Source organism: Xyrauchen texanus, chromosome 49, assembly GCF_025860055.1.
Source record: "Xyrauchen texanus isolate HMW12.3.18 chromosome 49, RBS_HiC_50CHRs, whole genome shotgun sequence".
In the NCBI taxonomy this organism is placed as follows: Eukaryota; Metazoa; Chordata; class Actinopteri; order Cypriniformes; family Catostomidae; genus Xyrauchen; species Xyrauchen texanus.
Window position 1 is genome coordinate 15,587,431 of NC_068324.1, and position 113,917 is coordinate 15,701,347.

General features: G+C 37.7%; 5 protein-coding genes across 9 annotated transcripts; 2 read left to right on the forward strand and 3 right to left on the reverse strand.

The window, feature by feature from the left end:
* Nucleotides 1-52,385: 52,385 nt before the first annotated feature.
* LOC127640577 (dnaJ homolog subfamily A member 4-like) lies at nt 52,386-58,024 on the forward strand. The gene is made up of 8 exons (XM_052123209.1): nt 52,386-52,456; nt 52,752-52,899; nt 53,251-53,428; nt 53,888-53,992; nt 54,654-54,881; nt 54,963-55,193; nt 55,303-55,403; nt 57,283-58,024. Exons 2-8 carry the CDS (start codon nt 52,768-52,770, stop codon nt 57,496-57,498), a joined length of 1,191 nt encoding a protein of 396 aa, XP_051979169.1. The 5' UTR covers nt 52,386-52,456; nt 52,752-52,767; the 3' UTR covers nt 57,499-58,024.
* Nucleotides 58,025-58,783: 759 nt separating this feature from the next.
* Nucleotides 58,784-60,431, reverse strand: LOC127640287 (40S ribosomal protein S27-like). Its single transcript, XM_052122736.1, has 3 exons — nt 60,299-60,431; nt 59,010-59,120; nt 58,784-58,812 (listed from the first exon to the last, which is right to left on the reverse strand). The coding sequence occupies exons 1-3, from the start codon at nt 60,429-60,431 to the stop codon at nt 58,784-58,786; spliced, it is 273 nt and encodes a 90-aa protein (XP_051978696.1).
* Nucleotides 60,432-61,817: 1,386 nt separating this feature from the next.
* On the forward strand, nt 61,818-68,065 carry LOC127640551 (ras-related protein Rab-8B-like). Its single transcript, XM_052123172.1, has 7 exons — nt 61,818-62,005; nt 66,013-66,073; nt 66,375-66,435; nt 66,565-66,642; nt 66,781-66,870; nt 67,071-67,187; nt 67,268-68,065. The coding sequence occupies exons 1-7, from the start codon at nt 61,882-61,884 to the stop codon at nt 67,358-67,360; spliced, it is 624 nt and encodes a 207-aa protein (XP_051979132.1). The 5' UTR covers nt 61,818-61,881; the 3' UTR covers nt 67,361-68,065.
* Nucleotides 68,066-68,153: 88 nt separating this feature from the next.
* LOC127640331 (transient receptor potential cation channel subfamily M member 1-like) lies at nt 68,154-85,810 on the reverse strand. Of its 2 annotated transcripts, XM_052122816.1 has the most exons (21): nt 85,725-85,810; nt 84,250-84,322; nt 83,910-84,010; nt 83,644-83,808; nt 83,216-83,350; nt 82,953-83,003; nt 79,717-79,857; nt 79,593-79,622; nt 79,204-79,496; nt 76,649-76,877; nt 76,242-76,373; nt 75,849-75,980; nt 75,607-75,735; nt 75,214-75,465; nt 74,732-74,906; nt 74,249-74,269; nt 73,976-74,120; nt 73,445-73,647; nt 73,127-73,259; nt 72,112-72,883; nt 68,154-72,021 (listed from the first exon to the last, which is right to left on the reverse strand). In XM_052122816.1, exons 2-21 carry the CDS (start codon nt 84,275-84,277, stop codon nt 71,395-71,397), a joined length of 3,894 nt encoding a protein of 1,297 aa, XP_051978776.1. In that variant the 5' UTR covers nt 84,278-84,322; nt 85,725-85,810; the 3' UTR covers nt 68,154-71,394. The 2 variants fall into 2 exon arrangements, with proteins under 2 accessions (XP_051978776.1, XP_051978775.1); XM_052122815.1 differs by having other exon boundaries at nt 68,154-72,883; nt 85,725-85,809.
* Nucleotides 85,811-86,181: 371 nt separating this feature from the next.
* LOC127640332 (transient receptor potential cation channel subfamily M member 1-like) lies at nt 86,182-105,581 on the reverse strand. Of its 4 annotated transcripts, none has more exons than XM_052122820.1 (8): nt 105,277-105,581; nt 90,265-90,341; nt 89,551-89,737; nt 89,137-89,350; nt 88,820-88,944; nt 87,613-87,784; nt 86,915-87,089; nt 86,182-86,775 (listed from the first exon to the last, which is right to left on the reverse strand). In XM_052122820.1, the coding sequence occupies exons 3-8, from the start codon at nt 89,716-89,718 to the stop codon at nt 86,583-86,585; spliced, it is 1,047 nt and encodes a 348-aa protein (XP_051978780.1). In that variant the 5' UTR covers nt 89,719-89,737; nt 90,265-90,341; nt 105,277-105,581; the 3' UTR covers nt 86,182-86,582. The 4 variants fall into 4 exon arrangements, with proteins under 4 accessions (XP_051978780.1, XP_051978778.1, XP_051978779.1 ...); XM_052122818.1 differs by lacking the exon at nt 105,277-105,581 and adding an exon at nt 97,771-98,245; XM_052122819.1 differs by lacking the exon at nt 105,277-105,581 and adding an exon at nt 92,191-92,331.
* Between the last annotated feature and the right edge of the window lie 8,336 nt (nt 105,582-113,917).

Consider the following 113,917-nt stretch of genomic DNA (forward strand, 5'->3'; position numbering starts at 1 on the left):
CACATTTTTAGCATTTTTTAGCACTTCGCTAGGCGATGCCAGCACGTTTTTAGCATGTTTTAGCACTTCACTAGGCGATGCTAACATGTGTTAGCATGATGCTAGCACGTTTTTAGCATGTTTTAGCACTTCGCTAGGCGATGCTAGCACGTTTTTAGCATGTTTTAACCCTTCGCTAGGCGATGCTAGCTTGTGTTAGCATGATGCTAGCACGTTTTTAGTATGTTTTAGCACGTCGCTAGGTGATTTTATCATGATGCTAGCACATTTTTAGCTTGTTTTAACACTTCGCTAGTCAATGCTAGCATGTGTTAGCATGATGCTAGCATGTTTTTAGCATGTTATAGTGTGAAGCTATGAAGATTTTAGGTCATTACTTTTTGGCTGCTTGATAAAATAAATCCTCTGAGGGAGAGAGAGAGGGAGAGATGCAGGGCTGACAGGCCCTTTTTGTCTGTGTGTGTGAAAATGTCAGTTGAGATTTAAATTTCTGAACATTCCGCAATGTTAAGTCAATGGGAGTTTTTTCCGAGTTTGATCGTCATTTTTAGGAAAACCGTAAGTCCGATCAGTTAGAAAAGATATAGCAACTCGAGTCAGAACAGTTTGAGTGTCTGTGCCGAGTTTGGAGTATGTGGAGTTAAAGCTCTAGGAGGAGATAGATATAGAAATTTCACCGCTAAGAAGAATAAGAATCGGAATAATAACTAGATTAAAAGTTTGAGAACAAACTTTAAGTTGGCTTGTGAAAGTTTGGACCAGAAAGTCTGAAGAAGTTTAAAGTAGTTTGAAGTTTAAATTAGTTTAAAGTAGTTTATAGTTTAAAGTAGTTTGAAGTTTAAATGAGTTTAAATGAGTTTAAAGTAGTTTATAGTTTAAAGTAGTTTATAGTTTAAATGAGTTTAAAGTTTAAATTAGTTGCTAGATAGATAGATAGATAGATAGACACTCAGATAGATAGATAGAGATAGATAGATATTTACCCTCAGATAGATAGATAGATAGATATTGACCCTCAAATAGATAGATAGATAGATAGATAGATAGATATTGACCCTCAAATAGATAGATAGATAGATATTGACCCTCAGATAGATAGATAGATAGATAGATAGACAGACAGATAGATGCTAGCACGTTTTTAGCATTTTTTAGTACTTCACTAGGTGATGCTATCATGTGTTAGCGTAATGCTAGCACGTTTTTAGCATCTTTTAGCACTTTGCTTGGCGATGCTAACATGTGTTAGCATGATGCTAGCACGTTTTTAGCATGTTTTAACACTTCGCTAGGCGATGCTAGCATGTGTTAGCATGATGCTTAGCATGTTTTTAGCATTTTTTGCACTTCGCTAGGTGATGTTAACATGTGTTAGCATGATGCTAACACATTTTTAGCATGTTTTAACACTTCGCTAGGCGATGTTAGCATGTGTTAGCATGATGCTTAGCACGTTATTAGCATTTTTAGCACTTTGCTAGGCGATGATAGCATGTGTTAGCATGACGCTATGACGTTTTTAGCATGTCTTAGCACTTGGCTAGGCGATGCTAACATGTGTTAGCATGATTTTAGCACATTTTTAGCATTTTTTAGCACTTCGCTAGGCGATGTTAGCATGTGTTAGCATGATGCTTAGCATGTTTTTAGCATGTCTTAGCACTCGCTAGGCGATGCTTAGCAAGTGTTAGCATGATGCTATGCACGTTTTTAGCATGTCTTAACACTTCGCTAGGCGATGCTAACATGTGTTAACATGATGCTTAGCACATTTTTGCATTTTTTAGCACTTCGCTAGGCGATGCTAGCATGTGTTAGCATGATGCTAGCAAGTTTTTAGCATGTTTTAGCACTTCGCTAGGCGATGCTAGCATGTGTTAGCATGATGCTAGCATGTTTTTAGCATTTTTAGCACTTCGCTAGGTGATTTTAGCATGTGTTAACATGATGCTTAGCACGTTTTAGCATGTTTTAACACTTCGCTAGGCAATGCTAGCATTTGTTAGCTTGATGCTATCACGTTTTTAGCATTGTTTAGCACTTCGCTAGGTGATGCTAGCATGTGTTAGCATGATGCTAGCACGTTTTTAGCATGTTTTAGCACTTCGCTAGGCGATTTTAACATGATGCTAGCACATTTTTAGCCTTTTTTAGCACTTCGCGAGTCAATGCTAACATGTGTTAGCATGATGCTAGCATGTTTTTAGCATGTTTTAGCGTGTGGCTATGAAGATTTTAGGTCATTACTTTTTGGCTGCTTGATAAAAGAAATCCTCTGAGGGAGAGAGAGGGAGAGATGCAGGGCTGACAGGCCCTTTTTGTCTGTGTGTGTGAAAATGTCAGTTGAGATTTAAATTTCTGAACATTCCGCAATGTTAAGTCAATGGGAGTTTTTTCCGAGTTTGATCGTCATTTTTAGGAAAACCGTAAGTCCGATCAGTTAGAAAAGATATAGCACACTCGAGTCAGACCAGTTTGAAGTGTCTGTGCCGAGTTTGGAGTATGTGGAGTTAAAAGCTCTAGGAGGAGTAGCGTATAGAAATTTCACGCTAAGAAGAATAATAATAACTAGAAAAAAAAGTTCAGTCGAGACAAACTTTAAGTTGGCTTGTGAAAGTTTGGACCAGAAAGTTTGAAGAAGTTTAAAGTAGTTTGAAGTTTAAATTAGTTTAAATTAGTTTAAAGTTTAAAGTAGTTTATAGTTTAAATTAGTTTGTAGTTTAAATTAGTTTGAAGTATAAATTAGTTTGTAGTTTAAATTAGTTTGAAGTTTAAATTAGTTTAAAGTAGTTTATAGTTTAAATTAGTTTAGTTTAAATTTGTTTAAAGTAGTTTAAAGTTTAACTTAGTTGCTAGATAGATAGATAGATAGATAGATAGATAGATAGATAGATAGATAGATAGATAGATAGATAGATAGACAGACACTCAGATAGAGAGATAGATAGATATTTACCCTCAGATAGATAGATAGATAGATCGATAGATAGATAGACATTGACCCTCAGATAGATAGATAGATAGATAGATAGATATTGACCCTCAGATAGATAGATAGATAGATGGATGGATTGATTGATGGATGGATTGATCCTTGCTACCCTGAGTCCCAAGAACAAAGCCAGAAGTCTTTATGTTGTTCAGTTGCAGAGATATGTGATTTGTTACTCGGTTGCTAGGGTAACCCCATATGGTTGCTAGGCAGTTACCATAGTGATACTTATCAAGTCTTCTTGCCATCCTGATTGAAATAAATCAACCCAGAAGTCTCTACGATTTTCTGTTGCAGAGATATGTGATTTGTTACTCGGTTGCTAGGGTAACCCCATCTGGTTGTTAGGCAGTCACCATAGTGATACTTATCAAGTGTTCTTGACATCCTGATTGAAATGAACCAACCCAGAAGTCTCTACGATTTTCTGGTCCAGAGATATGTGAATTGTTACTCGGTTGCTAGGGTAACCCAATATGGTTGCTAGACCGTTACCATAGTGATACATATCAAGTCTCATTGACATCCTGATTGAAATAAATCAACCCAGAAGTCTCTATGATTTTCTGGTGCAGAGATATTTGATTTGTTACTCGGTTGCTAGGGTAACCCCATCTGGTTGCTAGGCAGTTACCTTAGTGATACTAATGAAGTGTCCTTGCCATCCTGATTGAAATAAGTCAATCCGGAAGTCTCTACGTTTTTCTGATGCAGAGATATGTGATTTGTTACTCGGTTGCTAAGGTAACCCCATGTGGTTGCTAGGCAGTTACCATAGTGATACTTATCAAGTCTCCTTGCCATCCTGATTGAAATAAATCAACCCAGAAGTCTCTCTGATTTTCTGGTGCAGAGATATGTGATTTGTTACTCGGTTGCTAGGCTAACCCCATCTGGTTGTTAGGCAGTCACCATAGTGATACTTATCAAGTCTTCTTGACATCCTGATTGAAATAAACCAACCCAGAAGTCTCTACGATTTTCTGGTCCAGAGATATGTGATTTGTTACTCGGTTGCTAGGGTAACCCAATGTGGTTGCTAGGCAGTTACCATAGTGATACTTGTCAAGTCTCCTTGACATCCTGATTGAAATAAATCAACCCAGAAGTCTCTACGATTATCTGGTGCAGAGATATGTGATTTGTTACTCGGTTGCTAGGGTAACCCCATCTGGTTGCTAGGCAGTTACCATAGTGATACTTATCAAGTCTCCTTGCCATCCTGATTGAAATAAATCAACCCAGAAATCTCTCTGATTTTCTGGTGCAGAGATATGTGATTTGTTACTCGGTTGCTAGGGTAACCCCATCTGGTTGTTAGGCAGTCACCATAGTGATACTTATCAAGTCTTCTTGACATCCTGATTGAAATAAACCAACCCAGAAGTCTCTACGATTTTCTGGTCCAGAGATATGTGATTTGTTACTCGGTTGCTAGGGTAACCCAATGTGGTTGCTAGGCAGTTACCATAGTGATATTTATCAAGTCTCCTTGACATCCTGATTGAAATAAATCAACCCAGAAGTCTCTACGATTATCTGGTGCAGAGATATGTGATTTGTTACTTGGTTGCTAGGGTAACCACATCTGGTTGCTAGGCAGTTACCATAGTGATACTAATGAAGTCTCTTTGCCATCCTGATTGAAATAAGTCAATCCGGAAGTCTCTACGTTTTCTGATGCAGAGATATGTGATTTGTTACTCGGTTGCTAAGGTAACCCCATGTGGTTGCTAGGCAGTTACCATAGTGATACTTATCAAGTCTCCTTGCCATCCTGATTGAAATAAATCAACCCAGAAGTCTCTCTGATTTTCTGGTGCAGAGATATGTGATTTGTTACTCGGTTGCTAGGGTAACCCCATGTGGTTGCTAGGCAGTTACCATAGTGATACTTATCAAGTCTCCTTGCCATCCTGCTTGAAATAAATGAACCCAGAAGTCTCTCTGATTTTCTGGTGCAGAGATATAGTTATTGCTAAACGGTTGCTAGGGTACTCTGTTTAGTTGCTAGGGAGTGGCTTGACAGCTGCCAATTATGAAACTCCAAAGGCTGCTTGTCAGTATGAATGATATAAACCAACTCCCATGCCTCTGTGACATTCAGAATGGAAGATATCCCTCTATGGATTTTGGTTGTTAAGGTGCTCGACAATGGTTGCTAGGGAGCGGCTAGGAAGTGTTGAGGTGATTCATGATTGGCTGTTTGCTGCCCCGAGTCAAACGAGACCACCCTTGTGTTTCTATGACACTTCTATCCGGAGATATCCCTTTGATATCTTTCATTAGAAGTCTATGGGAGTTGTTGCTAAGGTGCTTTAAATTGTTGCTAGGGCGTGGCTTGATAGCTTCACAATGATCCCGAGAGACTGATTGGTCGTCTGAGTAAAATGAGCCCGCCCCTTGTCTCTATGACACTGTGATCCAGAGCTATGTTCAATACAAAATCCCTATGCAATGAGGGAGAGAGAGGGAGAGATGCAGGGCTGACAGGCCCTTTTTGTCTGTGTGTGTTCCCAAATTAATGACTCTAATGAGCCGGTTCTTTTGACTCTACAGTGTGAAACATACAGTGTGACCAGTGTAGTCTGATTCCCAAATGAATGACTCTAATGATCCAGTTCTTTTGAATCTACAGTGTGAAACATACAGTGTGACCAGTGTAGTCTGATTCCCAAATGAATGACTCTAATGATCCAGTTCTTTTGAATCTACAGTGTGAAACATACAGTGTGACCAGTGTAGTCTGATTCCCAAATTAATGACTCTAATGAGCCAGTTCTTTTGAATCTACAATGTGAAACATACAGTGTGACCAGTGTAGTCTGATTCCCAAATTAATGACTCTAATGATCCAGTTCTTTTGAATCTACAATGTGAAACATACAGTGTGACCAGTGTAGTCTGATTCCCAAATTAATGACTCTAATGAGCCAGTTCTTTTGAATCTACAATGTGAAACATACAGTGTGACCAGTTTAGTCTGATTCCCAAATGAATGACTCTAATGAGCCAGTTCTACAGTGTAGTGTTAAAAAAGTTTAACTTAGTTGCTAGATAGATAGATAGATAGATAGATAGATAGATAGATAGATAGATAGATAGATAGATAGATAGATAGATAGATAGATAGATAGATATTTACCCTTAGATATATAGAGAGATAGATATAGATAGATAGAGAGAGAGAGATAGATATTTACCCTCAGATAGATAGATAGATAGATAGATAGATAGATAGATAGATAGATATTTAGATAGATAGATAGATATTGACCCTCAGATAGATGCTAGCACGTTTTTAGCATGTTTTAGTGTGTGGCTAGGAAGATTTTAGGTCATTACTTTTTGGCTGCTTGATAAAAGAAATCCTCTGAGGGAGAGAGAGGGAGAGATGCAGGGCTGACAGGCCCTTTTTGTCTGTGTGTGTGAAAATGTCAGTTGGAATTTGAATTTCTGAACATTCCGCAATGTTAAGTCAATGGGAGTTTTTTCCGAGTTTGATCATCATTTTTAGGAAAACCGTAAGTCCGATCAGTTAGAAAAGATATAGCACACTATTCGGGATTAGTCTGAAGGTCTGTGCCGAGTTTGGTGCCTGTAGCTTAAAAGCTCTAGGAGGAGTTAGTCTTGGTAATTTTAGTCTCAGAAGAATAATAATAACTAGAAAAAAAGTTCGTCGAGACAAACTTTAAGTTGGCTTGTGAAAGTTTGGACCAGAAAGTTTGAAGAAGTTTAAAGTAGTTTGAAGTTTAAATTAGTTTAAATTAGTTTAAAGTTTAAAGTAGTTTATAGTTTAAATTAGTTTGTAGTTTAAATTAGTTTGAAGTATAAATTAGTTTGTAGTTTAAATTAGTTTGAAGTTTAAATTAGTTTAAAGTAGTTTATAGTTTAAATTAGTTTAGTTTAAATTTGTTTAAAGTAGTTTAAAGTTTAACTTAGTTGCTAGATAGATAGATAGATAGATAGATAGATAGATAGATAGATAGATAGACAGACACTCAGATAGAGAGATAGATAGATATTTACCCTCAGATAGATAGATAGATAGATCGATAGATAGATAGACATTGACCCTCAGATAGATAGATAGATAGATAGATAGATAGATAGATATTGACCCTCAGATAGATAGATAGATAGATGGATGGATTGATTGATGGATGGATTGATCCTTGCTACCCTGAGTCCCAAGAACAAAGCCAGAAGTCTTTATGTTGTTCAGTTGCAGAGATATGTGATTTGTTACTCGGTTGCTAGGGTAACCCCATATGGTTGCTAGGCAGTTACCATAGTGATACTTATCAAGTCTTCTTGCCATCCTGATTGAAATAAATCAACCCAGAAGTCTCTACGATTTTCTGTTGCAGAGATATGTGATTTGTTACTCGGTTGCTAGGGTAACCCCATCTGGTTGTTAGGCAGTCACCATAGTGATACTTATCAAGTGTTCTTGACATCCTGATTGAAATGAACCAACCCAGAAGTCTCTACGATTTTCTGGTCCAGAGATATGTGAATTGTTACTCGGTTGCTAGGGTAACCCAATATGGTTGCTAGACCGTTACCATAGTGATACATATCAAGTCTCATTGACATCCTGATTGAAATAAATCAACCCAGAAGTCTCTATGATTTTCTGGTGCAGAGATATTTGATTTGTTACTCGGTTGCTAGGGTAACCCCATCTGGTTGCTAGGCAGTTACCTTAGTGATACTAATGAAGTGTCCTTGCCATCCTGATTGAAATAAGTCAATCCGGAAGTCTCTACGTTTTCTGATGCAGAGATATGTGATTTGTTACTCGGTTGCTAAGGTAACCCCATGTGGTTGCTAGGCAGTTACCATAGTGATACTTATCAAGTCTCCTTGCCATCCTGATTGAAATAAATCAACCCAGAAGTCTCTCTGATTTTCTGGTGCAGAGATATGTGATTTGTTACTCGGTTGCTAGGCTAACCCCATCTGGTTGTTAGGCAGTCACCATAGTGATACTTATCAAGTCTTCTTGACATCCTGATTGAAATAAACCAACCCAGAAGTCTCTACGATTTTCTGGTCCAGAGATATGTGATTTGTTACTCGGTTGCTAGGGTAACCCAATGTGGTTGCTAGGCAGTTACCATAGTGATACTTGTCAAGTCTCCTTGACATCCTGATTGAAATAAATCAACCCAGAAGTCTCTACGATTATCTGGTGCAGAGATATGTGATTTGTTACTCGGTTGCTAGGGTAACCCCATCTGGTTGCTAGGCAGTTACCATAGTGATACTTATCAAGTGTCCTTGCCATCCTGATTGAAATAAATCAACCCAGAAATCTCTCTGATTTTCTGGTGCAGAGATATGTGATTTGTTACTCGGTTGCTAGGGTAACCCCATCTGGTTGTTAGGCAGTCACCATAGTGATACTTATCAAGTCTTCTTGACATCCTGATTGAAATAAACCAACCCAGAAGTCTCTACGATTTTCTGGTCCAGAGATATGTGATTTGTTACTCGGTTGCTAGGGTAACCCAATGTGGTTGCTAGGCAGTTACCATAGTGATATTTATCAAGTCTCCTTGACATCCTGATTGAAATAAATCAACCCAGAAGTCTCTACGATTATCTGGTGCAGAGATATGTGATTTGTTACTTGGTTGCTAGGGTAACCACATCTGGTTGCTAGGCAGTTACCATAGTGATACTAATGAAGTCTCTTTGCCATCCTGATTGAAATAAGTCAATCCGGAAGTCTCTACGTTTTTCTGATGCAGAGATATGTGATTTGTTACTCGGTTGCTAAGGTAACCCCATGTGGTTGCTAGGCAGTTACCATAGTGATACTTATCAAGTCTCCTTGCCATCCTGATTGAAATAAATCAACCCAGAAGTCTCTCTGATTTTCTGGTGCAGAGATATGTGATTTGTTACTCGGTTGCTAGGGTAACCCCATGTGGTTGCTAGGCAGTTACCATAGTGATACTTATCAAGTCTCCTTGCCATCCTGCTTGAAATAAATGAACCCAGAAGTCTCTCTGATTTTCTGGTGCAGAGATATAGTTATTGCTAAGCGGTTGCTAGGGTACTCTGTTTAGTTGCTAGGGAGTGGCTTGACAGCTGCCAATTATGAAACTCCAAAGGCTGCTTGTCAGTATGAATGATATAAACCAACTCCCATGCCTCTGTGACATTCAGAATGGAAGATATCCCTCTATGGATTTTGGTTGTTAAGGTGCTCGACAATGGTTGCTAGGGAGGGGCTAGGAAGTGTTGAGGTGATTCATGATTGGCTGTTTGCTGCCCCGAGTCAAACGAGACCACCCTTGTGTTTCTATGACACTTCTATCCGGAGATATCCCTTTGATATCTTTCATTAGAAGTCTATGGGAGTTGTTGCTAAGGTGCTTTAAATTGTTGCTAGGGCGTGGCTTGATAGCTTCACAATGATCCCGAGAGACTGATTGGTCGTCTGAGTAAAATGAGCCCGCCCCTTGTCTCTATGACACTGTGATCCAGAGCTATGTTCAATACAAAATCCCTATGCAATGAGGAGAGAGAGAGGGAGAGATGCAGGGCTGACAGGCCCTTTTTGTCTGTGTGTGTTCCCAAATTAATGACTCTAATGAGCCGGTTCTTTTGACTCTACAGTGTGAAACATACAGTGTGACCAGTGTAGTCTGATTCCCAAATGAATGACTCTAATGATCCAGTTCTTTTGAATCTACAGTGTGAAACATACAGTGTGACCAGTGTAGTCTGATTCCCAAATGAATGACTCTAATGATCCAGTTCTTTTGAATCTACAGTGTGAAACATACAGTGTGACCAGTGTAGTCTGATTCCCAAATTAATGACTCTAATGAGCCAGTTCTTTTGAATCTACAATGTGAAACATACAGTGTGACCAGTGTAGTCTGATTCCCAAATTAATGACTCTAATGATCCAGTTCTTTTGAATCTACAATGTGAAACATACAGTGTGACCAGTGTAGTCTGATTCCCAAATTAATGACTCTAATGAGCCAGTTCTTTTGAATCTACAATGTGAAACATACAGTGTGACCAGTTTAGTCTGATTCCCAAATGAATGACTCTAATGAGCCAGTTCTACAGTGTAGTGTTAAAAAAGTTTAACTTAGTTGCTAGATAGATAGATAGATAGATAGATAGATAGATAGATAGATAGATAGATAGATAGATAGATAGATAGATAGATAGATATTTACCCTTAGATATATAGAGAGATAGATAGATAGATAGATAGATAGATAGATAGATAGATAGATAGATAGATAGATAGATAGATAGATAGATAGACAGATAGATAGATAGATAGATAGATAGATATTTAGATAGATAGATAGATATTGACCCTCAGATAGATGCTAGCACGTTTTTAGCATGTTTTAGTGTGTGGCTAGGAAGATTTTAGGTCATTACTTTTTGGTTGCTTGATAAAAGAAATCCTCTGAGGGAGAGAGAGAGGGAGAGATGCAGGGCTGACAGGCCCTTTTTGTCTGTGTGTGTGAAAATGTCAGTTGGAATTTGAATTTCTGAACATTCCGCAATGTTAAGTCAATGGGAGTTTTTTCCGAGTTTGATCATCATTTTTAGGAAAACCGTAAGTCCGATCAGTTAGAAAAGATATAGCACACTATTCGGGATTAGTCTGAAGGTCTGTGCCGAGTTTGGTGCCTGTAGCTTAAAAGCTCTAGGAGGAGTTAGTCTTGGTAATTTTAGTCTCAGAAGAATAATAATAATAATAATAATAATAATAAGTTTAAATAGGATTTCAGTAAGTTGGCTCTCACAAGCCAACTTAATAACTAGAAAAAGTTCGTCGAGACAAACTTTAAGTTGGCTTGTGAAAGTTTGGACCAGAAAGTTTGAAGTTTAAAGTAGTTTGAAGTTTAAATTAGTTTATAGTTTAAATTAGTCTAAAGTTTAAATTAGTTTGAATTTTAAAGTAGTTTGAAGTTTAAAGTAGTTTATAGTTTAAATTAGTTTAAAGTTTAAAGTAGTTTGAAGTTTAAAGTAGTTTGAAGTTTAAAGTAGTTTATAGTTTAAATGAGTTTAAAGTTTAAATTAGTTTAAAGTTTAAAGTAGTTTGTAGTTTAAAGTAGTTAAAAGTTTAACTTAGTTGCTAGATAGATAGACAGATAGATAGACACTCAGATAGATAGATAGAGAGATAGATAGATATTTACCCTCAGATAGATAGATAGATAGATATTGACCCTCAAATAGATAGATAGATAGATATTGACCCTCAAATAGATAGATAGATAGATATTGACCCTCAGATAGATAGATAGATAGATAGACAGACAGATAGATGCTAGCACGTTTTTAGCATGTTTTAGCACTTCGCTAGGCGATGCTAGCATGTGTTAGCATGATGCTAGCACGTTTTTAGCATGTTTTAGCACTTCGCTAGGCGATGCTAGCATGTGTTAGCATGATGCTAGCACGTTTTTAGCATGTTTTAGCACTTCGCTAGGCGATGCTAGCATGTGTTAGCATGATGCTAACACGTTTTTAGCATGTTTTAGCACTTCGCTAGGCGATGCTAGCATGTGTTAGCATGATGCTAGCACGTTTTTAGCACTGCGCTAGGCGATGCTAGCATGTGTTAGCATGATGCTAGCACGTTTTTAGCATGTTTTAGCACTTCGCTAGGCGATGCTAGCATGTGTTAGCATGATGCTAGCACGTTTTTAGCATGTTTTAGCACTTCGCTAGGCGATGCTAGCATGTGTTACCAGTGTAGACTGATTCCCAAACAAATGACTCTAATGAGCCGGTTCTTTTGAATCTACAGTATGAAACATACAGTGTGACCAGTGTAGTTTGATTACAACATTAATGACTCTAATGAAAAAAAAGTTCGTCGAGACAAACTTTAAGTTGGCTTGTGAAAGTTTGGACCAGAAAGTTTGAAGTTTAAAGTAGTTTGAATTTTAAATTTGTTTATAGTTTAAATTAGTTTGAAGTTTAAATTAGTTTGTAGTTTAAATTAGTTTAAAGTAGTTTAAAGTTTAACTTATTTGCTAGATAGATAGATAGATAGATAGACAGACAGACACTCAGATAGATAGAGAGATAGATAGATAGATATTTACCCTCAGATAGATAGATAGATAGATAGACATTGACCCTCAGATAGATAGATAGACAACAGACAGACAGAGAGACAGATAGATAGATAGATAGATAGATAGATAGATAGATAGATAGATAGATAGATAGATAGATAGATAGATAGATAGATAGATAGATATTGACCCTCAGATAGATAGATAGATAGATAGATAGATAGATAGATAGATAGATAGATAGATAGATAGATAGATAGATAGATAGATAGATAGATGGATGGATGGATGGATGGATGGATGGATGGATGGATTGATTGATTGATCCTTGCTACCCTGAGTCCCATGAACAAAGCCAGAAGTCTTTATGTTGTTCTGTTGCAGAGATATGCGATTTGTTACTCGGTTGCTAGGGTAACCCCATCTGGTTGTTAGGCAGTCACCATAGTGATACTTATCAAGTCTTCTTGCCATCCTGATTGAAATAAATCAACCCAGACGTCTCTACGATTTTCTGTTGCAGAGATATGTGATTTGTTACTCGGTTGCTAGGGTAACCCCATCTGGTTGTTAGGCAGTCACCATAGTGATACTTATCAAGTGTTCTTGACATCCTGATTGAAATGAACCAACCCAGAAGTCTCTACGATTTTCTGGTCCAGAGATATGTGAATTGTTACTCGGTTGCTAGGGTAACCCAATATGGTTGCTAGACCGTTACCATAGTGATACATATCAAGTCTCATTGACATCCTGATTGAAATAAATCAACCCAGAAGTCTCTATGATTTTCTGGTGCAGAGATATTTGATTTGTTACTCGGTTGCTAGGGTAACCCCATCTGGTTGCTAGGCAGTTACCTTAGTGATACTAATGAAGTGTCCTTGCCATCCTGATTGAAATAAGTCAATCCGGAAGTCTCTACGTTTTTCTGATGCAGAGATATGTGATTTGTTACTCGGTTGCTAAGGTAACCCCATGTGGTTGCTAGGCAGTTACCATAGTGATACTTATCAAGTCTCCTTGCCATCCTGATTGAAATAAATCAACCCAGAAGTCTCTCTGATTTTCTGGTGCAGAGATATGTGATTTGTTACTCGGTTGCTAGGCTAACCCCATCTGGTTGTTAGGCAGTCACCATAGTGATACTTATCAAGTCTTCTTGACATCCTGATTGAAATAAACCAACCCAGAAGTCTCTACGATTTTCTGGTCCAGAGATATGTGATTTGTTACTCGGTTGCTAGGGTAACCCAATGTGGTTGCTAGGCAGTTACCATAGTGATACTTGTCAAGTCTCCTTGACATCCTGATTGAAATAAATCAACCCAGAAGTCTCTACGATTATCTGGTGCAGAGATATGTGATTTGTTACTCGGTTGCTAGGGTAACCCCATCTGGTTGCTAGGCAGTTACCATAGTGATACTTATCAAGTCTCCTTGCCATCCTGATTGAAATAAATCAACCCAGAAATCTCTCTGATTTTCTGGTGCAGAGATATGTGATTTGTTACTCGGTTGCTAGGGTAACCCCATCTGGTGGTTAGGCAGTCACCATAGTGATACTTATCAAGTCTTCTTGACATCCTGATTGAAATAAACCAACCCAGAAGTCTCTACGATTTTCTGGTCCAGAGATATGTGATTTGTTACTCGGTTGCTAGGGTAACCCAATGTGGTTGCTAGGCAGTTACCATAGTGATATTTATCAAGTCTCCTTGACATCCTGATTGAAATAAATCAACCCAGAAGTCTCTACGATTATCTGGTGCAGAGATATGTGATTTGTTACTTGGTTGCTAGGGTAACCACATCTGGTTGCTAGGCAGTTACCATAGTGATACTAATGAAGTCTCTTTGCCATCCTGATTGAAATAAGTCAATCCGGAAGTCTCTACGTTTTTCTGATGCAGAGATATGTGATTTGTTACTCGGTTGCTAAGGTAACCCCATGTGGTTGCTAGGCAGTTACCATAGTGATACTTATCAAGTCTCCTTGCCATCCTGATTGAAATAAATCAACCCAGAAGTCTCTCTGATTTTCTGGTGCAGAGATATGTGATTTGTTACTCGGTTGCTAGGGTAACCCCATGTGGTTGCTAGGCAGTTACCATAGTGATACTTATCAAGTCTCCTTGCCATCCTGCTTGAAATAAATGAACCCAGAAGTCTCTCTGATTTTCTGGTGCAGAGATATAGTTATTGCTAAACGGTTGCTAGGGTACTCTGTTTAGTTGCTAGGGAGTGGCTTGACAGCTGCCAATTATGAAACTCCAAAGGCTGCTTGTCAGTATGAATGATATAAACCAACTCCCATGCCTCTGTGACATTCAGAATGGAAGATATCCCTCTATGGATTTTGGTTGTTAAGGTGCTCGACAATGGTTGCTAGGGAGGGGCTAGGAAGTGTTGAGGTGATTCATGATTGGCTGTTTGCTGCCCCGAGTCAAACGAGACCACCCTTGTGTTTCTATGACACTTCTATCCGGAGATATCCCTTTGATATCTTTCATTAGAAGTCTATGGGAGTTGTTGCTAAGGTGCTTTAAATTGTTGCTAGGGCGTGGCTTGATAGCTTCACAATGATCCCGAGAGACTGATTGGTCGTCTGAGTAAAATGAGCCCGCCCCTTGTCTCTATGACACTGTGATCCAGAGCTATGTTCAATACAAAATCCCTATGCAATGAGGGAGAGAGAGAGGGAGAGATGCAGGGCTGACAGGCCCTTTTTGTCTGTGTGTGTTCCCAAATTAATGACTCTAATGAGCCGGTTCTTTTGACTCTACAGTGTGAAACATACAGTGTGACCAGTGTAGTCTGATTCCCAAATGAATGACTCTAATGATCCAGTTCTTTTGAATCTACAGTGTGAAACATACAGTGTGACCAGTGTAGTCTGATTCCCAAATGAATGACTCTAATGATCCAGTTCTTTTGAATCTACAGTGTGAAACATACAGTGTGACCAGTGTAGTCTGATTCCCAAATTAATGACTCTAATGAGCCAGTTCTTTTGAATCTACAATGTGAAACATACAGTGTGACCAGTGTAGTCTGATTCCCAAATTAATGACTCTAATGATCCAGTTCTTTTGAATCTACAATGTGAAACATACAGTGTGACCAGTGTAGTCTGATTCCCAAATTAATGACTCTAATGAGCCAGTTCTTTTGAATCTACAATGTGAAACATACAGTGTGACCAGTTTAGTCTGATTCCCAAATGAATGACTCTAATGAGCCAGTTCTACAGTGTAGTGTTAAAAAAGTTTAACTTAGTTGCTAGATAGATAGATAGATAGATAGATAGATAGATAGATAGATAGATAGATAGATAGATAGATAGATAGATAGATAGATAGATAGATAGATAGATATTTACCCTTAGATATATAGAGAGATAGATATAGATAGATAGAGAGAGAGAGATAGATATTTACCCTCAGATAGATAGATAGATAGATAGATAGATAGATAGATAGATAGATAGATAGATAGATAGATAGATAGATAGATAGATATTTAGATAGATAGATAGATATTGACCCTCAGATAGATGCTAGCACGTTTTTAGCATGTTTTAGTGTGTGGCTAGGAAGATTTTAGGTCATTACTTTTTGGCTGCTTGATAAAAGAAATCCTCTGAGGGAGAGAGAGAGGGAGAGATGCAGGGCTGACAGGCCCTTTTTGTCTGTGTGTGTGAAAATGTCAGTTGGAATTTGAATTTCTGAACATTCCACAATGTTAAGTCAATGGGAGTTTTTTCGAGTTTGATCATCATTTTAGGAAAACCGTAAGTCCGATCAGTTAGAAAAGATATAGCACACTATTCGGGATTAGTCTGAAGGTCTGTGCCGAGTTTGGTGCCTGTAGCTTAAAAGCTCTAGGAGGAGTTAGTCTTGGTAATTTTAGTCTCAGAAGAATAATAATAATAATAATAATAATAATAAGTTTAAATAGGATTTCAGTAAGTTGGCTCTCACAAGCCAACTTAATAATAATAATAATAAGTTTAAATAGGATTTCAGTAAGTTGGCTCTCACAAGCCAACTTAATAATAAGTTTAAATAGGATTTCAGTAAGTTGGCTCTCACAAGCCAACTTAACTAGATAGGTACATTTCCTGAAGAAAATGTGAGTGGTGCTTGCCGTGGCAAAACTCGTCAAACAGCATGCTGTAACTCGAAAAGAACAAAAATCACGGTCGTAAATAAATCAACCCGGAATTCTGTACGATTTTCTGGTGCAGAAATATGTGATTTGTTACTCGGTTGCTAGGGTAAGCCCGTGTGGTTGCTATGCAGTTACCAAGGTAATACAATACGCGGCTCCTTTCCATCCCGAGCGAAATAAGTCAACCCGGAAGTCTCTACGTTTTTCCGATGCAGAGATATGTGATTTGTTACTCTGTTGCTAGGGTAACCCCATGTGGTTGATAGGCAGTTACCGTAGTGATACTTATGAAGTGTCCTTGCCATCCTGATTGGAATAAATCAACCCAGAAGTCTCTCTGATTTTCTGGTGCAGAGATATAGTTGTAGCTAAACGGTTGCTAGGGTACTCTGTTTAGTTGCTAGCGAGTGGCTTGGCAGCTGCCAATCGTGAAACTTCAAAGGCTGCTTGTCAGTATGAGTGATATAAACCAACTCCCATGCCTCTGTGACATTCAGAATCGAAGATATGCCTCTATGGATTTTGGTTGCTAAGGTGCTCGACAATGGTTGCTAGGGAGGGGCTAGGAAGTGTTGAGGTGATTCATGATTGGCTGTTTGCTGCGCCAAGTGAAACGAGACCACCCTTGTGTTTCTATGATGCTTCTGTCCGGAGATATCCCTTTGATGTCTTTCATTAGAAGTCTATGGGACTTGTTGCTAAGGTGCTTTAAATTGTTGTTAGGGCGTGGCTTGATAGCTTCACAATGATCCCGAGAGACTGATTGGTCGTCTGAGTAAAATGAGCCCACCCCCTTGTCTCTACGACACTGTGATCCAGAGCTATGTTCAATACAAAATCCCTATTTCATGGTCCGTCCTACACCATTGTAAGTCAATGGGGGCAACTTTGAGCTGCTCCTGCCCCCAGGGGTGCAACTTTTACCCCATATTGAGGCATGCTCTTACAGAGCCTGCCAGCCTCTTCAAATGTAGCAAATCACACGTTTCTGCGAAATCCTCGCTCGGAGCTGTGATGCGTCAAAGTTTCTCGCAATGTTAAGTCTATGGGATTTTGCGGCTGCTTTTTGCCCCTGGGGCAAATACCGTACTCCGATCAGCTACACACGTGTCCTCAATAGGCCGTTCGATTTGATACCTCATTCGGTGGGTCTCACTAAGCGGTCGCGGGACGAGTTAGGTGCCGAACTTTTGTACGGAGATATAAAAATAAAAATAAAAATAAAAATAAAAATAATAAGTATGTGAGATTACAATAGTGATGCTTTGCAAGCACCACTAATAAGTATGTGAGATTACAATAGTGATGCTTTGCAAGCACCACTAATAAGTTTAAGTAGGATTTCAGTAAGTTGGCTCTCACAAGCCAACTTAATAAGTTTAAGTAGGATTTCAGTAAGTTGGCTCTCACAAGCCAACTTAATTAAAAAGGAAAACACAAGGGGACCAGATTTCGACACAACCCCTTATGTTTCCCTGGTTAGTGTTCCCCCATTGCCATTAAACATTAAACATTGGGGGTGACAGACTTCAACACTAACCTAAGGGGAAACATAGGGGAATAGACTTTGACAGTGTAGTGGGCTGGAAATTATATCCAAAAAAGAAAATTTGTAATATGGGAGGAACAGTCTGTTCCCCCTATGTTTAATGGGACTATGGGAAAAACTAACCAGGTAAACATAGGGGGAACAGACTTCGAAAAGGGGAAACTTAAGGGGAACAGATTTCGACACAACCCCCTATGTTTCCCTGGTTAGTGTTCCCCCATTGCCATTAAACATTGGGGGTGACAGACTTCAACACTAACATAAGGGGAAACATAGGGGGAATAGACTTTGACAGCACCGTTAAAAATGTAATATGGGAGGAACAGTCTGTTCCCCCTATGTTTAATGGCACTATGAGAAACACTAACCAGGTAAACATAGGTGGAACAGACTTAAACAAAGGGGAAACAGAATTAAAAAATGGGGAAACATAGGGGGAACATACTTCAAGACTAACCTAAGGGGGGAAACAGTCTGTTCCAACTATTGTTAATGGCATTAAGGGAAACTGTAACCATCGAAAACATCGGGGAAACAGACTTCGACAAAAGGGAAACAGGTTTCGACAAAGGGGAAAAATAGGGAGAACAGACGTACAAAAAAGGGGAAACATAGGGGGAAAGAACTCTGACAAAGGAGAAACAGACTTCGAAAATGGGGAAACATAGGGGGAACAGAATTTGAAAAAAGGGAAACACAGGGGGAACAGACTTCAACAAAGGGGAAACGTAGAGGGAACAAACATCGACAAAGGGGAAACATTGGAGAACAGATTTCAACACAACCCCATATGTTTCCCTGGATAGTGTTCCCCATATTGCCATTAAACCTGGGGGGTAACAGACTTCAACACTAACCTAAGGGGAAACATAGAGGGAACAGATTTCGACAGCACCATTAAAAATGAAACACAGGGGGGAAAGTCTGTTCCCCTTATGTTTAATGACACTAATGGAAACACTAACCAGGGAAACATAGGGGGAAAAAAGACTTTGACAACGGGTAAATAGATTTCGAAAAAAGGGGAAACCTAGGCTGAACAGACTTCGACCAAGTTAAAACTGAAATCAAAAAAGGGAAACATAGGGGGAACAGACTTCGACAAAGGGGAAACGTAGGGCCGACAAACGTTGACTAAGGGGAAATGTAGAGAAAACAGACTTCGACAAAGGGGAAACATTGGGGAACAGATTTCAACACAACCCCCTATGTTTCCCTGGTTAGTGTTCCCCAAATTAACATTAAACATAGGGGGTAACAGACTTCGACAGCACTGTTAAAAATTAGGTAGAGAAACAGTCTGTTGCCCTTATGTTTAATGGCACTAAGAGAAACACAGGGGAAACGGACTTAAACAAAGGGGAATCAGAATTTGAAAAGGGGAAACAGAATTTGAAAAGGGGAAACAGAATTTGAAAATGGAAAACATAGGGGGAACAGACTTCGACATAGGGGGAACAGACTTAAAAAAAGAGGAAATAGAATTCGAAACAGGGGAAACATAGGGGGAACAAATTTCGACACCATCCTCTCGGTTTCCCATGGTTCGTGTTCCCCATATTGCCATTAAACATTTAACGTTAAGGGGTAACAGACTTCAAGACTAACCTAAGGGGAAAAACAGGGGAAACAGACTTCGACATCACAGTTAAAAATTAAAAATAGGGGAAGAGTCTGTCATTTAATTGTTTAAATTATTAATTTGTTTAAAAATGGCAGAATATCCCTTCCATCTGTTGCCTCTGTACAACGGGCAATTTACAGTCAGCAACTGAATATAGACACAATTCAACCTAAGGGTGTTTGCAGGAACCTCCATCTTCAATTTCTCCGCGAGTGGCTAAAAGTACAAATGAAACTGTAGACTGGCCGATCGCTCTCACCACGGCCACGCCTAGAACCTGGCACTTCCAGCTGGAGCACCTTTTGTGTTTTTTTTTTTATTTAATGAAGTCTCATTGACTGTTTTCCCTCTGCTTTGGGTCCTGTTTCCCCAGCACCCTGACTGAAACAAATTTAAATAATATACCATTACTTGAGGGACAGCAATAGCCTATATACTGTAGCAGAGACACTGAGAACTCAGTTTTAGGGAAAGATGTAAAGTAACATGATTGCTGATATCCTACACTTCTGACATTTAAAAAATAACTCTTGGCTCTTTATATTCACCATGAACTATTCTAGTTCTGATGTCTTCACTGGAACAAGACCGGGTGAATATCTGTAACATGGTTTCTATTCAGCAAGAAAGACAAACTTACACATTCTTTTAGAAACATCAGGAATATAAATTGTTGGTCCAAATCCAGTTAAAAAAATACAAGCCAATTTAAATGACCAAAACCCACCAAATTACATCTGTGATGGTTGAGTTACTGTTTTGTTTTGCAGTATGTCAGTTCTTTAGTCTCATTTAGTGCTGGTGCCATAAAAACAAAAACCATCCGCTGTCATGTGAAACCTTTTGTGTTAGAGATTTTATGGGAGTTTTAAATCACAGTAATATGAATAGGAGCATTAAAGCCTTGACAATGTAGCTGATCAGATATTCACCATATAATGATATCAGCAGAAAACTGAGCCTATGTATAAAAATACAGGGAAACTGTGTGGAGATATTTTGTCTTTGTGAGTGGACTAACTTATACAAAGTAACTGTGAAGCCAGAAGCAGTAAAGAAGTCCAAACAATCAACTTTTACTGCCTTTGACTGAGCGTAGGCACATTGAAAACAAGATGTATTCAAGCAACACATATATTTGTGGTGACACTGCACTCTCCATAGGTTATTTTATGAGCTGGCTGTCACCAGTATTGTAAAGTGTGAAGTTCTCTCAGATACAATAGGCCAAATATGTGCCTTTTAACACACAAAAGCATATTTTTGTGCCTGCCCAGCACATACATATACACTTGATATGTGTATACATTAAAGGAAAAATTGTATTTCAGTCATCACTCACTGCATTATCCAATACTACATGTGATCCTTATCTGCTTCAAGACCCTCCTAAACCTTACCCTACTCACAAACATTTACCTTATCAAAGAGTGCCCCCTGCAGAACCAAAGCTCAGTACCCTAATAAAACAAAACATTTTAGCTCAGATGGAGATATATAAATAGGTGTATCACAGACCAGGCCAGTGCTCAGTGGCCCTTGATTATAGGGGCCTGGGGGCTCAGGGCTGTAAGGTCTGGCAGCCCATCAAATTGTGTTAATATACGCTTGAATATGTGGCCCCCCCAGCTTTCAGCTTATACAAGACCCCCTCAATAGTGTCCTGTGACCATGAGGGACATGAGGTCCCACTTATAGGACCCTTTTGCCTTTGTTTCTAATTGAAATTATTTTTGAGCCACTCTTTAAAATCAAGAAATTTCTTTCATATAGGCTTAACAGGGTTAAGCTTTGTGCTTTGTATGAAAAGTGCTGTCTCACAAAAATATTTATTATACTATTCATTGCTAAAACTGCATTTCTCCACAATATTACAAAAATAACTGGGTTTAGATGTTGGTTTAACAAAACCTTGTCTGAAAGTTTGTAGTTTTAAATGCTTGAAATGTTACAGGTCTTGCAGTAAGAGAAAGAAAGAGAGCATATTAAAGCAGATTAAATACCTTGTGTGTAAATTTTGACAGATTATCACTGTAAAAATGAACAAGCTGATTCAACTTAAAATCATTTATAACCTGGCAGCCTTAAAATGTTGAGTTAGGCAAGCTTAGAAACTTAAGTTCCTTAAACTTAGAATAAATAGTTGGGGTGACAAATGTGAAGCTGATGAATTAGTCTGATCAACTTTATACTTTAAGTTTATTCAAGAAGTTTAGTTTCACCAACAATACATTTAAAGTCATACAAATCTAAATCCCAGTTGTGACAACATAAAATGACAAGTAAAACCAACAAACTTGTATTGCTATCTTGAGTTGTACAAACATGAAAATAAAAGTTGTTGAAACTAGCATTTCGTTGAATCAATTTATAATTATAGTTGTGCAAACATAAGAATAAATATTGACAAAACTAAGTATCTTGTTGAATTAAATTATCTTTTTAAGGCAGCCAGGTTACTTTTTCAAGAATAGTTCATCTTGCTAGCAATGTCAAGCTCATTTAAAAAATGTAACTGTGTAATTTGCCCACACAACTGAAGTTTCTGTTTTCTAACAGTACATAAAAATGATTCATCAACATCAAAGAACATTCCGAATGCTATTTTATTCCATTTCAACGGACTGTGGCCTCTTTGGTATGAATCTACTCAGTATTAAAACACTACCATGAGGAATAGCTGAATATGACAAATTTTACCTATTAACATGTTTCTCAAGACAGCTTTAGTAGGCTACTACCATACAACAACTGTAAAAAACAGGAATTGTGAAATATAACATTTTACAGCTTAACTTGAAGTGCTGTAGTTAAATTGTACAAACTTTTAAGTAACAGATTCTCTTAACCTAAAACATTATGATATTCTATATTACAATTTTACATACTAATACATACTTTTTTGTGAAACAACGGAAACAGTAATGGATTCAATTAACTTGGCCAACTTGCCACTATTGAAGCATCTTGTTTCGTAGTCCATTAACTTCTGCAGACGAATTGCCACTGACTATGCCCATTAGTTTCGTGTCTCCTTCAACAAAAATCTATTACAAAAAGAAAGGTGATTTGGGCATGCAGTTCCCTATATAGCCAATAGGGACAACGAATGGTTGTGAAAGTTTCACAATGTACTCCTCTATTGAATTATGTTAGTTTCGTGTCTCTATCTCCTTCAACAAAAAAACTATAACAAGAAGAAGGTTTATATTGGACTTGCAGTTCACACATTAAGCTAATAATAATACAAAATAAAAAAAGAATTGCACTTTCACGACGGTCCCTTACTTACCTCTGCGACAGGAGGACGGATAGCCTAAAGGTACGTACACACTGCCAGCGACATCGCGCGCGACAGCGACTCAATACCATTCATTTTCAATGCGAGCACAGCGACTTCCGGCGATACGAGCTGTCGCGACCGTTGGCGCTAGATGTGGGCGTGTCCAGCGACGCGACAAAGCTGAGAAAAGTTCAACTTTGGAGCGACTAACGGAAGCGACAGCCAATAGGAGAGACGACGGGAGAGCTCACGTGATCCTTCTCTCTTTCTCTCAGCTCCTGCAGTAACGGAAAGATGGATGAAAGGCTAATTCTTGCTGTTAGAAATGTTCCAGTGCTCTATGATATGTCTCTTCCCACGTACAAGGACATTTTAAAGAAAAATACTGCGTGGAAAGGTGTATCTGAGATCGCGGGGATTTTATGGACCCATACAGACCGACATTTGCATTTTCGCCGCAGATAAACAGCCGCTCTGGCAAACAGCACGCCTTGTTTCTCATTCATCTTTGATATAAAGCATTTTATGTACTGATTCCATTTATATTTAGTGTTTTCCCTACAAAATGTTTGTTTTTAGTGGCAAGAAAAGAGATTCGCTGTCAACAGCAATGGAATGACATCCGTGAATGTCATTTATAAACGTTACTAGGCAACCAGTAGTGGGAACACCCACTAGCGACTTCACCGCCAGCCACTGGCGACCTGCAGCGATAAAGTCGCTGGCAGTGTGTACGTAGCTTAACTCACATTGCGACGGCTTTTACAGGCAAATGCTCATATTATTTTCCAAAATAGTTACTGTAAAACATGGAAAGCTAATAATATTCTCCACGCTTGTTTTTATTATTTTCACTCGATTTTATGAGCATTTAACTGCAAAAGCCGTCGCGATGAGTACCCGGTTGAAACACATTCTTTTGCAGGTTTCAAAAAACCTCGCTACCGTGCCGCAGAAGCGCACACCGTATTTCTTTATTAAAATGGACAACTTCAGCGCAACACCCTTACAGAAAAAACACATGAATTTCACGTTATCACAGGTTTTCCACATGTGCCCACGTGTGAACAACATGTGACCACATGTGAGCCATGTTTCACCACATGTGAACAACATGTCATCACATGTGACCACATATGAACAACATGTCACCACATGTGAGCAATGTTTCACCACATGTGAACAACATGTCACCACATGTGAGCAATGTTTCATCACATGTGAACATAATGGAGCACGTGGCACATGTGGAAAACATGTTACTATAGGTAATAATCTGGAGCTCATGTGAAATATATTTGCACGTTGTAATAGGTTTTAACATGTGAATTATGTTACTTACCACATTACAAATACTGTAAATTTTTAGCTTCATTGTAATGGAAAGTTCAGATAATTTTACTGACTCATAACATTTTAATTTTGAACGAGATTCAAAAGATCTATGTTAATGGGCAAATCCCCAAACTCATCAACTTCCAGATCTGCTGGCTCTTTTCATTGAAATGATCATCGAATGGAAAGCTTCTTTCCAATGTCTTTTTATTTGGTAATTTCATGGAACATCGTTCAACTAGCAAGGGTGTGGCTATGACAATCTTGTCAAACATATAACATGAAAAACAACATGACAGTGGATGGTTTTTGTTTTTATGGCACCAGCATGAGACTAAAGAACTGACATACTGTAAAACAGGGCCGGATTCAGCCAGCCCCACTAGGGGGTGCAGGTAGAATATCAGGGGGGGCAAGTCATTTAACGGAACATTTAAATTTGACAAATATAGTGATTTGATTTATATTGTGATATATATCGATATGGCCAGAAATGAAAAAATATATTGTGAAATGAAAAAATCCTATATCGCCCAGCTCTAATCTATCAGCTCCTTTGATCCATTTGATTTGTCTTATAGGTTTTATGTTGGATGCCCTTCCTGACACTACCCTCTGCATTTACCCGGGCTTGGGACCGGCACAAATAGGACACTGGCTTGTGCCCTGTTGAGGCTGCATTTATCTTTTTTTTTTTTTATCTGTCTGTCTTCCTGTCTGCCTTGTCTGTCTGTCTGTCCTTTCATTTTTTATTTCAATCTTTTTTATTTCTTTTTTGGGTTTTTTTTTTGTTTTCATTTCTTTAGCTCTGTACACAGCATGGCTTATATCAGTCATTATAGCATCAGTCGTCTGCTTTTCTGTGCAAAAGTCCTAACAAATGCGTCCATATCTAGACCTGTTGTTATAGCCTTCTCGTGAGCCAGAATAACTAAATTTCTTTTTCTCTCATGTAGCATAGTGCGATGTAGCATAGTGCGGCGGAAGGGGGTAAGAACACCAGACAAAGTGGAGAAAGAGCTCTCGCATGATGCAGATGATATTCCAATCACAAGTGAGGTCACATACATGCGATGGAGCTGAGGAAAGGCATTCTTATACCTGTGTAGATATGTGCAAATGGTGGAGAGGTCTACAAACTCTACATTCTCATCATCATTAGTCTTTTTGAATTCTTTTTCCAACATTATTTTTGCGACAAGAATCTCATTGGAAAGTTTGTCACTGTCACTTTTGCCATTTTTTGCAGAGGACTTAACATGGCAACATCCAGAAAAGAGGGAGATTGTGGTTGAAGGCAATTAACTGCTTTCATGAGATCCAGATTGCTTTTGGAGAATCTTGTCTCCATCTCTACAATGGCTGATGTCCAAAATGTTGAGAAGAGCTCTCTTCAGAGCCTGGCTAGGAGTCATGGAGTCTTCTGCATGGCCTACAGTGGACGTAACAACGCTACCTCACGAGCAGTGAGCTCATTGTTCTTTTCTTTTAGCAGCTGGTGCAGGCATGCTGGTTAGTGTCTCACTCTCCTCATCTCTCATCTGCTTCAGAGCCTGCAGAGATGCACTGACTACTTCTGAAGCACAGCACAGGTCAACAGAATGAGCCTGCAGCATAGCATTTGCAGACTTCAAGGAACCCAGAACTTTGAGGAGGAATTTTCCTATTTCAAAGAAATGATGCCTCCTTAACATCATCAACAGCCATGATGCCTCTGTACAGATATCAACAGCAGTGGCTCTGTCCTCTGTAACCTCTGACAGGATACTCAGAATAGCATCCTGATTCTCCACAAGACACTTGGTCACATCATGGTGGCTTGTCCACCTGATCTCCAACAGTCGTTTAAGGGAGGGAACATTATAGTTCTGTGACACATAATGACGGTGAAAAAAAGAGTGCAGTGATCCTGATAGATCAAAAAAGATTTTTGCACACGGCTCTCCTTGCATTGCATGGACCACGGCCAAGTGCAGCTGGTGGTTATAGCAGTGGATATAAGGAATATCCTTCCCTAACTTCTTTTGCAATAAGGCCTGAACCCCAACCCTGACCCCACTCATGACAGAAGCTCCATCATAGCACTGACTGATAATTTCAGCTGCACTATAGCCTGAGTCAGAAAGATGCTCAAGAATTTGTGTGGTAATAAATTCAGCATTTAACTGACTGAGGTCAAGCAGGCCAATCAGGTGTTCCTCTGGAATGCCTTTACAGACAAATCTAACCATGATTGACAGATTCTCCACATTACATCTGTCCCTCGTTCCGTCACTTTTGATGCAAAACCCAGCATAATCTGCTTTGTCATAATTACCTTTTATCTGATTTAATACCATTTTGGCCAGTGTTTCAATAATTTCATTTTGTATGTTGTGAGAGGTGTATTTTGCATTTGGTGGGATGTGTTTGTTAATTTCATTAAATTTGGGGTCCTTTGCCAGTGTGTAGTCAACCATTTTTAAGAACAGTCCTGCAGAGAAATCATCATCATTTGAACTTTCCACACTGCCACGAAGTGGAAGTTCATTTACTGCTAGGAACTGAACTACTTCTCCAATTGTTTTAATATAATACCTATTTTTTTCCATTTGTGTGGGCCCTATTAAATTACAAATGGTCTCCCCTGTGGCCTCTCTTTGGGACATTTCAGACCAGGCTTTTGCATTTTTTATGTGGCATTGACTTGATGCATGCTTTGAGAATCCCTTGTCCTTTTCCAATGCAGTTTTCCAATTAGTAAATCCTTGTTTTGTGAAAACCAAATCCCTATCATTGTTCCCCCCAAATTTCTGACACGGGAAACAAAAGCACACATCAAGCTTTGCTGAATATTCGAGCCATGGTCTCCCACGATACCAACCTGGGCAGAATGAGCGGGAGCTCTTGCCAAAATTACGTTTGGGGAAAACCAGACCTATGGGTTGTGACGGTGCTTCAGTGTTTAAGCCTATGTTGTATTCATCCGCAACAGCCACGGATGGGCTGGGAACGACGGGGGATTCGGTCTCTGCTGCAGCTAATGCCCTAGAAGCCTCGTTGCTGCTGCCAGTGCTAGCTTTAGCAACCAGAAATCGGCGCATACTCGACTCGTCACTCGGTGCAAATTACAAGAGAAAGCGATAGAGAGATATGGAGGGAATGAGAACACGCTTACAGAAAGAGTAACCAAATAATTTCAGTTACTGACGGCGAAGGAAACTCAAAACAGGGGCTGAGCTCAGCTGACGACAGTGTGTCTGCCTGCTCCGCTCTGCAGTGACTGACTGAGACGTGAAGCTCAGCAGGTTCACCACAAGCCGGTGAAGCGGCCACGCCCTCCCTATGCATCTACCAATCAGTAGCTACTTTGAATGAGGGATAGAGAGCAGAGAGCGCTCACTCTGACCATTTTTCTTGAAATATTTTTTAAGTTTGAGATCTTTGCATGCCATCACGTTTGGGGGGGCAGTCACGGCATTTGGGGGGGCATTGCCCCTCCTTGCCCATGCCTATATCCGGCCCCGCTGTAAAACAAAAACATAAACACGCTTTGACAAAACCGACAAGGGACGATGACGCCGCGGCCCTCCAGATGCGAACACTAAGCCTGTCAAGGTGCCATAACCGTGACATCACCGAAGGGCACACGATGGCAGATCGAGCACAGTGATAAACCAGCCAGACCCATGCACATGCACAAACCACGAAACACAATATATACAGCGGACGATGATGTCATGAATCTCCTCAGACAAAACCCAGCCTGACCGGTTGACAGAACCATGACATTACCGGAGTGTTTAGAGCGGCAACACGGGCACGGTGGTTCAGACAACTGGACACTTGCGCTTGTACGAAGGGGAACACAAAACTCAAATGCAGACTCAGAATGCTACGGTCCCGCCAGGTAGATCCTAAACCTGACAAGGTGACCCTACCGTGACAGTTTCTAGTGCTTTTGTCTCTACTACACCGAAGACATGCACGCATAAGTCTAAATATGCAAATACATGAATATGTGTGTATTTCTAATATTAAACTAAATATTAAGGTAATATAATTATAGACGACTGGAGTGCACTGGTTAATTGTCCTTGACCTTTAATGTGCTCTTGGTAAACACCGTACATTAGTTTCCTGGCGTTGAACTTTATATTTTAATTCAAATTCTGACACTTTTATTGAGTGAGCATTAAGAAAAATTTTGTAAAGTTTTTATTTGCAATTTCTCATTCACATTTGCATTTTCATTGTAAAATTGGAAGTCTTACCTCAAGATTGTTGTGAAAATTAAATGTAAAATCATCAATTGTATTTTCATTTTCAATTTGACAGGGATTATACATTGTTAAATTGAAAATTAAAATCAAATCATTTAAAAAATATATTTTTGCACATATTCTTGTGGAAAATTTTAAAAAATAAAATGGTTAATCAGGTTTTCATTTTTATCATTTTCTTAATTTGTTTAAAATTGGCAGAATATCCATTCCATATAAGACATCTGCTGCACATGTACAACGGGCAATTTACAATCAGCAAATTAATATGGACACAATTCAACCTAATGGTGTTTGCAGAAACCTCCATCTTAACTTTCTCCGCGAGTGTCTAAAAGTACAAATGAAACTCTAGACTTTGCTAAAACCCGCTCGCTCTGAGCGGCTACATTCTATATAAAGGTAAAACTTCAGAACAACATCCAGATCTGCTGGCTCTGCTCATTGAAAGGATAATCGAATGGAAAGCTTCTCTCCAGTGCCTGAAGAAACCTCCGCAAACATGATGGGCTCCATTACCATTAATGGTCCTGTTACTGCGCAAAACTTCGTTATAAATGTGACGCATAATCCTCGCTGGGAACCTGGCCGTCCCACAACTGACTGGAGCTTGAGGAGGATCGCTAAACAAATGCTTCGGTGTGTTTGCCTATTACTGCTGGATCGCATACAAAAACTCATCGAACAATGGCTTCAAACAGATTCTGACTGAAGAGCTTGAGACTTCCAAAAAGCAACAGCTGGGAGGAGTCTCCAAACCGTCATCATCCTGAGCCTTCAATCACCGGCCATCACTGAGAGGAGGAGCATTAAAGCATATTGTGTCTTTCCTTTACTGAACTGACTTGCCCGGGATATGAACAGTTTCATTGAGGTCCAGGAACATTGTGACATTGCTGGGCTACTCTGAGCTGTTGTAGTCTTGGTCAGTGCCTCTGGATCTCCAAAACCAACAACGAGGAACTCACAACACATTGTGTCGTATCCCCTGTTTTTATTGTCCACTTGCTGAACTATTCCAATATTGTGAACATGTTCATTTTTATTTGTTAATTCCATGATGCTTGAGTTTCGAGATCAGGTCTGTCAAAAGTCTTCAGTTATTTTAATTAAATATATGTATTTTTTTAATATAGACATTATAGATATTACAATTTAATTTCCTGTTAAAACATGATCTGCTGCTTTGAAACGATGTGTGTTGTGAAAGGTTCTATACAAATAAAAATGGCTTGACTTAATATACTGGGTATTTCCGAGTTTCATTGTAATAAAAAAAAAAAATACGATGTTGACAAAATAATATTACTGTGATTTTAAACCCCAATAAACTCTCTAACACAAAAAGTTTCTCAGGAACGTTGTTCAACTAGCAAGGGTGTGGCTATGACAGTCTTGTCAAACATATAACATGAAAAACAACATGACAGCGGATGGTTTTTGTTTTTATGGCACCAGCATGAGACTAAAGAACTGACATAGGCCTACTGTTAAACAAAAACAGTGACTCAACCATCACGGATGAAATTTGGTGGGTTTTGGTCGTTTAAATTGGCTTGAAAATTTTTGTTTACCGAAGATGGACCGACAATTTATATTCCTGATGTCTCTAAAAAACATGTGTAAGTTTGTCTTTCTTGCTGCACCATGTTACAGATATTCACCCTGTCTTGTTCCAGTGAAGACATCAGAACTAGAATAGGACATGGTGACTATACAGAGGCAAGACAACTATAGTAATATTTGAAATGTCAGAAGTGTAGGATATCAGCAATCATGTTACTTTACAGCTTTCCCTAAAACTGAGTTCTCAGTGCCTCTGCTACAGTATATAGGCTATTGCTGTCCCTCAAGTATTGGTATATTATTTTAATTTAATTCTGTCAGGGTGCTGGGGAAACAGGACCCAAACGCAGAGGGAAAAAGTAAATGAGTCTTTATTAAATAAAAAACACAAGAGGCGCTCCAGTGCCATCTCATACCAAGCTCAGAAGGAAGCTGCTGGGCAGGAAGGTTGTAATGATCAGCTTCAGCTGCGAGCAACACCTGCCCCTTGTTGTTTCTCTTATTTAAACCTCTGCCTTTGTCTTGTCCCTGATCATTGTTCTGTAACTGTTTCTGCTCTTATTTTCTGTACGCCAGCAACACATGAAACACATAAGTGCAAAACATACGCTTTGACAAAACCGACAAGGGACGATGATGCCGCGGCCCTCCAGACGCGAACACAAAAGTCTGTCAAGGTGCCATTACCGTGACATCACCGGAGGGCACACGGTGGCAGATCGCGCACAGTGATAAACCAGCCAGACCCATGCCCCTACACAAACCACGAAACACAATATATACAGCGGACAATGATGTCATGTTCTCCTCAGACAAAACCCAACCTGACCGGTTGACAGGACCATGACATTACCGGAGTGTGCAGAGCGGCAACACGCACACGGTGGTTCAAACATCTGGACACATGCGCTTGCACAAAGGGGAACACAAAACACAAAGGCAGACTCAAAGTGGTACGGTCCCGCCAGGTAGATCCTAAACCTGACAAGGTGGCCATACCGTGACAGTTTTTATTGCTTTTGTCTCTACTACACCGAAGACATGCACGCATAAGTCTAAATGTGCAAATACATGAAAATGTGTGTATTTCTAATATTAAACTAAATATTAAGGTAATATCATTAGACGACTGGAGTGCACAGGTCAATTGTCCTTGACCTTTAATGTGCTCTTGGTAAACCCTGTAGGCTACATTAGTTTCCTGGAGTTGAACTTTGCATTTGAATTTCAATTCTGACACTTTTATTGAGTGAGCATTAAGAAAAAGCTTTGTAAAAATATATTTGCAATTTCTCATTCACATTTGCATTTTCATTGTAAAATTGGCAGTCTTGCCTCAAGATTGCTGTTAAACTTAAATGTCAAATCATCAATTGTATTTAAATTTTTAAATTGACAGGGATTATACATTGTTATATTGAAAATTAAAATCAAATCATTTAAAAAATATATTTTTGCACATATTTTTGTGGATCATTTTTAATAATAAAAGGGTTAATCAGGTTTTCATTTTTATAATTATCTTAATTTGTTTAAAATTGGGAGAACACCAATTCCATATAAGCCATCTGCTGAACATGTAGGCCTACAACGGGCAATTTACAATCAGCAACTGAATATGGACACAATTCAACCTAATGGTGTTTGCAGAAATCTCCATCTTCACTTGCTCCGCGAGCGTCTAAAAGTACAAATGAAACTGTAGACTGGCCTCTCACTCCAAAACCCGCTCGCTCGAAACCCGCTCGCTGCGGCTATTCAAAAACATTACATAAAAATGGACTATAAAAATAAAAACTTCGGAGCAACATCCAGATCTGCTGGCTCTGCTCATTGAAAGGATAATCGAATGGAAAGCTTCTCTCCAATGCCTGAAGAAACCTCCGCAAACATGATGGGCTCCATTACCATTAATGGTCCTGTTACTGCGCAAAACTTCGTTATAAATGTGACGCTTAATCCTCGCTGGGAACCTGGCCGTCCCACAACCGACTGGAGCTTGAGGAGGATCGCTAAACAAATGCTTCGGTGTGTTTGCCTATTACTGCTGGATCGCATACAAAAACTCATCGAACAATGGCTTCAAACAGATTCTGACTGAAGAGCTTGAGACTTCCAAAAGCAACAGCTGGGAGGAGCCTCCAAACCGTCATCATCCTGAGCCTTCAATCACCGGCCATCACTGAGAGGAGGAGCATTAAAGCATATTGTGTCTTTCCTTTACTGAACTGACTTGCCCGGGATATGAACAGTTTCATTGAGGTCCAGGAACATTGTGACATTGCTGGGCTACTCTGAGCTGTTGTAGTCTTGGTCAGTGCCTCTGGATCTCCAAAACCAACAACGAGGAACTCACAACACATTGTGTCGTATCCCCTGTTTTTATTGTCCACTTGCTGAACTATTCCAATATTGTGAACATGTTCATTTTTATTTGTTAATTCCATGATGCTTGAGTTTCGAGATCAGGTCTGTCAAAAGTCTTCAGTTATTTTAATTAAATATATGTATTTTTTTAATATAGACATTATAGATATTACAATTTAATTTCCTGTTAAAACATGATCTGCTGCTTTGAAACGATGTGTGTTGTGAAAGGTTCTATACAAATAAAAATGGCTTGACTTAATATACTGGGTATTTTCGAGTTTCATTGTAATAAAAAAAAAAATACGATGTTGACAAAATAATATTACTGTGATTTTAAACCCCAATAAACTCTCTAACACAAAAAGTTTCTCAGGAACGTTGTTCAACTAGCAAGGGTGTGGCTATGACAGTCTTGTCAAACATATAACATGAAAAACAACATGACAGCGGATGGTTTTTGATTTTATGGCACCAGCATGAGACTAAAGAACTGACATAGGCCTACTGTTAAACAAAAACAGTGACTCAACCATCACGGATGAAATTTGGTGGGTTTTGGTCGTTTAAATTGGCTTGAAAATTTTTGTTTACCGAAGATGGACCGACAATTTATATTCCTGATGTCTCTAAAAACATGTGTAAGTTTGTCTTTCTTGCTGCACCATGTTACAGATATTCACCCTGTCTTGTTCCAGTGAAGACATCAGAACTAGAATAGGACTTGGTGACTATACAGAGGCAAGACAACTATAGTAATATTTGAAATGTCAGAAGTGTAGGATATCAGCAATCATGTTACTTTACAGCTTTCCCTAAAACTGAGTTCTCAATGCCTCTGCTACAGTATATAGGCTATTGCTGTCCCTCAAGTATTGGTATATTATTTTAATTTAATTCTGTCAGGGTGCTGGGGAAACAGGACCCAAACGCAGAGGGAAAAAAGTAAATGAGTCTTTATTAAATAAAAAAACACAAGAGGCGCTCCAGTGCCATCTCATACCAAGCTCAGAAGGAAGCTGCTGGGCAGGAAGGTTGTAATGATCAGCTTCAGCTGCGAGCAACACCTGCCCCTTGTTGTTTCTCTTATTTAAACCTCTGCCTTTGTCTTGTCCCTGATCATTGTTCTGTAACTGTTTCTGCTCTTATTTGCTGTACGCCAGCAACACACGAAACACATAAGTGCAAAACATACGCTTTGACAAAACCGACAAGGGACGATGATGCCGCGGCCCTCCAGACGCGAACACAAAAGTCTGTCAAGGTGCCATTACCGTGACATCACCGGAGGGCACACGGTGGCAGATCGCGCACAGTGATAAACCAGCCAGACCCACATTTGCATTTTCATTGTAAAATTGGCAGTCTTGCCTCAAGATTGCTGTTAAACTTAAATGTCAAATCATCAATTGTATTTAAATTTTTAAATTGACAGGGATTATACATTGTTATATTGAAAATTAAAATCAAATCATTTAAAAAATATATTTTTGCACATATTTTTGTGGATCATTTTTAATAATAAAAGGGTTAATCAGGTTTTCATTTTTATAATTATCTTAATTTGTTTAAAATTGGGAGAACACCAATTCCATATAAGCCATCTGCTGAACATGTAGTCCTACAACGGGCAATTTACAATCAGCAACTGAATATGGACACAATTCAACCTAATGGTGTTTGCAGAAATCTCCATCTTCACTTGCTCCGCGAGCGTCTAAAAGTACAAATGAAACTGTAGACTGGCCTCTCACTCCAAAACCCGCTCGCTCGAAACCCGCTCGCTGCGGCTATTCAAAAAACATTACATAAAAATGGACTATAAAAATAAAAACTTCGGAGCAACATCCAGATCTGCTGGCTCTGCTCATTGAAAGGATAATCGAATGGAAAGCTTCTCTCCAATGCCTGAAGAAACCTCCGCAAACATGATGGGCTCCATTACCATTAATGGTCCTGTTACTGCGCAAAACTTCGTTATAAATGTGACGCTTAATCCTCGCTGGGAACCTGGCCGTCCCACAACCGACTGGAGCTTGAGGAGGATCGCTAAACAAATGCTTCGGTGTGTTTGCCTATTACTGCTGGATCGCATACAAAAACTCATCGAACAATGGCTTCAAACAGATTCTGACTGAAGAGCTTGAGACTTCCAAAAGCAACAGCTGGGAGGAGCCTCCAAACCGTCATCATCCTGAGCCTTCAATCACCGGCCATCACTGAGAGGAGGAGCATTAAAGCATATTGTGTCTTTCCTTTACTGAACTGACTTGCCCGGGATATGAACAGTTTCATTGAGGTCCAGGAACATTGTGACATTGCTGGGCTACTCTGAGCTGTTGTAGTCTTGGTCAGTGCCTCTGGATCTCCAAAACCAACAACGAGGAACTCACAACACATTGTGTCGTATCCCCTGTTTTTATTGTCCACTTGCTGAACTATTCCAATATTGTGAACATGTTCATTTTTATTTGTTAATTCCATGATGCTTGAGTTTCGAGATCAGGTCTGTCAAAAGTCTTCAGTTATTTTAATTAAATATATGTATTTTTTAATATAGACATTATAGATATTACAATTTAATTTCCTGTTAAAACATGATCTGCTGCTTTGAAACGATGTGTGTTGTGAAAGGTTCTATACAAATAAAAATGGCTTGACTTAATATACTGGGTATTTTCGAGTTTCATTGTAATAAAAAAAAAATACGATGTTGACAAAATAATATTACTGTGATTTTAAACCCCAATAAACTCTCTAACACAAAAAGTTTCTCAGGAACGTTGTTCAACTAGCAAGGGTGTGGCTATGACAGTCTTGTCAAACATATAACATGAAAAACAACATGACAGCGGATGGTTTTTGTTTTTATGGCACCAGCATGAGACTAAAGAACTGACATAGGCCTACTGTTAAACAAAAACAGTGACTCAACCATCACGGATGAAATTTGGTGGGTTTTGGTCGTTTAAATTGGCTTGAAAATTTTTGTTTACCGAAGATGGACCGACAATTTATATTCCTGATGTCTCTAAAAACATGTGTAAGTTTGTCTTTCTTGCTGCACCATGTTACAGATATTCACCCTGTCTTGTTCCAGTGAAGACATCAGAACTAGAATAGGACATGGTGACTATACAGAGGCAAGACAACTATAGTAATATTTGAAATGTCAGAAGTGTAGGATATCAGCAATCATGTTACTTTACAGCTTTCCCTAAAACTGAGTTCTCAGTGCCTCTGCTACAGTGTATAGGCTATTGCTGTCCCTCAAGTATTGGTATATTATTTTAATTTAATTCTGTCAGGGTGCTGGGGAAACAGGACCCAAACGCAGAGGGAAAAAAGTAAATGAGTCTTTATTAAATAAAAAAACACAAGAGGCGCTCCAGTGCCATCTCATACCAAGCTCAGAAGGAAGCTGCTGGGCAGGAAGGTTGTAATGATCAGCTTCAGCTGCGAGCAACACCTGCCCCTTGTTGTTTCTCTTATTTAAACCTCTGCCTTTGTCTTGTCCCTGATCATTGTTCTGTAACTGTTTCTGCTCTTATTTGCTGTACGCCAGCAACACATGAAACACATAAGTGCAAAACATACGCTTTGACAAAACCGACAAGGGACGATGATGCCGCGGCCCTCCAGACGCGAACACAAAAGTCTGTCAAGGTGCCATTACCGTGACATCACCGGAGGGCACACGGTGGCAGATCGCGCACAGTGATAAACCAGCCAGACCCATGCCCCTACACAAACCACGAAACACAATATATACAGCGGACAATGATGTCATGTTCTCCTCAGACAAAACCCAACCTGACCGGTTGACAGGACCATGACATTACCGGAGTGTGCAGAGCGGCAACACGCACACGGTGGTTCAAACATCTGGACACATGCGCTTGCACAAAGGGGAACACAAAACACAAAGGCAGACTCAAAGTGGTACGGTCCCGCCAGGTAGATCCTAAACCTGACAAGGTGACCATACCGTGACAGTTTTTATTGCTTTTGTCTCTACTACACCGAAGACATGCACGCATAAGTCTAAATGTGCAAATACATGAAAATGTGTGTATTTCTAATATTAAACTAAATATTAAGGTAATATCATTAGACGACTGGAGTGCACAGGTCAATTGTCCTTGACCTTTAATGTGCTCTTGGTAAACCCCGTAGGCTACATTAGTTTCCTGGAGTTGAACTTTGCATTTGAATTTCAATTCTGACACTTTTATTGAGTGAGCATTAAGAAAAAGCTTTGTAAAAAATATATTTGCAATTTCTCATTCACATTTGCATTTTCATTGTAAAATTGGCAGTCTTGCCTCAAGATTGCTGTTAAACTTAAATGTCAAATCATCAATTGTATTTAAATTTTTAAATTGACAGGGATTATACATTGTTACATTGAAAATTAAAATCAAATCATTTAAAAAATATATTTTTGCACATATTTTTGTGGATCATTTTTAATAATAAAAGGGTTAATCAGGTTTTCATTTTTATAATTATCTTAATTTGTTTAAAATTGGGAGAACACCAATTCCATATAAGCCATCTGCTGAACATGTAGGCCTACAACGGGCAATTTACAATCAGCAACTGAATATGGACACAATTCAACCTAATGGTGTTTGCAGAAATCTCCATCTTCACTTGCTCCGCGAGCGTCTAAAAGTACAAATGAAACTGTAGACTGGCCTCTCACTCCAAAACCCGCTCGCTCGAAACCCGCTCGCTGCGGCTATTCAAAAAACATTACATAAAAATGGACTATAAAAATAAAAACTTCGGAGCAACATCCAGATCTGCTGGCTCTGCTCATTGAAAGGATAATCGAATGGAAAGCTTCTCTCCAATGCCTGAAGAAACCTCCGCAAACATGATGGGCTCCATTACCATTAATGGTCCTGTTACTGCGCAAAACTTCGTTATAAATGTGACGCTTAATCCTCGCTGGGAACCTGGCCGTCCCACAACCGACTGGAGCTTGAAGAGGATCGCTAAACAAATGCTTCGGTGTGTTTGCCTATTACTGCTGGATCGCATACAAAAACTCATCGAACAATGGCTTCAAACAGATTCTGACTGAAGAGCTTGAGACTTCCAAAAAGCAACAGCTGGGAGGAGCCTCCAAACCGTCATCATCCTGAGCCTTCAATCACCGGCCATCACTGAGAGGAGGAGCATTAAAGCATATTGTGTCTTTCCTTTACTGAACTGACTTGCCCGGGATATGAACAGTTTCATTGAGGTCCAGGAACATTGTGACATTGCTGGGCTACTCTGAGCTGTTGTAGTCTTGGTCAGTGCCTCTGGATCTCCAAAACCAACAACGAGGAACTCACAACACATTGTATCGTATCCCCTGTTTTTATTGTCCACTTGCTGAACTATTCCAATATTGTGAACATGTTCATTTTTATTTGTTAATTCCATGATGCTTGAGTTTCGAGATCAGGTCTGTCAAAAGTCTTCAGTTATTTTAATTAAATATATGTATTTTTTTAATATAGGCATTATAGATATTACAATTTAATTTCCTGTTAAAACATGATCTGCTGCTTTGAAACGATGTGTGTTGTGAAAGGTTCTATACAAATAAAAATGGCTTGACTTAATATACTGGGTATTTTCGAGTTTCATTGTAATAAAAAAAAAATACGATGTTGACAAAATAATATTACTGTGATTTTAAACCCCAATAAACTCTCTAACACAAAAAGTTTCTCAGGAACGTTGTTCAACTAGCAAGGGTGTGGCTATGACAGTCTTGTCAAACATATAACATGAAAAACAACATGACAGCGGATGGTTTTTGTTTTTATGGCACCAGCATGAGACTAAAGAACTGACATAGGCCTACTGTTAAACAAAAACAGTGACTCAACCATCACGGATGAAATTTGGTGGGTTTTGGTCGTTTAAATTGGCTTGAAAATTTTTGTTTACCGAAGATGGACCGACAATTTATATTCCTGATGTCTCTAAAAACATGTGTAAGTTTGTCTTTCTTGCTGCACCATGTTACAGATATTCACCCTGTCTTGTTCCAGTGAAGACATCAGAACTAGAATAGGACATGGTGACTATACAGAGGCAAGACAACTATAGTAATATTTGAAATGTCAGAAGTGTAGGATATCAGCAATCATGTTACTTTACAGCTTTCCCTAAAACTGAGTTCTCAGTGCCTCTGCTACAGTATATAGGCTATTGCTGTCCCTCAAGTATTGGTATATTATTTTAATTTAATTCTGTCAGGGTGCTGGGGAAACAGGACCCAAACGCAGAGGGAAAAAGTAAATGAGTCTTTATTAAATAAAAAAACACAAGAGGCGCTCCAGTGCCATCTCATACCAAGCTCAGAAGGAAGCTGCTGGGCAGGAAGGTTGTAATGATCAGCTTCAGCTGCGAGCAACACCTGCCCCTTGTTGTTTCTCTTATTTAAACCTCTGCCTTTGTCTTGTCCCTGATCATTGTTCTGTAACTGTTTCTGCTCTTATTTGCTGTACGCCAGCAACACATGAAACACATAAGTGCAAAACATACGCTTTGACAAAACCGACAAGGGACGATGATGCCGCGGCCCTCCAGACGCGAACACAAAAGTCTGTCAAGGTGCCATTACCGTGACATCACCGGAGGGCACACGGTGGCAGATCGCGCACAGTGATAAACCAGCCAGACCCATGCCCCTACACAAACCACGAAACACAATATATACAGCGGACAATGATGTCATGTTCTCCTCAGACAAAACCCAACCTGACCGGTTGACAGGACCATGACATTACCGGAGTGTGCAGAGCGGCAACACGCACACGGTGGTTCAAACATCTGGACACATGCGCTTGCACAAAGGGGAACACAAAACACAAAGGCAGACTCAAAGTGGTACGGTCCCGCCAGGTAGATCCTAAACCTGACAAGGTGACCATACCGTGACAGTTTTTATTGCTTTTGTCTCTACTACACCGAAGACATGCACGCATAAGTCTAAATGTGCAAATACATGAAAATGTGTGTATTTCTAATATTAAACTAAATATTAAGGTAATATCATTAGACGACTGGAGTGCACAGGTCAATTGTCCTTGACCTTTAATGTGCTCTTGGTAAACCCCGTAGGCTACATTAGTTTCCTGGAGTTGAACTTTGCATTTGAATTTCAATTCTGACACTTTTATTGAGTGAGCATTAAGAAAAAGCTTTGTAAAAATATATTTGCAATTTCTCATTCACATTTGCATTTTCATTGTAAAATTGGCAGTCTTGCCTCAAGATTGCTGTTAAACTTAAATGTCAAATCATCAATTGTATTTAAATTTTTAAATTGACAGGGATTATACATTGTTATATTGAAAATTAAAATCAAATCATTTAAAAAATATATTTTTGCACATATTTTTGTGGATCATTTTTAATAATAAAAGGGTTAATCAGGTTTTCATTTTTATAATTATCTTAATTTGTTTAAAATTGGGAGAACACCAATTCCATATAAGCCATCTGCTGAACATGTAGGCCTACAACGGGCAATTTACAATCAGCAACTGAATATGGACACAATTCAACCTAATGGTGTTTGCAGAAATCTCCATCTTCACTTGCTCCGCGAGCGTCTAAAAGTACAAATGAAACTGTAGACTGGCCTCTCACTCCAAAACCCGCTCGCTCGAAACCCGCTCGCTGCGGCTATTCAAAAAACATTACATAAAAATGGACTATAAAAATAAAAACTTCGGAGCAACATCCAGATCTGCTGGCTCTGCTCATTGAAAGGATAATCGAATGGAAAGCTTCTCTCAATGCCTGAAGAAACCTCCGCAAACATGATGGGCTCCATTACCATTAATGGTCCTGTTACTGCGCAAAACTTCGTTATAAATGTGACGCTTAATCCTCGCTGGGAACCTGGCCGTCCCACAACCGACTGGAGCTTGAGGAGGATCGCTAAACAAATGCTTCGGTGTGTTTGCCTATTACTGCTGGATCGCATACAAAAACTCATCGAACAATGGCTTCAAACAGATTCTGACTGAAGAGCTTGAGACTTCCAAAAGCAACAGCTGGGAGGAGCCTCCAAACCGTCATCATCCTGAGCCTTCAATCACCGGCCATCACTGAGAGGAGGAGCATTAAAGCATATTGTGTCTTTCCTTTACTGAACTGACTTGCCCGGGATATGAACAGTTTCATTGAGGTCCAGGAACATTGTGACATTGCTGGGCTACTCTGAGCTGTTGTAGTCTTGGTCAGTGCCTCTGGATCTCCAAAACCAACAACGAGGAACTCACAACACATTGTGTCGTATCCCCTGTTTTTATTGTCCACTTGCTGAACTATTCCAATATTGTGAACATGTTCATTTTTATTTGTTAATTCCATGATGCTTGAGTTTCGAGATCAGGTCTGTCAAAAGTCTTCAGTTATTTTAATTGAATATATGTATTTTTTTAATATAGACATTATAGATATTACAATTTACAATTACAAAACGATGTGTGTTGTGAAAGGTTCTATACAAATAAAAATGGCTTGACTTAATATACTGGGTATTTTCGAGTTTCATTGTAATAAAAACAAATACTTTTGAGTTTGGATGTTGGCAAAATAATATGACTGTGATTTTAAACCCCCATAAACTCTCTCAGGAGCGTCGTTCAACTAGCAAGGGTGTGGCTATGACAGTCTTGTCAAACGTATAACATGAAAAACAACATGACTGTGGATGCTTTTTGTTTTTATGGCACCAGCATGAGACTAAAGAACTGACATACTGTTAAACAAAAACAGCTACTTCCATTTTTAGTGTACTTGGTTAATAATAAATATGTATGAAAGTTGAATATGCCTTGACAATGTAGCTGATCAGATATTCACCATATAATGATATCAGCAGAAAACTGAGCCTATGTATAAAAATACAGGGAAACTGTGTGGAGATCTTGTGTCCTTGTAAGTGGACTAACTTATACAAAGTAACTGTGAAGCCAGAAGCAGTAAAGAAGTCCAAACAATCAACTTTTACTGCCTTTGACTGAGCAGTAGGCACATTGAAAACAAGCTGTATGCAAGCAACACATATATTTGTGGTGACACTGCACTCTCCATAGGTTATTTTATGAGCTGGCTGTCACCAGTTTTGTAAAGTGTGAAGTTCTCTCAGATACAATAGGCCAAATATGTGCCTTTTAACACACAATAGCATATTATTGTGCCTCCCAGCACATACATATACTTGATATGTGTATAAACAATAAAGGAAAAATTGTATTTCAGTCATCACTCACTGCATTATCCAATACTACATGTGATCCTTATCTGCTTCAAGACCCTCCTAAACCTTACCCTACTCACAAACATTTACCTTATCAAAGAGTGCCCCCTGCAGAACCAAAGCTCAGTACCCTAATAAAACAAAACATTTTAGCTCAGATGGAGATATATATATATATATATATATATATATATATATATATATATATATATATATATATATATATATAGGTGTATTACAGACCAGGCCAGTGCTCAGTTGCCCTTGATTATAGGGCCTGGAGGCTCTGGGCTGTAAGGTTTGGCAGCCCATCAACTTGTGTTAATATACGCTTGAATATGTGGCCCCCACAGCTTTCAGCTTATACAAGGCCCCCTCAATAGGGTCCTGTGACCATGAGGGCCCCAGCCCACTTATAGGACCCTTTTGCCTTTGTTTCTAATTGAAATTATTTTTGAGCCACTCTTTAAAATCAAGACATTTCTTTCATATAGGCTTAACAGGGTTAAGCTTTGTGCTTTGTATGAAAAGTGCTGTCTCACAAAAACATTTATTATACTATTCATTGCTATAACTGCATTTCTCCACAATATTACAAAAATAACTGGGTTTAGATGTTGGTTTAACAAAACCTTGTCAGAAAGTTTGTAGTTTTAAATGCTTGAAGTTTGAAATGTTACAGGTCTTGCGGTCAGAGAAAGAAAGAGAGCATCTTAAAGCAGATTAAATACCTTGTGTGTAAGTTTTGACCTCCGAAGTTTGAAATCATGATCATTCAAAAACAGACTCTTAAATCTTTTAAAAATTCTTTTAAAATAATCTCTATAGGGATTTTGGCTTACATGATGCCTATATTGGGCTTTTCAATGAGATAATTTACAATAAAATGACCAAATGACCACTATTTTTGAGCCCCACACCTTTCAGCCCTTTGAAGCTCTTACAATAGGGGATAAAGTCTTTAAAGAAAATAGGGATTAGGTATGATCACTTCTGAATGGAACGCACCTCATCTTTCAGATGAGTTATTACATAGCACCTGTCACATATTCTCTGTTGTCTTTTGTTTTTGTGCTTTTATGTTGAAATTCTTGTTTAGTTCCTGTTTCCTGTTAGTTTTTGTAGTCCTTTGTAGTTTCATTTTATGATTGGTTCTCCCCTGATTGTTTCCACAGGTGTTCCTTGTTTGTTCCCTTGTATATTTAAGCCCTTGTTTCCCCCAGATAGTTTGTCAGTTCTCACATGTGTTGTCATGTTCTGTGCTTGGTTTCATTACATTCTGAGTTACCTTGTTTATCTTTTGTTTCATTGCTGCACTTGGATCCTCATTCTTTCCCTGCCTCGTCACAGCAGCGTGAGCCAGATCTGCCAAGTTTCACCAAACCCATATGTACATGATGTGGGAGTTGTTAAATTTGTATAGGATTTAAAGTGTGATGAAGTTAAAATGTATCACAGGGGTATTCAATTAAAGTTCCAAGAGGTCCGGTCTATACATATCCTTCCTAGCAAAGGTCCGGACAATAACTTACATGGTTTTTGTATTCAGTACACAATCTGCCCCTGTGTGTGCGTGTGTATACGAATGTACAAATTCAAATATGTTATACAGTTGCAAGGAAATGTATGGCAGAAGAGGTAGGATATGTAAATCACCTAAAGGCAGGACCTCTCTTGAATTTACCAACTTCACAATTCAAGTTGGATTGTTCCATAAACTCAATACTGTAAAGATGATCTTGAGGACCACCAGAGGTCACCACATTGTTTCCTTGTCATTATGGTTGGTTTATGGGTTTTGTAATTCTTTGTCATTGTATTTGTTTATTGGTCCTTGTGTTCATTAGTGCCTGGTGTCCCTTGTTTCATCATTAGTTCTCTGTGGCTGTGTCTCATTTGCAAATCTGCGTCCTCCGGAGGTCGCATTTGTCGGCCGCATACGTCATCGAGGCTGTCTCGTTTCATAAAAGCGAGTAGGGCACATGTAGTGCCATAAAACTTTATACACGAATGGCAGTAGTTCTGTTGTCCTAAAACATGATGCGACCCACCGTTTTGAAATTTAAAGGGGAATTAGGCAGGGCTGCCCATTTCACCTTTCCTTTTCCTTCTTGCTGCTCAGCTTCTTTGTACTCGCATAACAACTATAGCAATCTGGAGTAGCTGTTGCTGAAGGAGAGGTAATCATCAGTCAGCTTGCTGATGACTCCACCCTCTTTCTTATGGATGCTATGCAGATAAAAGCCTAGGGCCTGCATTTAAATATTCAAAAATGTGAGTTTTGGCCATAAAAACCTCAATGACCCCTTTATTCATGATGTTCCTGTGAAAGAAAAATGTTGTGATTTTGTGTTCCACATAATACAAATCCTCACACTGGTTTGGAACAACATGAGGGTAGAGAAATGATGACAGCATATTATATTCTGGCTGAGCTATCACTTTAAAGAGATAGTTTACCCAAAAATGAAAATTCTCTCATCATTTACTCACCCTCATGCCATCCCAGATGTAAATTAATTTCTTCTGCAAAATCAGATTTTTAAAAGATTATTTTAGCTCTGTAGGCCAAAATGTTGATGCTCCAAAAAGCACATAAATTCAGTATAATAGTAATCCATAAGACTCCAGTGGTTAAATCCATGTCTTCAGAAGTGATATGATAGGTGTGGGTGAGAAACAGATCAATATGTAAGTCCTATTTTGCTAGGCAGCAGGGGGAGATGTGAATCACCAAAAACACAAGAAGAAAGTGAAAGATCTGTGTCTCATCCACACCTATCACATCACTTCTTAAGATACTGATTTAACCACTAGAGTCTTATGGATTACTTTTATGCTGATTTATGTTTGTCTGTTTAGCTTTAAAATGTTGCCACCCATCCACTTGCATTGTATGGACCTACAGAGCTGAGAAATTTTCATTTTAGTTCAGCAGATGAAAGGAAGTCATATACATCTGGGGTTGCATGAGGGTGAGTAAATAATGAGAATTGTCATTTTTGGGTGAACTAACCCTTTAAGGGCTCTTGTCAGATCTGGATGAATTTGTTAATAAGAAGAGAGGTTTGGAAACATTTCTAGTAATTTTTACAGTGAAAACATGAAAATGTCCCACAAGGACATTATATATAATGCTGAAATACACTCACCTAAAGGATTATTAGGAACACCATACTAATACTGTGTTTGACCCCCTTTCGCCTTCAGAACTGCCTTAATTCTACGTGGCATTGATTCAACAAGGTGCTGAAAGCATTCTTTAGAAATGTTGGCCCATATTGATAGGATAGCATCTTGCAGTTGATGGAGATTTGTGGGATGCACATCCAGGGCACGAAGCTCCCGTTCCACCACATCCCAAAGATGCTCTATTGGGTTGAGATCTGGTGACTGTGGGGGCCATTTTAGGACAGTGAACTCATTGTCATGTTCAAGAAACCAATTTGAAATGATTCGAGCTTTGTGACATTATCCTGCTGGAAGTAGCATCAGAGGATGGGTACATGGTGGCCATAAAGGGATGGACATGCTCAGAAACAATGCTCAGGTAGGCCGTGGCTTTTAAACGATGCCCAATTGACACTAAGGGGCCTAAAGTGTGCCAAGAAAACATCCCCCACACCATTACACCACCACCACCAGCCTGCACAGTGGTAACAAGGCATGATGGATCCATGTTCTCATTCTGTTTACGCCAAATTCTGACTCTACCATCTGAATGTCTCAACAGAAATCGAGACTCATCAGACCAGGCAAGATTTTTCCAGTCTTCAACTGTCCAATTTTGGTGAGCTCTTGCAAATTGTAGCCTCTTTTTCCTATTTGTAGTGGAGATGAGTGGTACCCGGTGGGGTCTTCTGCTGTTGTAGCCCATCCGCCTCAAGGTTGTGCGTGTTGTGGCTTCACAAATGCTTTGCTGCATACCTCGGTTGTAACGAGTGATTATTTTAGGCAAAGTTGCTCTTCTATCAGCTTGAATCAGTCGGCCCATTCTCCTCTGACCTCTAGCATCAACAAGGCATTTTCGCCCACAGGACTGCCGCATACTGGATGTGTTTCCCTTTTCACACCATTCTTTGTAAACCCTAGAAATGGTTGTGCGTGAAAATCCCAGTAACTGAGCAGATTGCGAAATACTCAGACCGGCCCGTCTGGCACCAACAACCATGCCACGCTCAAAATTGCTTAAATCACCTTTCTTTACCATTCTGACATTCAATTTGGAGTTCAGGAGATTGTCTTGACCAGGACCACACCCCTAAATGCATTGAAGCAACTGCCATGTGATTGGTTGACTAGATAATTGCATTAATGATAAATTGAACAGGTGTCCCTAATAATCCTTTAGGTGAGTGTATAATGCCTTCTTTTGCTATTTCATAGCTTTTAAAGTCTCGTGTGGATTCTTATTAGAGTGTAGTTACAGTTTTCAGTGTTGTACATATTTAGATCTTTAGTTCTGTACAGCAGTACCACCGCTCTCTAAATGCAGAGCACACAGCCTACGTAGGGCACCAACCCTGATCGTGGAACACTCGCCGTGTCTGAAAACGCCTCCAAACCACTATATAGTGCACTATTTCGAGTTTTCGCTATTTTGTAGGAGTGTCTGAATTCTGAGTGAGCCACTCGTTCCCTACTTTTGTTCACTCATTCTTACCCACAATGCACTCTAATTTCAAGTGTACATTTAAAGTACACTTGATGACAGTTCATTTCCCACAATCCACCATGGGGAAGACGTACGAGTTAGGAGTTTACTGCTTTATTTCATGCTGAATGTAGTAAATTACTTTTTTACAAATCATTACTGGATTAAAATAACATAACATATAGAGAGACAAAACATACCACATTTAAAAATGTACTCTTTGTATTAACACACAGTATGTATTAAAAATGAATTTAAAAAAAATTATTGTATTAATACATTATTTAATAAGAATAACTAATAAGGCCCTATAATTTGAAAATTTTATATGTGACGTTTCTGCACCAGCCCCAGAGCTCCGACACGCACGTCTGAATTCACTCATTTCGTTCAATTACAGCTGAGATATAGTGCACAAATTGCCATTCACTATATAGGAAATAGTGAATGAGTTAACGATAGCAGACACAGCTGCTCTCATCGCCACGATCGCCTCATGTCCGCACATCTTACACGCGCGTGCCCCGTGCACCTCTCTGTGCAAGCGCAGAAATGCTGTCTGTTCGTGCTCCAGTTCTCGATCACGCAAATGGCAGCGATTAACTTGGATGTTTACATGGATTTATACAGTTAATCCGCCTGATGTAGCTGCGATAGTTTCCAGTACTGATATATTGCTGCACTAATTTAAAAACGTACCCTTAAAACTAATGTCATAAGAGCCCAGTTACAGAAGCACCATCTCATTACATAGAAAGCCCGCGTTAGAATTAGAGCCAAAATGTACCTCAAAATGTACCTCAGCCTGAAGTTGGAGCTGTGAATTTAATCTTGAAATATCAGCTTGTCTTGGTGTTGCATGAAACTATTATTTTTTTCACTTTGTGGAGCGCAGAAAGTGTTTCACTTAGTAGAGTTTGATGTTGCTGCACTGATGACTTGAGTGACAGTCTCATCGCGCGCAGCTGTGAACTTCCGCTCTCGTAAAAGTCCCATTCAATAATCTCTCAATAAATAACACCTTAATTAAGTTGGCTTGTGAGAGCCAACTTACTGAAATCCTACTTAAACTTATTGTTATACCGATTCTTCTTATTCTTCTTAGCGGTGAAATTTCGGTATCTAACTCCTCCTAGAGCTTTTAAGCTACAGGCACCAAACTCGGCACAGTCCTTCAGACTAATCCCGAATAGTGTGCTATATCTTTTCTAACTGATCGGACTTACGGTTTTCCTAAAAATGACGATCAAACTCGGAAAAAACTCCCATTGACTTAACATTGCGGAATGTTCAGAAATTTAAATCCCAACTGACATTTTCACACACACAGACAAAAAGGGCCTGTCAGCCCTGCATCTCTCCCTCTCTCTCTCCCTCAGAGGATTTCGTTTATCAAGCAGCCAAAAAGTAATGACCTAAAATCTTCATAGCCACACGCTAAAACATGCTAAAAACGTGCTAGCATCTATCTGAGGGTCAATATCTATCTATCTATCTATCTATCTATCTATCTATCTATCTATCTATCTATCTATCTATCTATCTATCTATCTATCTATCTATCTATCTATCTATCTATCTATCAATCTATCTATCTAGCAACTAAGTTAAACTTTTTTAACACTACACTGTAGAACTGGCTCATTAGAGTCATTAATTTGGGAATCAGACTACACTGGTCACACTGTATGTTTCACATTTTAGATTCAAAAGAACTGGCTCATTAGAGTCATTAATTTGGGAATCAGACTACACTGGTCACACTGTATGTTTCACACTAGATTCAAAAGAACCGGCTCATTAGAGTCATTAATTTGGGAATCAGACTACACTGGTCACACTGTATGTTTCACACTGTAGATTCAAAAGAACCGGCTCATTAGAGTCATTTGTTTGGGAATCAGTCTACACTGGTCACACTGTATGTTTCACACTGTGGATTCAAAAGAACTGGCTCATTAGAGTCATTAATGTTGTAATCAGACTACACTGGTCACACTGTATGTTTCATACTGTAGATTCAAAAGAACCGGCTCATTAGAGTCATTTGTTTGGGAATCAGTCTACACTGGTAACACATGCTAGCATTGCCTAGCGAAGTGCTAAAACATGCTAAAAATGTGCTAGCATCATGCTAACACATGCTAGCATCGCCTAGCGAAGTGCTAAAACATGCTAAAAACGTACTAGCCTCATGCTAACACATGCTAGCATCGCCTAGCAAAGTGCTAAAACATGCTAAAACGTGCTAGCATCATGCTAACACATGCTAGCATCACCTAGCAAAGTGATAAAACATGCTAAAAACGTGCTAGCATCATGCTAACACATGTTAGCATCGCCTAGCGAAGTGCTAAAACATGCTAAAAACGTGCTAGCATCATGCTAACACATGCTAGCATCGCCTAGCGAAGTGCTAAAACATGCTAAAAACGTGCTAGCATCATGCTAACACATGCTAGCATCGCCTAGCGAAGTGCTAAAAAATGCTAAAAACGTGCTAGCATCATGCTAACACATGTTTGCATCGCCTAGCGAAGTGATAAAACATGTTAAAAACATGCTAGCATCATGCTAACACATGATAGCATCGCCTAGCGAAGTGTTAAAACATGCTAAAAACGTGCTAGCATCATGCTAACACATGCTAGCATCACCAAGCGAAGTGCTAAAAGATGCTAAAAACGTGCTAGCATCTATCTGTCTGTCTATCTATCTATCTATCTATTTGAGGGTCAATATCTATCTATCTATCTATTTGTGGGTCAATATCTATCTATCTATCTATCTGAGGGTAAATATCTATCTATCTATATCTATCTATCTATCTGAGGGTAAATATCTATCTATCTCTCTATCTATCTATCTGAGTGTCTATCTATCTATCTATCTATCTATCTATCTATCTATCTATCTATCTATCTATCTATCTATCTATCTATCTATCTAGCAACTAAGTTAAACTTTTAACTACTTTAAACTACAAACTACTTTAAACTTTAAACTAATTTAAACTTTAAACTCATTTAAACTATAAACTACTTTAAACTTCAAACTACTTTAAACTATAAACTACTTTAAAATTCAAACTAATTTAAACTATAAACTAATTTAAACTTCAAACTACTTTAAAATTCAAACTAATTTAAACTTTAGACTAATTTAAACTTTAAACTAATTTAAACTATAAACTACTTTAAACTTCAAACTACTTTAAAATTCAAACTAATTTAAACTTTAGACTAATTTAAACTTTAAACTAATTTAAACTATAAACTACTTTAAACTTCAAACTTTCTGGTCCAAACTTTCACAAGCCAACTTAAAGTTTGTCTCGACGAACTTTTTCTAGTTCAAATTAAACCCACTAATGTAACGACAGTAACGCTGGCCACACAAAAAAACCTAAAAATTTTAAACCTACTCTAAAAGTAACATTTTCCCCAAAACGTTACTCAAGTAAATGTAACGCAGTAAATGTAACGCGTTACTACCCAACTCTGTATATAATTCAAATGAAGTATTAGACTAAAATTACACCTGTAAAATCTATTTTCTTTTCTCTTTACATCTTTATAACTCCCCTAAATTTTACCTCATACATTCCCTTCTAAAGGGACTTTGTTACCGTCTCACTCAAAGCGTTTTTTTAAGAGTGGCGTGCTGTCATAGCAACCATGTTACATTCCATTTCCGTACTATGAAGGCCATCTCGGTTAAAGGCCTTCAAAGGACTCGACCAACAGAGGATGCATCCTTCCACACGAGACACAGCCTGTGTGTTCAGTTGTTCTGTAACCTTTGCAGGAAGGAGTTGAGAGAACGAGGATCTAAATGCAGGCTTCTTTAAAAAAACGTTACATCCATTAATGGTAAAAACTGACAAAGAACGGGGAAACGAGGAAACAGGTAGGCCTACACCTGTGACTAATAATCACAGGAACCAATGAAACAATGACAAGAAAACTTTTTTTTATTATTCAACTTTCATAAAAGCTTACAATGACATTTAACATCAAACATAAGACAAACAGATATTGGGGGAAACATAAAACAGATCTTACATTATACAGAGTAAAACATTAAATTCTACAGACAATTTTTTTCAAAATATGAGATGTTTTTATGCACTTCTTATTTCTAGTGATTGACTTCAATGAGTCATAAAATATTTTAAGATCTTTACAAAAGAAATTAAATGAGGGTGACATTACTTTAGCTTTATGTATATGAAACTTCCCGAGAAGAATTATTAACTTTAATGTGTTATCAATTATATCTGAGCCAGTATTACAATCCAAGAAGAAGATCATAGCCTCATCTATTCTTATTATTTTGTAGAATGCATCAAAAATCATCATAGATACCTGCTTCAAAAAGTCTTCAGAGTATTTACAATTACAAAATAAATGAATGACAGTTTCAGATTCAAGATTACAAAAACAACATTGTGATGAGAAGTCTTTTTTAAACTTATTAAGAAATGCATTACAGGGATAATACCTGTGTAGTATTTTGAAATGAGTTTCCTTGACCTTATTTGGCAGTAAAAATGTATTACTAGCAGACCAGATTATCTCAGAAGAGGGTATAGAAGAAAAAAATTGTTTCCATTTCAGAATTGCTTTAGGGTAGCATCTGATATCTTGATTAAGACACTTTCTGATGTAAGAATTATTACACTTCATATCCAAAATATTAACACCTCCAATAACAAGTTTAGGAGTCTGCCGCAACACTGAGTTGTAACTGAGATGCGCTTTCACAAGCTGAAGCAATTTTATGGACATGTTTTTAACACCCATATGGTAATCTCTACATGCAGATTCAATCCCTGAAAGAGCAAGAAATTGTTGATATAGATCTCACCATTACAATTTAATAAGTCGGAAATAAAAATAATTCCCTTCTCAAACCATTCTTTTTTATATATACTTTTTCTTTTAGATAGGCCTAATATATGTTGGTTGTTCCATATTATACATGTGTGAGGGGAGAAATTATGTTTAAAGGCTATTTTCCATGCATCTAGTGATTGCTTGTGAAAATTAGATAATTTTATGGGAAGTTTACTACATTTAAAGTCACATGATAATAAAAAGTTTAACCCACCACACTTTTCAAAAACAAATTGGGGATATAAAACCATATAGAATTATTATGGGCCAAGCAATGTTTTATCCAGTTGATTTTAAAAATGGTGTTAAGAGTACTGAAATCAAGAACGTTGAGCCCACCCTCCGAAATAGTTATAATAATTGTTTTTCGCATGACAAGAAAACCTATAATCAAAACATAAGACAGGAAAGAAACAAACATACATTGTGACCCCTAGTGGTCACCTGGGTAATCGTGGCAAACATGATAAGTTGAAATAACTAAAATATTAAAAATAGGTTAAGATCAATAAGCAGCTGTCCATAATTTTTTATTTTCTTGAAAATTATGTAAAAAAAAAAAATCTATATTAAGCAGAGATACATCTTCTTAAGGCCATTTGTCAGCCCCACCAAGGTTCCAAATAGTTGGTCCAATTTATAAGATGTTGAAACATTTAGAAACTAAGTGAACTTAATAACTAAAGAAACGTCATCAAAGCGAACACTAAAGCACCCTGATGGTGTCTTTCAACAAAACACCTTTTTTTTATTATAGCAAAATGGCATTAAAAACAGAGCTAAAACAGCTTCTAATTAAAAACAGGATGATTATTTGGGCACAGATGGCCTTCTCAGGACTGAGCATCAGTGATCAAGCAGCATGTTCAAAAGCCTTTGGTGTCGTAAGTGATTTTAGCCATTCTATTTCCACAAGGCTGAGCCGTCGAATTAGCTACGCCCATTCATTCCAAAAACCTGCACCCCAAAGATACCTAATGAGCTTTATTTAGAGCAGAAACGGTTGTTAAAAACAACACCAAAACAGCGCATTCCACTGACAACTGTTATGAACATGGCAGCCTTCATGCGCTATCGGAATTTTAAAAATCATGAATCAGGCAAATCTATTATAACAAGTTTGGCAACACCCATAACCGTTTAGATAAAGTGCAAATTATTGACAGTTTTGCTTCAAAAGCCATGAGAAGCAGCTCACGCCGCTTGTCCTACTCTCTGCTCCCACCTGCAGTCCTCCTCGCGCCTAGAAATTTCTCGAGAACGTTCTGGAGCGTCGCACCTTATATAATTCAGACAGCGCACGTTGCGTTCAGTCAGCAGAACTACAGTCAAACGGGAAGAGACTAACCCGAGAAAACAGCGAACCGGCTTTTGCTCTTCTTAAAATTGTGTGAGTATTATCACACGCTCGACACTTACTAAAACAACCGTGATACGTTACTTGAAGTGTTATCTCAACTTAAATACAAATATAACTAATAGTTTTAAGGAACGTTGTGTAAAAATCGCAATGTCGTTATTAGAAAGTGAGCGCTACCGACAACAAACCTACTCTAACATTGTTGAATTCACCATTTATATATATATGTCTGCTGGCGTTAATATATATGGTTAAGCTTTAAATTATGTTTTGTTGTGGTAGTGGGCAGGATTGACTGTTGATGTGTTGTTTCTGTGTACTGTAGTTGAGCCCTAACAAAGATGGTTCGAGAAACCGGTTACTATGATCTGCTCGGCGTCAGTCCCAAAGCCTCGCTGGACGAGCTCAAAAAGGCATATCGGAAACTGGCGTTGAAATATCATCCGGATAAGAACGCGAATGAAGGCGAGAAAGTAAGTGGAGGTGCTGCTGAGTCCAGTCAACACATATCATGTTTCGCGTTGTCTTGTAAATAACAGCGGCAAAAATGAAAGGAACTTTCTGGAAGTGTCCCGAGAGCTCCGCCAAACTGGAGCGGATTGCTGGAGGAATTTCTAAGTATTACATTTGAGATTTTGTGACATTTATTACATGCATGTGAAATGAAATAGTTCATGCTGTAATTTTTTTTAAATATTTTCAATGTACAATTCAAAGGAGCAGTTGGAAATGCTTGTTTTCTTTTGCATGCATTAAATAAGCATTATGCATGCATTATATTTTGTTAAAATGGGATTGTAATGGCAGTCTTTTTTGCTCCCCAGTTCAAAATCATATCACAAGCCTATGAGGTCCTGTCAGATCCTAAAAAGCGGGAATTGTATGACCAAGGTGGTGAACAAGCTATCAAGGAGGGAGGCGTTGGAGGAGGGGGCTCATCGCCCATGGACATTTTCAACATGTTCTTTGGTGGTGGAGGCAGAACGCAGAGAGAAAGAAAAGGTGAGCCACATGTTTATTACACCAGGTGGCATTTGGCCTAGAGCCCAACAAAGGTCATAAGACCGAAGCACTGCTGTCTCAATACAAATATCACACTTTTGTGTGAGAACTTTTGTGGGTTATTGCCTTGTGTACAAATCAGTAGAATTCTTATATGCCTAATCTTTTGTGGCATTCACACTCTGTAAAAATATATTTAAGGTTACCTAAGAATGAGCTTCATATGGTTACATCACAATTATACTTTATATCTCAACAGTGCAATACAGCAGATTCCACAGTAGTACAGTAAACAACTTCAGGTAGCATATATAACAAATATGGCGCAAATCTCATATGACATTATGGCTTTTCTGAAATTTGAAATGATGAAATAATGATTATCAAGTTTCCAGATCCACAAATTGGTTCATATCCAGTTTGTTGGGAGCTTAAATGTTGCTATTTTCCCTTTTACAGTCAAGAATGTTGTTCATCAGCTTGGGGTCACACTGGAAGAACTGTACAATGGCTCAACAAGAAAACTAGGTCTTCAGAAGAATGTTATCTGTGAGAAATGTGATGGTAAGATTGGTACTTGTCCATTTAATGAGAAGATTCCCGGTTCAATACGAGGTAAGCTCAATTAACAACTTTGGAATAATGTTGAGTTCCACAAAAATAATTTTGACTCATCCATCCTTAAAAGAAATAAATGCAGTTAAAGTGAGGCACTTGCAATGTAAACGAATGGGGCCAGTCCATAAATGCTAATACATGCAGTTTCAAAAGTATACCCACAAGAACATTATACATGTTAATATAATTTTAGTGTGATACAATTCTTTACTAGCCTTATCTGTATAACATTATATCCGATATTAAAAAATTGTTGCCATGACAACAAAAACCTGTGCTGGATTTAACTTTACACAGATAAAGTTAGTAAGCAAGTTTATCACTCTAAATCATGTTAACACCGATATTGTTTTTATCTTGTGGTGAAACTTGTGAAACTGTATGTATTTTAAAGTTTACGGATTGGCCCCATTCACTTCCATTGTGCTGGTAAGTGCCTCAATGTGACTGCCTTTTTAATAAATGAGGGAGGATTAAAAATGATTTGTGGTAATCAACACTATGCACAAATGCTGTTGATTAAGCTTAACTTGTATTTGATATTCCTTTAATGGGAAACATGCTTCATATTTTTGTCCATCTAAGATGTAAGCGGCCTGTCTCGCAGGTTATGGAGGCAAAAAGGGCGCACTTGAAAAATGCTCAACATGCAAAGGAAGCGGGGTGCAGGTCCACGTCCAACAGATCAGACCTGGAATGATCCAGCAAATTCAAAGCATGTGTTCAGACTGCCAAGGACAGGGAGAGAAATTCAACTCCAAGGACCGCTGCAAGAACTGCAATGGACACAAAGTAGAACGCAAGAAGAAGATTCTTGAAGTACACGTTGACAAAGGTAGGTAGGCCTAGACACTTCAGGTTCCACTGCTTCAAAGTTAGTGTTCCAGGAGTATACTAATGGTTGTCTTTGTCACAGGCATGAAGGATGGCCAGAAAATCACGTTCCATGGAGAAGGAGATCAAGAACCTGGACTGGAACCTGGCGATGTCATAATCGTACTGGACCTGAAAGAGCACCCTGTCTTCCAAAGGCAGGATGACAACCTGATGATGAAGATGAAAATCAAGCTGGTAGAGGCCCTTTGTGGGTTTAAGAAGACAATCCATTTGCTTGACGGTAGAACACTCCTTATCCACTCATCTCCAGGTATTTTCAATGCAGTTAGTTATTCATGTAGAAAAGTTAATTGAATTTGCATGCTTGATAATTAGATTTATAGTCAGTTAATAACATATTTAATGTTGTCTTTTTTTAGGTCAAGTAATAAAACCGAATGAATTTAAATGTATTCATAATGAGGGCATGCCTGTGCACAGAGACCCTTATGAGAAAGGTCTTCTTATCATACAGTTTGAGGTAAGGGCTAATAGACTGGCCATGTAAGTAATCATGCTATGTACTTTGTTACATTTTCTTGTATGATAATTTTTCTATGTAAACAAGTGGCATGCCAGTGCAGCTTCTATCTACTTGAATAGAGAAAGACCAAAATAATTCAAAACGGTTGGTCAAGATTACGATCAGTTAACATATTTCAAATCAGCAGTAAAATCTGACTACACTGGTATCATAAATTGTGCTTCTTTACCTCAGATTATGCTAATCATTTACCATCTTGTAAAGTTAATGCACATGCATGTTCTCGAGTTGCCTGTCTCGATTGACAGGTGATGTCTGTATCTAAAAGGTGATTGGCTCTTTTACCCTAAAGGCGGAACTTCCTTTCTACATCTGTTGAGTGTTCCAATTTCTCCCATTTATTTTAATAGAAGTGACCCATCTCTGCTAAAGAGTCTCTGGGCTTGCAAACCACAGGAACCTAAACACCTCCTAAAGCAGAGTGCATGATATAGGTTCACTTTCTGGTAACTGTTGTGAAGCAGAGGCTACAGCCAGAAGACACTACTTTATCCCTTGCCTGTACATGTGTCTGAAATTGTGGCATTTCAGCACTTTAAAATATGGCAAAAATATACAAAATTAACAAAGCGAAATCTAAAAAATATTTTGTTTAATAAATGTCTAATCAAATGATCCTCTGGAGCGCACACTCCAAAAACTTGCCTATATTTCAGATTTACACATTTCAATTTAAGAACAAACTTCCATTAAATTTAATTGAGTAATCTTAAACAAAATTAAATGAATAAAACCTCAGTTTATTTTAAAAACTTAATTCAATTTAATGGAATTTTATGACTTTTTTGTTTTGTTTGAGATAATTACTTGTATTCATTCATCAACCTAAATAATGTTTAAGACATCTGCACTTGTATTCATTAACAAAACATGGCAAAAAGTAGTAATCTGCTGTACTCCCAATTAGAACAACTGAACGCATTGTGTACTGGTGCTAAAACTCTTGTCTTGAGGACTACATCTCTCCACATATGCTTGCACTTTTAGTTATATTATTTACATGATTCATCCTTATCCTAGTTAAAATCATTTTCTTTAATCCATTTCCTTCTTTTAGACTTTGAGCCTGTGAGCTCTGACTGAATTACATGGCAGAAAATTTATCTAATTAAGAGAGCAGTCAATTGTCCAGACAGCATAAATCCTGTCCCCACCTTCCACCTGAAATGTCCAATTACTTACTACAAATAGTTTAAGGATTAATTTGTTTTAATTAAATTTATTTATTTAGGCTTGTAAAAACAGTAAAACACATTTAAAAGATGGCTAAATTATAAACTGCATTCTTGCTTGTTCACCCAAATATTATAATTCTCTCATAATTTACTCACCCTCATGCCATCCAGGATGTGTATGACTTTCTTTTTTCTGCTGAACACAAATTAAGATATTTAGAATATCCAAACTCTGTAGGTCCATACAATGCAAGTGAATGGTGTCCAAAACTTTGAAGGTCCAAAAAACACAAAGGCAGCATAAGTCATCCATAAGACTTCAGTGGTTTAATCAATGTCTTCAGAAGGAATATTATGGGCATGGGTGAGAAACGGATCAATATTTAAGTCCCTTTTTTAATATAAATCTCCACTTTTCCATTCTGCTTTTGTTTTTTGGTCATCAGCATTCTTCGTGCATATCGCCACCTACTGGTCAGGGCTGGTCAAAGGTGGGAATTTTTAGGAAAGTGACTTAATTATTGATCTGTTTCTCTGAAGATATGGATTACTTTTTGGAGCTTTTTGACAGTATTTGTGTCTGTGGAAGTTATCTTGCGTTGGAAATATCACATCTCACAGAAGCACTTCTGTTCCCTCAGATTGAGTTCCCAAATAAACATTGGCTACCTGAGCACATGCTGCCTGACCTGGAGAAGCTACTTCCAATGAGAGATCATGCCATGGTGTTGGATGATATGGAAGAGGTTGACCTCTGTGAAATAGACTATGAAAGCCAAAAGAGAAACTACAGTGGTGAAGCCTATGACGAAGATGAAGGCCCCAGGCAGGGTGGAGTCCAATGCCAGACTCAGTGAATGTCATATTTAATGGGATTATTTGTGCAGCATTTTTCTAAAATGACAGCAAATGTACACTGAAAGATAGGACAGTTAAATGCAATCACTGGCGATGAATTCCCCCAATACCAAAGCCTTAAGAGATGGACCATTTTCTTGCCATGTTTGTTTTGAAGCATCTTGCAAGAAAGAACCTGGGATATCAAGCAATTACCACCAAAAATGCATATTATAAGTACATTGAATTATTGCAAATATTTTGGATGAAAATCTGGATGGTAATCCACTTAAGAACTGAATTTAATAGTAACTGCATTGTTAATTTTTGCTTGCAAATTAATCAGTCTGTGAATGAGTACATGATGCAGTACCTTTTACGTTTCAGTAGATGTGCAAGTGTGTCATGTGTAAACTGCACTTTTTTTTGTCTGACATGAAAAATTCCAGTTGAAATTTTCTATTTGTACACTTTCTTAGGTGTTGGTTTAATACATGTTTACCATGTTAAGTTTAATTCTCCTAAAATTGTTCTGTTTTTCACAAATAAAACATTTCCTTCCTTTCTCATTAATGTTAGTATACATTATCAAGCTGAATGCAATGGGCTGAATGTAGAAAAGGCTAAATTTTGCCTGTCTATGCACAAAACAATCTACAATCTTAATGCATATCACCAGGGTGAGATTTGCTATAAACATCTAAATCTATTTGTAACAAGGTTTGGGAGAGGAGGAAGCGGGGACCAGATTAACAATTAAAAAGACTTTAATCAACACAAATGCTGAACTTAAACATAACAATAGACGCTGGCACACACACAGCTCTGTGTGTGTGTGTGTCTCTCTCTCTCTCTGGCATCCCAGTCTCCTTTAGCTCTATGATTGGGCAACTCTGCACCAGGTGTGCATCCTCCTCCCTGTCATCACTATTGTTTTCTACTTAATTTCACATCAGAAACCCAATGAAAGATAGATTTAACAATATCCTCAAAATAAATGGTCTTCAAAATCTTTGCAACCTTAAAATAGAGATGTTACGAATTGCATATGTGGCTATAAGGGCCAATTATTGAGTGAATAAGAAGTGCAAAGGTCACCGTAAGAATATAGTTTAAGCCAGTGCTTTTATGCAGAAGAAATTCTATTCTGAAAATCAAACTGATAACATGGTAGAAAGAACCTGCCAGGTACTGTTCCTAATCGCATTTAATGTTCATTCATTGTAATCAATGAAAAGGTAAGGCATTAAACAGCACAATTTCTTTGTATTCAAAGCATTATTACTTTTCCAATTTCCATTCTTCTCAGTGTTGCTTTCTTCTGAAAGAACCACCTATACCAAATGGAAAAGAAAAGATGTCACTTAGCTTCAGGCTTCACCACCACATGAACTACAGCAGAGCAGTGTGAGACATTGCAGAAGATATAATGATATTCATTTGTAATTAATTCTAATGCTACAACTACAAATCTCTGACTTTAGTGGTAACCCAGAGTAGATGCAACGTGTGTAACACCACATATACAAACCCTCAGTGAGCCTGGCTTTCCCTCCTGTGGGCTGGCACAGCACAGTTGAACACCCAACACACAGCACTACTGTCTGTGCATGACTAAACACTGCTGTGATCTTATAACAACCTAAACAGTGAACAAAAAGAGAACACATATTCAGAATTATATTTTTTGTAAGACACAGAATCATTCATGTTCTTCAACCAAGTAGCACTTACAAGAAATGTGACTGTATTTGCTACAACAACAAAAAAAATCACTATTAACATCTAGGGTGACCACCTGGCTAATGCTCTATTGCAGGTCAGCAGACCTGATTTTGCAGGACAATGCGGGACATGAGGGAGAGATAATTTACTATTATTGTACAAGGTGAATAAATATTGATTTTACATTAGATGTCTTTTTACAGCGATGTTAACATGCTTTAAATCGATTATAGGCACTGACCGGCACTGTGAACGTCACTCAGTTTGGCATAAGGTCTATGATATAAACTAATATTAACAGCACGGACCTATTCAACCTAAAAATAATAAAGTGAAAATAATAATCTAACCATTAAAAAACACATTTCCAAAACAGCACACAAATTCCATTAGGACAGACTAGAAAGATTAAATGCGTTCTTACCGGATTCAGTGCATCTTAAATTTATATTTTTTGTCTGATCTGGCAGCTTTGAGTAGAGCCTTCTCATTCATTACGTGTCTGTCTCCTTTCACCAGGAGTTTACTTTTTATGAGGTCCACAGCCACTCGGTTCCTTGTCTCTGTCCACGCAGCGGTCAACACCCTCTCCACGAACGCGTTGGTGACAGGAATGCTCAAAGCCAAAGATATCAGAGCTGTCATGTTTGGGTGACTGAAGTGCTTCAGCAGAGCTGTCCGTAAAACTTCGGTGGCATATCCTGCACTCTCCTTATTTAGAGTCACCTGTAACTGGTTTTTACCATGTATATTTTTTCTCAGGAGCTAGAGAAGGAAAGTAAAATGTTTCTGTTGCAGTTTTTTTTCTCAGAGTTTTCCCATTCTGGTCAGAACCAAAAATGGTTGCGCTGCGCATGTTCAGTGTTTTCTTACTAACTTTTTTTATTGTGGAAATATAATTTAAAGGACGATGAAATAAAACGATGCAGAAATAATAACAAAAAATAATACAGACAAAATTGAAATGTGGGACATGTGGGACCAAGCTTCCAATATCGGGGAGGTCCCATACTCATGCTATAACACAACATAAATTATACAGTCAAATATAACCCCTACTACATTATCCAGTTGTTTCTTCTGCAGATTTTATACCTGGACATTTCACATCCATGAAGTAAGAGTTGGGACTTTGCACAAGTCTCTTCTTCTTGTGCTGTCTTCTCTCGAAATCAAAGGAAGGGTTGAGCAGTTCTTTGGCCAGCTGTTTCAGAAGAAACAAATACATAAAATGTTACATATTATTAGGCCAAATATAAATACACACACTTGTACATACATACATATAATACATACATTATACATACTGTGTGTGTGTGTATACACAAACGCACACAGGTGGCCAAAAGTTTAGAATAATGTTCAGATTTTGCTCTTATGGAAAGATATTAGTACCTAGTATTCACATGTGCCATTCAAGTGATCACAATATATAGTCAGGACATGAACAACGTGAAAAATGGCTATTACAATTTGAATTGTTTTTTTCATAACTTCTTAAACTATTTCAAAGAGTTCTCCTCAAAAAATCCTCCACATGCAGCAATGACAGCTTTACAGATCCTTGACATTCCAGCTGTCAGTTTGTCCAGATACTCAGGTGACATTTCACCCCACACTTCCTGTAGCACTTGCCATAGATGTGGATGTAATGTCTGGCACTTCTCACGCACCTTACAGTCTAGCTGATCCCACAAAAGCTCAATGGGGTTAAGATCCATAACACTCTTTTCCAATTATCTATTGTCCAATGTATGTGTTTCTTTGCCCACTCTAACCTTTTCTTTTTCTGTTCCAAAGTTGCTTTTTATTTGCAATTATTTTCCTGAGTCTTCTCTTCACTCTTGTAAATGAAACTGGTGTTATTAAACTAGCCCTCTTCTTATCTGAATTAATCTATTATGTTTTGTCTCAATATTTTTTATGAAGCGTAAGTACGAACTTTGGGTAACAATGCACCAGTTATTTAACCTCAACTGGCAGTAACAGTGACCTTCTCCCCCTAGTGGTTAATTCAGTGGCTGCACCACTAAAGTCATTATTTGTTTATTTATTTATTAAGTATTCTTATATTAGTAACTTTATTTAATGTATGTGCTTAATGCATGTGAATTTATTAACTTTTTTATCTTATGTATTATTGTGGCTTTTTTGCTATGTAATAAAAATTTTCAACAGTACTGGAAACAGTACTGTTTCTAAATGTAAAAAGCATTGACATTTTTTATTAAATAGGTCATATATATATATATATATGTGTGTGTGTGTGTGTGTGTGTGTTTGACACAGGTCAATGAACAACAGCTTTAAGACAGTAATATTGTGATCTAACGGATTCCTGTTGAGGGCTCTAGTGGAAAAGATAAGCAAAATCTAATCATGTTCTCCATTTAAAACATTGTTTATCTAATATATCCATGCCTTGCTTTTCACAACTGAGGATCGAATACCGTTTATTAGTAGGCTTCATATGATGGGTGACATAATGTAAATTATATTGATTTTGGTGTTACTGTGTGCCAGCGTCCTCCTAGAAACTACATTGACCAATCACGCAGGCGCATAGCAGTGACATCACTAAAGAGGCCCCGCCTCTCCGGACTGTATGATTTTCTGTCAATGCCATGAACAAGGGAAACGGTGCACTGTCGGTCAAAAAGGGAATACCGGCTTGGTAAATGGCGAAAACCTACGATTATCTGTTCAAACTCTTGCTCATAGGGGACAGTGGAGTGGGAAAGACATGTCTCCTGTTCAGATTCAGCGAGGACGCGTTCAACACCACCTTCATCTCCACAATCGGTCAGTTCACCGGTAATATGGGTATAGTGAAAGCGTCCCGTTATATGCGAGGAAGGACAATAGTATCCTAGTGATCACTTAGTTGAAACTGTAATAATTACGTTACTTTTTTCTTTTGCTTAGGTAAAGTAGTTTAGAAAGCAACTGTTTTATTTTATTTTTATAATCAATAATGTGGTTATGTAAAATATTAAAACATCTGGATATGTATTTGGAAATGCAGGCCTTTGAGTAAATACTATTCAACTTGCTTATTTATCAAAATGTAAAAATAAACAAATAGACAGATAAACATAGATAGGTAGATATAATGTACACTCTATATAATGTATGTATATAAAATGTATATAGATATACATATACTATAGAAACAAGGCTGTTGGCTCTCTGAAGCTGTGAGAGTTATATTTGGCTGAGGACAGATTTATCTACTTTTAACCTGTTAAACCCCGCACAGTAATGGCGTTTTATAAGTTCAAGGAGTCCACACAAGAGAAATGCAAACATTTGAATGGGCTATATATGCATTCTGTGTTTTCATTCAGTGTCCTGTAATGCTAATGGTCCCAAGTCAAGTTTATTGAAGTATTCATGTTTGAAAAGATGTTAGATGTTAGAAAAACATTCTTACTATTTCTCCCAGGCTTAAAGCATATCAAATACCCCAAACCTAACCATGATTTTAATAGGAAAATTTACCTTTGTGAACCACTCACAGAAAAATGAAAAGTAATTGACATACAGTACACCAGTCATTTGTTTTGCATTAATACATATGGAATGAGTAACCTATTATTTTCAAGGATGCTTCTTTTCTCATAATTAATTGTTGGATAGGTGGCTAGCTAAAATGTTATGCCTGTATTGTGTAAATTTGAAATTCTTTGTGTTGATTGTTTGGTCTCTATGGGAATAAAAATCGTACCTTTTTGTACGAGCCAAGTCGATATCTTACGATTTTGCCATCTCCTATGAATTATTATGAGTTGTCATGAGACTATGTTGGATTATTTTCAGTACAACAGCTAGAGACAGAATTACAGAAGAATAGCATATTTACTGAATAATACGAACACAATAATACAAATAGGTCTATGTGTGTGTGAATGTATGTATGAGAACTTTGCAGGGGTGTATCTCGAGTCTTGCTGCACAGAGAGTTTAGTCATATCCTTTGTCAGTTTTTCCATCTGTTTAAAATGTCACCATCCCCTGCCTTTGTTTGCAATGTAGTGGGGTTTCTAAAGGCCGAAACATACTTCATGCAAGTACGCGAACACTGATGTGAGTGCCTGGCTAACGCATGGCCTATGCGTGGTCCCGTTGTACTTACTTAACGTGCGCTCTTACGTTGCTCTGGCGGTTACAAACCTCACACCACAAGGGGGCGATTGAGGTTTTTTAGGCACCACGAAACCGAATCATGAAAATTTGACTCTGTGGTCCAGTGTATTATGAAGTCAAAAAGCCATCCCAACATGTTCAATATGACTGGATATCCATAGCTAGTTGCGGCATCTCCGCTGCGGACACCTTTCCATATCTTCCAGGCTCGGACAAATCGCGCCCGTATTTGTTTCAATTTTCTCTTTACAACGTCATTATCAGAATTTAGGGAAGCTGCAATTTCTTGCCCAGCATTTTCAACCGTTGGTTTATTTGAATGGAGAGGGGACGATGGGTTGCAAATATGTTTGTATAATCTAACTTGTTCGGCAAGACTTTTCTCAAATTGCTGCTCCGTCGTGACAGTTGTTGACTGAAAACAGAAAATCCACTATAGCACCCCTTGCGGCAACGCAGAGCGTGGGTTATGAATTGGGCCCTGACACATTTCACAATACAATGATGCATAGAATCGAGTTGCGTAGCAAGGTGCGTCTGCGTTCGCGTACTTGCGTGAAGTATATTGGGCCTTAAGACTGGACTTGCTTTCTGAGTTAAGCTTTGCAATCCCCCTGGTGGCACACTCTCTCAATAAAAACCATAAAAAAATCATCACTTCATCACAATCCCTTTGTATAAACAACATTTCAATGGCAATATCAGGACGGAGTGCTTGGGGAAGTACAGTTACTTTGTGATCATAAAGGGAGCAGTGTAGGGTCAGAACTGCAGTCTCATAGATGTAGACTTGACCATGAACAGAGGGGCTGTTTGAAACTGTGTCATGGTCTCGTGACATTCTCTCAGCCGATCTCAGCATTCTTCCGCCAATGCATTTGACCAGCATTGTTGTTCTTGTACCAGGACGTCCGTAACCCCAGTAGTGACCACTGTACATATTTCCTCATACTTCTCTGAGTTTCTCTTAGGGTTGTGATGTTACTTAAAGGGACAGTTTGCCCAAAATAAAAATTATTTCATAATTTGCTTACATCATGTTCTTACTGTGTAACTTGTGTTTTTGATTCAAGCCAATTAGGAGTGATGTCTTGGGGTGGGTGTGAGAAGAGTTAGGGGTCATCTGGGTGGCCAGTGTTCTCTGAGCCTGACACTAATGCAGGTTGTTGACCTGAACCTGTCCCAAGAGTCTGATGTGTTAGTCATGCTGCTGTTGGTCAGGTCCTGTGGTGTCATCTGCCCTGTATGGACACTTCTTGTATGGAAGTCAGCTTTTATCAAGGCTTATTACAGGGACATTGTCTTGCTCAAGGGCATGATGGTGGTAGCTTATGAATCAACCCTTGTACGGTTTGTGAAAATGCATATATGAATAATTACAGCATCACATGTCTGTTCACAGTGTTTGGAGTAGGGATATCAATATTTTAAAGTTTTAATTAAATAATTTACAGGATGTGGCGATTAATCAAATTAATCACAATTAATGTTATTAATCAATATTAGAAATATAAGAAAGGCCCCAAATATAAATAATTGAATATATAATGATTCAATTATTATAAATAAAATAAATATTATAAAAATCACAATCCAGATGAGTAAAATACATTACATTATTGTGGCAGACAAGCACAAAGTTGATTTGGCAATATAAAAAAGTGGCTTTAGAAGGCAATATGTTGTTAATTTCCATATCATTGAACATAAACCTATTATTGGTATTATTGGTAATTTAGGTCTCCTTTACAGATTTCTTTCATCAGGCTCCTACTTATTGGTCACAGGGTTGGGGAGTAATGAAATACATGTAACAGGATTACATATTTAAAATACAAAATATAAGAAAATTGAAATCCTACATATAATAAGAAAAAAAGTATATTTTATAAGAACCGCAACTGTCCCTTATATTTATAGAAAAAGACATTACAGTAATGTGTTATATGTTCCAAACTGTTCCAAGTCAGTTTTTCTAAAACTATATTCAGTTGATATTGTTACATTTATATTTTAAACATTTTTTTGTACACAATGTATAAAGTCCTTCATATTTTTTAAATAAATAGATACATTTTAGCCGACTATTCAATTAACTTGTGAAAACCTCAAAGTTTAATCAGTTTTCAAAATTATTGTTAGTAGCTGCACTATTTTATGCATAAATCTTTTTTTTAAGGGACAAATTACAGAGTGCGCCATAAATTAAATATTGTGTTCATATCACTGTTCAGCCTAGAATACCAATAGTTTTTGTCCGATTAATTTCTTTTAAAATATAACTTCATGGAATGAAGAAATTGAGCAAAATCCGGCCCGACAGGGCAGCAGGAAATCACCTATCTCTCAACACCATACATAGCCTTGAGATGTCAGATATACAGAAAACATAGAATCTTAAGTCTCTATGTTGCGCAGTAAACATTTGTGTAAAAGCAGTCTCAGAAAACGGTTACCTCGTACCAAAATGGAAATGATGAATTTTTCAATAACCAGGCCGAAAAACAAAAATGTCAAAAGGAGTGGTTTAACACCAGGAACTGATAGTGGCTCATTATACTCAATCACTACACAGCAGCATTGCTGGTGTCGTTGATTCCATGCGTTTGCAGGCAATCATCTCTTAAAGAACTGATCAAGTTTCTGTTTTTCTCTGTTGTCAGGTATTGATTTCAAAATCAGAACTGTTGAGCTCAATGGGAAGAAAATCAAGCTGCAGATATGGTAAGCAGTTTCTTTGTCAAACAACTGCATGTAGTGCTTGTGTTACACATCATGGTCTTCCTGTTAGCAGTTATAATGCTCACCCAACCTGTCAAGAGCTTAGAAGAGAAGTGAAGGATGGGACATGCAGACAACTGTGCTGTGAAGAGGCTTACATCCATGCCACTCCCCTCTATCTGCATGCTCGACAGGATATTTATGTACAAACTTGGGAAAGAGCAGGGAGGGATTCACTGTAAATGTGAAGTGTTTTTAATGAAATAGTGGTAATTTTAATGAAATCTATCTGGTTGTTTAACAGGGACACAGCAGGACAGGAAAGATTTCGGACTATCACCACTGCATACTACAGAGGCGCTATGGTAAGACTATGGTACTTACAATCACACGGCGTTCATGGAATCATATAGTTGTATGTTGTATATGTGCTATTTTCTAACAATTGTATCAGCACATTAAATGTTACATATCTCTACTTACTTTCTTTTCAGGGGATTATGTTAGTATATGACATCTCCAGTGAAAAGTCATTTGAGAATATAAAAAATTGGATCCGCAATATCGAGGAGGTAATTTACTACATTACAGTATTACGTTTGGATATACAGTCTGAATACATAATTATGCTCTCATATGGTGTACATACATTTTTAGCTTGAATGTTTTTTCCGTGTAGCTTAAAGAACTGCTCTTATTACTTGTTTTAGCATGCATCATCTGATGTAGAGAGGATGATCCTCGGAAACAAATGTGACATGAATGACAGGAGACAGGTGTCCAAAGAGAGAGGAGAGAAAGTGAGGCCTTTTACTTCTTATCAGCTTTTTACAATTTTCTCACTCTTTTAGTTTTTGTTCTTTTTTCTTTTCTTTTTTATCCCCTTTTCTCCACAAAGTTGGAATGCCCAATTCCCACTACTAAGTATTACATGCTTATGTTTGCTATAAATTATGGTGTAATAGTTTGTGGAAGCAATTTTGTATTTTTTTTTACTTAGTTGGCAATAGATTATGGGATAAAATTTCTGGAAACAAGTGCAAAAACCAGCGTAAATGTGGAGGAGGCCTTTTTCACCCTAGCCAGAGACATCATGGCCCGACTCAACAGGAAAATGGTGAGCCACATTACATAGTGTATCATAAAGGGATTTAAACACTTTGAAAATATTCTCTGACGTCCCTCTCTATTCACCAGAATGATGGCGGTCATGCAGATGGTGGGGGGCCGGTGAAGATCTCAGAAAAGCGCTCCAAAAAGCACACCATCTTCAAATGTTCTCTGCTGTGACTCTTCTGCATGAGAGGATACATTTACAGGCTTTGTCTCGGTGGCAGCCACAAATGCTCTTTTGGTAAAACATATCACATGAGCCCATGCAAAGAGCTGCAATATCAGGCCCTAGAGCTGATGAACGTTTGTGTTTCCAAGCCCTTTTAGTCAAAATGGATCAGAAGAATGAAGCAGATTTAAAAGATTTGGTTGGTTCAATCCATGGTTGACTGGAAGAATAAGAGATGTTTTGTTTGTTGTGTGGTGATAATCGTGATCTTGATTTTGTCAGTTCATGTCAAAACTAAAGATAATGGATAAAAAAATGAAGGGTTTTGTATAAAGGGAAATGAAAATGAAAATGAAAATCCTGTAATTATTTACTCACCCTCACGTCGTTCCAAACCTGAATGAATTTCTTTCTTCTATCGAACACAAAAGGAGAAATTTTAGCAGAATGTCAGAGCTGCTCTCTTCCATACATTGAATGTAAATGGGGATATGTGGCTGTCAAGAAAAAAACTAACAACAAAAACACCTTAAATGTGCTGTAAGCGATTTTTTTTCATGGAAAAGTATGCAAAAAATGTTCCTACTCCCTTAAAGATATTACTGAAATAAGTGTCCTGAGATATCTCCCCGGTCTTTGTGACAGCTGTAGACTTTGTAAAATTTAAGTCATTATTCACTGAAAATCTCACCATTCACTTTCATTGTATGGAAAAGAGCAGCTTGGACATTCTGCTATAAATAACTCCTTTTGTATTCCTTGGAAAAAATAAAGTCATACAGGTTTTGAGCGACATGAGAGTAAGTAAATGATAACAGAATTTTCAGCGTTGGACGAATTATGTGTTTATGTTCAATATTGTACACAAATAATGCACATGCTGTCTTAAAACATTTGCTGATGATGGCATAGATATGCATTAAGCGTTTTTAAATTAGTGAGAGTGAGCATTTTGTATTTCTGAATTAGTCAGCAGTTTGTCCGTATTATTATAGAGTTTGTTTTGTTATAATATGTTGCCAAGTGTCTTTTATACTGCACACACACTGTTTTCTTGCACTGGTTTTGAAAAATTAATTTATGAAAATCCATATAATGTGGCTTTTGGTACTCCCATGGATTAAAAGCATACATGTGTTTTCAATGAGCTCTCCTTACAGGCACAAGTCCATGTATAGCACAGATAGACATCTGTCCATCCACTGGAAGGTTACAAAGATGGAAACTGACAGCTTCAAGATGGATAGAGGAACATCTTGAGGTCAGGTGTCATAGGGAACACGACTTACCTGGCAAAATCGCAGTCAAAAGTATGTGAATATCTGTAATCGCTTAAGCCCTGTGACATTTTTAGAGACATTTCGTGATGAAGTTTATATCATCAGCTACTTAATTAGCATCAATTTGAATCAATGTATTCATTTGATAAAAACAGGCTACTTAGCCACAGACAAGCAAGTGTAGATACTAGAACCATTAAGGTCATGTGTGAATTATTCATTATAATCTGTTATTTGAATAAATAGGCCACTAATGCATGCTTATCAGCCGTTAATGAATTGTATTAAGAAGTCTTTATTAAATGGAGCGATTTTTCTATTCCAATTTGATATTTCTCTCTCTTTGAGCTCTTTCTCATTGTTTAATTGAAAATAGCCAGTGCATAAAGTTGTATGCACATGTACAGCCTTTCTTTACTGTTTACATAACTTGTTACACCTTAGGCTCTTAAAAGAAACGTGCAGTTGCCAAAAAGTGGCATATTTATTATTATTATTATTCTGTTTGTATAGTTGTTTGTTGTATAGGTGTATTTGTCAAAGGACACAGGTTGAATGCTATTGGTGTTGACACTGGTTATATCTGCACTTTTGTTTTCAAATGTGAGACATTTTGGTCTCCCATTTAAACTGCACTAATGGTTGCTTCAGAAGAGGAAGTAGATGTAGACATCAGCAATAAAATGTCCCCTTTTGGGATTGCCTTTTCTAACAACTTGTGCTGACATTGGGGACCTTAATGCCTTTTATCCATATCCATTTATCTAAGTTGGACTGTTTAAATACAGAAACTGCCACAATACTCTGAAAGAATTTAGTGGCTAAATGTAGCATGACCACTGATATTCAGATGGGACCATTGATATGCATGTATTGTATCATATTTGTGATTGTATGACCTAACTTTTAAGGAATAACCGTGTTACTGTACTCTATATATAATGCAACCTGCTATTTAAAAAAAGGTCACTATACACTCATTTAAAGCTTGTATTAAAACCATAAAGAAAATGTGAACAAGAATTTGAAATGTGGTTTTATTGTAAAATGTTATACTACAGATATAACCAAAGTAAAGACTGTGTACAACAATTCCTGTCTTGTTTTTTTTCATTGGTTCAGTCTCTTGCCTTGGTTTCTGTTTGGTAATTCATCATTCAGATCAACAGATGGCGCTGTTGTGTAATCTTACAATAGACAGAACCAGAAAACGTAGCTCATTGCTAAATATTGCTAATCTTTAGCAAGACTACCTGCTAGATTCAGCCTTTTTGCATTGAGTTAGATGCCGTTTGTCTTTAGATTTCTTCAGTTTCCTTAGCCTTACTTATTCTCTTTTTCAGCTTATATACTGTTATTTTGCCCATTCGAAAAACCATAACCATGACACATAAATGGCATGAGTGCAAATGTTAGCAGTGCAGTGAGAGAAGTTAGATACTGTTACGTAATATTTTGTACCTTAAGTACATTTGGAAATATATTTAGTGCAAGCACACATATCACATAAGTATTGCATTTACAAGAGTTACAGATGCACTGACAAAATGTACCCTAACTTAAGCATGTTTAGTAACAGTTGTCCTAAAGAGCACAACAGTCTGGTTACGGAAGTAAAAATACCATTTATTTTTTCTATAAGGAAACTGATTTTTAATTATAACTTAAAAACCTTTAAAGACCAACCTACCATAAACTCCAATGTTGTTAATCGATTGTACACACTTCTTTGGAAGCCATTAGCCATGCTTGGTATTACATATAAATAAATAAAAATGTATCTTTAATAGCAAAATATCTGAAGAAGAACTACACTACCCATGACCCAGAAGAGAAACCATACACCAATCAGAGAATCACAGCAAACAAACTGCAGCAAAAGGGCTTTGCATCAACCACCTACTTCCATGATGCACTGCAAATGCCCTAACAGGGTTGATCTCCCAACATTCTCAAAATACTGTCAATTTGCAAATATCTGAATATTTTTAGTGTGTAGCTGTTTGTGCATGTAAAAGGTCTGCAAAGTTACAAAGCACAAAGTCCAAGCCAAAGGGAGTTACTCTCTCCCACAGAAAACATTGCTCCTGAACTGCCTGAAATGCCTGGTTTGCAGTCCAGCCATTACTTCCGTGCATAATGACCGCCTCAGGAATGTGCAGCTCAGGAAGCCTCGGGAGCTGAAACTTGGTTATGGTAAGGAGCATTATATTTCCGTCGCATGCTTAAAGCAGTTGACCAATCACAACAGACTGGGCCAGCTGACCAATCAGAGCAGACTGGGCTTTTTGGAAAGGGGGGCTTTAAAGAGACAGGAGCTACAACAGAGCATTTCAGACAGAGGGTGAAAAGAGGTGCTGCAGCAATGTATAGTATGAGAAAAATTATATGTTTTTTGAACATTAAAGCATGTAAGCCTATTCTAGTAGACCCAAAAATAAAATTATGAACCTGTAAGTGAGTGTAATATGGACTCTTTAAAATCAACAACTTTAAAAAAATTTTCCCCCCATCTTTTTAATTCAGTTGGGTCTTTTTCTGTTGTTTTTTTGAAGTTGTTGCTTCAAATTAGAGTTTGCAATGTGATTCAACTGGGATCTGGTTAGTTTGGTTAATGGCTTAAAACTTTTCTGAATGATTTTATGAAATCCCTTTGGAAGAAATTAATGGGAAAAATTACTTTTGGAACCAAGATGGCTGAAAAAGTGGGCGGGTCACTGTTGCTCTCTACTGGACTCCCTCTAGGACTTCCCCTTTGTCCTCTACAGCTTATTTGAAAATGTGTTCTCTGTTGTCTTTCCTTTATCAGTAGAGTCAACAGAGACTCTAAATGCTCCAGCAAGGTCTCTCTCACTGCTGGATCCATAGGTCCTTTTCATGCTGTTTCCTAAGGACTTGCAAGGTTTTGTAGACCAACTCTTGGATCTTCCAGGGAGGAAAACTGTATCTTCAGGCTGAAGCAGGTGGCTACTGTCAGCTTGGAATTCAGAACCGCTGGCACCTGCATCCATGGTCATCGTATACTTTTCAGTCTTCTTCTCCTGACTTTTTTCATTTCTGAGACCTCCTTCAGGATCAACTTCTGGTTCCTTAGTCCCCCCTTGCACAATATTCAGACATTTGTCCCCTTCCTGAACTGTCTCGCTCATTTCTTCCTGTTTTACTCGATCTACATCTTGCTGTCCCTCTTTGCCAGTTGTCCCTTCTAAGTGTTGCTCTCCATCCTTTGTTATCCCATCTTCTGTTCTCAACTGAGTACTTTCGTTACTCATCAGTGCATCTGAAATGTCCACTGTCTTCTCCCCATCTTCCGTGCCCTTCTCTTCCTTACTGTATGTAGAACAAACTCTCGGCCTCTGCAGCCAAATCTCATCAGAATGCTGCCTTACCTGTAAAATGTTGCCAAATTTTTCAATTTGTTCTACCAAGGGTCTAACCATCGATACCTTTGGTGTCTGATCAAAAAGACTGGTATTTACCTTATACTCATAGCCAGCACTCCAACGTCTCATATCTGAAGACCCATCCATGCCTCCCCCCGATTGAGTCTCTTCCCTTCCACTTGTTTGATCAATCAAGGTTGTGCTCCTACATCTTTGTACAATGGATGGCGATGTGCCCTGTATTCCTTCTGGATAGTATCTGAATGCTTTCACCTTTTCAAGAGGGTAGGAGATAGTTGCCTCAAGTTTAGCTCTCTCCATCATCAAAGCCTCTTTTGGTGTGGCACAATCTAAAGAATTCTGAATGTCAGGAACTGGATATTTTGGTGATTCTGGCTGAGTCCCTTCAACGCGATTGACATTCTCGACTTCCTTCTCACAGGGGAAAATCCGGATGTCCACATTTGAGCCGAAATATCTTTTTATCCCTGAAACATCTACCTCCAGGTTCTGCCCATATTCTTTTGTGTTGAGGTGTGTAGTGCTTATTGTTTTAGTCTGATCCCCCTCTTTTTCCTCAGGTGGACGGTCATCAACACCGAGGTAGTAGCGGTAAAGGCTGTATCCATCAGCACTGTTGATGCTACTGTGACGCTGGAGGGAGGACGGGTCACAAATAGAGGAGGTTGTTGAACGGGTCCGGGTTAGTTCAGAGTGATCGATTCCTACTAATCTCTCTAGGGCATTCACCATTCGGCTGTGGATATCTTCCAGCTGGGACAAACGAAGATCCACTGTCTGAAGGGAGGCCTTCATTGTGTTCTCCCTCTCATTCACCTCCTCAAGACGCATGGACATGTTCTCAACCCTGACAAGGGAAAAGAAAGGGAAGATGTGAATTTTTAATGAATCATCAAAATTGAGATCTTTGACAAAAACTGAGGTCTTTTTTACAGAAAGCTTGGTGAGTTTTACCATTTTTGTAGACTAAATGCCAAACTGTTGCACCATTGAGGTAATGTCGTTATAAATATATTACTTAACAATACAAATCAATCAATTTAAATCAATTAATGGGAGGAGTTTCAACAATAGTCGTCTTTCAAATTACCTTTCATTTGTAATCTTTATACGCTCATCATTTGAGGACTGTTCCTCATCTTCTTTCTCCCTGAAATATTCCTCCACACATTGTTCCTCAAACTCATACAGCATTTTCAGCTCCTCCGGGGTCAGAATGAGCTCTTTAGGAAAAGCACAGAGAATACAAGACAATCTCAAAATGTTATTTTATTAGTCAGTTTGTTAATCACTACCACCTGCATCCTAATCCTTTATAATGTCTCTTTAATTTGGTATAATAAATTTGGTCATACTATTTCATTCAAATATTTATCACTTGTTCTTTTAATGAGTTTATGAGACTTACTTAATCCTTTATCCTTCTCATCCAATTCTCCCTCCTTTTTCTTGCTACAGCGGCAACAAAGTCTGCGGAACAGGATGTAAAGGTGGCTGAAGATAATCATAGGTGGAGGCAGTACAGGCCTGTCATGGAAGGTCATGATCAGTTGATATCTCTGGAACTTCCACACCTGGTTGGAGATGGACTTAACCTCAAAGAAGGTGTTGCTAGAATGGTAGAAAACGCATACCATAAAAACTAGTTAATTAAGTAAATCAGCTCTATGGAATTGTAACTAGAACTAAACATTTTGGCCAAAACAATATCTGATAAAACATCTTATATGTTTCAGCCAATAACTGTTTTGTTTTGAAACCTTGCATGCAGAAAATAGTCATTAGACCATAATGTATCTAAAATGATGTCAATAATTAAAATAATCAATTTTCAAACACTACAGAGAATGACCCTGTACTAAATATGCTGCTCGACGACCTGCTTAATTTAGCTTGAAATGTAATGAATAATTTATCAAACAATTCAAAGCACTCTTACTTGAAGACAGCAATGAGTAAGTTGACGAGAAGGATGTTGGCTACTAACAAATAGCAGGCCATGATGGCGGGGGTGAGCCAGGCTCCAGGAATGCAGGGCGGAAGTTTTTTCCCATCTTCATCATATAAATTGTCTCCACAGGGGGCTGTTTTGAAAAAAAAAAAATCCTTATTTCTGTCATTATAGTATCAACCAAGAATTAGTTAAGTTCAATAATATTGGTCTGTCTTATCACAGTTTATCATAACCTGAAATGTTTATCAGTTGCCTTACGGTTTATTTCCATTGCGTAAACTTCGAATTCCAGAAGGGAAGAATAATGGAGAAGAAGAGGCATTAGTTCACCCGAAAACCACAACAAAGTATGCAACAATACAGAATCAAACCAACATCTGAATCAATAAACAGGAACAAGAAAACAAAGAGCTGCAATGTGTACTGCAGAGTACTACTTTACTACAACTTTTCCAACCACAAAGCAATGGCAGACAGCCTGTAATATGGTTATAGTAACCACAGTTTGACAACAGCTTTTTCTGTCTCCAATTTAAAAATGATACAAGACTGACTACTATATCTAATGGTGTCCAAACACAACAAGAAGGATGCTATGCATGACGATAAAGGGAAAACTGCCACCAAAACTAATACTAGAGGGGAAATATAGACATCCATGGATGTAGGATCAGACTGTTTAAGGCTGACTATCTACCCTGGAGGCAGGAAACAAAATCTTACTATAAATTCTAGTCTTACGGTCTATCGAGTCTGCAAACACCTCTCCGTAGATCATCCAATAGGGCATGTAGAAGATATTACGGGCCAAGCGCCACGTTGGCTCCTCGTCCGGGTGGAGGATGGCCTGTCGTGCCACACCAAAACTCATCAGCACCACCAACATGATCACCACGAAGTACAGCATGTCAATCATCTGTAAAACAGACAACAGTTCAAAAACCCAGTAAGTAATTTAATATTCATCTTTAAAGGGAGCGTTCACCCAAAAATGAGAATTCTGTCATAATTTGTCATATTGTTAGGGATTGAACAGCCCCAGTCACCATTCACTTTCATTGTATTTTTAAGTGCACACCTTTAGTGCTCCACAGAAAAAGGAAAGTCATACTAATTTGAATCAAGTTGAGGTGAGTACATGTTGACAGAATTTACAGTTTTGGGTGAACTATCCCTTTAGGCCCAAAGTACAGAACAGCTTTTGGACAACAAATCACATTTACCATTTTTCCTATCATCATGACATAGGGTCCAAGGTACTTGTTGACCCCGAATATATCCAGCACCCGGATATACCAGAAGATGATGTCCACACAGTAGATCACACGGCCGTAGCCCATGTACGGTTCACTCTGCAGCCTAAAAAGTAGCCCGATCAGGAAGGTGAAGATGGCCACCATGTCTGTGATGTTCCAATACTCTTCTAACCACACATTTATCTTTTGTTTGAGCTTGCCTGGCTCTGACATCAGGATCTGTGGAAGCAACAATGCAAAAAAACAGGCTATAAAACTGGTTCCTTGCTGTTGGGTTTTCTGTGAATAGCTATGTTTTTTTTTTTTTACAGCAAACCAGCTACAAGCAATTTTGGAGAGATATTGCCATATACAGGATACCTGTCTGACTTTCTCAAGGCCCAAAGTGATTATGTATGAAATGACGATCCACTCTTGTACTGAGGGCCAGCGCTCCATCTTTACCAAGACTATATAATTATAAAGCATGAGATAGCCAAGGTAGGAAATCTGTCCAAACATGAAGGCATGAGATCAGTGGATGTCAATCAATAATTCTAGTAGCTATATTATCTATATCAATGTTTATGCAAATGTATGCTACTTTGTACAAATATACTCACAGTATTGAACCAAAACTTGGTGAAAGGGGCATTATAGAACTCAAAGATTTTCTTGCCAATAGGAATCCGCCTCATTTTCTTATTACCCTCCTCTTCATCTCCTTTCTTAGAAGCTGCATCTGCATTGGCATCCTAAAAGGAAACAGAGTACTGGGTACTACTCAAAACATGTTGAATTCATAAAAACATCACACCTAAAATCTACTGTATAGAACCAAATCATCTCCAATTTAAAGCATGTATTGTTGTTCCACGTACTGTAAGACCTGTGCATTTACTGATGCACTAAGCTAATATTAGGTCATATTAGATCAACGGCTTTCAGTTATGTACGCTACAGTGATCTAACAAAGGAGGGTTTTGTTGGAATGAGAAAAAGAGTGATGCAGTTACCCTGCTGGACTTGTTATCATCATCCTTGGCCTTCCTGTCTTCATTATCTACCGAGGCTTGATGAGACATGTCATCACCAAGACGGAAGTCCAACAGCAGGATAAGGGGTGGGAAAATGAGACTTAGAATCACCTGGACACAACAAGAGTTTGCAGAGACTTGAGGAGTCAGTGTATTGACTAATACAACAGTTAATATTTTTAAAGCTAAAAAATAAAAATTATAAAAAGGAATAAATCAAAGATGCTCTTCACCAGTGAAGTAGCAATAATAACTGTAAAATGGTGCACAGTGACATTAAATAAATAGTTCAACCAAGAATGAACATTCTTTATTTAATTTCTGTTGCTTCATTATAAACCACCTAATATTTTAAATTTCACTAAATAACAATAAAAATATGATACCTTAAGTCCAGGGTTTTTGCCCATTCTCAGGCTGCCCATCCACATGTCAGTGAGGAGCATTTGACTGCAGGTGTGAGCGATAAAGTCTCTGTGCTTTGCGGCCACTGCCAGCTTCAGACAGGTGGAGTTACTCCAGTTCTTTAACTCGTATGTCAACAGCGTCATGGCCAGCTGCTCATCATGTTTGTAAGACTGATCCAGCAACTCATAAGCCAAGGTTCCAAACTCCCTGAATAAGAAAAGTATTTTTACTATGCATTGAAATAAAAATATTTCTTTATACTGTCTTTCTCAAAACACACGTGAAGCATTTGTGCCATTTTGTTCAACTTTAATAATTTATCATAATTTATCATTTAGACAATTTAGGCAGTACAGTGAAGAGGAAAGGAGGAATGGGCCGCAGGCTGGACTTGAACCTGCACGACCCGTGTAAGTACCATGGCTCATTTTATACTATTTTGAGACTAAATGTTTATGAATAGCAGTAGAGAAATATGAAAGGGGGAAATCACAATGTCCCTTCTGTCTCTCAATCAATGTTGTGTCGATGTAGTGACACTAGGGGTCGCTCTTGTGAGCCCCAAACACCTCTATTCTATTGAGGAATTTGCATGCCACTCCCCCAGACATACGGGTATAAAAGCAGAAGGAATGCCAACAATCATTCCGATTTTTTCTTCAGAGCCGAGCGGTTGTACTATCAGCGAGCTGAATACTACTGCTGTTCCATTCATCTCTTAAGAAGCATATGCTGTTGGATAATCGGCACATTCCCAGCGGCTTTCTCTTCTTCTGCACAACAAGGTTCCTTGGCTCCTGGACAGGACCACGACTGAGTTGGCATATCAACTGTCTAGAGTTGCTGGCTGTACTGCTCGCCCTGCGGAGGCTATTGCCATTGATCTGGGGCAAGCATGTGTTGGTCCAGTTGGACAACACAGCGACAGTGTTTATAAATCGCCAAGGCGGCATACACTCTCCTCGCATGTCGTAACTCTCCCGCCATCCCCTCCTTTGGAGTTAGCGGCGGTTGAGGTTGCTACGGGTCACTCACATCCCGGGCAGCCTCAATGCTACAGCGGATGCAGCAGGCGCGGTTGTCCCCCTCCAACTTGAAGGTATATGTATATGTATAGCTGACCACCATGATGCAGTGGACGGTAAGTCCCTAGGGAAGCACAACCTGATCATCAGGTTCCTCAGATGAGACCGGAGGCTGTATACTCCCAGGTCATGCCTCTTCCCCTCATGGGATCTCTCCGCGGACCTCGTGGGCCTTCGGGGAGCCCACTTTGAGTCGCTAGAGTCAGTCGAGCTGAAAGCCCTCTCCTTGGGCCGTCTTCAAGGAGAGGGCTTTCAGCTAGACTGACTATAGCGCCTGATTGCGTAGTAGCCGCTGAAATAGCCGGACCTCCTCAGCACAACTCCTGAACGAGAGTGGGTATTCCTTCTCCTTTTATACCTGTATGTCTGGGGGAATGGCATGCAAATTCCACTCGCCAATTCTCATTGGCCATATCTCAAAAGAATAGAGGTGTTCGGGGATCTCAATAGTGACCCCTAGTGTCACTACATCGACACAATGTCTCATTCCCTCCATCAGGGAATGGAGGTTACAACAGTAACCAAGACATTCTCTTTATGACTGCTGTAGTAAAGGAAGTCTCACCTTTCAGTTAAAAGAACCAACTGACTCATTGGCAAAAGTGCTCCCTCCTATTGTCTCTAGAATGAAAAATGGTTTTGTCTGATTTTGCAGGTCTTCAGCTGTGCAATTGTACCATTGTAATCATTATCATGTTTTGTGCTTCATAATGCGCCACGCATTCTTAGTTGGACACAGGTCAGGACTGCAGGCAGGCCAATCTAGCACCCACAATCTCCACTTACTGTATGTGGTTTGGCATTGTTCTGCTGAAGAATGCAGGGACATCCCTGGAAAATATGGCATCTGGATAGCAGCATATGTTGTTCCAAACTTTGCACATATATTTTGAAATAATGGTGAACTCACAAATGTGTAAGTTACCAACTCCATGGGCATTGAGACCCATACCAAGACAGACACTATCTTTTGGACTTGATACTTATAAAAGCTTGGATGTTCATTTTCCTCTTTAGCCCGGAGAACACAACGGCTGTTTTTCTCAAAAACTAATTGAAATGTGGACTCGTTGGACCACAAAACATGATTACATTTTTCTAATATCCATCTCCGAAGAGACCTTAGAGAAGCTGCCATCATTTCTGTACAGTGTTGATGTAGGGCCTCTGCTTTGCATAGTAAAGCATTAACTTGCATCTGTGGATACTGTGGCGAATGGTGATGACTGACAAACTTTTACAGAAGTATTCCCGAGCCCTTGACATGATGTCTATTACAGACGAATGACGGTTTTACTTTTTTTTTACTGTCACAACTTGGAATTTGGGTTGTACATAGGAGCTGTACTTGCATACCTATTGTCTAAATGGAAAACAGCTGCCAGGGAGTTATCGAGATGTCTACCTAATGACCTGATATACCTTAAAAAGACTTTTCATTAACTCACTTGGAGTTGTTATCGAGGTCCTGGGAGATGTCATCCACCATTTCACTCTGAGAAGACTCGTGAGCCATGGCTTTATAGAGCTTACAGGCCACCAGAGCTTTAGCCATGCCCTCCTCGCCCCTCTGCCACAGGAACAGAGCCATCTTCTGCCTCTTCATCAGCACTGCCCACATCATCAGCTCATGAAACGGGTACATGAAGCGGCTGACCTCGGGATCGTCCACATCAATTTCCTCCTCCTCTTCTTTCTTCTTCTTTTGCTTCTTCTTACCTTTTGATCTGGGTTCATCGTCCTAATGAGGTGAGTTGTGAGTGAATGATTTTATAAGAGATGTTATTTGAACTGATTGAGAATGTAGTTAATAGAGGGGACAATAATTTGATTGTACCTCCATTCCAAGAAGCTTCAGGGCTTTTGGCTGCAAATTAGGGGACATTAGAACACTTAGGATTTTGTACACACTGAATTGACACTTAAAACCTGTATTCAGTTAAGCAATCTGTGCTTCTCACTCTCTTTAGGCCATAGAGATTGTTGTAAAGAGTTCGGAAGTTTTTCCTTGTGTAGTTACAGCGATAGGCCCCGCCCATCAGGTACTCCACCACAAGTCCAATGTCAATCAATGTAATTTGGTAATCTGGTGGGAGGTTCCCCTTTGAAATCAAAACAACAAATGTTAGCTTTCCTGAGATTTTAGAAATATTAAATTCACCTAAATAGTGGGATTTAGTTTCTAGGTGGTTGCTTTGTGGCCCAGATCAAAAAAGCCCACTCCGAAGTCCCTAACAGGAAAAGTTATGCATCAAAATATTACTTTGATCAAGTCCCTATCCCTAAATATGAGCAAAAGTAGCCTAATAATGATCCTTGCCAAACACTATGTGCAAATAGCGATAGATGCTATTTACTCTAAGTGTAAATAGTGACAAAAAACAATTTCTTTGTATTAAGTGCAAATAGTGGCAGATACTATTTGTACCCCTAATTAAACACTAACATAGACCCAGTTTACACCTGGTATTAAGATGCGTTCCGGGTGATCCGATCACATATGGACAGTGCTCAATACAGGTCTAAACGGGGTCGGATCACAAAACCACATATGAATGTGGTAAAAAATGCATGTAACCTCAATACATTTGAGGTGTAAACGCTAATCCATGCTGAATGCATCCCAGCAACATTGAAGCTCCACCCCTCTCTTTGCCAGTTACGAGTGGCTTTAATAGGAAAAAAAACCTGTCAAATCTGATAAACTGTATACATGAACATGGGAACTTCACGGATCATCTTCAGTGTGTCTGATATCAACATGCAGGGACACTTATGAGAAGCACATACATCTACAGCTAAGGTTAATACAGATAATCCACTAAAATAGACTTTGTTGAAGTTTATTATCATGCACTTACATTAGCGATTGATGCATGTCATCATGAAACAGAGTCCCTCCCCTCCAAATCCGATCACAAGTGGTCACATGAGATGCATTTAAGTGACCAGGTGTAAACAGTGATGTGTCTAACCTGACCACATGTGATTGGATCATCTGAGACACATCTTAATAATAGGTACACATACCATACAGTAGAGGGGCATCACTACAGCGTGTTTATTGAGTTTATGTAGAGTTCCACAGACACTCTACAACCACCCCTACCCCTAAACATAACCCTAACATTCCCTTCCAAAAATTTCAACATTAACCATAGCATCACTATGATATTTTGTGGTAAAATCACAGTAACCACACAATTAAACATGGTTACTATATTAACATCATATTACTATAGTAGCACCATGGTTAACTGCATTAAAACTATGGCTTCTGTCTAAATATAAAACCATAGTAAATTGTACCTAGATCACACCTTTCTCTCAACTCCACAACCTTCACCGTGATCAAATCGTTGTGAGAAAATCAACTGTTTCTATTACGTTTTATTTATTATTATAAGTAAGTAGTATTAAAGCAAGTCTTAAGAGTGGAGACACAAACAGTGTTACAAAATGTGTGACAAAATGTGGATTTGAACCCAGGTCATCCATACAAAAGAAACACATTAGGTGTGTCCCTAACCGCACACTTCTGCACTATTCTAAGCCATTTTGTAGTGTAAGTAGTGTGAGTGGTATGTTTACACTGAATATGTAGCAAAAAGAAATGTACTTTAAGTACCTGGATTGACAGTTTTTCAACCATCAAAACATAGTATGGAATGTTGGACACTTCGTGCACTCACCGCACATGGCTTGCCATACATAGCGGAAGAGGCGGGGTTACCTGGCTGCGCTGCTGCTTTGACAAAACAGTTTTAAATAATGAAGAATTGAGCAGCTAGCAAAACCTCAGTGGATACAGCACCTTACAAATGTGAGTTGAATGCTTTACCATCACCCCAAGCTTTGTGAATATGTACGTTATTTAAGATACAAGTGTTGAACTGAGGTCAGCTAACATACTAAAGCTAGCAGCAACACAGCACGTGCGCTTGAAACGTCATTTCTGTCAGCTGTTTAATGGCAACCCTTACAAAAATCGAGAGTTCATGGCAAATTTGCCACAAACTTGCCACAAATTCACCAATGATAATTTTCCCATGCAAATGAGCTTTTTGGCAAACTTGCAACAGATTGCCCATTGTTGCCAATGGTTTTCTGGAGGTTCACCACTACCAGCGAAGAGCTGCAAATTTATGGTTAAACATTTGCAGCGAATCAAAAGATCATTTGCATGTGAAAATAACGAGTATCAAATTTGATGCAAATTAGCGGAAAGTTTGCGGCTAGTTTAGATTTTGTGTAAGGTGAATGCTTTGGTGTATTTTTTTTTTTTTTACATTTTTCTATTTGGGATGATACTACACTATCACTACAAAAAATGCATACACTACATGGCTGAGTGCACACTATATTTTGTAAGTGCATAGCGTGTGTTGTTTGGGACACAGCTATTCACACCTTTGCAACACCCCATGCCTCTGCAGAAATACTAGGGGGCGCAATATCTCTTTAAAAGTTTAGCTCACCCAAAAATTCAAATTCTCTCATCCTATCCCTGATATGTTTGATTTTCTTTCATCTGCTGAACACAAAAAATTATTTTAGAAGAATATTTCAGCTCTGTAGGTCCATAAATGAATGTGGAAAGTTCCAAAATCCACATAAGGGCAACATTAAAATACTCCAGACAACTTTGGTGGTTAAGTCCATGACTTCTGAAGCGATATGATGATGGTAGTAAAGGTGTAGGTGAGAAACAGATCTCCTTCTTCTGTTTTTGGTGAAACACATTCTTTGTACAGAATTGGGCGAGGAGAATTTATGATAAAAAAGGACTTAAATATTGATCTGTTTCTCACCCACACCTATCATATCATGTCTGAACACATGGATTCAACCACTGGAGTCATATGGATTACTTTTATGCTCCCTTTATTTGTATTTTGGAGATTAAAAAGTTTGGCACCTGTTCATTTGCATTGTGAGGACCTAAAGAACTGGAATATTCCTCTAAAAATCTTAATTTGTGTTATGCAAAAGAAAAAATTCCATACACATCTGGGATGCCACGAGGTGAGTAAATCATAAGAGAATTTAAATTTTTGGCTGAACTATCCCTTTAATTTCCAACAGATTATTGGAGTGCAAATTTCCACGGTGAGTGGCAGGTGCTATTTACATGTAGTGCAAATAGTCACGCTGAAATAAATTCTCCATTAAAATCCTCTCAATTAACCAGCTTTACCTTTTTAACATCTCTGACTACAATATGTAGAGTGTTGGCAGGTCCAAGTTTCTGTCAAAAAAACAAAAAAACATTTTTTTGTTTAACACAAGTCATGAGTTATGTAAAAATTAGTAATAATATTATGATGGACATAAAAAACCGTGAAAGCAGAGCCTGTTTTTATTTTTTGTTGTTGTTTTTTGAGGATTAAAAATTGCTCTCATGCTCTATTGTACTTGCTTCTTGATAAGCTCCAACATGAAAATAATTGCGGTGCTTACAGTGTTGTATAACTCCTCTAATCTTGGGATGGTTAGAAAATGGTGAATGTTTACACCGTTTTCAATGAGGAGTTTGACAAAGTCCACTCTGTCTAGAACCAAAGCATCAATCATGGCCTGCTCAAGGGAGTTTACCTAAAGAGGGCGACATAGAGCAAGAACAGTCAGTGAGGCAGTCAAACATACTGTAGCACTGAACTTCATGATACAAGTTAAATGTTAAATACTTGTATCATATCTGTTATTGTCGTTGCTTGGAACGTAGTGTGTCCAGCCTGTCATTTTAGAATGGTTCTCACAGTGGTCTACTACCTTAATTTGCATTATTTCACCAAAGTGTCGACTTCGAGAAGTACCGCAAAGGCTGAGGGTGGCTTTGTAAGACACTATTGCACTTTGACATTTCCTGAATAGCCATGCTGTCTTACCCAGTTGAGCAGTTCTAACTTCCTGGGGTCGGTTTCCTCTGGTTGTTCTGCTTTGGCTTTGCCTCCTTTGCCCTTTTTTCCTCTGGCTTTGCCTTTTTTTTGTTTCTGCTTGTCTTGGGTTGGTGCTGTGCTGGTGGAGATGGTGCTTGCAATGGCACTCGCAGGCTATGAAAACAGAAACATCTTCTTACATCTGTGTATGTACAGAATGTTATTTCTTGTGGCTATTATATGTAGTTTGGAAACAAGGCACATGTTTGACTCACTGGTAGGTTGTGTCCGTACACAAAGATTTGATTGCGTGCTATGTCCACTCTATTCCAAGCCAGAGCCAGGCTCAGCTGATCTGGAGCTGATGCATTTGTGCCTGAGACCCCAAACATACACAAACTTGAGTTATTTGCCAACCATGAACCATATTTCCAGAATAGGATATTCAGCCAACTAACAAAGGACAATGCATCTACAGTATATGAAGTATATCAAACTACACAATGAAGACTCTAAGACTTTATAGATATTACAGTTTCTGTTATTGCATGATTTGAAATGATGCGTGTTGTGAAAGGCGCTATACAAATAAAAATGTATGCAATTTTAGGATACCTTTCAGTAACGCAGTGAGGATGGCCATTTCAATGTCGTCTTGTCCCTCAGCGCCAATTCGAAAGACTGTTATCTACATATAACAAGTTAGACAGGGGCAGCAAACCTTAAAAACTTTAATACATTTAATCTAAAGTGTATTTATTCGCCATGGGAGAGAATGTGAACTCTTGGGGGGAAAAGGCATAGAATGAATGAACTAATGTGGTGAAAATGTGGATGAATGTTTAAAGGCATGTGTATTTAGTTTGCATACTTCACATGTTTTCGCACAGATGTCTCAACACAAATTTGCTTTATTTGATCTGCATTAACAGGAGTTAAAATTCCTCCTGTAGCATCTCCAAAATTCATACCCCACAAAAACAGCTAATTCCCCTCTGAAATGAGCTAATACTGCTTTCCTTGTTTGAGACGGCTTGTACCAAATACAATTACTTTGGCGCAGTCATATGTACGTCAATGCTAAATGCAATCACGCTGGTGAGTACGAATGGCACTTTTCCAAGACATTCCTGTGTTATAGCATGCATTGTTAATGAGTGGCTTATGGTTGAGTCTGGGTAGTTAGACTGACAACTCATGGTTTCAACTGATTGATGGTCTGCAGAAGGGGGTCACCACCTTAACTTGAACTCTTGATAGTATCGGAGGAACAAGCATTGCTAAAAAGATGTTTGATTTTCCTTTCATTTATAAAATGGACCTCATTACAAATTTGGAAATATATCATGTAAAATGTTATTTATAATGTAATTTAAGATAATGTGATTGATATGATTATATAATGTATTTTTTATAGAATTTATTTTCAAAATAAATTATATATACTGGTTCTTTTTAGGGATGTTGCCTGGAGGCAGTACTGAGTGACAATGGAAAGAAAATCAAGACATTTATTTTTATTTAATTACATATTTTAGTGAGATTGACTACAATTAGCAAAAAAGAGCAAAGAACAATGCTGTCAAACTATTTTATGGCATTGAACATTAGAGAAACTGATTTTACACTAACTGTTAAATGACAGAATTTATTAGAATTATCTAAGGTCAGTCAATAATATGATTACTTGTAGGAACCATTGAAATTTAAGTTGAACTGGAATGTGTATATTTATGTTTCCATAATTACTGAAGGCTTTTCTTCTTTATCTTCATGTTTATGTCTTAACGTACATTAAAATCTCTTTTTAAACGCTTTTCTTGATGGCCCATCTGAAGATGGAAGATTAGCCCATCTGAAGCCAGAAAACTTGATATGAAATCACTAGAATTAACAGAAGAGATGTTCAGTGTTGATTAGAGAGAAATGGATCCACCCTTCCTCCGCCCCATCTGCTCAGGAACAGGGTCAGTGAACATGGCTGTTTGGCAAGAACAGGTGGCACAACACCCTGATCCTAGTCCAGATGTACAGAGAAGATTATCTCCTGTCCTGAGGCAGTATTACTAAACACTTATCAGATCACTTACCCACAGTTAAAGCTGCTGCAACAGCACAAATATTGCCATTAACCGAGCTCACAGAGTTCACTGGACAGCCCTCTAGGTTAATCCTCTAGTAGTGAGTCTATAGATAAAAAAAGGGCCATGGGAATGTCAAGCACATCAAGGTGTGAGTCTTTAAAAAGTAACTATTTTCTCACAGGAGGAAAACAATAGACATTTCTGAAAGTGGGGAATCATGTCCCCCCCTTATAATCTGGTTATAGTGTCACCATTCTTTCTGATGCACTTTCTCTAACACATGATCTGAAAGAGATGGTTGGTTGGTTAAATTAAGACAAGCTCTAGAGGTCACTTGGGAATGATGGCTATGATTTAATATGGTAATGTGAACTGAAATGTGATTGTGTAGGGGGCAAATACAGGTGAATTCATGAGAAGGACAAATGAATAAGGACACATGACAAAATGAAAAATGAATGGGAACATTTATTGATGATCATTTTATGCCATACAATTAAACAGTAATATATAAAAAAAATAATTTAATGTAATGTAATGTTTAAAAAGTATGAAATGTCTTTACATATAAATCTTTATATCTCACAGAAAATGACAGCATGTTAATATTTAAGAAATAGTTCAATAAATAGTTCAATATAGTCCAAATATTAATAGGTTTTGGTAATTTTACAGAGAAAATCTTGATGTCCGTGCATGCATATGAGCGCATAAAGTGGCTCATAAATTCATGGCAGAACTCGTGTTTTTTATTACTAAAAACAATGCACAATTTTCATGTGAATGCGTGCCATTGTGAGTTCTTCCATGCATGCTACCTGTAACATTTTCAGTAAAAACATTACTTGCATTTTGGGTTGTTTCTCACCAAAACCTATCGTACATGTTCAGAAGACATTTTTGGTTGAATTTTATTTCATTGTAGATACTTACCAGCTCCCTCTTCTTCATGCATTCATTGACCATGAGCAGAATCTGCCCTGACTGGGTCTTGTTGTAGTTAAAGGTCTTCTGGATGGTGACTAGCAGCTGCTCTTTTGCATCTTCATTTACCAGTCTAAAAATGAAATTCAATTGCAAAAATTAACAGATCAGTTTCAGGTCAACGCTTGTGGCCTGACAGCCTGATTCTTGAAATGAGGGTGAGAACATTTTGAGTTGGAGGTTGGGTGTTTATATTGGCTACAAACACTCACCCTTCCACCTCTGAGTACTTGTGAGCAAAGGAAATGATGTCCGAGGCTCTGCCACTGCCGTCGCAAACCACAACAGGCACGGCTGGCTCTTCATGCAGGCTCTCCAGCACAATGGAGATCACATTCGGACCTCCCTCCACAATTAGACAAACCACCGGTACACCCTGCCCCAGACCTAACACAAAAAGACATGCACAAAAAGACATTAATTTACTTTTGGAATTTCATATTGGGATTGTGCACATATCAATGTAATACAAATACAAACATTAATAAGCCTTTTTGATATTCTGTGTTTTAAATCTCCTTAAATCTCCACGTTAATACAAAAACAGGTATTTAAATGTCAATAAAATTATTTAAATTTGTCGGCCCTGGGTCTGATCCTCGATCAGCCGATGTGAGTGATGACAGCTGAGCCTCCCTTTGCTGTCCCTGCCTTATCACAAGCTCCAGGCATAGGATGACAAAGGGAAACCCACAGGTCACAGAGAGCAAGGTCTTGATCATCAGAGCTAGAATAGCATGGAGATTCTCTCTTCTGGTCACTGACCGCAGCCCCACCAACACTATTACTGATAATCAGGATATATCTTGACATTCAAACACTTAGCAAGCTTCAAATATGCCCTGTTTAGACATCAGAGATACATTAAAACCTAATGCAGATAAGATGAGACTGATGCAAGGGCACTTACGCGTGTTAATCTTCTGCAGGGAAATGTGTTTCTCCAACTGTCTGCGCAGTTTGACCTCTGCCCCGTATTTTCCACATGTGCCATTATCGGAAAGTATGAAGTGCGAGTGACTATTGTTGAGAACGGCTAGCTTGCTCAGAGGGTTGGAAATCGCCTGGTATGGTTTGGTCACCTGAACAGAAGCAAGACATTGCAAATGAAAACAATAGAACTTTTTACAGTTACAGTACAGTATTCAGTGTTCACATTAAGGGGTTGATGGTGGTCAACGGGGGCACAGAGTTAAAGGAATTGTCCTTGTTCAATACATGTTCAGCTTAATCAACTGCATTATATCAACAGCAAATAATTTAGACTCATCTCCCGTTTATTTGAAAAAAAAGCAAACATTGTGGTTACAGTGAGGCACTTGTGGAAGTGAATGGGTCAAGTCCATAAACATTAAAATACACACTTTTTCAATAGTATATCCACAAAACTCAGCATTGTACATGTTAACAGGATTTTAGTGTGTGGGAAAATCTCTATTCTAAATGATTTTAGTGTTATAATATTGCTTACAGGGTTTACCAGCATTGCGTTGTCATGGCAACAAGTTGTAATATTGCATATAACTTTACACTGATGAGGTTTGTAGTTTTAAAATAAAGTGCCTCACTGTAACCATGATATTTGCTTCTTATAATTTTTTTTTAAATAAATGAGTCACGAAACGTAACGAAAAGTAATGAAACACCAATATATATAAATCAAATTAGAAAAAAAAAATAGTGCCCCAAAACTGGAATGTCTGAATATGCTAAACTTGAATTTCTAAGGTTTTGTGTGGCTGTTACAGAATGGGACGGACATCGCGAATCCTCATTTTTACATGAAAGTAAAGTCACAAATCTTTGTTCATTTATGAATATTTATACACATTTTTCACACAATTACTATATCACCGTTTATAATAAATACAAAATTTCCATACTTTTCATATATTTATTTATATTATACAATTAATATTATAATTTTTTTTTGAATGTGCATTTTTTAAACCCTGATCTACTTCCGAAAGTGTTAGGGGGTGCTAGGGGGACCCCCAAGAGCTTTAACCCAATTCCAACACTGTAGTGAATGTTGCTCAGAACCTTAGAGGATTATTTTTCCACGAGGTTATGAGCACCAGTACTCTTAGTATTACACGCTGATGGATTGTGCTTACATCTTTTCCAATAAGATCCTCTTTGCTCTCCAGGATTCCCCATGGAGCAATGCCTATGGCGCAGACTTTCCCTCTGGATTTAGAGGAGTGATCCTTCAAAGCAACTCCAACGTGCCGGATAACTCCTACATTATGAGCGAATGTAACATAAAACAGATTAAGGAAACTCTCTTAACTACATCTGATACATCAAACTGTTCATATATCCCCATTGGAAAGCAGATAAGATTAGTGTTGGTTGAGGATGGATCCAAATGATGTACATAAAGCAAGATTCATGCCATTAAAGCATATATTTGTAAACGATAAGTACCCACCAGTGCTAACACCACCAGTGAAGATCCAGGCTCCAGTGGTCACAGCAGCCTTGATCAGACCTTTCCCAAAGACCTGTTTGAGTTTTGGTTGCAGGTCAAAGTTCTGGAGGCCACCATGAACGGATATAAGCAAAGTTGGCAGCTCCAGCTGCCATTCTGTCACCATGAGATGCAGCAAACTATCCGGCTTGGTATCATATGACACCCGGATATACTGTAGGAGAGATTATGTTTTAAGTTGAATGTAAGCTTTAACTGTTGTTCTTGAAATAAAACATGCTCATGTCCTCAATAAAGTGAAATATTCTGGTGGGGTTCTCCAGCTTTTCAAAATAAACAATTATGTAACCACAAAGTTGTTTCTATGGATTTGTCTTGATTTACAAATCAACTCTTAGTGTTCAGAATACATACCATGGCCTTGTTGACAAATCCACCTCCCTGAAATTCAATGGTGCCAAATGCATCGGTAGGGGCAGTCTGGGTATGTCTGACCACTGACCATTTCTCTTTAGGAAGGTCCACTTGAATTAGCTGGTTCTCCTCTGAGGGCTTGTTGCTGACTTGTTGGTGCTGGGTCATAAGATAACCACATGTGCACCTGAAGACACGCAAAGCAAAAGTGAGTTTGTGAGTAATGTCGGCAAATATTGAAGTACTATATTGAGGTTCAGAAGATTTCGAAGTTCTATAACATGGGCATATGTCTTAGTTGAGGTTTGTTTTATTGCACGCAACAGGATGTTTCGTAACTCGAAAAGTTGACATATAGCCACATAAATAATATTTGTTGTTGGTTTCTTTGTATGTAGGCCACCTAATAGGGCTCTATCTAAACTGTGCTCAGATTTCAGTTGATATATGCATCTGTGCACATCCTGGCATCCCTCCACCTATAGGAAGTTTGGTGGACTGGAGTACTACATCGTCCCTCTAACTTCCAGTCCTGCCACTCTACATGCTCACACAATGATCTGTAAAAGGGCTTATGATATCACACATCATCCCTGATTACATAAGAGTCTAAAAAGCCTCAAAACAGAATGAGTCATTGAGGTAATTTGTTTTGCACAATGGTGCCATTATACGTAGTGGCATGTTGTTTTGAAATGTTTCAAAATTGCTCACCGGGTTGGGTCCTTGGCAGGAGATACATAGATGCATTCTCGTTTGTGAAAGGTTTTTTCAATCCAAGCTTTCTGGCCCTGAGAAACCCAAAAGAAAATGCATTATAGTAAGATGGAAAATTCCTCATATATTGGCTTTCAAAGGGATAGTCAAGGGATAGTTGTTCACATCAAATTCACCATACAATATGACAACCATGTTGCTCAATTATGAAGGCCATCGAATATGCACAAAGCAATAGATGTGAAACATATACATATGCAGTATACTATACCATTTCCACTAGGTCACAAATTAAAATATGTGTAACATCATTTACAGCAAGAATTGCTTTTAGTCCCTTGAGTTTCCCAAGAGTGAATACTGTAAATCCTCTTTGCAATGATAATCCTTACTAAAGTACTGTGTGAGTGGTACAGTATGCGCAAGCCGTAGATATACCGGCACACATGGCCGATAAACTATGCCAAATGTCTAAAGTGATTAAACAAATCTAGAGACTTCTGGTGAAATGCATTTGTTCACCATTATGAGCGTATTTAACTCACAGCCGCAGATGGGAGTGCTTCTAGGAATATATAGGATTTGAACTTAGATAATGGATGCTGCTACTAACACTGCAAAGCCGCTAACTGTTGCTTGAAGATACAAATCCAAGCTGTGGCCTGTTTTTCCTGAAATTATTAGTGCATAGCAAATTGGAGCTCAAACCCTGTTCCAAACCGTGGTTATTCAATGCTTTTTTTTTCTGTTCTGAGAAAGCGCCAAGGAAAGCCACTAACAAATGTAGCTTTTGCAAAAGAACCAATTCTGCCACGCCAGGGTTTTGATTGTGCTCCAGCATTGGACGAAAATAACCTTTGGTTCAAAGCAATATCTGTCTGGGCTTTTGTTATTGGTTCAGTTCTAATTAAGGTGAAATCTTTTGAGATAAATCATCTAAAAAATCTGTCACAGAACAGAGACAGAACAAGTTGTAAAAATGTCAGACCATGACCTACCATTGTATACCTTTGGAAAATTATCACTCTAGCATTTGAAATTCACATAGTTCAGATTAAAAAAAATAAATCCACAATTATGAGATATATATTCAGAATATTAAGAAATATAGACACAATTGTGTGATACAACATTGCAATTGCGGGATATAAAGTCACAATTTTAAGATTTAAAGTCACAATTGCGAAATAAATATACAGAATTATACGAAATAAAGTCACAATTGTGAGATATAAAGTGGAAATTGTGGGAAATAAAGTCGCAATTCAGAGATATAAAGTGACAAGTGCAGGATATTAGGTCTGAATTGTAAGATATAAAGTCACAGTTACAAGATATAATGTTTCAATTGCAGGATATAAAGTCGTAATTCTGAGATGTATCTTAAAGTGGCAATTACGAAATATAAAGAGGGAACTGCAACATATAAAGTCACAATTTTGAGATATGAAGTAGTAATTGCGGGATATAAAGTCACAATTCCAAGATATAAACTATATATAAAATATAAAATTGCGAGAAATAATGTTGTATTTAACTTTTTTATTTAATTTCTTTATTCCGAGGTGAGATCCGGCTTCCATACAATTTTGAGAAAGCAAATTTACAAAAGACTTAATGCTATTAATGAAAAATAAATCATTTACAAAATATAAGCATATCAATACAGTTAGATAAAGATTAAGTTATTTAACAAATACATTTTGGCAACATTCTATTAGTTAATTGCTCAACTTTACTGCTGTTGCAAGACTTGGGGTAACTAAAGAAGAAAGGGTCACAGTACACAAAAAGGAAAATTAGCCAACAGTCCCACTACAGTGATCATTCCTGTCCCCTATCATCCCCTTATCAACAGCATCAGCAGAGCATGGATCCATGGATTCCTCCTACACACCAAGCCTAAGCTAGCAGGGTTCTTACCTGTGGAGCCACTTGTCGATATTAAGAAGGTGGAACAGAGAAACTTTCTGTATCAATGTCCCTCCTGGAGCTCCGCTGGTGAGGGGTGCTTTCTCCCAGAGCATTGGCGCCCACTGAATCCCACAGAACATGAAACTTCATCACTTTATGAGGGGCTGTTCATATGATGAGCATGTGAGCAGGCTCTTTGTTCGGGGCAAGTCCCATGACTTCAGTTCAAGGTAATCCTTTTGGGAGTCCCATGACCCCTCTTTCCTTGCCCACAGGGTATTTTCATCCCTCGCTGGAGCAAGGCAATACAAATCTAATTTGATAACCTCACAAGCCCATCAGGCCCCTTGAAACACACCCTTTAATCTCTGAAATTTCTTCTTAGCTCTGAAACTTATTCCTTAGACATATCTATGTTCATTTAGGTTATTCATAGAGAGTCATGTTTGTATTTAGAGGAAGACAAAAATGGCGAATCTAGAGCAGGACCAGAAAAAAAGCTTGGCTAGCACCAAAGCTTTTCATTTGAAAGTGTCACCCGCCTCTGACCACTTTGATTTCAAGCTCAATTTGCATAATTGAGAGAATTGGACCCTGGCAGTCTTTTGAAAAGAGGCCTAGTTAAGACATGACTGGACTCCAGTTGGGGCAAAGGTCATACCACTCTAATTGTTGTTAATCTCTATTTCCACCAACCATATTGTGAAGGGAAAATGGTTCTGACAGAATAATAATCACGTCAAAGCATTGATGATGCTGAAAACTTTCTTCTTTTAGGGAATAGTCCTTTATAAGACACCTTCTTTATAGAAGAAAGTCATTCTACAGAATAGAAGATCAGTTGATTTAAGATGACATTTCACAACACAAATGATGACAATATTTATAATATCACGTATTGGTTTTATGAATAGCTGTGCAAAAAAGTCCCCATGTCTAGTTAAGGCTAAATTTCAATGTTGTTTGAAGACAACAGCAGAAGGAAAGTAGTTGGACAGTTTCTGTCTTAGGGGCTGTTCACAACAAACATGTTGGCAGTGTTTTTCAATTGTTTTCAATGCAAACTTGTCCTATATGGACATAGTTGACCATTACGCTGGTTTTTTTCCGCGTCTCGCGCAAGAGTGCTACGTTTCCCTTAACAATTATGTCCCATTGAGGTATGTCATTGAGACATGTGTAGAATATGCAACTAAAACTGCTCTTATTTGGACTAAAATAACAATATCACAATAACAATTTATAAAGTATCTGCTTAGTATAAAACCATATTTTTTTTCAACATCTTGCATGGGAGCATCTGAGTTATTTAGATGACATCAGGGATGGACTGGGAAGAGAAATCGTTGTGCGTCGGCCCCCCAGGAAAATGTCCGGTATGCCAAATGACCAATCAAGCTCTGGATGCCATGTCAGGTTAAAAAGAACATCAACTTTAAAAAAGTGCATCTCGAGACACCTGCATTCTGTTTAATTTGTGCTGCCGTTAGAAAGTTTAGCACAAGCCAAGAACGCACTCACTTTGAGCAACCCTTTAGAATTATAATGTTGCAGTGCAGTACAGTCTGGTGCCATTTACACTACAGAAAAAATTCTTAGTAATTTTGTCATTTTTTTACAGTACAAAATAAACATCACAAATTTAGATATTATGTTTTATTTTCAGAATTTAATGCTTAAAAAAATTCAAATGGTTGCCAATAGGGTAAAACAAAAAGCGTGTTTACCTTTAAGTTCTTTTTTTTTTACCCCGGCACATATTTGATTTATTTTTTTGCATAAACCTCTGAAAACAAGACTTATGTTCTTATGTCATATGGCTTCTAAAGTAAATTGATCTCTTTTTAACGATGTTTACATATTGTTACTGGAAAAGAAGTCAAACATACTCAGTAAGAAGTTGGATTGTCTGGCCAGGAACTACAGACATGGCTAGATTAACATCCATGTCTTTAGTTTTTTTTTTTTGCCCTTTATGGGATATATAGAGATAGTGAGATCATTGGTTACAAGTGATTTTCAATGAATTTTTACCCTGACCCGCTCCCTCTTTCAGCAGTTAAGTGCGGCTGTCGTAAAAAAGCATGCGGACTACTGGTAATTAAAGCACCCGAAAACAAAGAGCTTTTGCTACCGTGGTGGATGAGCCAGTGTGACGCGCTTATTTAAACTCATTATCCACAGCAATTAAAACTTAAATCTGCTAAGCACTCATTAGCCTTGTTAGAGTTTCCTCAGAAAACATACAAAAGCTTTCTACTGTAGGAGAAAAAATGAGATTTTACAAATTAACAAGGCCCATGGCAAGTCTTTCCACATGTCCCCGAAGATTGTTGCTCAACTAAAAAGGGATTTGTACATAAGTCGGTTTTTAACTGAGATTTGTGAGGGAATTTGTAAGCAGGCAAAACTTTCCCACAGTTTCGGTGAAAATCAGCCTTTTTTACACACTGTAAAGGCATATTTTCTAAAATTTGCATTGCAATATTGTAGGTGTTATAGCAGCATAGCCTGTTCACACTCCCTGACTCTCCTCAAAACTATACATGGGAGATCACATGACAGTAGTCTGATGACCCATTCCTCAGAAATAATGAACATTGTAGAATTCAATTTGTGCTCACAGTTCAACTCAAGCCTTGAAATAGTGTCCAGCCTTTATGCTTGTTCTCCTCTGAGATATTGACAAATCATGATGAATTTACAAATCTGAATCCTTTATGTATATTCCAATTGGGCATCTGTACTAAGACTTATCTTAAGACCTTAACTTAAAAATTTCGATATATATACTCTCATTCACTATATTGACCATAAAAGCCAAAGTATAATATAATTTGGTATGTGCTTTAATTATTATTATTAAATTAATAAATAATGTAATATTTCTGTAGTATATAATCCATCCATCCTTTCATCCATCCATGACTCGTGATCTTAATGCTAGAAAATTGAAAGCTAAAAGTTGATTGTTAAGAGGGTGTCACCAATCCAGTGTTTGCCATTTTCATTCAGAGCTTTAATTTTCATGGAGGTTTTAGGAGACATTGTATCTGTGCGCCACTTGTCCTTAACCTTTTTAAAATAGCCTTTCCCCCTCTTAGTGTGCCTCTTAAAAGACTCATTGTATCCTGGTTTGGAAATCCAGTTAGCCACCATCACATGAGAGCAACATGTCACTGATTAGCCTTTAGATTTCTTAGTCATAAGACACATTTTTTAGACAAGTATGTTTGTGAGACAGTTTTTTCTCTCCATCCGTCTGAGAGGGGGAAGGGGCAGAGACAAAGAAAGAAATTGTTACTGTAAACTTTGGAGGGTATACAATACATGTCGTTGAAAAGTATTAGCAGAGGAAATAACCATATCTGTCTTTCAGTGTACACATGGGTTTGTCTCTGGGTTCCTGTTTGCTTGAGCAGTCATCTCTTAAATTATTTTTTAAAAATGAATTCCACATAAAGCATATGAGCCAAGAAGTACAGCACTTTTTGATTACTTCATGGCAAGATAGTTGATGAACAATGTGTCCATGGACATACAGTATAAGAACAGTTTTTAAATGGCAAATGTTCAGTTCAGATCCTGTAACTGGTCACCGTTTTACAATTAAGACATTTTTCTGCACAAATGCTCAAGATAGATTTGCTTACTTTGACAATTTAGCAATGTTTTCGATGCCTGAAATACATCAGTCCAATGTGCGCCACTCAACCAGGCAAAGGGAGTCCACCATTGCTGAGATACAGTACATGTTTACTTCCTTGGTGAGTTCTGAAGGATGTATTTTTAGTCTTAATCACATGATAGCAGACATTTGAAAGTATGGAGGCAGAGTGCTTAATCTTGCCCAGCTGCTGGTGCTCATACTGGGCATTATGGGGGATTAGAGGCAGCGGTGGAGCAACAAGCCACGGAGGTGCTGCTCCAGTCTGGCGCTGTAAAAGGTTGCGTTGTAAGTGCTGGCCTGAAACCAGCCCTTTGGTTTCTCTTGTGATCGTTAAGATAGGATTTGGATTAGTGAGAGATTTCAATCGTTTTAAAGACACAAATCTGTTTTATAAAAATGTATCTCTAACTTCATGTTTCACAACATTGCAGGAAGTGGAATTTGCTTCAGCTTCACAAATAGAAATCTTGAGGCCATGTTGATATATTAAATCCATTGCCAGATAATGTATCTGAAATACCAAATTTACCAACATGTTGAAATACATTTACAGACATCACAAATGAGCATTTTCACTAGTTGTAATTCAATTGTTGATAGCAGGATTATTTGGATATATTTTTTGGATATTGTTTCTGTAATGTGTCCTTTTTTGATATCAAGAATGAATGTGTGAACTATGTGCAGATGTAATTGACATTAACATTTAGCACTTTTACTAGTAGTAATTCCATTCCTGAAATCAAGAATGACCATTTAAACTAGTAAATGTTTTATTGTTTAATATTTATAATTAATAACCTGCACAAGATTAAATGTGGAAACAGTTTGCAATAGATGCCATTTTCAAGTTTAAAGACTTTTTTCAAATACTTTTTCACAGAATCAATTTGCAATTATGTCCCATTGAGGTGTAGAGATATGCAGAATAAGCTATATAATAATAACTGTACTACAATGACAATTTATATGTACCAAATAACATTAGACGATGTTTGAAAAAGCCCAAAATCTCACAAATACTTAAAATGAATTTAATAAATAAAGTATTTGCACAGAAAAAGGACCAACAATTTTGATTCTGCCAGAGATTTTAAAGATGCAAATTCAATATGAAATATATCTCAAATGTATATAGTAATTGAGCTTTCTTTACATTTCAACTTTATTGATAGAACTGGAAAAACAGTTAACCTAAAAAATGTGCTTCATGTGAAAACAGGATTGTTACAGGATTTTTATTTCCTAAAAACAGATATTTAAGTAAAAAATATTAACATTAATGTATTCAGGTGGATTCAGTCATGATAAATCATATTTAACATTTTGTTGGTGTAACTGTTACTAGGTAACAATGGCAGGTGACCACTTTTTACATCTGAAAGTATTTATTATAAAATTAAAATGTATCAATTGCAATTTCTTCCCATTTTAGTTGTAGATATGTAAGGCAAAAAATCTACACTAAAAAAAAAACAAGTCTGCTTCATGTGGTAACATCTAAATGAACTGATTTTACACAATTAAAGAAATAGCTCCTTATGGTAACATTTACAGGTTACTTACTGTGTAGGAGCCAGTATATTAATTCTGCAGCCAAATATGAATGAAATATAAAGGACTGAGAAACTTTTAAGCCCATGTTGATTGGCTATTTTCTTCTCCACTCTTCCTCATTCTCTCAATCTGATTGGACTCTCATGAGTTTGGGAATAAATCTGTGAATACTTGTACCGTGAATGTCACATACACCAGACCTCAGAACAGACATCGAGAATACCAGCAACTCTAGAATTCTAATTTAACTCATTTTTCAGTCACCTGTTGATCAAAGTGTTATACACTGTTAGACACCTTGCCAAATCAATCAAGACTGTGAAAACAGCCCTAAACATCCCTAAAACATGGTGAACACTTACCTTCTGAGACCCAGATGCTGATCGTTTAATGGAAGCCCGTTTGATGGAGCCACTGGCTCTCCTTCCTCCCCGCTCCATGTGTCCGCTTGGCCCCTCACAGACTCATGGCTTTCTCTGATCCTCTAACCATCTTTTTCCAGTCTCAACCACCCAAATTTAAACTTCTACTAAAGTGGTCTCTATTCTAGCCACATGCAAGCTCATCTCATTTTGCTGTTCTGTTTCTGAGGTCTCCCGCCCTTAACTGACAAGACAGAAGGATACAAGCGAGGGATAAAGCATCTCTCGATGACACGCTTGATACATAGACCACTTTTCCTCCACATTATAGGCTGTAATCAGGATTAATGCAGCCAGTTCTTGGGAGCTTTCGACTTTAATGGGGGAAGAGATTTAATAAATGTTATTGAAGGTAAATCTACTTTTGGACACTGTGGCCCAAAAAGGCTTTGAAAACATGCAAACTTTGGGACGGGGACTTTGAAGACTTTGGAGAGGGAGCCAGGTGCCACACATGGGACACAGATTTTTGAGAGTCATTTTGAGAAGCTATATCATGAGCCATAAAGTTTTGCAAAACATAACAATAATTCCCTGCCTAGATCATGGTGATCATACAGGACCGCAATTAAGATGCGGCCTTTGGAGGAGCATTCTGATATTCAGGGTGGGCAAGTGGTTGTCTTTTCTTCGGACCGGTATGGAGTGCCATGCTGATTTTCATCTTCTTAATGTAAGTGACCCATCTTAAGAGTTTAGCACTAAACAACCAATATAGTAACTGAAATTAATTGAAATGAGAACATGAATTAAACTAATTTCTCAAAATACATGCATTCACAAATAAAAGTAACAATCATATAAAACCTGAAAAAGATGTGCCAAACCTTTTTGTGTTAAGACAGTTTGAAAGTATGTAGAATGACGCCCTCCTATGGTTATTGTTGCAATTGCACTTTACATTACATTGTCCATGTTTTGCGCAAATTGCATTTTCCTATAATCAATAATAAATAAATAAAAATAAATAAAAAAATCTGTGGTAGCACTGTACATTAAGGTTATATTTGTTAAAGTTTGTTAAAGCATTAGGTAGGGTGAATAAGTGCAAAATGGGACACTTTTGAAAATGTTAAATTTCCTGTCACTTTTAGTGAACCAAATGCCATATTACCTGTCATTATGCCTTTATTTAAATTTTGTATGTCTCCAACCTAAGTCAAATTCCAACATACAAAATAATGGGAAGAATATTTGAAGACCACTATTTTTGACCAAATCCCAGACACCTTTAGGCAGTATTGGCAAAGTATATATTCACTTGCATTGTATGCAGTAATGTAGTCTAGGACAGGGTTTTTCAAATTTTTTATGACAAGGACCCCCAAATATGGGGGTCCTTTGCAACCACCTTGCAAAGGACCCACTTCTAAAGTATATAAATGTCGCTATATATATTTTTGTGTATAAAGACCAGACAAATATTTAAAGTGTAATATTATATAAAGACAATATAAATAACTAGCTTTTATTTTGTTATTGTAGTAAAGTTAAAAGGAATTATTAAAATATTATCTGTAGGTATGCACTGATGTATTGGCCAATTATTGACCAAATAAAAGCCATTGGCTAAAACCATTGATAGAAACCGCTAATATTAACCACCGGATTTTGATATTGGCATTTTCATGATTATGCACAATTATGAAAATGTCAATTTATAGCATTGCATTACGTTTATAATAATTTTTCTGTGTGAAATCTAAAGAACTTCTACCAAAATAAATGAAATACAAAAAAGTCGAATATAATAATTCATAATATATATTTGTAATGTTGTATCATAATATGTAAAATGTGAGTTCTGTTGTTTAGAACTGCAAAATAGCATTTTTTTCCCCCACATATTTTTTTTACCGCTGTGTACATATTGAAAGCTTAAAATGTGTCAGCCAAAAATTGTTTATTTCAGCGCATCCCTATTATCTGGAATAATTTAGCAAACTTTGTAGTACATTGACAGCATACTTTTTTCGACTCAATTTTAAGAACACTCACGGACCCCTTAGCAACCCCTCACGGACCCCAGTTTGAAAACCCCTGGTCTAGGATATACGCAGGCGTACGCCGAATGCCCACCTATCTTTCTTAAGATTTTGTGTATGTGTAGTGGACGTCTACTCACACTACAGGATCAAAATAAGCACAAACACCACCAGACAAACATTGCAATTTACTGCAATCATAAAATGGGACAGTGCTACAACATTATTCCTTTTCACAATCTCTCCTCAGAGTGCTTCTTGCAGACTCTACAAAGTATTATATTTTGATTTTATATTAGATTGTTCCATTCAATAAAATGCATAACAACACCAAAGGCATATTTTATTAAACTAACTGAATTTATGAATTATGAAACTTAATAATACATTAAAGATAATTCACCAATCACACCTGCAATCATAAAATGGGACAGTGTTACAACAATCTTCATTTTCACAATCTGTGAATACATTATTCAGTTAGTACACTGTCCCATCTCTCCAATATGCAGGCAACCACAGTATCACAAAGTCAAAACTCATAGGTTTAGTAGCTTTTCCCCTTTTTTAATCTTAGAATGTTATTTTTAAACGCCGAACTACATTACCCAGAATGCATTGCAATTTATTGGCGCGCACTTCACTCATTGCAGTAACAAATGAACCGGTTACATCGAACAAAGAAGCAAACGAAATAAAATTCAGATTTGACAGACATTTAACATTTGACATTTACTTACTTATGACAATAAGCACAGGCAGTGAACTGATATTTGTAATATTACACCGTTCGAAATACGATACAACAATAAGGCTACTGAAAGCAATACTAAAGTGTATACAGGGTATTTAACATAAAAGAATGTAATTTAACTCATACCAGGATCGATAAAATTCTCTCTGTCGTATCTTATCGTGGTCTCACCGTAACATATATTTGATGTACTTAAAGAATCTGTTTTAAATTGTTCGTTAACCGAGACACATATCTCTCCTCAGAGTGCTTCTTGCTTACTAAGAAGTGCAGCGCAGGTGAGCATACCACTTACCGGAAAAGGGGGTGTACCACATCAGCAACACTAAAATGTAACGCTTACATTTTCCATAACATGTAATTTCATGCATACTCTCTCCCCCTCTACGGAATTGGACTACCCCTTTCTAGTTCTCTCTGCACCGGATAAAAAGACTGGTGAATTATAACACTATTACATGCCCACCTCAAATAAGTGATGATACGTATGGTCGTCAAAACAACAAGTAGTCTTTTGACCCGGAACATTTTCCAATCTAATAACGCGATCCCGCAGCACCGTTGAGTGAATTATGTACATACAAGTGTACAGAGCTTCGCTCTTAACGCGCACTGAGACGCTGGAGCGCAACTGATGGCCCTGCAATCCGACTAAGATGATCTACCAATCAGAACGTTCATTTCAGACGCGATTGGATATTTGCTAACCAATCATATTTTCAGTTTCAGTAAGGGGCGGGACATTTCCAACGTATGACGCACAAGCGTATCTGGAGTAAACATAATTTGCACTGTGAATTTATTTCCCTGCTAAACATAAATATTTAATATATAGAAATTTAAATTGCACAAATAAATCAAATAACCATCAATGTTTGTGTAGGCTATATATGCTAATACAACATTACTACACTTACATTAGCTACAATGCTAACAGTTTATTGCGTATTATGAATTAGTTTAGTTAGAGTAATAATTTATTTATTTATTTATTGTCATTGTTGTAAAAACAACGAAATTTAGTTAAGCAGCTCCTAAAAAACAACGTCCAATAAATTAGCAACAGTAAAATGTACAACATAAAAACTCTAAAAAGCTATAAACTATCTGCAAATAAAAATAAAATAAAAACAATAACCAGTAGTTAATGCATATTCTGTCAGGTTATTCCAGTGAAACATCAGTCAGTGTTGTATGTATATGTGGTAGGGGAAGAGGGGGCTAATAGAATTAACAGCTCTATATAATAATAATGGATTAACAGTTTTCATAGTAGCCTAATAAAAGGAACATTAATGCCACCTATTAATTTAAATACATATTTAACATCAAGTTACCATACCATGGGTCTTAGCAGTGTACTCTACACCATGCCAGCATGAAACTTATCCTGATATATATTTTGTAAGTTTATGTGGTACTAAATACAACAGTATTTTTTATACAATTTTCTTACACATTTGACGTATGTAATGTATATCAATTTAAATTAATTTTAGAGAACGGGTGCATGTGTTTTATTATTATTATTATTTATAGATATGCTCCTGAAAATCTTAATTTGTGTTCTGCTTAAGAAAGAAATTCACATCTGGGATGGCATAAGTAAACGATTAGATGTTTTTTTTTTTTTTTATTATTATTTATTTACGCATTTCAATTTCATAGCAAATTTGATCAAATTTAATTGAGTATTTGAAGTTATATTAATTTAATTTAATTAAAATTACACAATTCAATTTGATGCAATTTGCTATGAAATTACAGTGCGTAAATCTTAAAAATAGACTTTTATTTTGTGTACATTTTTATGACATTATTATCACAGTATACCCAAAGTTCATTATTATTCATTTGTATTACTTAGTACTTCAATAATCAGTAACATTTGTACAGTAATCTCAAGTTTGACCATCATTTATTATTGTTGCTTTGCTGCTGTTAGTAAATGTAATTAGTCCTATTTTTAAGATTTACGCATTTCAATTTTGGATGTCAACAAAACAAGGGCATGACAACCCAAGGAACCTCACGTGGACACTCACACCTCTTCATCTCACTATAAGAGGATGAAACGTAAAGTAATCCATGTTAAATCAATAACTTCATAAAGCTGACGAACATAAGCAAACAATTTAACCCACACAAATGGCATCTTATTATAAATCACATGAGCATTTCTTACAAAATACAGTGTGGATTCCTCATTAAAAGTGTAAAAAAAATCGCAGCATGTCACAGGGCGTCAGATTTGCAACTGTTTACCTGATTAAGGCCCCTGTCACTAAGATGAAACCGTTTTTAATATTAAATAACAATAGAAACCATTGGACACACGATTGCCCCTAATGCCAGAATTCAGAAAACTCAATCTAAAAATGGCTTAATGCACAAGCAGATTTAAAACCAGCCAGGACAAACATTGATTTGTTTACTGGCTCACTAAAATGAAACATCTAATTCTTCCAACACGTTTGATTAAACCAGGAATGAGTGCAATTGCTAATTGTGTCATAATAAACCCCAATTTGCGTACAACCAAAGAGTTTGAAACACTGAAGACCTTAAAGCTTTGCTTGTCCACATCAGCCTGGCCAGCTGAAAGTGTCTATAGCTTCAGAAACACAAGGTCTTGCTGAATTCTGTGAACTTCAAAGCAGATGTGACTGTGTTTAAATCAATAAAAGTCTAAAGCAGAACTGTTTGCGCTTACCTTCCATTAAGCAATATAAGTGCATCCATTGCTTTAAAAACAGATAATGGATAATTTCTCCTTGTAAGCAGATACAAATGAGCTTTATGGGTGAAGATGGCTCTGGTATTGTCAGGCGAACACTGTAATTCCCTTACTAGAGAGCATGTTGTGGTCACCAGAGCTCTCCGGAAAACCCAGAGGGCTCCCGTTATTCAACATTCAGCTGAAACCAAACTGTATACCCTTAATTTCCTTCCCATTTTGCAGTAAAAATCTGATGAGCATGTTCCCCCGGGGTGCATGGTGTTATTTGAAACATCAGACCATGTTTTTCACTTACAAAGAAGTGTCCATATTAAACAAATAAATGTCCTGATAAAATAAATATCAAAATACACAATGCATATTCACACAAGACTGTATAATATGCTGATCTGACCATAAGGTTCAAGGAATTTCTGAATGACAGTGTCTAAATAGGTAAGAATATTTGATATGTGAAGACAAGCAGCAAAGCCAAGGGGTTTACTCATGATCCCTCCTCTTGGAATGTGCTGAAACTCAACCCATCACCTTAAGCTGGATTTCCATACACTAACATTCCTCCATAGAGCTTTGCAGACCTTAATTGACGAGGCAGGGTTATAAACATACATTTTTATATAGTGTTTTTGCAAACTATATAATCTGTAAATGTGGGGGAGATAGCCAGGGCTGGTTGTCACACTTATTATACCATTGAATATTTCTCAGGGTAAGTTCATTCCACCGTTATTGACTAAGGAAAAAAATAAAATAAAAATGAATGACATTTAATGACTTTGCAGCATTTAAACAATAAACAATTATAAAACAAATTTGTGAAAGCAAAACTGTAAAATACAATGCAAAATATCGAACCATTGTTTTGGCCAACAGAAATTGTAATTACAAGGAATGTTCAAGGTTCAATACAATTTAAACAGCGTTTGTGGCACCAAAAATACATAAATAAATAATATATATATATATATATATATATATATATATATATATATATATATATATATTTTTTTTTTTTTTGACTCATCCTTTATATAAAAAAAAAAAAAAGGAAAAATCATGGATCAGTAAGGAAATTTCAATGGAAGTGAATGAGAGCAGTTTATAAATATTAAAATATTCACTGTTTCAAAAGTATAGCCACAAGATGAAAACGTTGTATGCGTAAACATGATTTTAGTGCGATAATTAAGGATTTATTGGCATTCATTTATTTTACCAGACTACAGGGTTTACCTGTGTTAGGTCATCATGACAACAAAGTTTTAAAATTAGATATAACTTTACACAGATCAGATTAGTAAGCAGTTTTATCACACTAAAATCACGTCAACACAGATAATGTTTATATCTTGTGGCTATACTTTTGAAACAGTTAGTCTGGTGCACAGATCAGGAAATTTGAGGCAGATACAATCTCCGATTTTGTTCTTAAAGTAGTCTTTGCCACACTTTTGCAAGTTATATTGTGCAGTTATTTGTTTATACGCCCCACACAGTAATATTGCTGTAACACTTTACAGAAAGGTTACATTTGTTAACATTATTTAACAACATTACTGTAGTTAAGATGATCTAATGAACTTAATGTTAGTTACAACTGTTATATACTATTACATTTTTAAAATCAAAAGTTGTATAATTGAATGTACATTAATGAATTATGAACTAACTTGAACTAACTATGAACAATTGTATTTTTATTAACTAACATTACAATTAATAAAGGCTGTAAAAATATGTTGTTCATTATATGTTCAGGATACCTAATGCATTAATTAATGTTAACGAATGGCACCTTTTTATAAAGTTACCAAAATTACATTAAAATTGCAATAATTGTGAATTGCTCAAATTTATTTGCTTTGAAACAGTTATGAAAAGGTCACTGTGACATACTGTCAACCAAGAACCATGAGAGCATCACACACAGCAGAGATAATGCAGCCATATCAACCTGCTGCTCTCACCTGGTTACCCACTGAAGCCAAGCAGGTTTGAGTCTGGTCAGTAGGGTTGTTCAGAATTTAATACAATTCATGAGTTGGAATCAGTCCTCAGTCAGCTGCACTGCCTCCTGGTGGACGGCTGCAGGCTCATCCATCTCCTGGTGGACGCCAGCGGCGAGGACTCAATGACAGTGCATCCTTCCTCCAGATCTGGTAAATGTATCTTGCTTATCGGAAAGGAGGAGGCGGAAACCGGGTGAACAATCACGCATAAACATCACGACTTTTAATCAGACACAACAAAAAACATTGATGCACAGCCACACACAGCTCCGCGAGCATCTCTCGCTTTCTCTCAAACTGGCTTCTCTGGCTCCTCCTTATCACCCAAGAGAAAGAGAGAGAGGACAAAAAAGAGAAAAGGGAAAGAAAAAATCCTCCGGTTCCTGAACACGCCGCCCACCCAGTCCTCAGCCAAGTGGAAAACAAAAGTGCAGTTTAGAAGGGAGAAATGTGTGGTGCTGAGTATGACTTGTGAGTGACAACAAAAAAGAAGGAAATAGAAACATTATTTTGCATTCGTTGAGTGGAAAAACAAAACTTTTCTGCAAAAGCTATTTAATCCTAGAACACATATGTAGCTTCACCTCCAAATTAGACCCAGGTGAAATCTAGATGCCTATTCTTTATAAAACTACTGTACATACTGTTATACGACTTTGACTGTATAGTGAGAAATTTCCATGTTTGGTGGTAAAAAATTTTATTTTCAATGTACAATGGACTAGGATAAAATAAAAATAAAATGGTTATGGACTTGTAAAATGACAAACTACATATTTGCGGTATGACACTATATTTATATAGTTATTTTTATCTTGCTACTTTAGTCTTTAGTCATACATTGAGGCAAATATTTAATTTATTGTTGCATTATTTATTTCAGTATTAATTATGTTTTATACCTGTTTGTTTGTGCTTTTATTTAATTAAATCAGGTTATTGTCACTGTCAAACAGGTGTTTTCAACATTCTCTCATTATTTTCACCACTAGAGAGCGCTCACACGGCATAGTTTCTCACAGAGCTCACAGCCGTTAGTTTGTTTTGCATAAGAGCCAAGTTTTAAGTCAAACATTGCTGGCTACTGACTAAACGAAAATGCTTCCTGTTTGGACACCTTCTCCTGTATTAGCTCCATGTCAACAGAAACTCTTTTTGTCATGCAACACTGTGAAAATGAGTCATGTGTTGTCAAATAATTAGATCAGGTATCTTTGCTGAGCCAGTTGTCACACGCACCTTTCCAGTGGTGATTCCTTCAGCTTCACCTCTATGCTCCAATTTTTTTGGTCATGTGTGTGACTGTTTTAAAGAGATATTTCACTCAAAAATGAAAATTCTCTCATCATTTACTCACCTTCGTGCATCCCAGATGTGCATGACTTTCTTTCTTCTGCTGAACACAAACAAAGATTTTAAAAGAATATTTCAGCTCTGTTGGTCCTCAGAGTGAGTCAACAGTAGTCAAATTTCTCCTCCCATTCCAGTAGTTGGTGATATGCATGAGGAATGCAAATCACCAATAACAAAAGAAAAATAATGTAAAAGTGAAAGTAAAAGTAGAGATTTAACTGCTCTGTCTCTCACCCACATATATCATATTGCTTCCGAAGACATGGATTAAACTACTGGAGTCATATGGATTACTTTTATGCTGCCTTTATGCTTTTTGGAGATATTCTTCTAAAAATCTTTGTATGTGTCCTGCAGAATAAATAAAGTCATGCACATCTGGGATAGCATGAGTGTAAGTAAATGATGAGAGAATAATTTTTTTTAGGGTGAACTATCCCTTTAAGTGCTGGAATCACAGTAACATCTCAGTCAAGTGCCAAGGCAAATTGCTGATGGTCGACACATATTAGGGCTCTTTACTGTCTGATGGAGTCAACAGAACCACTCTGAAACTAATGTTAATGTGGGAAAAGCTTTACCAAAATCTTTCGAATATCAGTCTATAGGGAACATATTAATCAAACAAGATGATTATCAATCTGACTAAACAAGCATGTGCATGATTCATTGAGCCATTTCTGAGTTCTGAATTTGTCAAGCATGTATTGTTTTGTTTTGTACTTGTTAATTTTCCTGTTTTTTTTCCCTGTGACATGTTTCATTACAGAAAAGAGGGAAAATATAGAAAACAGCTGACCAGGAGCTTAACCCCCCAAATTACCTCTATATGTGATAAACTATGGAAAACCTTTCTTAGTACTATACTATAAATTCAATTTAATAGATTTTTTTAATTTGCCAATCTCCTTTAAATTTAAAAACAAAGAAAATCAAATAGCAAAATCAAATAAGTAAAATGCTTCTCCAGTTTTTAAAGGGGGTAAAGCCTCTTTGAAGACTGTATATTACCAATGAACATGGTAGAAAAGGGATATTGGTTCCTGTGTAGTCAAATTACACATTACACAGATTAATAATGCAGCAGGTGTTTGCCCTACCTGGAAGCCGACAGCCCCACCTGGTTGCTATAGAGACAGACAACAGCCCCTGCAGGGACAACAAGCGTGTGTTTCATCTCTGTACTCTGTGCACATACATCCAAAATATGTACGTGTGTGTGTGTGTGTGTGGTAAAGGTTGGTGGAAGGGGGACTTGGAAGAATTTGATGGACACAAACTTAATATCACGTACACTGGAGACTCTTGGTTTCTGAGAGAATAGCATTAAAGAGAATGTCAGCACAACACAACACATAGACAGTTTGGAGCATTCAAGTCTGCCTCTGTTTGAGTTTTTCTTGAGGATCATTCAAAATTCATGACAATCTGCAAAGAGGAAACAGGCTGAGCAGGAGAGAGAGAAAGAGCAATACAAAGAAAAAGGAGCAACTTTACACAGACAGAGCTGACATCGGGCCATGCCAAGGCATGTTAAGACTCTCCCAGCAGAGCTTCCAGAGAAAGGAGGGTTTTTGGTGAACCTGTGGCTCAAGTTCATCAAGTCAATCTTGTATTCAATACACCAGTCTGTTCTGGATATGTAAAAAAAAGGGACTTAAGAATCACTATACTTGTGCATTTCAATTGTTTGTTTAAGTCAAATTATTAATACTTGAAGCTGTTCGCACAAAAGCATTTCCAGGTCATATTTTAACCCAAAACTGAAAAGAAAACATAAAGAGACACATATAAAAAATACTGTAGATATGCTTAAAGAGAATGAAGCCTATTGGAGGACATTTACAAGTTTTTGCATTTTGACATTGATTTCATGACAGCTGAGCTAACTTCCCTCCAAACTCTCATTAAGTTTTATTTACTTATTTATTTTAACTCCCATTATTCTCAGTGGGAATTCACTTTAGGTTTTGTATTATTTTTTTAAAAACTGTTACATAATTTGCATGACAATTAACCTAATTTCCCTCCAAAAAGTTTTTTTGTAACTCCCATTATTCTGTATTGATTTGAATTTGATTCTTATTACTGTAAAACGGTGATATTATTTTCATGACAATTATATTATTGGGTATTTTCTTCTAAAAATAATAATTTTCTTTTATCCGATTACAGGGATGAAATATGATTAGGACATGTTTTTGACACAAATTGAGATTTGTCCCCGACACTTTTCTCTTTGTATCTAATTTTCTTGAATTGTATCTCAATAATAAATATCTTAATGTCTTACACTGGAAACAAATGTACATACAATTAATCACTTTTTAGTGACAGTCATAACAATGTCACAGCATCTCATGGAGAGAGAGAGAGAGAGAGAGAGAGAGAGAGAGAGAGAGAGAGAGAGAGAGAGAGAGAGAGAGAGAGAGAGAGAGAGACATATCCGTTGATTGCCACATCATGCTGCATGCTTTCAGCTTGAGGCCATCACAGGCACGTGCCTCTCTTTATTGTCCTACACCTTTAGGTAAACATAATATAACCTGCACCCTCACTGTTCTCTTCTGGTGAAATCAATGCCAGTGGCCTCTAGTTAATTTCCTTGAGCACTAATTCTAGGAAAGGCAGCACTTCTCAGATGAAACTTCATATTGCTCACAGGTGGCTCTATCAAAGCTCAGGTTTGAAGTTGTTTCATCAAATTAGTTTTTATCTAAAATACAAATTCGACATACAATAATAATACTGCGCTATATACTTTATGTGAATATCATTGGATGAGAAATATTTGAGTTCATTTTGAAATATAACCTTTCATTACAGAATTTGGGATCTTCTCAAATCACCATTTTTGACTATAGAGATCTGTAACGAAATCTAGAGGAGACACATATGAAATTACCGGGGCCTTTATCTCATCTCAAGAGAAGCAGGACACTTAAAAAAGGTCTAATTTAAAGAAACAACTGAGATTTTAAAGTGATTTAGATTTTCCTTTCCTATGGGTTTGCAAATGCTTCAGAATACTAAATGAATATAGATTTCAAATCCTGAAAACATTTCAATATATTTAGTAGGTAACATTTAGGAAATCTGTGACACCCTTGGATGTGGAAACAACTTATGGTACATTGTTGCATGGCTCTCTGGTTTCCCATATACCAGTGATACTTTTTTGTCTTTCATATCACTCCATTACCTCTTCTTTCTTACATAATAACAATGTCATTAATTTTAAATAATTACTTTTATTCATTAGAAAAACAAAAATCAATATTTCAAAACCATTTATTTAATGTAAATTCTGCCTCCGCGTCTTAAGACTTTGTGTTGCGTTAACACAAAAAAAGCCATTGGCAAATTTTTATCAGAGCATGTTATTGAATATTCAATATAGAGACAGATCACAATCTAAAGCTTGTGAAATGGCCTGCATATATTTATATTTTGAGATCAAATAAAAGTTTAACGTCTGGAGATCCTTTTGTCCTCTTGTTCTGAGAAACTGAAATACTTCATCCAAATTGGGCACTTGACCCTCAACACAGCTCTTTCATTTTCATACACACTGTAAACCACAATGATGTCACTGACTTGATTTTAATCGGAATATCAAGTTTTGGGCTCAAAAATCAATTTCTATGTTTCTTGAACTTATTTATCTTAAAGCTACACTATGAAACTGTTTTTGTTAAAAAACAACAAAATGTTATTAATGAGAGAGTGCAAAAAAACAAATCCATCTTCCAAACCATGTTTTTACCCAAATGCACTTTGATAAACCTATGATAATGATTTATATTTTAGATCTGTCAGGATGGATTTAGCCGGAAATTGCATACATACGTCTGAAAAAATAAGCTCCGGCTACTGTAGCATGTATGGTGTGGGAGAAGCATGAAGCTGAAAGTTTGTCATGACGAACAAGAACAATTGACCATGGATCATTGAAAACTGCAACCCACTGGGAATCACCGGTTTTGAAAACAAAGAAACCCTGAACAGAGCAGAGTCTACAAGCAAAAAGGGAAAGCGTAGAGTCTGTAATAAAACCTGAATCAACATCGGCTTGGCTTTTCAGATGTGGCAACAACTGAAAGGATTTAAAAGCGACCCAGACGTGGTTTTTCTTACTCAACAGGTAAGATATTTTATTAATATGGTATATGTATAGTTGTGTAATCAAGCACATACACACGTCTGTACATTAATTAAACTGTAATCGGTGCAGAACTTTTCATTTGCTAGCACACGTGTGTATTTTGTTTTATAACAGCAATCATTTATATAAATAAATCCTTTAGTCCTAGGCTTTCCAAGGACATGTGAGTCTTGAAATGATGTTGACTACTGGTTGGTAACAATGACAATCTATAAATTAGTTACTATTGTGGGCGACAGTGGCTCAGTTTGTAGAGCGGGTTGGCCACTAATTGCAGGGTTGGTGGTTCGATTCCCGGCCCACATGACTCCACATGCCGAAGTGTCCTTGGGCAAGACACTGAACCCCAAGTTGCTCCCAATGGCAGGCTAGCGCCTTGCATGGCAGCTCTGCAGTCATTGGTGTGCGAATGTGAGTGTGAATGGGTGAATGAGACGCAGTGTAAAGCGCTTCGAATACCGCTAAGTTTAAAGAGGCCCTATATAAGTTCAGACCATTTAATATCGTGGTCTTTTTGGCCTGCAGTTATAAAAACTTTACAACGTTTGACCTTATCAGACAAGCAATCGTTGTCTAATGTTAACGAATGTTGCCTAACTTTTGTAACATAATTTATTTCAAAACATTAATGTTTTGATCAAAGTCAAAACAACAGCATAAGATATGACACTTATCTGTTTTTGGATATCCATCTATTCCTTTCTTTCGTTATTTATTTGTCCATTACCTTTGATAAGATGTCCTGTATCCATGTGTACACCGGTGCCTCGAACCACATTCATCCATGCAGAGGAGCCGAAGCACAACTTACGTCATTACCAAAACAATGTTCTTCCGCAAGATGCATGCAGTTTTATTTTTTAACCACTAGTGGGCCAAAAGTTACATAGTGTAGCTTTAGAAATACACATAAGTGTTAATAACTCAAACAATTGAGAACAAAATTGAGGCTATGCGGAACACCCACAAACCCATGCGCTTGAATTCTCTAAGATTCCTTGGTCAAATAGGGACATTTAAATAGTTGTTATTAAGAATTCATAGAGGTTTAAGCTCTTTAGTAGTATTATTTATGTTGTTTTGTTGCAAATAGTTGTGTGATGACACCAATAGGGTGATCTGTGTCTCCTTTGATCAAGTTAACCTTGTTAACTCTATCTCAGTTCTCCCTGCACATGTGCAGCTGAAGTACAGGTTTATTTGCATTTCAGAGAATAAATACGTTTATTTAATGACTGACCTACAGTAGAATTGGATATAATCTTCTTTATCTGAGCTGTGTTATTGTATGATCTAAATTTGAGTCAATTCAACTAAAATTATTAAGTAGAAACGACAATATTTAAATGGCAAATCTCAGTTAAGTCTACTTGCATCTTGATACCTTAATTTAAATAGTTAAGTTAATTCTATATGAACACCAAGTTAAATGAAATTAATTACATTTTGGAGATGCCATTACTCACTTTGGGATTTTTGACATTCTTAATACCAGCCACAACCCACATTTTTTACATTACAAAAAATTGACTTGCTACAACTCAGCAAGCCCTAAAAAGCGGTACAAACAACAGTAATGAGGATTACAGCTTGTTTCCTGTGTGCAGTTGAGGTTGTCTGGGGTGGGAGGGGAGAGAAACAGCGAGACAGAGAGAGAGGGAGCGAGGGAGAGTGAAAGAGAGAAAGAGAGAGAGAGAAAGAGAGAGAGAGAGAGGTGTCACATCACTCTTGAGAGAGACCAGTAATTACACAGGATGTTTAGTTAAACATGAATGATGCGGTTTCCATGCAGTTAATGGTGTTTCCTGTATTTTTAAAGACTTTCTTCTAATACACTATGATAATGAATGTTATTACATGTAAGTGAAATGTTCCCTCCAATGAAAATTCAGCTGTTCATTTTATTTTATGATAATGCCATTGCATAGCCACTCATGACTGACAGCTCACTGTTATCAATTTACATTTTTAATAAAAAAACGTGTGAAATCTTTTTATAATGCAGCCAATTAAAACATTCTGCTTAAGTTCTCAGGTTTCTTGTAAAACAATGCATGAGTGTGGTTTGCCATGATATTAGGGTGTTGTGAGTGGTTTTCTGGTAATTGCTATGGGGTTGCTATTTCTATGATATTCTGGTCACTCGGTCCCTTACAGAAAACTGATGGCAATATCCAAGCAATACTAGTGATGCTTACCTTAGTTAAAAAAGCAAATGAAAACAATAATAAGTTATTCTTGAGTCAGGACCAGTAGACCAAATCAAATTCTTAATATATATGGATACATTTTTATTTATTACTACGTTTTTTGTTTCTAACCCTTGCTCGAGGGGGTTGAACCATCTGAACCAAGCAGGGGTTCATCACCATGTGAAACTAATATGTAGGTGATGTTCGCTTCTATGCTGCTTCAAAGGTGAGTCTGCCCCACACTACATGCCCCAGATTGGGTGGGGGCTGGTGGCAGACAGCAGAGGGCCTGTGGAGGAGGAGCAGCCCATTGCACCGTCTGTTTCCGGGTCTCAGGAAAGATGGGGTGTGCCCCTGCAACCATAAGATAAAGCATGCAACGTAATGGGCTGAACAATGTCAGGCTTTCACACTTGGTCTGATTGCCTGGTCCAAACAAGAGCTTGATTCCTCCCTTCTCCACTTGCCCACACAGGTCTCTTTTCACATAATTTTGGGTTGTAACCATAACCACAATATATTTACGCCCTCAACATGAGCACTACCAAAAGCACTAGCTGCAGCTATTTACGACTATGTCTATGTAATGATTCAGGAGGCGAAGATACTGTGTTATTGAAGTGCTGTATGTACAACATAAAACTTAACATTCAAAGAACAATAACTCATGTATGTCTGACGCAGATATATTGCAATATAAGCAAAGAATGCTCTCTAAGGCATTTTAATTTTAGAAACAAGCAACTATGGGAAAATACATTGTAAATGTAATATACAGGTGAAACTCGAAAAATTTTAATATCGTGCAAAAGTTCATTAATTTCAGTAATTCAACTTAAAAGGTGAAACTAATATATTATATAGACTCATTACAAGCAAAGTAAGATAT

Bases quoted from the DNA above. Each gene is read 5' to 3' on its own strand.
- LOC127640577 (XM_052123209.1), top strand. From the start codon at position 52,768: ATGGTTCGAGAAACCGGTTACTATGATCTGCTCGGCGTCAGTCCCAAA. The intron at 53,993-54,653 runs GTAAGATTGGTA...CCTGTCTCGCAG, and splicing joins TATCTGTGAGAAATGTGATG to GTTATGGAGGCAAAAAGGGC. The intron at 55,194-55,302 runs GTATTTTCAATG...GTCTTTTTTTAG, and splicing joins CCTTATCCACTCATCTCCAG to GTCAAGTAATAAAACCGAAT.
- LOC127640287 (XM_052122736.1), bottom strand. From the start codon at position 60,431: ATGTATTTGTTTCTTCTGAAACAGCTGGCCAAAGAACTGCTCAACCCT. The intron at 59,121-60,298 runs GTATAAAATCTG...TTCACTGTTTAG, and splicing joins CATGGATGTGAAATGTCCAG to GTTGTTATAAGATCACAGCA. The intron at 58,813-59,009 runs GTTTGTATATGT...CATTTGGTATAG, and splicing joins GAAAGCCAGGCTCACTGAGG to GTGGTTCTTTCAGAAGAAAG.
- LOC127640551 (XM_052123172.1), top strand. From the start codon at position 61,882: ATGGCGAAAACCTACGATTATCTGTTCAAACTCTTGCTCATAGGGGAC. The intron at 66,643-66,780 runs GTAATTTACTAC...TACTTGTTTTAG, and splicing joins GGATCCGCAATATCGAGGAG to CATGCATCATCTGATGTAGA. The intron at 67,188-67,267 runs GTGAGCCACATT...TCTATTCACCAG, and splicing joins CCCGACTCAACAGGAAAATG to AATGATGGCGGTCATGCAGA.
- LOC127640331 (XM_052122815.1), bottom strand. From the start codon at position 84,277: ATGGCCATCCTCACTGCGTTACTGAAAG. The intron at 79,497-79,592 runs GTACAATCAAAT...TCACCTCATTAG, and splicing joins TGAAGCTTCTTGGAATGGAG to GACGATGAACCCAGATCAAA. The intron at 74,121-74,248 runs GTAAGGCAACTG...TTTTCAAAACAG, and splicing joins TTACGCAATGGAAATAAACC to CCCCCTGTGGAGACAATTTA.
- LOC127640332 (XM_052122818.1), bottom strand. From the start codon at position 97,848: ATGGAGCGGGGAGGAAGGAGAGCCAGTGGCTCCATCAAACGGGCTTCC. The intron at 90,342-97,770 runs GTAAGTGTTCAC...TGGGTTTCTCAG, and splicing joins CAGCATCTGGGTCTCAGAAG to GGCCAGAAAGCTTGGATTGA. The intron at 88,945-89,136 runs GTGGGTACTTAT...CTCATAATGTAG, and splicing joins CACTGGTGGTGTTAGCACTG to GAGTTATCCGGCACGTTGGA.